The 139,146-nt window shown below is 41.4% G+C and overlaps 13 protein-coding genes and 2 long non-coding RNA genes across 26 annotated transcripts in view; 7 read left to right on the top strand and 8 right to left on the bottom strand.

Annotated features, from left to right (window-relative positions):
* Positions 1–4,291: 4,291 nt before the first annotated feature.
* Positions 4,292–12,194, bottom strand: LOC142958909 (von Willebrand factor A domain-containing protein 5A-like). Its single transcript, XM_076099928.1, has 20 exons — positions 12,084–12,194; positions 11,310–11,357; positions 10,899–11,101; positions 10,594–10,816; positions 9,975–10,141; positions 9,763–9,877; positions 9,478–9,626; positions 9,299–9,387; positions 9,040–9,184; positions 8,810–8,889; positions 8,603–8,717; positions 8,308–8,466; positions 8,105–8,208; positions 7,320–7,543; positions 6,903–6,959; positions 6,632–6,694; positions 6,051–6,107; positions 5,103–5,248; positions 4,810–4,933; positions 4,292–4,693 (listed from the first exon to the last, which is right to left on the bottom strand). Exons 2-20 carry the CDS (start codon positions 11,353–11,355, stop codon positions 4,614–4,616), a joined length of 2,346 nt encoding a protein of 781 aa, XP_075956043.1. The 5' UTR covers positions 11,356–11,357; positions 12,084–12,194; the 3' UTR covers positions 4,292–4,613.
* Positions 12,195–13,377: 1,183 nt separating this feature from the next.
* LOC142958910 (von Willebrand factor A domain-containing protein 5A-like) lies at positions 13,378–22,768 on the bottom strand. 2 transcript variants are annotated; one of them, XM_076099929.1, is made up of 21 exons: positions 22,659–22,768; positions 22,099–22,181; positions 21,558–21,760; positions 21,253–21,475; positions 20,635–20,801; positions 20,423–20,537; positions 20,138–20,286; positions 19,959–20,047; positions 19,700–19,844; positions 19,471–19,550; positions 19,259–19,373; positions 18,964–19,122; positions 18,761–18,864; positions 17,976–18,199; positions 17,557–17,613; positions 17,285–17,341; positions 15,964–16,155; positions 14,937–14,987; positions 14,261–14,406; positions 13,965–14,088; positions 13,378–13,849 (listed from the first exon to the last, which is right to left on the bottom strand). In XM_076099929.1, exons 2-21 carry the CDS (start codon positions 22,142–22,144, stop codon positions 13,770–13,772), a joined length of 2,526 nt encoding a protein of 841 aa, XP_075956044.1. In that variant the 5' UTR covers positions 22,145–22,181; positions 22,659–22,768; the 3' UTR covers positions 13,378–13,769. The 2 variants fall into 2 exon arrangements, with proteins under 2 accessions (XP_075956044.1, XP_075956045.1); XM_076099930.1 differs by lacking the exons at positions 13,378–13,849; positions 13,965–14,088; positions 14,261–14,406; positions 14,937–14,987; positions 22,659–22,768 and adding an exon at positions 16,703–16,719 and having other exon boundaries at positions 16,132–16,155; positions 22,099–22,159.
* Positions 22,769–27,991: 5,223 nt separating this feature from the next.
* Positions 27,992–36,800, top strand: vwa7 (von Willebrand factor A domain containing 7). The gene is made up of 16 exons (XM_076100945.1): positions 27,992–28,231; positions 28,389–28,622; positions 29,641–29,737; positions 30,785–30,919; positions 31,092–31,287; positions 31,411–31,580; positions 32,729–32,841; positions 32,938–33,054; positions 33,354–33,575; positions 34,100–34,232; positions 34,397–34,549; positions 34,668–34,760; positions 34,875–35,164; positions 35,622–35,758; positions 35,941–36,100; positions 36,255–36,800. Exons 1-16 carry the CDS (start codon positions 27,992–27,994, stop codon positions 36,798–36,800), a joined length of 3,036 nt encoding a protein of 1,011 aa, XP_075957060.1.
* Positions 36,801–38,122: 1,322 nt separating this feature from the next.
* Positions 38,123–45,338, top strand: LOC142959294 (sodium- and chloride-dependent GABA transporter 2-like). Its single transcript, XM_076100539.1, has 14 exons — positions 38,123–38,282; positions 38,360–38,494; positions 39,463–39,603; positions 40,047–40,134; positions 40,239–40,371; positions 40,456–40,590; positions 40,666–40,769; positions 40,895–41,019; positions 42,093–42,205; positions 42,296–42,433; positions 42,540–42,642; positions 44,517–44,617; positions 44,717–44,887; positions 45,240–45,338. Exons 1-14 carry the CDS (start codon positions 38,123–38,125, stop codon positions 45,336–45,338), a joined length of 1,746 nt encoding a protein of 581 aa, XP_075956654.1.
* A 452-nt stretch (positions 45,339–45,790) lies between these two features.
* Positions 45,791–51,052, bottom strand: LOC142959249 (CLOCK-interacting pacemaker). 4 transcript variants are annotated; one of them, XM_076100483.1, is made up of 4 exons: positions 50,863–51,052; positions 48,910–49,092; positions 48,383–48,573; positions 45,791–47,719 (listed from the first exon to the last, which is right to left on the bottom strand). In XM_076100483.1, the coding sequence occupies exons 2-4, from the start codon at positions 49,082–49,084 to the stop codon at positions 46,781–46,783; spliced, it is 1,305 nt and encodes a 434-aa protein (XP_075956598.1). In that variant the 5' UTR covers positions 49,085–49,092; positions 50,863–51,052; the 3' UTR covers positions 45,791–46,780. The 4 variants fall into 4 exon arrangements, with proteins under 4 accessions (XP_075956598.1, XP_075956596.1, XP_075956599.1 ...); XM_076100481.1 differs by lacking the exon at positions 50,863–51,052 and adding an exon at positions 50,479–50,788; XM_076100484.1 differs by lacking the exon at positions 50,863–51,052 and adding an exon at positions 50,101–50,472.
* A 629-nt stretch (positions 51,053–51,681) lies between these two features.
* Positions 51,682–55,482, bottom strand: ccnp (cyclin P). Of its 3 annotated transcripts, XM_076100554.1 has the most exons (9): positions 55,294–55,482; positions 54,496–54,621; positions 54,105–54,180; positions 53,731–53,906; positions 53,524–53,622; positions 52,958–53,113; positions 52,549–52,707; positions 52,288–52,466; positions 51,682–52,215 (listed from the first exon to the last, which is right to left on the bottom strand). In XM_076100554.1, the coding sequence occupies exons 1-9, from the start codon at positions 55,345–55,347 to the stop codon at positions 52,047–52,049; spliced, it is 1,194 nt and encodes a 397-aa protein (XP_075956669.1). In that variant the 5' UTR covers positions 55,348–55,482; the 3' UTR covers positions 51,682–52,046. The 3 variants fall into 3 exon arrangements, with proteins under 3 accessions (XP_075956669.1, XP_075956668.1, XP_075956667.1); XM_076100553.1 differs by having other exon boundaries at positions 51,682–52,466; positions 53,731–53,903; XM_076100552.1 differs by having other exon boundaries at positions 51,682–52,466.
* Positions 55,483–57,880: 2,398 nt separating this feature from the next.
* akt2 (v-akt murine thymoma viral oncogene homolog 2) lies at positions 57,881–67,985 on the bottom strand. 5 transcript variants are annotated; one of them, XM_076099911.1, is made up of 15 exons: positions 67,597–67,985; positions 66,483–66,616; positions 65,828–66,000; positions 65,396–65,527; positions 65,169–65,280; positions 63,831–63,984; positions 62,888–63,019; positions 62,706–62,771; positions 62,541–62,609; positions 62,052–62,174; positions 61,794–61,922; positions 61,147–61,361; positions 60,190–60,277; positions 60,014–60,116; positions 57,881–59,894 (listed from the first exon to the last, which is right to left on the bottom strand). In XM_076099911.1, exons 3-15 carry the CDS (start codon positions 65,871–65,873, stop codon positions 59,815–59,817), a joined length of 1,449 nt encoding a protein of 482 aa, XP_075956026.1. In that variant the 5' UTR covers positions 65,874–66,000; positions 66,483–66,616; positions 67,597–67,985; the 3' UTR covers positions 57,881–59,814. The 5 variants fall into 5 exon arrangements, with proteins under 5 accessions (XP_075956026.1, XP_075956024.1, XP_075956025.1 ...); XM_076099909.1 differs by lacking the exon at positions 66,483–66,616; XM_076099910.1 differs by lacking the exons at positions 66,483–66,616; positions 67,597–67,985 and adding an exon at positions 67,375–67,498.
* A 298-nt stretch (positions 67,986–68,283) lies between these two features.
* Positions 68,284–72,868, bottom strand: dhx40 (DEAH (Asp-Glu-Ala-His) box polypeptide 40). Its single transcript, XM_076099908.1, has 17 exons — positions 72,503–72,868; positions 72,270–72,415; positions 72,056–72,175; positions 71,671–71,907; positions 71,440–71,506; positions 71,237–71,368; positions 71,029–71,128; positions 70,851–70,937; positions 70,540–70,722; positions 70,375–70,455; positions 70,135–70,292; positions 69,851–69,965; positions 69,645–69,753; positions 69,255–69,349; positions 69,078–69,147; positions 68,727–68,955; positions 68,284–68,515 (listed from the first exon to the last, which is right to left on the bottom strand). The coding sequence occupies exons 1-17, from the start codon at positions 72,672–72,674 to the stop codon at positions 68,394–68,396; spliced, it is 2,223 nt and encodes a 740-aa protein (XP_075956023.1). The 5' UTR covers positions 72,675–72,868; the 3' UTR covers positions 68,284–68,393.
* A 3,029-nt stretch (positions 72,869–75,897) lies between these two features.
* Positions 75,898–79,332, bottom strand: LOC142958897 (uncharacterized). The gene is made up of 11 exons (XM_076099914.1): positions 79,228–79,332; positions 78,278–78,622; positions 77,984–78,085; positions 77,824–77,883; positions 77,425–77,481; positions 77,255–77,281; positions 76,914–77,096; positions 76,767–76,814; positions 76,626–76,688; positions 76,474–76,512; positions 75,898–76,392 (listed from the first exon to the last, which is right to left on the bottom strand). The coding sequence occupies exons 1-11, from the start codon at positions 79,295–79,297 to the stop codon at positions 76,334–76,336; spliced, it is 1,053 nt and encodes a 350-aa protein (XP_075956029.1). The 5' UTR covers positions 79,298–79,332; the 3' UTR covers positions 75,898–76,333.
* Positions 79,333–80,394: 1,062 nt separating this feature from the next.
* Positions 80,395–87,885, top strand: LOC142959641 (P2X purinoceptor 5-like). 2 transcript variants are annotated; one of them, XM_076101016.1, is made up of 12 exons: positions 80,395–80,541; positions 81,233–81,383; positions 81,939–82,010; positions 84,371–84,446; positions 84,611–84,707; positions 85,103–85,183; positions 85,301–85,442; positions 85,646–85,782; positions 85,952–86,045; positions 86,294–86,359; positions 86,442–86,550; positions 86,772–87,885. In XM_076101016.1, exons 1-11 carry the CDS (start codon positions 80,405–80,407, stop codon positions 86,526–86,528), a joined length of 1,140 nt encoding a protein of 379 aa, XP_075957131.1. In that variant the 5' UTR covers positions 80,395–80,404; the 3' UTR covers positions 86,529–86,550; positions 86,772–87,885. The 2 variants fall into 2 exon arrangements, with proteins under 2 accessions (XP_075957131.1, XP_075957130.1); XM_076101015.1 differs by having other exon boundaries at positions 86,442–86,524.
* A 2,703-nt stretch (positions 87,886–90,588) lies between these two features.
* Positions 90,589–91,341, top strand: LOC142959020 (uncharacterized). The gene is made up of 3 exons (XR_012956184.1): positions 90,589–90,636; positions 90,857–90,961; positions 91,069–91,341. It is a non-coding gene; the product is annotated as an uncharacterized LOC142959020 (long non-coding RNA).
* A 5,947-nt stretch (positions 91,342–97,288) lies between these two features.
* LOC142959664 (uncharacterized) lies at positions 97,289–99,654 on the top strand. Its single transcript, XR_012956232.1, has 3 exons — positions 97,289–97,363; positions 98,005–98,099; positions 99,561–99,654. It is a non-coding gene; the product is annotated as an uncharacterized LOC142959664 (long non-coding RNA).
* A 3,149-nt stretch (positions 99,655–102,803) lies between these two features.
* On the top strand, positions 102,804–108,967 carry samsn1a (SAM domain, SH3 domain and nuclear localisation signals 1a). The gene is made up of 8 exons (XM_076100343.1): positions 102,804–102,919; positions 104,076–104,156; positions 104,675–104,803; positions 105,393–105,510; positions 105,722–105,873; positions 105,958–106,170; positions 106,467–106,611; positions 107,846–108,967. Exons 1-8 carry the CDS (start codon positions 102,863–102,865, stop codon positions 108,001–108,003), a joined length of 1,053 nt encoding a protein of 350 aa, XP_075956458.1. The 5' UTR covers positions 102,804–102,862; the 3' UTR covers positions 108,004–108,967.
* A 461-nt stretch (positions 108,968–109,428) lies between these two features.
* hspa13 (heat shock protein 70 family, member 13) lies at positions 109,429–112,825 on the top strand. Its single transcript, XM_076100321.1, has 5 exons — positions 109,429–109,593; positions 109,709–110,049; positions 110,310–110,523; positions 110,633–110,800; positions 110,960–112,825. The coding sequence occupies exons 1-5, from the start codon at positions 109,569–109,571 to the stop codon at positions 111,532–111,534; spliced, it is 1,323 nt and encodes a 440-aa protein (XP_075956436.1). The 5' UTR covers positions 109,429–109,568; the 3' UTR covers positions 111,535–112,825.
* A 276-nt stretch (positions 112,826–113,101) lies between these two features.
* The window catches only part of gdpd5b (glycerophosphodiester phosphodiesterase domain containing 5b), a 35,776-nt gene continuing 9,731 nt past the window's right edge, over positions 113,102–139,146 (bottom strand). The window contains exons 2-16 of the mRNA XM_076100320.1: positions 136,079–136,236; positions 128,530–128,633; positions 127,015–127,108; positions 126,797–126,856; positions 126,362–126,460; positions 125,532–125,625; positions 124,155–124,300; positions 122,717–122,799; positions 120,742–120,892; positions 119,530–119,751; positions 118,780–118,937; positions 118,506–118,653; positions 117,280–117,362; positions 115,277–115,389; positions 113,102–114,553 (exon numbers count right to left, since the gene is read on the bottom strand). Coding sequence (XP_075956435.1) covers positions 114,468–114,553; positions 115,277–115,389; positions 117,280–117,362; positions 118,506–118,653; positions 118,780–118,937; positions 119,530–119,751; positions 120,742–120,892; positions 122,717–122,799; positions 124,155–124,300; positions 125,532–125,625; positions 126,362–126,460; positions 126,797–126,856; positions 127,015–127,108; positions 128,530–128,633; positions 136,079–136,195 — 1,758 coding nt within the window. The 5' untranslated portion in view covers positions 136,196–136,236 and the 3' untranslated portion in view covers positions 113,102–114,467. The remainder of the gene's footprint in view (positions 114,554–115,276; positions 115,390–117,279; positions 117,363–118,505; positions 118,654–118,779; positions 118,938–119,529; positions 119,752–120,741; positions 120,893–122,716; positions 122,800–124,154; positions 124,301–125,531; positions 125,626–126,361; positions 126,461–126,796; positions 126,857–127,014; positions 127,109–128,529; positions 128,634–136,078; positions 136,237–139,146) is intronic.

A 139,146-nucleotide genomic window follows, 5' to 3' on the forward strand; every position in this document is an offset into this window, starting at 1 on the left:
ATTTGAAGCGTTTCGTTTGTCAAGTGAAAGCAGATACAAACAAGCTGAATCGACAGTATTGGTTTGTGTATTGGATTTTAACTGCCAGCGATGGTGTTGTGGTTTTTTTCACCAAATGGGAGATGTTGTAGTTGCCAGAAATTCCTGAAATCTCCAACTTTGAATTACAACTTAGAGGCTGACTATTTAAATGACTTTTATGTAGGTGATTATGTTCTCAACCATATGACGTCAACGCGGCGTGTGATAAAGCTGGGAGCCTAAAGATTACCAAACCAGATTCTGGTCTTACTTTTGACCAAATATGGTAAATGGACTTGTAGTTGTATAGCGCTTTTCTAGTCTTCCGACCACTCAAAGTGCTTTCACACTACTTGTTATCATTCACACCATTCATACACCGTACGGCGTACGCACAGCTACAGGAGCAAGTTGGGGTTTAGTGTCTCTTGCCCAAAGACACGTCAACATGTGGAGCCGGGGATCGAACCGCCGATCCTCTGATTGAAGGACGACCCTGCTCTACCGCTGAGCCTCAGTCGCAATACATGTTTGTTTGAGCTTTGTACAACAGTATGACTGTTGCAATGAATAAACCCCTGCTCTCACCTCACAGGAGTGTGCTGAAAGGTTTTCCACTAAAGGTCACTGATTTTGATATTTGACACACATTTCAACTCCCAGAGAAACAGAAGCACACACACACACAGGCACACACAATAACCAACAAACACCATGGGATCAAGAGCGTCCATTTTTCAATGAAGTAAATCCCCATTGAAGTACAAAGGCTTTCAGATCAATCACACACACACACAGTACGTGATCGATGTGTGGCTCATAGGCCCCAGAGCTCCACCAATGTCCTATAAAAAATAAAAAAGGCACATCAGCCACTCTAAACTATTTGTTATTGATCTGGTTTGCTGTTGTTGGGAAGGAAAGATGGCAGGTTTAATTAAATCCCCCCCCCCCCCAACCACACGCATACACACCCACAAAAACACCCTCCTTTCATTTGTTGTGTTTGTTTTGAGGATGTGTCTTCTTTTCCTCTAATCTCCAGGCAGTTTATTGCTCGGGGATCCTTTGTCAATTCTAATTGGTCCTGCTGGTTGGGGTCGCCTTGGAAACCAGTTTAGAAAGTGTTGGTTGGAGGTCTGCCAAAGGTTCTCATATGGGCTACCGTACACACACACACACACACACACACACACACACACACACACACACGCTGTATCAAGTATAGACGCTGACACTATAAAAAGTGCTATTTTTAGTCTCCCACAGACGTCACAAACATGCCCTCTTCAGTAAACTTCTAATACAGCTCTAATGAACACGGTGCGTTGAGTCAAACATTACAGAGAAGGAAACCACACTTTGAGGATGACCAACATCCAAATAATTCACAAGTTGAATAATTAGGAGGAGGATTTATATGATCTAAATGGAGGATGGGTTGACAGCGAGCGTCACTGTTGCATGCTGTGTCTGCTACAGTCACAAGTCCCCCACAGGCTTAAATCTGTCTCTGTGAGCTTCAGTAACAAGTGACGAGTCTGAGCCTTTGTCAGGGTGCGAGGAGCTGATGACACATGCCGTATGCTCAAACAAGCCAGAGCTTATGGGTTCTATTATATTTGTAGGAATTCAATACAGCCTTCCTCTCCTTTTCAATAACACTGAATTTCATTACCTTTCCAAAAACAGCATCTCATTAAATGCTTGGGCCCACTTTATTCTTTCATGTTTGTCCATTATCTCTTATGGACTTGGACTTGTCAGAGACATATAAAAAAAAAAAAGGAATGATTAAAATCAAAACAGCAGAGGCCAAAATATCTTGACTGAAGTTTCCAAATACTCTGGATCCTACATTTCCCATAATGCAACTCATCTGGCATATTTTTTTAAGTGCCTGGTAACAGCCCACCTCTTTCAAACTGCTCATTTTCAGTTTTTAAAAGCTTTCGTTTACAAATTCGTAGTCTCAAAAGCCGAGATATGACATCACTATGACATCATCAGAGTTATTTTTTCAGACACTTGACTTGAGCTGTTTTAACTGTTTTCACATGCAACCACTCCTGACGAAAAAATGACTTTGATGTGCAATACTATCATTATTATTAGAAGTATTTTACACACACCTTGTATTGCACATTAGTCTGCAGGCTGTCGATTCAACATAAGTGCACAAACTTATCCATTAAATTATTATTATTTGAGTAAAAGTAAAAGTGAGAATGCTACTTGCTGCTCTAGATTCTGTGGTGTTGACCTTGTGTTGGCAGGAACAGACTCCGGCAGACTGAGCACTGCCTCTTCCAAGCTGGACAGGCTGTGATACTGCAGAGAGACTATAGCCCCTTTCCTCAAGCACCTGCTGAAGAAAAACCAAACACATCACCGGTTCTATCATTGTAAAAGAAATACTCCATCAGCAGTATTGTTTATTAGCTAAACTGTATGTTTGAACCACGGTATGAACAGGACTTAGTACAAGGAGTTTCTGAGAACATATATGTTATGATCTAGTCATTGGTCACAGTAGCATTGTATTATTGCTGTGTGTGTCTCTGTCACAAATTTGTCAAGATTCCACTGGTGGAAGGTAACGACTGTAAATAAATGTATTTAAGTATAGAAATTAAGTTCAATGTATTTCCATTTTGTGCTACTTAATACTTCTACTCCACCACATTTTAGAGGCAAATATTATGCTTTTTACTCCACTTCATTAAGTATGGCCTAATCATGAATAAATAATGATAAAACAGACTAAAATAAAATTTAATTTATCCTCTGGGGAAAATTCAGTATATAAACCAGCTTCAACATTTAAGTGATGGACACCAACTATAGTCCAATAATATAATATATATATTATCTTGTATTGATGCTAGTACTTTTGTATTTTAACTTAAGTCCATTTTTTGAATGTATTACTTTTACTTGTATTTCTACACTGTGGTACTTTTACTTAAGTACATTATTACATGAAGCAAAAACTCTTTCAGTGAATGTATGGGGACCTGTCTATTGTGTTGTTTTGTGTTTTTATTAACACATAATTGTGTCCTTTAATGCCTCGGTCATAATCCTATAGGTCTACTGTGTAAAAAGGGAAAGCTGATGTTAAAGGTATCTTGTCTCTGAAACAAGTATTCTGGTATTCAAATTAGGTAGCTTGAGCAGAAACATATGAGGGGTTGTGTGTTAGTGTAAAACTTAGTGGATCATGTCTGTGGATCAAATTGTCTAGTTTGCTGTTTCTGTCTATACCAAGAAAGGCCCGTCTGCAGGCTGCACCCAGTATGCACTCAAAGTTTTGGTCATGCCTTTTAAATCACATGACCAAAACTTTCCCCAAAACCAGAAACAGCTACAGATGATACATGGAATAGGAACATTACAAAAGGTAAGAAAAATAGTAATAGAAGAAAACAGAAATCAGGGTCAGGGATGCTGTGGGACACTGACCGTGTGGAAGAAAGGCACTTCTCTGATGACTGAAACAAAGCAGCAGATTCCTCTGGGACCTCAGCACTTCTTGCTGCAAATGTTGTTGATTACACACCACAAACAGACCTTTTTAAGTTGTGACACAGAAAAACTACAGGGAGAAGTCGGCCAAATGTCTTGTGTAATGCTGTGCTGGAAATCCTACATATATGAACCACTAGGTGGCAGTGAAAGACCTAGTTAAGGTCGTATTATACTGGTCTTATTGACGCAGAGAGAAGGTTGCAACAAGGGTTGGTCCATAAAGAAAAGTTACATTGTTGATATTCAGTTAATCTGCGTAAGAGGTACATATAGTACAAAGGAAGGGATTATAGGTATCCTTGTTTTTATTTATCAAGCAAACTTGGTTTGTGCACACCATCACAAGGCTCTCCAAATAATGGGCAAAGCTCTGTCACAGGTGCTGATGTTAAACTAGTTCAAGGTGAACACTGTAGGTGAAATATTCATAACGCAACCCCCCTGAGGATTGCCACGCCCGGTGGACTGTTGCAAAAGGGCAAAACTAGTTAGGGTTAGGTGTACTGTCACCTTTCATTGCACATAATTATGCAGGCATAATCAAAAAATAATTGCATATGGTATGACGGCCAACTGTTACCTGAGCCAACTCCCTTTAAATCTCCTTCTGTTTGTGAACGCACAGTGAAAAGTAGTGCTTTTGTTGTCCTCACACCATTTACACTCCTAGAGTTCACACTCTTAGAGATGTGTTGGCATGTTATTGGTGCCTATGCACACTTAACACATGAGGCTGAAGGGCTCTTATTTCTTTATTCACATATCCTTTTTTAGAACGACACGTTTTATTGTAAGTAAAACTGATCCACATACAACCTGACATTAAGCTTTGAGGCAACAGAACAGATCACAACTTTGTCAAACATCTGACCCTGGAAGGATATTACAAACTAAAAACGTATTATTTTTACCATGAAATAGTGTTTTCCCAGTATGTTCCAAGGGCCTAAACAAACAGCTGCATAGCTAAAAGTAAGATGTTTAAAAGTGCAGTGTTTATAAGGTGGCAGGACGGAGTAAATTTGTAGCAATCCTGAAGAAGAAGCCCCTGAATGAAAACCTCAGATCCCCAGGGCGTCTTTCTGCACGTTGCAACCCAACAGAGCATTTCCTGCTTCCACACACTCCTTCACACATGATGCTGAAAAGCAACACACAAAACAAGTCATCAGCAGACTGAATGTGGGCAAACAGATGATTTTAACCAGCAAACACTGTTAAAAACAACAGATTAACACTTATTATTATGGTTTTTACCTTTCTGAGCTCGGAGCCATGACACAGCCTTCATAGCCAGAAGCTCCCACTCTTCCTGAGCATCCATCTTGAAACCATGAAGCCAGATCAGAGCCAGAGTGGTGGCCCACACGTCCTGGTTCACCTGATTCACCAAATCAAAGAATACAAAACAAAATCAAAAAGAACAAAGAAGATATAGCACAAAGGAAAAATCTGACTTCCTTAACAACATAATAACAATAGAAATTTGAAGTTAAGTTAAATTAAATTTCACATGAAAAATAAGTCCTTTATATTTGACAATAACTCACCGATGCAGGTTTTGGCTTTTCCACCTCCTCGCTGGTCTTTCCCAGTGCAGCAGCCAGATCTGGATCCAGCACCCAGCAGCCAGACGCCTTCTGGAGGGAGACCAGCTGCAGCAAAGGGTCTCTGGGTGGCTGTTTGGGCAAGCTGACTTCAGAGGAGAAAATCAGAGAAGGAAATGAAGTAATCTTGGTGGATTAGCACACTGGTATGTATTTAGTGCCATTCCTTTCATTTTTTTAATTTTTACCTATTTCATACTGATGTGTAGATATATGCAGTTAAACATATTAGAGTGATTAATACACTTTCCATGTTAGCATGCAACTTTATATCTTTAAATCATAATATTGCTTCTTGTGTTGAATCTAAATGTCTTCACCTTTATTGAATAATAAACATTCTAGTCTGTTTTCTTGCATAAATTATGTTTATAGTGCTAATAAAAGAAGAAAAATGTTGGTGTGACTAGTACATTTAAAAAAACAAGTTTTGTTCTGTTTTGACTTTTAATAATTATGCAGAGAATTTATAGAGAGACAGAGAGGAGTCTTCAGTGATGCGGGCAGCTCTGTGAGGCTGTACTTAAAACAGCGGCGCATTGAGCTAAATGCTGACATCAGCACGCTCAGATGCTCACAATAACAATGTATACCATACTGATGTTAATGCATGTTTGATTTTTAGCATGTTCACCAACTTACTGTAGTGTCTTAGCATGCTAAACTTTGCTAATTAGCCTTAAAAGCAAAGTACAGCTGAGGCTGATGTCATTAGTTTTGTAAGTATTTGGTCAGAAATCTAAAGTTGGAAAATATGGAAAAATATAAAGTTTGACCAGTTGAAAGCACTGAATGAAAAAAAATTACCAAATGGATTACAATTTATCCTGAGAGAGACATGAATGTGTGGAAGCAAATTATTGGCATTCCATTCAAGTTGTTGATACTTACCATCCAAAGAGCTCCATGGAGAAGCACCGAACCCTCGATTGACACTCATGTCCATGCCTTCAACAGAAAAAGAGACAGAATATTACACAGCGACAACATTAAATGCAAAAAACTTAAATTGTAATATACCAAAATGTTTAAACCACTGCAACAGAAAGTGTAGATATGAGTTTATTACAGGAAATACATATTTATTGTGAATTACTAAACTTAGAAAATGACATGTTAACACTGACTCACATTTCCTTCTTCAATCAGAAGAAGGAAATGATGCTAATAATGATGCTTCTTTTGTAGAATCTCTCGTCACCTTTATCATTACCTGCTATTTGTGCTAATTAGTCATGTCCTCATTATAAATGTCATTAGTTTTGCAGGTATTTGGTCGTTAATCAAAGTATTGGACAAATGAAGAGTTCGACCTTCATACAGTATTTCACCTTAAAGCTGCAAAAAAGCAAGCAAAGAAATTGTGCCACAGAAATGTGTTTTCTTATGTTTTGTTTGCATCCATCAGTCTGTTTATAGAAAGACATACATAAGTGTTCCACTCCCATTCAGATTTGTAGATTTGTACTTACTGTCCATCTCAACAGAACAATAGGACTCATTAAGCTCCAGCATATCTTCACAGTCCATCATCACTTTGAGATGAAAAACATGAGGTCAAGACATGAACCATGAGAATTACAAGACCAAAAATATCAACAAAACTACTGGTTTGGAACATTGTTACAATGACTAACCACAAGAAGTGAAAATTGTTCAAAATATCTCAAAAGTGTAGAAATGTGTGTAAAAATACACAGATATGTGTTCCACTCCGATTCAGCTTTAGAGATTTTGACTTACTCATAGGAGCACCCAGGTAAATCGGAAGACACTGGGGCATACAACAGGCCATCATCACTTTGAGATTTAAAAAAAAGTATGAGGTCAAGACATGAGCCATGATAATAACTAAAGAAACAATATCAACAAAAATACTGGTTTCTGAGCTTATTACAATGAAAAATAGTTCAAAATATCTCAAAAGTTTAACTTTTTGCATACAAACAGATGTGCACACGCAAACACAGCGTGAGCACTAAACACATGCTCGCTCTCATCTCAAAAACAAATTAAAACAGTGATTTGTAGATGATCAGTGATTTTCTTAATGTTAAAGTCGTCCCTCAGCATGCTTCTCTACAGTATCATTCATGGTCAGCTAGTATCTAGTAAGTAGAGCATAACTGTAGTTTTTTATATTTCCTTGAAAACACTTACTGGGTGTTGGAACATTTCTGCGCACCAGAGGTCCTTGAATAGCTTCGCTGTTGCCTTTGTTGACAGCAATGAAGGCAGTGAAGGCACTGCTCACTCCTGATTGGACACTGAGCTCCATCACCTTCTTCTTCTTCACTTCTCCATCTTCCTCTTCTTCACACTCTCTCTCCTCCATCTCCAGGGAGCGAATCAGAGTCCGAGCAGCCAACCTGTGGACTGTTAATCTGCAGAGAAGAGACGTTAACACATCTACACACAGATGTACCATATTATAATAAACACATTCATTATGTATTTTAGGGTTTACGCATTGAATTGTAGAGAAATAGTGTAAATCACTTTAACGATATTGCTCTGCTGCAGGATTCTCAGGGTTTCTTTCATCGCCACGGTTTGCATGTTTGCATTTGCAAAGTTAATGTGTTTTATTTATTTTTATGCAGCATTCTTGATTTTATTTGAATACAACAGAAACCATCTTGAGAAATGTTGGAAACCTATTATGTTATGAACAGTTACCTGATGTTTCATGTAACTTCAGATGCTTTGCAAGGTTTTTCCAGGTATTAAGGGAAAAAAAAGAATTCAATGTCTTGTTTCTTGTAGCATATTTTTTGACTAAATAATTACATATAAAGCCATTCTGCACATTGTGTGTGTCAGCCACTGAGCAGATCTTTAATGCATCAGTGCAACATTCTTTTATTAAACTGTGTCTTGTTTCTCATCCATAGCTACAGTTTTACTTTATCTAAATAATTAAATACATAACAGTGTTGTTTTACCCAGTGTCCTCTGCAGGTCTGAGACTGAAGTGAAGCTGGTTCTGAGAGGGATGACCTGCCAGACTGTACTTCACCGTCACACAGCCCTCTGAGGCCTCTGAACTCTGAGAAAGCATCAGAGTTAGAAACCATTTGTATCATCATAATTGACCTGGGAAATCTAACCAGAAAGTGATTTCACTATAAGGTGTTACTGCTCCTACCTGTCCAGTGAGCTGGGCATAAACCAGTGACCTTTGACCCTGGAACAGTGCTGTGATTGGTGGAGAGAGAGCAGTGACAGAAACTCCCTTTGGCAAATCCCACGTGACTGAGATGTCCACCACAGCTGGTTGCAGAGCAAATCGCAGCGACTGCATCACCTGATGAGTAAAAACAATTTACAAAAAGTTGGGAGAGGCACTGAATTTAAATAAATGGGAATTTACATTTCTTATCGTGTCGTCTGTCCTAATTGCATTTTTCATTCGAATTGATACAGAGGCTGTGATGTCTTACTTTGGGTTGCATCCTGTCCGTCCCTGTGATGAACTGAGCGTGACCTCCTCCTTCCTTGGCCAACCCGTTGATGAGAGCAGAGCTGGCCCCTTCCCCAATCCCAAAAGAGAAACACCTACAATACAGTAGTTTTGTTTTTAACACACAACGTTTGAAAATGAGACATATTCTGGGAACTGTGTGGGTGTTTTTTTTTTTTGGTTTCACCTGTGGGAACCTGAGTTCTGCTTCACCAGATTGATGACTTCTTTGGTGTTCCCCACCTCTCCGTCAGTAAAGACAAATAGCTACGGAGGAGAGTTTACACATCACACCCATAAAGTCACACCCAAAAAACATGCAGCATGTGTTGAGTCATCCAAATATTTTTTTGATAGCTACAAGAGATATTTGTACAACCTGTTTAACACATGTGTGTGTGAGTGTGTGTGTGTTACTTGTCTAGGTTGATTGGGAATGCAGCGCTGACTGTAAATGTGTTTGAGGGGCTCAAGGATCTCAGTTCCTCCCAGATCAGCCCCCATCTTGTCAACTTTCTTCAGAGCCTCTTCCATGGTCTTCTGGTTGTACTCTACACTCTTACTGTCACCAGAAACACATGAATGAACTCATGGTGCAATGAACACATGAACAACAAGTGACAATACAGGCGATAATAAACTTTGTTAGACTGAGTGACCTGAGGGAGTGACTTACGGGAAGATGTGTTCATAGCTGGACCCAAAACTGTAGATGTTGAAATAGCAGCCTAGTGGTACGCTCTTCAACAGGAGCAGCAGAGTGTCCTTAAGGGAGGAGAGAGAAGATGGTGAAGGTCACTGGGTGAGAGAGACACTATGAATGATTATATGATATAAATAACACATAATTAATACCCTGGCACTCTTTATTTGTCCACCACTCATACTGCCAGATCGATCCAATAAGAAGACAAACTCTCCACATGAAGCGACTGAAGACGTCACAGCCTGGGGGAACTCAGGGTACAGGCTCAGCATCACTACTGGATCACCCATCAGAGTGCCTGAAACACAGAGCAGAAACAGAAAAATATACACAACTCTGCACTCAGCTATTTACAAATCGAATACTTACTCATTACATCAGTTTGAATGTAATGGCCTTGTTATTTGCAAACACCTTCTCTAACGGTCACTCACCAGGCTTGGAGGAGGCCTGTCCTGCCTCCACCACAGCAGTGGGCTGGTGGGCATCTTTGTAATAAATCAGCAGTTCAACATCTCTGTCAAACTTGTGTCCTGCAGCCAACTTGACCTGCAGTTCAAAAAACAATAATTACAAATCATTACCAATATAGTGATATTTATTTTTCTCAGTAATAACAAACAATCATCACTAGAACTCTACCTACCGCGGCCTGGGTTTGCTCTGTGTTGAGGTGCTGGAGAGGGTCCAGGGGACAGTTGGACTCTACTTTAGAGATGGGACGAGGAGAGGACACTCGGGCAGAGAAAGACAGACTGTAGGGCACCAGAGAGGCTGGAACAGAGGTCACCTGAACGTTGCCACCTTCACTACCTAACATGAGACAAGTTTGAAATGATGTAATCAAAGAGGTGTTACAAACTGAAGTCCTTTGGTCCAGTTGTAACTATGACACAGGGAGACTAGATAAGTGAAAGTGCAATCAAAATAATATTGAAGACTTTTTGTGATTCTAAATAAGGAACAAAAATACAGAATAAAGTGTCCATCCAAAAGATACATAAATAAAGCTTATTCTCAAGTAAATGTGCAAATAATGTCATGAGGTGCATTAGAATCCTCTGGGTTTTTTTGTACACTACTACTACTAAATTATTTATTTTCTCTGTTGTTATTTTTCAGTTCTGTATTCCTGCATTTCTGTTTTCACCAGTATACTGTTGTGCATGTGACTGATGCAATAAAACCGTCTGTATGGACAGGTGTGGTGTGCACTAAGTTGAAGCTTAAGGGCTCCTGATGAAGGTGTTGGCTGGTTTTCCTACCCTGAGGTTGGTAGCGAGGGTTGAGCACAGCAGGCAGACAAAACCTCAGCCCTTCATCAGCCTGCACAGCCAGCTCAATGACGTACTCCAGCCTGATGGAGGCGCTCTCGCCTGGAGGCAGGCTGCCCACACTCAGAGAGAATATATCTGGACTCTGCTCACTCTCCTCCAACAGGAAGGCCTGCTGACCGGAGCTCAAAGCATCGTCATACTCCTCACGAGCCTGAAACACAGATGACACATGTGAGCAACGTTTGCTGTGTTTTAAAGCTCCTCCGTGAGCAACTCTTTAGTGTCCAGCTCACCTCCTGTTTCTCCTTCACCTCAGCTACAATGTGTGTCTGTCCAATCTTAGCACTGAAATGACAGACAGCAGCATCTCCAGGCAGAGGGAAGACAAAAACAGCCTCTAGTGGTTTGTCCTCCTTGTTCTCATAGTTCAGAGTGGAGACCACTGTAGCCACATGGTCCCTCACCTCCAGCTCCACCTCCACGCTCTTCAGAGGAACTGACCGACAAACAGAAGGAAACGCAATGAACGCAACATGTTTTCCTACATTGTTGAGGTTTACTCTTCACTGAATTGTTGCATTTTAGCTACACTAGAGGTGGACCTGTCAACCAAGATGTTTAATAGTGTGACATATACATATAAAAATATCTTTGCATTTGAAGTTTACACAAGTACAAAAAAGTTATGGAGGTTTGTTTTCTACCTGGTTCCTTCTGGGAGGTTAGCAGACCACAGCAGTTCGCCATCATACCTGTACAACAATCAACAAGGACATCTGAGGACTTCATGCTGCAGAGATGGATGGTAATGTACTGTACAGTCTGGACATTCAGCAAGCAAAATACGTTTTTATGAAAACTAATAAACATTATTTGTCATCCATTATATATATATATATATATTTGTATATAAATGCCATCAAAACATATAGGAATTACGGTTAAACATGCTGACCACAGGACTGAACATAAGGAAAACACAATAAAAAAAAGTGTAAAAATCCCAACAATACATTTTATAAATTCACTGCACAGATCACCAAATTTAAAAAAGTTAATAATAATAATACATGTATTCTACTACCGCTGTACCTCTCTGCTCCGCCCTTTCCTGGTTCAGTCTGCGCATTAATTCTTTTAGCTGTTCCGTGTTTGTTATGAAACTGTTTGGCCTATTTAAATAGATCTGGACAGCTGTTTGCTTAATGTTACTGATGAGACTATAAATATAATCTCTGACGGGAAATTACAGATTACGATGATAACAGTCTGATGTTCATTTATTTTATTTATTAACGTAACTTCTTCTTTATTTCTTTTGTTATGGTATCACGATATTCCAGTGAAGTTATTATACAAATTCAAACCCACTGGGACATCAACATATCCAGCATTAATACGGGTTGCGCAGTGTTGTGGGCCGACTTAGTATCGATAAGCAGACTATTTAAATAGACACACAGCAGAATAATGCCTACCTCTGGGGACGGATGTCTCCTGGACAGTCTTACTGAACTTCCCTCTTGTAAATATGTGGAGACAATTTTCAGACGTATAAAGCAGAAAGATAAAAACGTGAAAGTGAAAGTCACGCCTATCGGGTACGCTCGATTTCTCAACAAGAGAGTACCGGGTGGGTGGAGCTTAAATATGCAACATGAAGTTCCAAAAGTTTTATGCTAGAAAACTAATGTCTGACTCCAGTTTTATTCCAAAAAGCCTCTGAAGTGCTGTAAGTCCTTACAATTGTATTTGGTGAAAGGTTGCAGATGTTACTTGAAATCACAAAAAACAACTTTCTCTGTTAAAATGGAGCAGACAGCACAAAGTTCCCATTCATAATCCCAATAATCCCAATAATCCCAATTTTTGGGTTGAATGGCAACCACTCCACCAGCAGACTAAACTGGGGTGAAATCTGAAACTGAAAAATATAAGAACTCAAAAATCAAAATATATATGAAAGTGAAAAATGAAAAAAAAAATGTATTCAAAAAAATTCCAGAACTCAATCAAAATTATATTCAACCCAAAAAACGTTTCATTCACTTATTTATATTTTGAATACATTGCTGTATTTTTCAATGTTCAAGACCACAACTTGAACTTTCAGGTTCACATTTTCTTTTCAAATGAACAAAACCTTTTACCTGCTTTAGCTCCATAATTGTCAAGCAAACTCTCAAAATCTAAACTTTGAGTGCTGAGTCCTAAACCAGTCATAATGCACTCTTCACTAAATGCAATGCCACTTTAACTACCGAGTAATAATAATTTACATTTACAAAAATCATGAACGCTCTTTAAAATGACTGAACAAAAAATAAATAGCGCTGACATTTTATTTTGTGTTTCTGCCCTGTCTTGTTATATTTAACTGTTAAAGTGATATTTCATGTTTTAAGTCTCAATTCATTAAAAAGATGAATTAAAAAGAAAAGCAATGGATAAAGTCCTTGAATAGCGTTTTAGTTACTCTGTGAAGAAAATAATCAGATTTTCTTTTCCGACTGGCGCTCTGTAAACTAACTGTTGTGATTCTCTCCTGCAACTTGATTGGATGCCGTCGGATTGGTTAAAACTAAAAGGATCTGGAGAACTAAGCGTCGACTTGCTGGAAGTGAATAGAGAGTTAACGTTAGTTGATTCAGGAAATTAATTTGATTAGTGGCACACTTTATAAAAACATACTTTTTAATCTTTGGGCTTTGGGTAAAGTATCAACTTCTCACACCAACACATTCACAGTCACACGCCTGCAATACGTTCACGTATAATTTAACCCTTTAATGTTGGATGTGGAAGTGTAAGGTTCATTTTGAAGCAAAAACATCCCCAAGACTCAGCAGTAATTTAGGATACATTACCCTGAAACAAGTTAGTAAAAAAAACATCACAGTTGAAGCAGGCAGTTCTTAAACCTTTTATAATGTGGCCGGAAATGTCTGCTGACAGCTCAAGGTTAGATTTGTAATTCTGATGTCACATAGTTTTTACTGCACAGTGAATGGAGGAGGTGTGAAGCTTAATTTTCAGTTGTTTTAGACACAAGTTGACATGAAAGGCATAATTGGATTTGAAGTAAATATTGTAGGATGGAGTGAATCTGCTTCTGTGTACCAGAAGTGACCAGTCTTGAAGCAGAAGCCCCTTCAGTGAAAACCTCAGATCCCCAAGGAGTCTTTCTGCACGTTGCAACCCAACAGAGCATTTCCTGCTTCCACACATTCCTTCACACATGACGCTGAAAAACACACACAACACAAGTCATCAGCGGACTGAATGTGGGCAAACAGATGATTTTAACCAGCAAACACTGTTAAAAACAACAGATTAACACTTATTATTTTGGTTTTTACCTTTCTGAGCTCGGAGCCATGACACAGCCTTCATAGCCAGAAGCTCCCACTCTTCCTGAGCATCCATCTTGAAACCATGAAGCCAGGTCAGAGCCAGAATGGTGGCCCACACGTCCTGGTTCACCTGATTCACCAAATCAAACAATACAAAACTAAATCAAAAAGAACAAAGAAGATATAGCACAAAGGAAAAATCTGACTTCCTAACAACAATTGAAAAAAAGAAACTTAAATACTGTCCATTGAAAAATAAATCCCATTATTAATTTGTGTTGTTATATTTGACAATAACTCACCGATGCAGGCTTTGGCTTTTCCACCTCCTCGCTGGTCTTTCCCAGTGCAGCAGCCAGATCTGGATCCAGCACCCAGCAGCCAGACGCCTTCTGGAGGGAGACCAGCTGCAGCAAAGGGTCTCTGGGTGGCTGTTTGGGCAGGCCGGCTTCAGAGGAGAAAATCACAGTGAGAAGATAAAAATAATCTCTGTGGTTTATTGGACTGGTATGTATTTAGAGCAATTGTTTTAATTTTGTCTTTTTTCTTATTGTTTTCCTATTTGATACTGACGTATTGATGCCAGTATATTACAGGAAATAAATATGAGTGAATTACTAAACTAAAAAGTGACATGCTGAACTTGAAAACACTGATTCACATTTCTCTTTTCTAATAATATTGTTGATCCTTATTTGGAATCGGTTTTCACCTTTCATCATTACCTGCTAGCTACTAATTAGCTATAAACACAAAGTAGAGCCGATGGGCTGATCTCATTAGTTTTGCAAGTATTTCGTCATTAATCAAAGTATTGGACAAATAAAAAGTTCGACCTGATGAAAGCACTGGATTTAAAGTCAGATAATCACCAAATGTATTACAAATCATCCTGAGGGAGACATGAATGTGTGTACAAAATGACATGGTAATAACACAACAGTTGTGAGCAGGTGTATCTTCAATAACCTTACTTACTCAAGCTACATGGATCGGGTTTAATTTTAAATCCGGTTCCAATGTACATCGCTTAAAGAGAAAAAGAGACGTAGAACATTACACAAAAGCAACAACAGTAAATACAAGGAAGGAACTTAAATTGTAAGATGCAGAAATTCTCAATGTATAAACCACTGCACCACAAACCAGTGAGTACAAAGAAAATAAACTATTTAAATCAATAACAGCCACGTCAGCGACACTGGTATTGTTTTCACTTAGTGAGCCTGTGTGTGAGTGTTTAAATTTCCGTCTGCGGACATATTTTGTCACTGCCATAACGTCGCAACCGTGCAAGATGCAGTCACAAAGCTTCACTGGTGTGTCGTTGAGGTCAAAATGAAGGCAGAGTTCTAAGATGGGTGTGGTTCGACCAAGGGTGCCGGCAGTAAGGGGGATGCAAAACGATCCCATTGCAAAAACGGTCTCTAGTTTAATTATATCTTTAAAAATATAATAATTACATATTAAATCATAAACAATGTGAGTAACTAATATTTTAACACAGCAAACTTACAGTTCACGACGGCGTTAATGAGGCTGTGACAACAACTAATCATTGAAATTAGCCCTCCCATATTTAAACTTCATGTGACTCCAGCTAGCTGCATTTGCAGAATAAAACTATTATTTAGATCATTTCTCATTTCAACGTCCTGCTGATTCCAGTGATGACTGAGTTTCCACAATATTCAATAGTCATAATAAACACTAGTCCATCCACTGCTCTGCTGGGGAAGTAAATCATTAACTGTCTTTGGCACAAATCTAATGTGGTGCTTTAGAAATATGATCAAATTTCCTGTGCAGATACCAGCTGTTGTATAGTTGGGTAAGCCAGGCATCTCTTTGGGGCATAACAGTCCATGGTGATGTAAAAAATGTTTTGGGGTATTTTTGTTTAGAGAACAAAAGGCCCTGAAAGTGAACTGTTACATTTATCACACAGTAAAATCTGAAATAGTGAAACCAGTATGATGTGGTAGAGGAAAATAGTAAGACTTACAATCATCAACATCACACTCCTCAGACTCATCACGCTCACTGGACAGAGACATAGGCTGTAGGCTTCCGTAGCAGTGAGAAACACCATGACTCTCCAGAGAATTATTCTGTGGTTTCACTAAGGCAACTAGCTTCTTCTTCATATTGGAGAATATATTTCGGCTGGCGCCTCCCTTCTCTCTGCTCATAGAAGCTGTTGAGAGAGCACACAGCCTGATTATTATCCATTATCCCTCTGTGACTCATCATTATTGTTGTTATTAATATAAATATTACCATTAGTATTGCTAAACCATTAGTAGTAGTATTAGTATTGTTATTAGCATGAGTATCAAAGGAACCAAGAGCCACATTGGGCATTTTGGTGAAGTATTCCTTCATATTATTTATTCCTCTCAGCAGAAGTTGTTTTCATAATAAATCCACTGGCCGCGGTCATCGCCATGAAGCAACGTGTTCCCCAATGGCATGTCTCTTTAATGTGGGACAATGACAACTCCAGAAGGATCTTAAAACAAGGGAACGAAGAAGGTTCTGCTGTTTGAAGGAGCTCTCAATAAATCTGAGCAGTGACGAGGATTCTGCTGAGAGTCCTGGGCAACTATATGTTGCATATGTCCAGGACTGCCAGAACTCCTACATACAGTAGTTCATGCTGTTTGCTCAGTCTCTATCCATGTACTGTATTTATAGTAATACACAATTGTGTGTTAAAAATCACAGTTACCTTGTAGACTTACATTTAGTACGACCATGGCTGGTAATAGATAAGAATACAAGGAGATTAGGGTTAACTTTGAGGTTAAAAAGATAAAGAGAAATAGGTCAGGACGTTACCTGATAATGATGAAAGATAAACATTAACTGCTAAACTAGTGGTTTCTGAGATTAGTTCAATGACCAGGCGGCAATCTCCCGTACTGAAAACTGAAGCCAATGCTGAAGTGCCTTAAACTTGCATTATTATTAATGACCAGCAGGGGGCGACGCCACTGATGAAAAAATAAGTTTGATTGTAAAGAAGTCAATGAGAAAACGACCCTATTTCTAACTTTATTAATTACCTCAGTAAACATGTCCACTTCTTATACACAGTATACTAGAGTTCATCCTGTCTTTGAGATTAAAAAGTATGAAGTCAATATATGAGCCATGAGAATTGCTAAACCAAAAATATCAACAAAACTACTGGTTTGGGACCTTATTACAATGACTAATAACAAGCAGTTAAAATTGTTCAAAATATCTCAAAAGTGCAGAAAAGTGTGGAAATAGACAAATATGTGTTCCACTCCGATTCAGCTTTGAAGATTTTTACTTACCATTCCTCAAAGGAACATCACAGGACAAATTCTGGAGCTTAATACAGCCCATCATCACTTTGAGATAAAAAAAAACAAAGTATGAAGTCAAGATATGAGCCATGAGAATTGCTAAACCAAAAAATATCAACAAAACTACTGTTTTCTGACCTTATTACAATGACGCACAACAAGCAGTTAAAATTGTTCAAAATATCTCAAAAGTGTAGAAAAGTGTAGAAATAGACAGATATGTGTTCCACTCCGATTCAGCTTTGAAGATTTTTACTTACCATTCCTCACAGGAACATGACAGGACAAATTCTGGAGCATACTACAGCCCATCATCACTTTGAGATAAAAAAAAAAAGTATGAGGTCAAGATATGAGCCAAGACAATAACTAAAGAAACAATATCAACAAAACTACTGTTTTCTGAGCTTATTACAATGACTAACAACAAGCAGTTAAATTAAAATGTCTCATAAGTTTCCATACAAACAGATGTGCACACGCAAACACACTGAGCACTCAACAAATGCTCGCTCTCATCTCAAAAACAAATTAAAACAGTGATTTGTAGATGATCAGTGATTTTCTTAATGTTAAAGTCGTCCCTCAGCATGCTTCTCTACAGTATCATTCATGGTCAGCTAGTATCTAGTAAGTAGAGCATAACTGTAGTTTTTTATATTTCCTTGAAAACACTTACTGGGTGTTGGAACATTTCTGCGCACCAGAGGTCCTTGAATAGCTTCGCTGTTGCCTTTGTTGACAGCAATGAAGGCAGTGAAGGCACTGCTCACTCCTGATTGGACACTGAGATCGACCACCTTCTTCTTCTTCACTTCTCCATCTTCCTCTTCTTCACACTCTCTCTCCTCCATCTCCAGGGAGCGAATCAGAGTCCGAGCAGCCAACCGGTGGACTGTTAATCTGCAGAGAAGAGACGTTAACACATCTACACATAGATGTACCATATTATAATAAACACATTCATTATGCATTTTAGGGTTTACGCATTGAATTGTAGAGAAATAGTGTAAAGCACTTTAACGATATTGCTCTGCTGCAGGATTCTCAGGGTTTCTTTCATCGCCACGGTTTGCATGTTTGCATTTGCAAAGTTAATGTGTTTTATTTATTTTTATGCAGCATTCTTGATTTTATTTGAATATAACAGAAACCATCTTGAGAAATGTTGGAAACCTATTATGTTATGAACAGTTACCTGATGTTTCATGTAACTTCAGATGCTTTGCAAGGTTTTTCCAGGTATTTAGGGAAAAAAAAGAATTCAATGTCTTGTTTCTTGTAGCATATTTTTTGACTAAATAATTACATATAAAGCCATTCTCCACATTGTGTGTGTCAGCCACTGAGCAGATCTTTAATGAATCAGTGCAACATTCTTTTATTAAACTGTGTCTTGTTTCTCATCCATAGCTACAGTTTTACTTTATCTAAATAATTAAATACATAACAGTGTTGTTTTACCCAGTGTCCTCTGCAGGTCTGAGACTGAAGTGAAGCTGGTTCTGAGAGGGATGACCTGCCAGACTGTACTTCACCGTCACACAGCCCTCTGAGGCCTCTGAACTCTGACAAAGCATCAGAGTTAGAAACCATTTGTATCATCATAATTGACCTGAGAAATCTAACCAGAAAGTGATTTCACTAGAAGGTGTTACTGCTCCTACCTGTCCAGTGAGCTGGGCATAAACCAGTGACCTTTGACCCTGGAACAGTGCTGTGATTGGTGGAGAGAGAGCAGTGACAGAAACTCCCTTTGGCAAATCCCACGTGACTGAGATGTCCACCACAGCTGGTTGCAGAGCAAATCGCAGCGACTGCATCACCTGATGAGTAAAAACAATTTACAAAAAGTTGGGAGAGGCACTGAGTTTAAATAAATGGGAATTTACATTTCTTATCGTGTCGTCTGTCCTAATTGCATTTTTCATTAGAATTGATACAGAGGCTGTGATGTCTTACTTTGGGTTGCATCCTGTCCGTCCCTGTGATGAACTGAGCGTGACCTCCTCCTTCCTTGGCCAACCCGTTGATGAGAGCAGAGCTGGCCCCTTCCCCAATCCCAAAAGAGAAACACCTACAATACAGTAGTTTTGTTTTTAACACACAACGTTTGAAAATGAGACATATTCTGGGAACTGTGTGGGTGTTTTGTTGTGTTTTTTTTATTTCACCTGTGGGAACCTGAGTTCTGCTTCACCAGATTGATGACTTCTTTGGTGTTCCCCACCTCTCCGTCAGTAAAGACAAATAGCTACGGAGGAGAGTTTACACATCACACCCATAAAGTCACACCCAAAAAACATGCAGCATGTGTTGAGTCATCCAAATATTTTTTGATAGCTACAAGAGATATTTGTACAACCTGTTTAACACATGTGTGTGTGAGTGTGTGTGTGTTACTTGTCTAGGTTGATTGGGAATGCAGCGCTGACTGTAAATGTGTTTGAGGGGCTCAAGGATCTCAGTTCCTCCCAGATCAGCCCCCATCTTGTCAACTTTCTTCAGAGCCTCTTCCATGGTCTTCTGGTTGTACTCTACACTCTTACTGTCACCAGAAACACATGAATGAACTCATGGTGCAATGAACACATGAACAACAAGTGACAATACAGGCGATAATAAACTTTGTTAGACTGAGTGACCTGAGGGAGTGACTTACGGGAAGATGTGTTCATAGCTGGACCCAAAACTGTAGATGTTGAAATAGCAGCCTAGTGGTACGCTCTTCAACAGGAGCAGCAGAGTGTCCTTAAGGGAGGAGAGAGAAGATGGTGAAGGTCACTGGGTGAGAGAGACACTATGAATGATTATATGATATAAATAACACATAATTAATACCCTGGCACTCTTTATTTGTCCACCACTCATACTGCCAGATCGATCCAATAAGAAGACAAACTCTCCACATGAAGCGACTGAAGACGTCACAGCCTGGGGGAACTCAGGGTACAGGCTCAGCATCACTACTGGATCACCCATCAGAGTGCCTGAAACACAGAGCAGAAACAGAAAAATATACACAACTCTGCACTCAGCTATTTACAAATCGAATACTTACTCATTACATCAGTTTGAATGTAATGGCCTTGTTATTTGCAAACACCTTCTCTAACGGTCACTCACCAGGCTTGGAGGAGGCCTGTCCTGCCTCCACCACAGCAGTGGGCTGGTGGGCATCTTTGTAATAAATCAGCAGTTCAACATCTCTGTCAAACTTGTGTCCTGCAGCCAACTTGACCTGCAGTTCAAAAAACAATAATTACAAATCATTACCAATATAGTGATATTTATTTTTCTCAGTAATAACAAACAATCATCACTAGAACTCTACCTACCGCGGCCTGGGTTTGCTCTGTGTTGAGGTGCTGGAGAGGGTCCAGGGGACAGTTGGACTCTACTTTAGAGATGGGACGAGGAGAGGACACTCGGGCAGAGAAAGACAGACTGTAGGGCACCAGAGAGGCTGGAACAGAGGTCACCTGAACGTTGCCACCTTCACTACCTAACATGAGACAAGTTTGAAATGATGTAATCAAAGAGGTGTTACAAACTGAAGTCCTTTGGTCCAGTTGTAACTATGACACAGGGAGACTAGATAAGTGAAAGTGCAATCAAAATAATATTGAAGACTTTTTGTGATTCTAAATAAGGAACAAAAATACAGAATAAAGTGTCCATCCAAAAGATACATAAATAAAGCTTATTCTCAAGTAAATGTGCAAATAATGTCATGAGGTGCATTAGAATCCTCTGTTTTTTTTGTACACTACTACTACTAAATTATTTATTTTCTCTGTTGTTATTTTTCAGTTCTGTATTCCTGCATTTCTGTTTTCACCAGTATACTGTTGTGCATGTGACTGATGCAATAAAACCGTCTGTATGGACAGGTGTGGTGTGCACTAAGTTGAAGCTTAAGGGCTCCTGATGAAGGTGTTGGCTGGTTTTCCTACCCTGAGGTTGGTAGCGAGGGTTGAGCACAGCAGGCAGACAAAACCTCAGCCCTTCATCAGCCTGCACAGCCAGCTCAATGACGTACTCCAGCCTGATGGAGGCGCTCTCTCCTGGAGGCAGGCTGCCCACACTCAGAGAGAATATATCTGGACTCTGCTCACTCTCCTCCAACAGGAAGGCCTGCTGACCGGAGCTCAAAGCATCGTCATACTCCTCACGAGCCTGAAACACAGATGACACATGTGAGCAACGTTTGCTGTGTTTTAAAGCTCCTCCGTGAGCAACTCTTTAGTGTCCAGCTCACCTCCTGTTTCTCCTTCACCTCAGCTACAATGTGTGTCTGTCCAATCTTAGCACTGAAATGACAGACAGCAGCATCTCCAGGCAGAGGGAAGACAAAAACAGCCTCTAGTGGTTTGTCCTCCTTGTTCTCATAGTTCAGAGTGGAGACCACTGTAGCCACATGGTCCCTCACCTCCAGCTCCACCTCCACGCTCTTCAGAGGAACTGACCGACAAACAGAAGGAAACGCAATGAACACAGACCGCGTGAAAACGTCTTTGTGTTTTGTGGGTGACAATATTTGCAAATGGTTGATGGTACCTAATTAAAGTCCCCGAATTTATAGATTTAATCATTCACCTCTAGAATAAATGTGTAGCTTTTCATATTCAGGTTTAGATATATGTTAGATATGTTAAATATGTTTGTAAAAGCCCCTTCCTGCCATGAGGCTCAAACACAAACCTTTACATGGACGAACATACACAAGCAAATGTATTCACACACACCACAATCATTCTCGCACATGATGTATGAATTATGTTTTCAAACAGCATCTGTACCTGGTTCCTTATTTATATTGAGCAGACCACAGCAGTTCACCATCATGCCTTTTCAACAGGTTACACTGTCAAGGAAGCTATAGCTGTAAAAAATAAAATAAAATAAAATAATGGGAAAGGAAATTAAACTCTGTTATGCCAACATTCACTGCATGCCATTGAACATGTTGTGACACCATGCATGTTCATTCCAATTTCCTAAAACTCTCTCTTCATATAATTAGCTACATGCAAGTACAATATGATTGTTCATATGATGAGTTACGCTTTCTAATTTAGCTGGTGTGTGTAACCTCCATAAACACCTGTAGCCTCTACATGTTTTATTTATTTATTTTTGAAACCTGTGGGTTTGTTTGTTCAATCTCTCTCCCCAGGAATTATGGATCATTACTGTAAATGCAGAGTCTGCATGAAACAAAGTAGAAAGATGACAGGAGGAGTGAAACAAAAATGTATATAAAAGCAGCATTTTGTTCACCTGATGTATATGTATAACACACTTGGTTTAACGTAATACAAGTGTATAATCCAATCATTGAAACAATACAGGTGCCTACCTCCGTGTCCTCTGCAGCAGTAAGCGTCTGGATATCAAATACGCAAGGCTTCCGCTTAAGGTTGTGCAGTCAAACCCAAGCCACGCCTACAGTTTAAGCACCTAGCAGGTGGGGTTTTCCCGTCACAGGCCATACAACCCTTTCATTACATACTCAGGAATGCTGCTCGGCATGAAGTCACTTCCTGTTTGGACTTCCTGTTTGCTTCAACAGCTCTTCCCGCCCCGCCCCCCTCTTGCTGCTCCTGTCCCTAAAATCCCTGCTCAACAGGATTATATATATAATATATATATATAATATACACACTATAAATATATATATAAATATATATATATATATATATATATATATATATATATATATATATATATATATATATATATATATATAATCCCTGCTCAGCAGGATTATAAATATATATACATATAAATACATGAAACTAATACCTATTCAGTATATATACTGGAAAGGTTTTAGTTTAGTGTTTTAATCAGTTTTTTTATCATATATTCAATAATGAATTCATAGATCTTTTTCATAATATTGTTTTTCTATATTAATAATCAGTTAATTAAATCAGTTACTAATAACTAATTTTCAATCAGTTATAGTTCTGGTAATTAAATTAATTCATCAACAACTTTATTTCATTTCATTCACACATACATATATATTTACATGTACATATATATATATATATATATATATATATGTACATATATATACATATATATACATATATATATATACATATATATTTACATGTACATATATATATATATATATACATATATATACATATATATATACATAAATATATATATATATATATACATATATATATACATATATATATATATACATATATATATATATTTACATGTACATAAATATATATATATATATATATATATATATGTATATATATATGTATATATATATATATATATATATATATATATATATATATATGTATATATATACATATATATATATATATATATATATATATATATATATATATATATATATATACATATATATATATATATTTATGTACATGTATATGTATATATATATGTATATATATATATATGTATACGTATATATATATATATATATATACATATATATATATATATATATATATATATATATATACATATATATATATATATATACATATATATATATATACATATATATACATATATATATATATATATACATATATATATATATACATATATATATATATATATACATATATATATATATATATACATATATATATATATATATATATATATATATATATATATATATATATATATATATATATATGTATATATATGTATATATATATATGTATATATATATATATATGTATATATATATATATATATATATATATACGTATATATATATATATATATATATATATATATATATATATATATATATATATATATATATGTATATATATGTATATATATATATGTATATATATATATATATATGTATATATATATATATATATATATATATATATACGTATATATATATATATATATATATATATATATATATATAGCAATCCTAAGGCAGAGGAAATCAATCAAGACAGTTAATATTAACAGCAGCAAAACAAATGTCAGCAAACGTGTTTATTAACTCTCAGTAACACATGTGCATATACTTTATATTTTTTAAATAAGTTGATGAAAAGAGAAACATTTATCAATAATGTTCACACAGGGATGCAAACTTAGAAGATTGACACATTTTACACAGCAGAATATATACATATTCACATATAAATCATTTACATGGATGTCTTGTGTAAATTTAAATAAATAAAATAAAAAGGTGACAGTCAGAACTGACATCTCTGTGACAGCAACATGAACACATGAGAAGGATCTACTGGTTGTCTTATTAGTGAAGGCTTTGTACAGGATGAGAGCTAATGTAACTGTAACCTTAAGTACAGGATGGTCAAATGGAGATATTACAAATGAACTAATGTCTTAATTCAAAGCTACGGCTGCTGAATGTTTGTCCATCGTTCTCCCCTCAGCTCCTGGCTCTCTGTAACAAAACATGAACAGAATCAGCAAAATACTCAAATTCAGTGTATTCGTGTAGTTAATCTCAACGTTTGAAACGTTACCGGACTTAAAGTGATATATCAGGTTCACAACCTGTCTACCTGAGCTCACGTTGGTCTGTTTATGTACATGACATAAAGTATAAATCATCTGTAAAATCATCACAAACTCAGTAAGATATTATTCAACCTCTGAGGTTTGAAAGTGAAGTTTTTAAAAGTTAATTTACAAGGCTTACTACAGTCGGATGCAGGCAGCCGAGCTGCCGGTAATAGCGCACCGGCACTCAATGCATCTTGGGATATGCTGGGCCGCGAAGCGTACATCAGATGTGTCCTCCAAATCTCCGACGAGAAGGCTGCATTCGTCGGCTGCATTGAAGGACTCTTCAACAAAAATGCGAAATGGGACAGCACTAGTCGCAGCGCTGTGACGCAACCGGTCTACGAATGCAGCCTCCGAAGGATGCAGACCCTGAATTGGGACACAGCTATTGTCTTGCTCAGGGACACTTTGGCACAAAAAAAATGGCTGAACAAGTCAATGACGGGCATGACGATCTATTGGGATAATAGTCTTAAAGATACTATTCTTCATTTCCTACCAAGAAAGTAAACTAGCTTTTCACTAACTCTTGGTACAGCTCAGAAGCTGTGCACTCTTATTATTAAATAAATACTGTCTGCAGCAAAACCAAGTAGGAGGAATTATCAACACTAAAACAAACTGGGTTTACAGCAGTTGAACAGGAAACATTCACTAACCTCACCTGCAGCTGGCATCCAGTAAATGATAGGTTTGATAGATTAGTTTCCCCACCGGATACTCCCTCCAGGACTAGTCACACTCATGGAGTTACATGCATTGCACCCTGTCTTCCTGTTTTTTTTACCCATTCTTCCCCGACTCTATAGTGCTGTGATGCTGTGCGGTCAAGCCTCCCACTGATCTACTTTCACTTTCTGAATGAAAACAAAAACCTTTTTGTAGTTTGCAAAGGTGTTGCAACGAAACGCACCATGAGCACAACACTTCCTGCGTCAAAACTTTCACATTCACTCCTTAACTAAAACAAGATGAAACATTTTTAAATAGTTTATTTTTTCATAAGGTAGTTGAGAAACCGACCAGAACTAAAGCCCTGACACAACAGAGTACCAAAACTGAAAAATACCCCAATCCTTCACCTCTCCTTCTTTTACAACATTCACTCCAACAAACTGAAGTTCAACACTGTCCCTAGCGTTGGCTAGCAACTGATGGCCTTCTTTGGATTGTCACTAGAAATGTGGGGAACTAGGGAGACTTGCAGTTGTAAAACACAGTTTTTTGATTTTGTGAGGAAAAGAGAGAGTGATGGATGGAGGGCAGAGGGGGGGTTGGGGAAAGCGCAAGTGGAACACCCTGGCCAGTAATGTATGCGGGCCTATTGTGGTGAATCAATGCACCGTGCTATAATGGGGGGTAAGGGGGGTACAAGGCTGTAGGGGAGCTATGACGACATGTCTTCTGCCTCATGGCATGCCCCCCAATGCTAGGAAACGCACCCGAAGCCACCTCAGTGTCAACTAGTCTCTTATCCGAGTTAAACAGTGCTTCTTCCGTTATTTTTCTTTCCCAGGAGCTGGCCAGAGACAAGAGCCCAAGGACAGACAAACGTGAAGACTGAATACTTTTGCTACACAGACAGGATTGCTGTGATACTGTGCACAGTTTCCTCTGCTGACAGGTTGCGGTGAAAGTCTATCACATGAACGGGCATGTGTGGTCTCTGCTAAATGCTGTGGTGTCTGAACAAAATCAAAAAAAAAAAAAGAAAGTCTACCATGATGAACTGAGGTGAGCACATCTGCTTTTTATTTTGTATGCAAACCATAATTAAAAAATGTACTCAGCATGCACTCATTTTGTACTTCAGTGTTAGTGATTAAAAAATTGTCTGAACATTCCTAGATGACATTATTGCACCGTGATGGAGGAAGTTGTACACCATAATATGCTGTTTTAGTCCGTTGATGGGCAAACTCAGCAAAAGATGAGCAGTTACGTTAAAACATGTTAAAATACATATTATATATATTATAAATAAATAATCAGATCAGATAATGCATCAGGGACGAGTCTTTTTGCTCTTCATTCAAGGAACCACGCCAATCAATTTCAACTGCTCTGCTGAATGCAGGCTGGCAGAGCGGAGGGAGCAGTTGTTTATAGGCCTCACGCTTTGTTTTGGTGTCAGCCTTGTGAAAGCACAGACTATGAGAACAACACCAGAGTATTGTAATCTAAATAAAGATGACAAGAACACAAAGACAAAGAACAATAGTGGCTTCTGTACAGACAAAGCTGAGAGAAATGTGGGGAGGGATTTTTTTGGTGGGGGGAGTTAAGGAGTGGGTGATGACATGAGGACACATGGATGACTGACGCAAAATGATCAAATAAGCACAAAACACTGCTGAACAATAGGGGTCAGGTCATTTCATCCATTTAGCAAGCGGGAAACGCTTTTCACATCTCGTTAAAGAACTCATTTGGTAACGATTGTTCAGCTCAGCTAAACGTCTTGTTTGAGCTACAACATTTTCAACATGCTTTTCTAAAAGACAATTACTGCTTAAAAAATGAAAAATAAAGCATTCACTAAAAACTTAAAATAAGTTTTATTAAAGCTGACTTTGTTAATATTTTTATATGAACGATGGATCAAGTGACTATGTGTAATGTGACTTCCACAGCTGTACCATTTCTGTTCATGTTTACCGCTCAGCAGCAGCTGATGGCGGTTTTTAGTAAAAACCACCAGGATGAAGTGACTTGTGGGACAGGCAAAGATAGCAACTAGCTGCTGAACATAATGGAGAATTTAGAGGCAAGAAGTTGGTGGAGAGTAAAATAGAGCTAAAAGGAGACTTAACGTTAGACTGTGTCAGGTGTCCAGAGACACACCACTCCATTGAATGCTAATATTTTTCTGCGTCTGCTCTGCTGTATGTGTAAATGGCAGTTGTTTGTCGCCATATCAAAACAATGTTTTTTTTCATGATATGAATGATATAAATTATTGGTTCATTCTGCATTCTAATTTAAAAGTTAGCCTTTGCCTTCTGCCATCACTGTTCAGTGGCATCAAATTGGATACAGTGTGTTTTGTATTGAAGGTGATGGCAAAAAAACATTTGATTTATTTTATTTCATGCAGGTAGATCTCTGCAGGACACGATGTCACAGGACAGAGGAAGATTCTGGGACGGGAGTGGAAAGCCGGTGTTTATTCTGGCTTATCTTCTCCTCCTGGCTTTGCCGTGCATGGGCTTCCTCCCCAACTTTTGGTCACGAGTGTTAACGCTGTCTTTGAACTCGCACACACACCAGCACATCACAGAGCAGGCCATTCTCAACGTCACCATGGAGACTCTGAGGGGCATCAAAAACCACCAGGGGAGCCATGCAGAAGAAGAGGTGAGCCGATATTTACTTCACATTCACATGAAAATACCTACTTTTTGCTATTACATGAGAGCTTTATTGTATTATCTTAATAACAGTTTTAATGACGTTTTTTTGAGCACATCTCATTAAAATGATAATAACAAAAATCAGCCTGTATCCCTCCCAGACCAGACTGGGCCGTGGCTTCTGGAGAGCCGTGGGAGAGGTGGTGAAGTCCAATGCGGCCATGGACTTCTTGAGCTCCACCAGGTCCGACCCGGTGTACCACTTTGATTCAGAGCGTGTGGACAGCTCCATGGGGATGTTGCGGCAGTTCTGGGCTCAGACTCTGCTCTCAGTACGAGCCAAAGAGTACCAGAGTGCTCGGCACAGCTTGGGACAGCTATTTCACTCCCTGCAGGTACACAGCACCGTAAAGAAGGGTCCGATGACGTATGGATGAGGAGAGCAGTTCGTACCATGCTTCCAGTTGTTGGCCTCTTGTGGGAGCATAAAGCCTAACAATTCGTCATAAAACAAACTCATTGCTCAACCTTGGAAGTACAGGAATCTTTAAAACATGTCAGAATATTACGGGCATTACCCAACAATGGGCACTCATAAATACAATAGCGTTTTTAAATGCAGAAGGAAAACAGATGTTTCACACTTGTCTTGATTAGGGTTGCAAAATTCCATGAGTATTCTTGGTGAACACTTTCCATGGGAATAAACAGGAATTCTGTGAGATTTTAAAGGAAATAATGGGAATAATTTGGAAATATCCTCAGGCTGTATTTACCATGTCATATGCAGATAGAAACATACCTTTTACCATATCATAAGCAAACATAATCCATTTTTTTGCCAAAGAAATCCAGTGTTAATTTGTCAAATACATACTACGGGAAATGTGCCATGTGGTGAGTTAGCTAGCTGGCAAGTTAACTAACGGGGAAAACTAGCAGAAACTTACTTAGCAAAAACTAGCAGAAGGTGAAGTTATAAACTGTGTACTTTGCTTTCTTCTATTCTGAGAGCATGTATTCTGTTTGTGAGCTGCACATGTGACGGGAGAATGCACTGTGCATTGTACTGAATTTCTAATTGAGATGCAGACAAATGATCTCTAAAAGTGATTGTGCTGCTAAATGCAGTAGAAGTTTCAATTCAATTAAATGGCCATACATTTAACCAAAACATGACATAAGACCTATTGCATTTTTATGTTTCTTTTCCTTTTATAATAAAAATGGTCCCGCATGAACTCAGGTTGTGGTTTTCCAGCCTTTTAAAACATCATTCTACATGTGTCACACTGCTAGCATGGATACCAACTTGTATGTTGCAATGGCTGAAATATTGCCATGATATTAAAGTCAATATGTGCTGAAATAAACTTATGTAATGCTTTGCCTTTCAAATTTCTGTTACGCCAGGACTTTTACAGCCACAGTAACTGGGTTGAGATGGGCCAGCGCTTCATTTACCTCCACCTGCTGCAGCCAGAGGAGCCTGCCATCCCTGTGGCTGCAGGTAGGTCTTCACATCTGTGATCACACAGGCACCGACCCAATTGTGTAATTGTGATTAATATCGTGACAATGATTTGATTTCAACCATCGCCCAGCCCTAACCTGCAGACACGGGGGCTTTTCCAAATGGGTTCCTTATACGCGAGACATTTATTGTCCTCTTCATCAAACAGCACCACATTTGGAGTCATAATACTGTATTCTCTGCTCCTTCACATGTACTTTTTACTGTCGTGTAATTTAGGATTTTTTTAATCTATTGCAGAATATTGTGATTATCTAAATCAACCTAGGTCTGAAAAGTTCGACACTTGTAGCCTAAACTGCAAAGTACCAATATTCTCTTGTGTAAATTAACAGTAATATGTTCTTAAAATAAATCAAGGTACAATAAAAAATTTAAAATAAATAAAAAAAATAAATAAATCAAGGTACATATCTTTCAGTTTAAGATAATTGTTATCACTTCACAGAAATGGGGGTGGAAAAGAATCAATAAAGTATTACGGTTAAGTTAATGACCTAAATATAACCCAACAATCTAAGTTTGAGCTGCAACGATTAGCTGATTAATCCATCGGTCAATCAACAGAAAATTAATCAGCATCTATTTTATTAATTAATTGCTTAAGCCATTTTTGAAGCACATTCTCTGAATCCTGCTCAAATGTGACGATTTGTAAATGGCTTGTTCACCGTTTCTTATATTAAATGATAAATTGAAAATAATTGGCAGATTCATTGATAACAAAAAAACAAACACTTGTCAGTTGCAGCCCTGATCTGAAGTATATCCAAAATTTATGATGGCTATCGTGACTGTATAGAGTTGTAGGTACATCTCGTTATATCATACCAAAACCTCACATAATGAACTTTATACAAAAGATGTGGCCTTCAATCCCAAAACTCAACCCAAACACCCAATTCCCAAACAAAGATAATATTATGATAGCAATATTTATACTATTACTACTGCAGTAATGATTGGTAGCTTTAATGGGCCTCATTAACAATACACTAACCCCCTCGTCCTGTCTGTCCACAGAAGACACTCCTACCTGTATGGAGTGCTTCAGTGCCACCTGTCGAGACAACCTCCTGGCAAGAATGACAAACGGACAGCAGGAGACCCAGCTGCTCACCACTGGCTACTTCAGCACTTTCCCCCCAAAACCTCACGGTATGTACGGGAAACTTCAGCCACCAATAGCTGCAGTCCTGCCAAATAAAGCAAAGGGATATATGTACACTCAAAGAGCTTTTTTTCCATATAGAACGTGGTTTTGTGAATGTTATTACTTTTTGAACACACTCCATAAAGCTTTAAAACATACGGACTGTTTCTTTTTCAGGCAAATGTAGCCATGGAGGCATTCTGGACCACAGCCGCTACCTGGGGGCCAAAGGGGGCATCAACAAGGACAGCACCTCACCTCTCTTCTCCCCTCACCATTACCTCCACATGGAAGCTGCCAATTTAGCTATGGAGGCCACCCTGAGTGTACTGAGAGACATCAGAGACACCGTGGGCCAGAAAACCTTCCTCAGGTAGGTTTTGACAACTGTTTTACAGGTAATTATTATTTCCACCTCAGGAATTGTTGAATTAAACAATATATTATCATATTGCTGTTGAGTGCATTTCTTTATTTGCTACACATCCTTTGGCAGGCTCTTCAGCATGAAGCAGGTCCCCGCATTGGTATTTGTCATAGACACCACAGGCAGCATGTTTGAAGAGATCACTGCCGCTCGCTACCGGGCCCACTCCATCATCCAGAGCCGAGCCAGCAGCCCAGGGCAGCCGGGCACCTTTCTACTTGTGCCCTTCCATGACCCAGGTGAGGGTAGAACAAATCATCTTAAGACCTGGTTAAAAGAAATGGTGCCTTTAAAGTCCCCCTGACCACTACAAAGAGATGCACTAAGGAAACTTAGATGTATGCTTCAATTTTTAAGTAAACAACACACACCTAAGGTCACAAGAAACTAATCTTCGCTTTAATGTCCACAAAACAACGAAACAATGAAAAGGAATCAAACTCACCTTACATAGTTTTAGGTAATCTGGCCTTCACTTTATTTCCTTTCTCTGTTCAATAGTTATGTTCCTCAGGTCTCACTGATTTCCTCGTTCAACCATAACAATGAGCTAAATGCTTTACCCTCACTCAACTAAAGGCAGCCTGGCTCCAACATTACCCTCCATGTACCTCCACAAACATTTCCTTTCTCGCCATCCCAAACAATTCTCTTCCCTTTGACCCCCAGGCCACGCCCCCTTACACCTGTGATCCTTGAAGGAAACAGATCACCTGACCAGAGAGTATGCATGGCAGACAAGTGAAAGCATGGGTGACATGTAGATAGATCAACAGAGGTTTAACTTTGAGGTTTTCAGCATTAAACCATCTAATTCTATATATATATATCCTTTCCCTAACATTTGTGGTGGTGAGACAAGGGTACGAATATTTGTTATGGTCTAAAGCTGAAAAGTACGTTGCATTGTGGGTAATGTAGGCACCAGGTTTTGACAGAGAAGGATAGTTTGTGGAAGACAAAAAACACAATTTTTCTGCTTCTGCTGCATTGATCAAACTTTTTCTATATATTTATAGAAGCGTAATGCTAAATGTGTGCAGTACTCTGTGCAGAAATCTTAATTAATTAATCTTTCCTGCTTCAACATGACAATGTTTGCACAAATCCAGGTTCATAAAGAAATGAGTTTGAAACTGCGTTCAGTCTTTGTGCTAAGCTAACTGGCTTCTGGCTGTAGCTACAGTATATATTTACTGCAAAAACATAACAGTGTGTTGAAATATTCCTTTAAAACTGGTGCAAGCCCTCTGAATTGTTGTTTAGCAATTACATTAAGATTCAACAATTTAAAAAGTTAAATGTGGTGGTTAGCATCCTAAAAGATCTCCTGTTATTCAGCAGATGTTGCTTGCCATGTAACATTTCTACCGCCTGTGCTCTGCAGAGATAGGACCGGTCTATGAGACCGATGACCCAAATCAGTTTATGCAGCACATGGAGAACCTGATGGCGCTGGGAGGAGGAGACGAACCAGAGATGTGTCTCTCTGCCATTCAGGTACATTTGGATGCCGTGTCTTTTGTGATCAGGTGTGTGCATGAGTGTGTGAACACGTAAAGTAGCTCATTTCCCATCTTGCTGTGTGTTTTTCAGCTGGCACTCACTCACAGTCCACCGCTGTCGGAGATCTTTGTATTCACCGATGCTTCCCCAAAAGACGCCCACTTGTTTGACGTGGTAAAGGCCCTCGCACTTGAGAAACAGAGCAAGGTAGGTTTTCATTTGAAAGAGAATTCGTCGCAAATAAACACATGCAGTTGTAAGTTATGGAGATATTTTCTGATTCTCAGCTGTAAATCCTACATCTAAATAAACACATTTAAATGTTTGAATTCAAACTAGTGAAGTAGCATTACATGTATTGCATTTTAGGATGGATGTTTTCCTGTAATGAACTTAATGAGTACAGCCTTCTTGTGTCTTGTAGCAAGGGGACTGCAATCAAGCAAGTCCTCGCATGTTTCTTTCTGCTCAACCATCGGTCACGTTATGGGCTGATTTTCCCACAGGTGACTTTTCTCCTAACTGAAGACCCCAAATACACATCGGAGAGTAGAGGGAGGAGGAAGAGGAGGAAGAGGAGGAGGAGGAGAAGGGAACTTTTGTCCCCTGATCGTTTCTCCCTCTACTCTTCCCTGTCCTCCCTGTCAGGAGGACTGACAATATTCACCACCAACTCTGACATCCGCAGTGTCTCTGCCATAGTGGAGGATAACACAGCCATCGACAAGGTTCGGAAGCAAGATCTCTAACCCTAATCCTTTGCTGAGCCAAGTCAAATGTATTCCTAACAAAGAAGGCAACTCAGTGATTCCCGTTTTTTCTCTTGCGAGTAGACGTTGCTTGCAACTTCTTGTCAATGCTTGCTCACGTATGTCTACTGATTGTGAGAAGAGCAATTTTTACAGTGAAGTTTTAGCATTTGTGCTGAAAACAGCTTCCTTGTGCAGCTTAAAATGAGGTGGATGAGAGCAAAGAGAGAGAGGATCTAAAACAATGAGCTGAAATACGTTAAAAGAAAGCTGAGGGGAGTGGCAAGGTTTGGCAATGATTATTTTGCAGTGATGAATAATGTTCTTTTGTATACAAATTGTGATGTGATCCATTTTGTTTTAGAAAAATTAATAGAAGATGTCATTGAAGTGGGAACGTGCATGTTTGGTTTTTTTGTTTGTTCATTGGGATGTCCCAGTAGTTGTTGCCTTCCTCCTACTGTTCACATTACAAGCACATTTTATTTCTCCCCCCTCCCCAGGTGACCCTCCTCCATGTGGAAAGTGACGAAGAGTTGATGTCCTCCCATTCCTTCAGAGTTGACAGCTCAGTGAAAAACGTCACACTACACGTCACTGGCATCCTCACAGAGTGTGTCCTCACCAGCCCATCAGGTAACTGCAGGGCAAAGTTGTAAGCATAAGCTGCAAGCCATATCGCAGCAGCTTTATTCGTTTCGTCTATCGTCTGTGAACGGCACTTTGTACTTGCTCCTAAAGTCCTGCAATACCACTACTCTTCTTTGCATTTGATGAGTTCATTTTGCTCTTCTTGTTAGACCAAAGCCAGTCTCTGTTGAGCCAGCAAGGCCCTCTGGCAGAGTTGGAGCGCTTCGTTGGTCTGTACCGTATCAGCCTGCTGTCTCCTATACAGCCAGGCAAGTGGAAACTCCAAGCCAAGAGTGACGGACACCTCACATTCAATGTGATAGGTAAAAGAAAAACATGTTAGACATTGAGGAAAATCAACAGTTATTTAACGGTGCGTTCACTCTTATTTAACTCTCCTTGTGCTGAGAAAAGATTTTGTGTTTTGATCTGCACCCCCAGGTGACAGCAGTGTAGATTTCCTGTATTACTTTGCCACAGTAACCAATGAGACACACCCAGGTCTGGCCAGAGTGGAGGGTAGTCCAGTAGCAGGTAAGAGATGTTTTTTCTAATATAATTAGGGATGTATCAGTGACATGAAGTCTCATGACCAGGAATGTGTCGGACATTTGGCTAAACGGCCTTGTGCCTAATGTGATTTCTTAGGTGTTCCTGCCTTTCTGGTGCTGGCTGTGACGGGCCTGGCTCCAGATGAGGAGGCGTCTTTCAGTCACGTGACCCTGCTGGGAGCTGACGGGGAAAGCATCCAGCAGGTCAAGCTGAACTCCTCCTCCTCATCATCTTCATCATCCTACTCTGTGGAGGAGCTGGTGGGATGGTTGGACTCTGTTCCCATAGTCCCATTCTGTGTTCGGCTGACGGGCCGAGACAGCAGAGGAGACAAGCTGGAGAGGGTTTCCGCAGAGAGGGTTCAGCCCACTCACGTTCAGATACAGGTAGTGATAAAGAAGACATGGGCTGTGTCTTTTAGCTCTTTGTTTTGGTTTTATGGCCCGCACCTTGTTTTGGTTCATCCATATCCAGATGCAACAAGCAGTTTACAGAAACTAACAGGCGGACATGATAATCCAGAATAGTACCAGTATTAGCTCCCCTAATACTGATTGTCAGAGTCTACAGCTTGTTCTGCTGCCTCCAAGTGGTTAAAACTCAATCATTGCTGCTTCATAGAAAAGGAAAACAGCACTAAAACTGCTGGTTGTTTTCCATTTTAAGTAGGAGTTAAAATATCTCACCTTACAAAATGTCAAATTATGACTTTTCCTGTTGCAGCTTTCCATAAAACTGTGTTGGTGGATTTTCTGGTTCATGGAGTTTCACATTGACGTACCTCAAATCAGCTGGCTCTTGTTGTGATGATGTTTCACAGTTTATGTGTCTCTGTCTCTTCAGGTGTTGTCTGTCCCTCGCCTGGTACCTGGTCACAGCTCAATGGTGTCCTTTGACATCCTGAACCATGGCCCAACCCGACTCTTCAGTCTGACTGCTGATGACGACTGTGGATATCTTCATAAGAGAGGACCTCACAGGTAGAAAAAGACTCTCGCCATTCCATTTCTTACTGTATATGTCCTCCCTTTGCAATCATGTAGGATCATAGGAATGTGATATTAGAAAACCACATTTCATGCCCTTTATGGACTCTTGTCTCTAAATGTAGAAGAACTACTTGAAAACATTTGTTCTCTAAGTTCGAGTTTCTGTCCCTCAGGTTCCATGTTGCAGAACAAGGGTCTTTCCGCGGTCAGGTGGACGTCCTCACTCCTGCCACAGCTCAGGCAGGAGCGACTGTCACCCTAACACTCACTGTGCACGCTCTTGACTCTCTGGACTCAAATTACGCAGTGGCCTACATGACTGTGATCCCTCCGGTGAACATGAGCTGAAAACTAATAGGATACACTCCGTTTGGGGACAACTTTAATTGTTTTATACAGAGGTTTACTGTTAGTTGTTTTGTCCGTAAAGATCATTAATTCATCTTGAATTTTCTGTGTCTGACATCACTTACTCTTTCTCTTGCAGGATCCTGACACGTCCCCACCATCCTGCTCTGCTGCACGAGTACAGTCCACGTGTCCTTCCACTTGCAACGAGTCTAGCTGGAGCGTATTTATGGTCGTGTCAGACAGGGGGCGCGCCGGCCTCGCTGCCCTTCAGCTACAGAGCGGTGAAGGCATTCTGACTTTATTCCACAGCCCCCCACCCACAGAGGACAGCCTGGGAGAGGACCGGCCCGGCCAGGACCAGCAACAGGCACACAGGGACAAGACAACCAGTGGAGGTCACCGCCACCACCACAAGGCCAGATTAGAGAAAGGAGACCCACCTCTGAATGTTTCTGAATGGTCCCCTGGCTCATCTCAGCCGCTGTGGGTGACGTACACGTCCAGCTGCTGCTCTGCTCAGGCTGAGCTGCTGGTGTGGGACACAGCTGGAAACATGAAGCGCTGCCATCTAACGTCTGGCCAGCTGAGAGACAGGAGCACAGAAACCAGTGGAGCTGGACGGATTACACCCACACCAGTGTTTTTCTTGTTGTTGGGTCTGCTGTGGTCTTTTCTGCTTTAGGTCGATGTGATTACAAATGTTTTGCAAGTCAAATCTATGTGTTGATCACTGGGTACCAGCAGCCCACACAAAAGAGACACAAAAGACAGATACAACTGAAAAAAGAAAAGAAAAGTAGTCTGATAAGGAAAGAAACATATCTTTCTTAATGACTGATTTGTGCTTGCTACTGTAATTTGTAAAGAATGTGCACTAAATAAAGAGTTAATAATTGTATTATTGAATTATTGAATTATTTGCTGTTCTGGACATCTGATATCACAAAGAATACATTACTGCCAAGAAGTGAATAATTTGGACATTTTCAGCAAGGAAATAATAATACTTCTGGTGGACTTTAAGGAAAAAAACATATAAAGCAAATAAATAACAGCCACGCATGTGTGTACAGTGTGACCGTTACCGTCTATTACATCCGCAGCATACTTTAGTCACCAAGACAAAGTAAACATCAAACAAGATTAACATCATATTTGTACCTTACAGTTTATAGGATAGAGAGGTCTGATAATGTGTAACTGATAAACAGTAGGCCCTTATCAGAACATGAATGACTTATTGCCTGAATAAGTGAAAGTAGTAACATATTCTTAGACACCTTCTGGGTTATCAGATCTCAGCCCTTCGGTCCGTTTATCAGGCTGGGTGTGTGATAAAATGCAGATAAGAACAGATGCAGTACAATAAATATAAACTTAAGGGGGATAATTTCACTACCTGATATGTGGCGGGAAAAAGATAACATCACAGTGAAAATATTGTTAGTAAATGCTATTTATTTTGGCTAGTAGGCCTACATAGATTTTGCTCCTGGTGGTCATATTTGAGGCCAGATAAAATGTGACAGAATGTGATTTTATTAGTAGTCCCCCGTCTTTGTCTTCTCAGCTCTCACAATGACTTTGAAGTGACATTTACATCCGTCTTACCTCGTGCAACTTGTTGAATTTCAATTGACACTGGACACACATACCATGAGAACATATTGAGAAACCAACCGCCTGCGCTTCATTTCAACACAAGAGGAAGACATTTATAAAGACAAGACAAGACAAGACATTTATAAAGAATGATTTGATCCTTTTGATAATAAAAAAATCCCGTGTTATACAACAAGGAAGTTGAACTTTTCTAATCAGTTGTCGTTTAGATATTGTAACTTGTGCTCAGCCTGGGCGATAATTGACATTTCCATTTAGAACTGATTAACTGGTCAGGCAGTTGCTCATTACAAGATGACACAGAAGCAATATATAAGAAGACATGGACACACAAAGCGCGTGAGTTAAGAGGACGATCGGGTTCAGACTGAGCTTTTGGGAATGTTGAATAAAATATGTGCCACAAAACACAAGCAAGTGGAGGTGGAGGAGAGAGGACACTGGGGCAGCAAGGTGGAGTTTCTCCTGGCCGTGGCGGGAAACGTTGTCGGTCTCGGCAACGTGTGGAGGTTTCCTTACCTCTGCTACAGAAACGGAGGGGGTAAGCAACTATGAGGTTCACTCGTTACCTAAAATCTCTAGTACATGTATGCATTGATGTACACTTTGTAAATTCAGGTGCATTCCTGGTGCCATATCTGGTGTTTGTGGTGACCTGTGGCGTACCCCTGTTCCTGCTGGAGACAACTGTAGGCCAGTACACCCAGGAAGGCGGCATCACCTGCTGGAGGAAGATGTGCCCTCTGGCAGAAGGTATGCTGTTGATGACTTTATTGAAGATTCACTGGAAACAATCTCTGAATGATTAATTAGCTTTATTGTCGGCTGATGCATCATATTAGTTTAATGTGTCATTTTGGTAGTTACACAAAGGAGGGGGGGGGGCTGTGGCTCAGTGGATAGAAGGTTGGGTGTTCGATCCCTGGCTCCTACTATCCGCATGTTGAGTGTCTAAAACGATGGGTTAAATGCATGCATGTACCTGTATGCATTGGATAACATCAAAGTATATATAAAAGCGTATTGTTGCTCCAAAGCGAGTTGTGCAAAATGTTAGTGGGCTGAGGACTAAAAGTTGGAGTAAGAAAGAATTGAGCTTACCAGAGTTTTGCAGCCCACTTTGTACTTATTATTTATAAAGAAGGAGAATGCATGAAACAAAAACATATCTGGTTCTGCTGCATCAATTTGGATCCTTTTAAAAAAAAATCTGTCCATCACGAGTCTGACAATAGAAGCACAATGATCAATGTGTGTTGTGCTTTTTTGACATTTCTAAATCAGCTGTTGCAGTGCCTGATATTATTTATATTCCAAAAACATTGACATTACAGATAGGTAGGTTTCGTTACAACAAAGATACCACAATAGTTTTTGAAGATTACATTTATGAAAAAAATAATAAAATTGAATAATTGTTCATGTTTATAGTAAAATCAAGTGACATTTCACTCTGGAGAAGTCACAGAGATAATTTCGAGAAAATAAAATGTTTCTTTGTTCAGTTTGCTTTACACATTTGTTATTTTGTATTTATAAATATATATATATGTATATATATATATATATTTATCATTATTGAAAAGTAGTCTCTCACAGTGAGTGAGCAGTTTTAGTGATACATTGGGTCAGTCGGGGTAAGTGACCCTGACTGCTAAGCGGATTAATGGATAAGTGGAGGGAGTCAGGATGTCTTAACGTTTGTCTATGTGGCCTCGCAGGTATCGGCTACGGGGGGCAGCTGATCATCTTGTACAGCTGTATGACCTACATCATTATTCTGGCCTGGGCTTTGTTCTACTTGGTGTTCTCCTTCAGCTCACAGCTCCCCTGGGCCAGCTGCAACAACTACTGGAACACAGGTAAAATGGACACTGCCACATGCATTGAGGTTGACTTGTACAACAGAGCACTAACATTTATGTTATGATGACAGATATCAACACTCCAGTGACTTTTCTGTCAATTAAAATACCTTCCATAAAGTTGGGGGACTTGTGAGAGACAGAATTTAGAAACAATGGTCAAAATGAAATCAACAGAAGCAGAGATATTCTGACTTTTACCCCCTAATATGGGTCAACCATTGAACCCTATACATTACCCATAATGCAACTGGATAGCGTATTTAACGTCACCCTCCCTGTCTGGTAAATGTCTACATCTTTTAAACTCCACATCAAAAGCTTGTAATGCAAATTTGAAGTCCCAAGCCCAAGAACCAACCTCCCCCTAGAACCACAGAGGATCATTTTACATCTGCTTTGTGACCATTAAAATGTGTTTTGTCTCACTATTCTTTCAGATAACTGCATAGACCTTTCCACACAAAATAAAACCTTGAACTGGACCAAACAGACTAACACAACCTTTGCTGCCACAGAGTTCTGGGAGTATGTATACGGATATACTAAAGCCTCTAGTTGATTTAAATGTGCCAAAATGAGTCCTGATAAGTCTCAATAAAACACATTTGTTGATCTTTTGTTCCTTCTAGACGGCGAGTGCTTGGTATCTCAAGTGGGATTGAGGAGATAGGCAGCATCAGATGGGATGTGATGTTGTGCCTGATTGCGATGTGGATCATCTGCTACTTCTGCATCTGGAAAGGGGTCAAGTCTACAGGAAAGGTATTTAAATAAGCCCTAAAACTGTGGTGAAAGTGTATAAAGTTGTATCTCTAAATGCCTTAAACGGTTGACTTTTTTCCCCAGGTGGTGTATTTTACTGCGACCTTCCCATATGTGATGTTGGTTATTCTGTTGATCCGTGGACTCACTCTTCCTGGGGCTCTAGAAGGAGTACTGTATTATCTTCTGCCTGAACCCTCGCGACTCGCAGACTCTCAGGTAGGAGATTCATTGTGTACTGTAACAGTGTGAAGTTCATGGACAACTTTCCTCACTGTTGCTTTGTTGAAACAGGTTTGGATGGAGGCTGGGGCTCAGATCCTCTTCTCATACAGCGTGGGTGTGGGCTCCTTAACCGTGCTAGGCAGCTACAACACCTACAACAACAACTGCTATAAGTGAGTATTACTCGATGTTTGACTGAGTGTGACAACAACTCCGACATCAGAGTTACGCAATAACATATTTAAAAAGTATCCACATGCTATGAATTTATAGAGTGCACACACGTTGTGTTTTGCAGAGACTGTCTTTGGCTGTGTTTGCTGAACAGTGTTACCAGTGTGGTAGCTGGGTTTGCAGTCTTCTCTGTGCTGGGATTCATGGCTCACGAGCAGGGCGTTCCCATTTCAGAAGTGGCCGAGTCAGGTAAAGCAAGTCATCAGAGGTATACAGAAAGATGCAAAGTATCCAATATTTCACAATAAAAAAAACGAAAATCAAAGAAATCCAAAAACAAAGACAGATTTGTTCATGAGAACTTCGTTTTTTCTTTCTTCTTCACACACGAATCGCTTCACAAACATTCAAATTTATCTTGTGACCACTAGTCAAGAATCGAATACGTCAAATATAATGTTTAAGTCATTTTACCACAGCGCAAGTACTTTCACTGAAGTAGGAATTTGATTGCAGGACTTTTACTTGTTATTGAGTATTTTTACACAGTTGTATTGGTACTTAGTACTTCTTTCACCGCTAGTCCACAATGGGTGAAATGCTGCTGCCATCTTGAGGACAACCATAGACACGACCAGCACATTAACAGTTACTCAGCTTCAAGCCACTGTGTGCGTGGACTCATACAGTAAACTTTAGCACACACGCTGGCATGTCTCTTCACTTCCCGACCCAAATATTTACAGTACAAACACAATCAGACTGACTTACAGTTTCTCAATCATCAGCCGACACTTTGGCCATTCCTTCATTCAGTGCACAGATTCACGCTGGTAAATCTCATAATAGGTCACATGTGCACATATTTATCTACACACACTTATACTCTAACAATATAATGGCCATTATTACAACTTCTAGATATCAAATGTAGTTATGTTACCTGGGTAATCGTCCTCACCAAAAACCATGAAGACAAACATGATCACCAGAATAAAGCTTTCACCTTGTTGTTTTCAGCAACAAAGAGTCTTGCGCTCACAATCTGCATCCAGTTTTCTACAAACTTACTTTTCTTGAGACGCACATGTAAAGAGATTTTCAGTACTGTGTTGTACTTCGGCGTTTTTTCTATCTTTGTGGTTTCCAGTAACTTGAGGCTGAGGAGGTTGTTGTTTATTAGTTACTTGATTGATGAGACTTCCTCTGCATTTCCACCTGGATGCATATCGCTTTTACTTTGCAAAGTTATCAATGCTAAATTGGTTAAACAACAAAGGCAGACAATAGACGGGGACAAATCTGGCTTTGTTGCTTTCCAGGTCCAGGCTTGGCGTTCATTGCATACCCTCAGGCTGTAGCCATGATGCCTCTGCCCCAACTGTGGTCCATCTGCTTCTTTGTCATGCTCATCCTCCTGGGTCTGGACACACAAGTAAGATGTACTTTTAATGAACTCTTCATGGAGGAAAAGAAATTCACATTTGTCAATGTGCTTATTGTGTGTTGTGCTGTCTCTGTACAGTTTGTTGCCATGGAGGTGGCGATGACATCCATCAGCGATATGTTTCCCACGGTGATGCGCAGAGCAGGCCGGCGGGAATCTTTCCTCCTCCTCTTCTGCCTCACATGCTTCTTCTCTCAGCTTGTCATGGTCACCGAGGTCAGTATTTAGTATTATATGTACATTTATTAGCAGTGTATTGCATGCTATTGCTAGTAAAATGAATAAAACCATGTCAAAACAATGTCTTTGCTGTTGTCTCCAGGGAGGAATGTACGTGTTCCAGATGTTTGACTACTTCGCTTGTAACGGAGCCTGCATCCTCTTTCTCTGCGTGTTTGAAGTCGTGGCACTGGCATGGATATTTGGTAGGTATACTGCTTTTTTTAAATGGGAAGTTTCATAAAGGACCAAAATAAAGTTGTGGGTAAGATCAAAATCAAAGCAGCAGAGGCTGAGATATGATGACTTTTAGTCCCTTGAGTTCTAAAAATGCATGGAGTTCCCATAATGCATCAAAACCCTGATGACAGCTGTTGGGGATTTACCCTCGGGCAAAAAGCCCACCGTATAATCTGACTCCAAAAGACTACACCTTCAGAAGGACCCCGCGCAGATCATTTGATTGGAATTACATTCGATGATCAGAAGACGGTAGACGATCTATAAGTATTAACAATTTAATAAGTCAAGCATCAAAGCATAAAAAACATAGATCTATGGTTTCACAAAACACAAGAATTGATTAAGTATCCCTAGCAACAGACACACAGTTTGGGCTCGGTCCACGCATCTCTCCTCTCGGTGTTTTGTGAGCCCCGCCTAATCATTTCCCTGTTTCTTTATTCATTCTCATGAGGAGTTGACCTTGTCCTGCACAGGGACGAGTTATCTTCACAAACACACACGCCAGGGTTGGGGCCACTGTGTGTGTGGGAGTCCAGTCGTTCTCAGGGATAGCGAAGAAGCTGTTCCTGCTTTCCTCATAGGGAGTCCAAGCCTAGGGATATGTTGATTTGCCAAATATTTTATCACGGACGCGGCGTCCTCTTTTTTAGTGGGGACTGCCTCCACCCACTTTGAGAAACAGTCGATTATTACTAACATGAACCTGTAACCCGCAACTCGTTGTTCTTGTCCCATGTCTTTATAATCAATCATTATTTCTTGCCATGGCGCTGTAGGAACTGGAGAGCTGCCCATGGTTGGTTTTACTGTTGGTTTAGCATTATGTTCATTACATATTATACAATATATTACATATTGCTCTACCATTGCTTTTAGGAGTTGATACTCAGTTAGGAAATCACCGGAATTCGACTTTCAGGGCGCAAACAATCAGTGTGTATGGAATACACCCGAGTCACTGATCTGAGCACCCCTGTTAGTCTACACGGTGAGATACACTAGTCAAGTATTTTCCACCTCAATTCTTAGTTTCTGTTAGATCCAGTCATTCACAAGTACAGTTTATTTCATACAGTTTTATCTGTCACGGATCCCAGATCCGACCTCCCAGAGGTTTTTAGACGCGGGACTCTAACCCCGTCACGGATCCCAGATCCGACCTCCCAGAGGTTTTTCAATGATGCTTACACTTTTTATCGGTTTACCAGGACGTTTCAGACATCGTAACGTAACATCACTAAATTTCGTGTTTCCAATCAGCAGTATTTGGTCATATGACAACAGGTTCTGCTACCTTTCAGTTGTAGATGGTGCACCAGATGTTACGAATGAAATCGCTAGTCCCAGAGCCGTGGGTCGAAAAGATCGTCACCTCAAAAACAGAAACTTGTTCATCGATAACCAATCACGTCAGGGTCACCAAGCTGTTGGGGATTTACCCTCGGGCAAAAAGCCCACCGTATAATCTGACTCCAAAAGACTACACCTTCAGAAGGAACCCGCGCAGATCGTTTGATTGGAATTACATTCGATGATCAGAAGACGGTAGACGATCTATGAGTATTAACAATTTAATAAGTCAAGCATCAAAGCATAAAAAACATAGATCTATGGTTTCACAAAACACAAGAATTGATTAAGTATCCCTAGCAACAGACACACAGTTTGGGCTCGGTCCACGCATCTCTCCTCTCAGACAATGTTTCTACACATCCTTGTGATTATGTTCTCAGACTATGTGAGAATATTAGAGAAGGTCCCCTTTAAATGGCATTCAAACATTAGTCTGATGTGGTCATTGAGTGCTGATCATCTAACCTCATCTCCTACAAAGGGGCAGATCGGTTGTTATCCATCATTAAGGACATGACAGGTGTTCACGCCAACCCGTTCTTTAAAATCTGCTGGCTTTACCTCACACCACTGGTCTTACTGGTGAGTGACTTTCAATGTTGGATTTTTATGCTCCAGATATTCTTACACTGAAATGTCAGGATAACTTCTGAATCCCTCTTTTTTAAATTGTTTTCTCAGGTCTCTTTTATTTGTTCTTTAGTTGGGTATCAGCCTCTGACTTTTAATCGCTGGTACGTGTACCCAGCCTGGGCATACGTGTTGGGCTGGGTGCTGACCCTTTCCTCCATCCTGCTTGTGCCGGGATGGGCGCTGTATAAACTGGGAACTGGGACTGGGAACCTGAGACAGGTGGGACAACTGTGTTATTGATTTTTAATAATTAATTCAATAAATCGCACGGTGCATAACATTTTTACATTGAGTATGTGTTAATAACAAGCAAAAGAGCAATGTATGTCAGAGGAGTTGTGATTTTTAGGATTATTAGGCTGTAACATGTTGGTCTTTAAAAGTATGAAATGTTTATGTGTATTGATCAAAGTATAGTGTTGATTTTCAGAGTAAAAGCTACATTCTCTTTAGTTTGCGCCAATATGAAGGATCCTAACTACCAACAGCCAACATGCAGCATCAGTGATATTGCTTATTGCGTGAATGAATGCTTCAAGTTATTGCTGAATACTTCTCTCAATTTTCTTAGCGTTTCCATCATCTGTGCCAACCGGCCCCCGACTGCTCACTGACCCAAAAGGGAGAAGAAGCTGAGCTGCATCACGTCAAAGGGGAAGATCTGCACTGACTCACTTCCAGTTGATACCAAACATGAAATGATCCTGAACTCTTTATCTACATTTATGTGTACGACAACTTTCCTTTTAAATCTCTTTGCTTATATCTTTAATCTTTATTTCTTATAGTATTTGTTTAGTCTATAATTCAAAGACAAGCACGACGTGTCTTATTTATCTGATCTCAATAATGCTGGCTTTTAACTCCAAGTGTTACAGTAATATTTTTGCAAAGATAATTGTACGAGTCACGTCGTAATCAGATTCTTATTTTAATCAAAATAAACTTGAATAACATTTATAGTTGTTAACTGTCTACAGTATGTCTGAGATTTATGCTGTTTTTAAGAGATTCTAGAAATATATATTGAAAATACATCACAGGAAATATTCTCTGTCATCAACATATTACCATAACGGGGCTCAATTTAAAAAGACTCACATAATACAATGACAGAGTATATTCCTCAGATATTGCTTTATTTAAATACCTTGAAATTATGAAAAATACAATGTGAAACACTTTTCAGAAATGCGTTGGAAGTGATGTCTGTCATATGCATATAAGCACAAAGAAATAAGATGACAAATAATTCACTTATCACACGATGATAACCACTTAAGCAACGTACTTTCATACTTAAACACTGTCGTACAATCAAATTCACAATGCAAACCATACTAACACATGACCACATGAGAGGAAACCATTTTACTGATTATCTTTGAGATGCTGAGTTGAATTCTTCTGTTCAAATATGATGTGTGCTGTATTTGTATGGTATGAGAACCCGGGACAATGATGTAACGGCAAAAATATAGAGTGAAAAAGAGCAATTAAGGCTTGGTTGACAAGTATTTGGACAGAAGTCCTTGCGGCAGTCCAGTGTGGTGCAGCTTGTGATGTAACAGAGAGATGTTCTCTGCAGCATTGAGCGCAGAGTTGTGCCTCAAGTGCTACATGTTTCCTGAAAGTGACATTTTGCTGGGAGCCTTTTAGCTTCGTGGTTTTGAAGGCACCAACCTTGTTCATCACCTTGTTTTGACTGCTATACTCATCCTTTGGTCTGTCGTGAGAACGAAACCAATTAAACCAAATAAAGCCAATTTCCTCTGCCTCCCGGGGAGACATATTATTCTCACATAATCCTTTAAGTAGCCCACAAGCAGAGACACATCTGAGTGGTTCTATAAAAGCTGAAGTGGTATCCTGAATTGCACTTAAGAGAATTAAATCTGGTGAAAAACGTTAGACATCCGCAAACCAAACAAGTACTCCCACATGTACAATAAGTACGAGTGATTGTTGGTTTCCCATTGACCCGCAGAGATATTTCGCTGTCCCTATCAAACTAAGTTTAAATAACCAGGGATGAACCGTTAAAGCCACACATAATAACCAAAAATAGCCCTGAGTACTCGCTCTCCCTTTAAGAAGGCACTGCAGATTGTGCTAGTCGGTAGAACTGTCAGGAGGCATGAAGGTGTCTTTCTCTGACGATTTACCTCCGGCCTGGAGCTCCCTGCCTGAGTTTAAGTCCCGTACGGTCGTGAGAAGGCGAGACGGTGGCGGCACCGCTGAGCTCTCAGCCCCTAGTGGCCCATTGCTGTGGCCTGTGGAAACTCTCGCTGGTTGACTGGCAGAGTCCGGATAACATGGGATTTGCAGGGTTTTAATGTTGGGGTAGCTGCCAGACTCGGCCATTGCTCGGTGTAGATGTTCCCAGGCACAGCTGGGGTTGCTTACGGCCTGGCACAGAAGCTCCGTGTGCTCGCGGAGCTGCGCAATGTCCCGCTCGGTGGCGTTGCTCTGCCGCAGCAGCTCCTTCGTTCGCAGCGTTATGTCCAACAGACCCGACTGTCTCAGGATCTCCACTGTGTTGAGGAAACGGTGTTGGCGAGTTCTGGTGGAGCCGTTTCTGTGAAGTCCTCTGGTTTTGAGGACGGAGCTTTGGCTCAAGGAGACAGCAGTGGGACTGGAGGAGGAGGAGGGAAGCTCTGCGGTTGAAGAGGAACACGGCAGCCTGGAGGTTAAGGCTGCTGATTTGGGTTGCTCATAAAGGTGCTGCTCAGGTGGACTCCTGGTCACAGGTGTGTCATCGACTTCTGTGCACACTCTCTTGCTGAGATTCTGTGATTCCTCGTACGGTGAAGATTTATCAGGCGGCTTCTTGCTGGGTAGTGGGGCAATGCGTGGGTAGGAGTTGAGAATGGGCAGGTAGGTGTCATTTGTTTTCTTCTTTGTGACGTTGGAACTCAGGGACAACGGCTCGTGGAGCTGTCGAGTGGCCGGCAGCATGCTAGACTGCTGGAAAAGGATCATGTGGGCAGCGCTGGGTTCCCTGCTTCCATTTCTCTGTGGCAGCTGATCTCTTTTCTGGATCATGTCCGGCTGGTGGGACAGGGAGGAAGAAGGAAGCAAGTACGAGACATAGATTAAACACTAGGGGACGATATGCTTATCTCCAGATTTAATACTATCATGTATCGCAATTTTTAAGTATTGGGTATTTTAAGTATTTTTAACTATTTATTGCGAGACCATGGGAAAAAGTTAAATCACACACTTCTGGAGACTTTTACTTTGGAAAATCTCTAAATTGATACATTAAAATTGTTTTATTTTTAGCCTGTATGTAGTCAGAGATGTCCTGAAGTCAAATCAAGTCATTGTAAATCAAAGATGATGGAGCAATGCTTCTATAGCATCTCAAGCAGTCAGAGCTATTTCAAGCTACAAATATGGGACTTTTACTTTTTACTTACTTAATATCTCTAAAGTCAGAGAATAAAAATGATTAGTTTTGTGTCTGCATGTAGTTTTCCAAATCAAGACATTTCCCTCACAATTGAGTGGTATTGTTTTGTTTTTAATCTATAAGGGACAAAGGTAACATGTTTTATCCTTTTTGTGAATATAATCCAATTCATCTGATTTCCATACCCTGTGTCAACACCTTATTTTGAAACCCAGACGTAGTCACACGTGTGGGCCAATCCCAATGCCCCCCCCCCTACATTTTTTGATCGGTAGATGCATTAAGAAGACTCTTACCTGCTTAATCACAATGTTATTGATTATGTAGATGGGTGGCAGCCCGCGGTCTGCTGGCATCAGGGGAGGTTTCCCAGGATTCCCGCGCCGAAGATCGATATTCAGTCCCGGCTGTGAAGGTTCTGCACGCTCGCCGCCTCTGCACTGGCTTCTGTTGCTCCACTGGTCCTCCACATCCGTCTGCTGCCCGTCTGTTGGAAGAAATACATGCCGACTGACAGAGTAAAGCCATGCTCGAATAGACTGCTTTTGTGACGTAGGCTGGTAGTGTTAGAATATTAAGAATAAAAATTACTTCACACTATCTGATGGGGATGTAACCAAATTAAACCTGACAGTCAGCACAATAACCTTGTTTTCATTACAAGTAAAGAATGTCCTATCTATCATGTACTGCACTGTTTGTCCCATTCAGCTTTTATTATACCACCTGGGCTGACTTGTGAAGATAAATGGGTGTGTGGGGAAAATACCAGTCGAGGACAAAACTTGGCAAATCGTCTTGCTCTGGTTACATATTTACTCACCAGAGTAGCCAGAGTCTTTTTCTGAGCTGCAGCAGGAGGCCGTCCCGCTGGAGTCATCCGCGTCTTTGGCACCACGCATTGCCAGCAGAGTCAGACGGTTGCTCTTATTTTTAGCATTCTTGCTGGATGTGGCACAAGAAGTGCGCTCGCCCGAGCAAGGCTGTTCCTTCGGCATGCTGGACCCTAATGAGAGAACACACGATGTTTGGTCTGTCACTTAATGACAGCATAAAAACAAAAATAAATGTTGCTCTCGTGAGTCAGAGGTCCGTGTTGGCGCTGTGACGGACCGGTGACCTGCCCAGGTTGCACCATAACTAACACCCACTGCATTCTGGGATACGATCCAGCCTCTAATTGCCGTCTATATAGAACATTTTCCTTTATTTTAGAATGAATTTAGATGCAAAACATCACGTTTTTTGATGTCATACTGGTGTCATTTGAAGCAATGAACATTAAGTGCACCGTCATTAAAGAGGCCCTAGATGACAACAATAAACACAGAAGTGAACACACAAATAAGCCCATTTGTATGAACACTTTCCCCACTGTTGTCGTGCATGTGTGTACATGTGCATGGCCACATGTACACACATGAAGACAAAGGAATGCATGGGTCATGAGTTGTTTTGAGTCAACAGAAAGCCTGTTACACCAAATAAAAAGCAGGTTTTAGTTATTACTTGCAGTTACAGAAACATGACAATTTGTGAAGCAGTCAGTGGATTTTAATTGGGGTTTTTTTCCTCGCTTTTTGGTGTGTACTTGGGTCCTCTCCAAGGAGCTGGATTACTGTATCTGAAGATCAAAGTGCAAATCCAAATACTGAAGAACAGATTGTACATCAGCTGTGGAAATGATCAGCTACACTACCTCTTTATAGTCCACCCCGAGTAGCACACGATACTGCTCTGTGTTCTCCATTAGGAGTATGAGTGATGTGTCTCTACAGTGTCAACAATGCAGCCATGCACTTCATATTCACACGTTTTCTCCACTGCAACAACATGGAAATCTCTTCAGTGGAAGAGTTGTACACTAAGATTTAAAGTGATATTTTGACATTTATGATCGGCTGTCCAGTGTTCTCCACCTTCGATAAACACCAGGTATCCCTTTCATAGAAAATGTCCGCTATCCTGGAAGTACTTCAAACTTTTTTTTGTTTCGGTCATTTGTGCCTCATACATCACAGAAGGCAGTGGGTCCCTGAAGGCAGCACATCTCAGCTGAAACAGCAGCACCCCTCCTTCCAACCCTGTTATGCAACACTCAACTTGGAAATACACTTCCTCTCTCACACTGGCCGCATCACTCACACTCTCTCTCTCTCACACACACACACACACACACACACACACACACACACACACACACACACTAATCAAAGTAGTTTGTCGACATTTTAAACATCACGCGTCGTTAACAGGCCGACAGACGCATGTGTGACGAGAAAGTTATAAAAGAGTGAGCGCTTGAATAGGAAGTATAGCGATTCAGCGATATTACGTATTTTCCGAAGCCAAAACATTCCCCATCTCCCTCTGTCTGCAGTGAAAAACTTACCTTCAAATGTAAAACAAGCCAATTATTTCCAATAATGGTTGTTTCCCCACTTGCGCGCGCTCTTGAAGCACTGAGAAACGCTACGGTTAACCCGCAGTGTCATGTTTAAATTGTTGTCCGTCGGTTACAGTGATATACAATAGTTTCATTTTCCTCTCTTTGTTAAATAACCTACGCCATGAGATAAGAGTACAGTGAGTCGCGCTGACATAAGGCGATGTCTGTCAAGCTGGTCAGGGCTGAGGAAATCTTATCCGGTTGGTTTCAAAATAAAACGCACACGTACAAGCACAAGGGGGATTTTATATAGAATACCACCTAGTCCGATAGTATTTAGTGTAATACACAATCCTCTTGGTTTTAATATCATTAACCAGTTCTTACCTGAACGTTTATCCAAAAGTGGCAGCTTCCTCGCTTTAGTTTTGAAATCCCGGTGGCTAAATCCTAGCTAGCTTGACACCGCTGTTTAACGTGACTGCGAAATGTTAAAAAAATATATATAAAATAAAAGAGCGACAAAACAAAATATCTAAATGACCCTACCTCATGGCTTAACAAGACAAACAAAACGTGGCTACCAATGACGCCATTAAACACGGAGGGGGGTGGGGTGGGGGGGGGGGGGGGGGGACAATTGTGTGCGTTACCTCAGTTGAACCCACAGACGGCTGCTGGTTGGACCTCCCACCAGACACAATAAAAATGATTTCCCTGCGCGAGCTAAACGCCGATTGAACCATGAGACAACTACGACAGCCAATCAGAAAGGAGCGCACGTGTAACAGTCATGGTGGCGGAAAAACAATTGTGCAATAAACAAGTGTGCAATAAACAAAGAGGCTCACTACAACACTTTATATTTTAATTTATAATAATGTGACGAGAAAGATTGGTTTCACGGAAAGTCACAGCAACTCGAGCTGCCTGCTTCAGTCATGCTGCATACGCATAACTGTTGAAAGCTAATCTAACTGAATAGGTGATGGACAAAACTAATCCTGCAAAGGGATACTCTTGATATATGCTGCACCAGCCGTCCAACATTCTGTAAAGTGCCAGTCAGCTGTGTCAGCGTGATTGCACGTGTGAGCAGGAACTGCCAACAATGCAGCCATGCAGCCAGAGGGGGGCGCTGTTGTCACGTGGAACTGTACAAACTGCAGTTTGTACAAAAATAAACAGCTGAAACTTTAAAACTTTGCAGCAGACACTTTATTTTACATTAAAACGTTCATAATAACTTTGATAGACAGCCCATAGGACAAGGACACATCAATACAATTCAAATATTTTCTAAATCGGCTGCAAGATAAGAACATAAAACAGGTGTGCCACTGGGTCAGCTAAATCACACACGCAGAGTGCATACAATCCTTTGTCAAGACAATATTTGGCATTAACATTATTCATACTTCTTCCTCACCCAATTCCATGGCAACTCTTCAGGATCCACAGCCTTGGTCAGAGGCCTGGACCACACGGGAGTCAAGTCTTCAAGTGATACTGGTCTAGCATCTCTACTTTGAAGCTTCGGCATATAATTTAGATTCTGCGAATCAGGAATGTCAAGTGCATACACCCAGCAGACCAGCGGCGTTCTTTAGACCAGCGTGCCTGCTGACCTGCATAGTCTCTGGGGAGGAGAATTTAATAAAACTAGCACAGGTCTCTCGGGTGTGGGCCTTGGCTGCAGCATTGGCCAGAATGTGCATGATCCTCAGCAGGGCGGTCTCACTGAAAAACCACACCGATTTTTTAAATGACAGGTACAGTGGATGAGAGTCCATCTTATAAATCAAGACACACCTGCCGACATGGACACTGGAGGCCAGGCACCATGCAGCCTCCCCTCCTGGTGTTGAGGGCTCCTGCAGAACTTGGCGGGACACGCAGAGGGCCGCTCCTGCCAGCTGCACGGGCAGAAACAACACACACTGGCCCTCCAGGAGAGACAGCTCCAGCAGATACCGAGCCATCCACACCGCCTGGTGGCACAGATGACACTTCAAAATCTCTACATACTGCGAAAAATAACCTTGCTGACAGAATGAGTTAGTAGAGATCTACCTTGGCACTGCAGCGAGCAACCGAGGCGAGGAGGAGGAGGAAGTGCAGAGGAGGGCAGTAGGACAAATCGAACTTGAGCCCTAGGAGGACCTTGCGCTCCATTCGCAGCAGCTGATGCTTCGTGTAGGTGTGGTCCATCAAGTAGCAGAGTCCAGACACCTGGAAGAAGAAGAAGCACAATAAAATAAAATGAGTCTTTTATTAGAGAAGAGAGGTTTGATCGTTACTCATTACTACATTCATTCAATTAATAAAGATTAAGAGCTGTAAATCTATAAGAATAAATCAAGTGAAACCTCGACACAAACCAATCATGGATTATTTAGAAATGTTAGCAGACGGCACACACAATCAGTCAGGTTTAACACAATGTGTAGCGTTATAGTTGGGGAGGGCTGAGCCAGCTTACCTCGGGCAGGAGACACTCTTCCATCTTTGCAGCGAGGAAGAGGCAAACCATGCCGAGGAGCTGCAGGTTGACCGTGGTGATCTTTACCTCACGCAGGGAGCGGTTGACGAGGTGTATGGCCAGATAGAGGGTCTCTTCCTGAAAATGCATCAACTCCTGGAAGGAAATAAACCAGGCGATCAAGATTGAAAGCCATAAATCTATAATTTACCTTTTTTGTACGGGTTTAAACTAATTAGATATATTAATTATTGCACTTTAGAGGTGCTGGTTTGTTATCTTTGGACAGAGTCAGGGTATTTCTTGTCTCTATGGTAAGCTAAGATAACCAGACGTCCTCAAATGCAGGAATATTCTCCATTAAAATTCTTTTAATTCCTTTTTAAAGCTCATATTTTTTCCTGACAGGCCATCTAACTTTGTGCATTACTTTTCACAACCAATACAAATGAGAGCAATCCTTTTGCTGCAGGTTTGCCACAATATGCAACAAGGACATGACCTTAAATGAACTGGCCATTGAGACCAGCTTGGAGGAAAGCCTCCATCTTCAGAAGAGCACTTACATGTACTTGAATGAGCCAGTCTACCAGGACAGAACGAGTGACATCAGTAAAATGCCGCGGCAGGTCCGCGGTGCGGAAAGAGTTTCGTGTTTGAGTTCTCTGCAGGGTGAAAACAGAAAAACAGGAGGCACACGCTAAATATTTAAAGAGATTCAGTGCGATCAGCGCTCGTGCCAATCTGCCCCTCAATCATATGATCTCACGCACCGCCATATCCAAGAACATATCCCAAGCGTACGCTCGGTCCCATATGAGGTCCAGTTTCTCCAGTGCCGTCTCCACCTCGTGGCGCAGCAAGCTGGGCACCAGTGCCTGCAGGCTGGGAAGACCCTGCAGCCCATGAGGGTAAAGAAGCACGGGCTCATCCTCCACACACCCATCTGCTACACGGGATGGAGAAGGAGGACGAGGAGGAGAAAGGCAACACGCAAGTAAATCATTTTTTACATGATAAAAGTAACCATCTGAGCACTGAATTCCTAATTTCGTCCAGCAAAATGACTGCTTGTATTTCTAGAACATAATTTTACACAACCAAACTACAGTATTATTTTGAAAATCTTTGGTATGGATTACACTACCAGCTGAGTGTGTAAAACTGTCTTCATGGAAGCCCATGAGGATGCCTTCACTTGTTTGCGCCGATAACCTCCTTTCCTGCAAAAAGACAACACCTTACACACACTTGGAATTGTGATGACCGAGTGAGTGAGAGAGAGAGAAAAAAAGGACTCAACACTCTTAGCTGAGGCTCTGAACCACATTACAGTGATCGCAACTTCTCATATTTAGAGAGGATTACAAATAGCTTCTATTGCAACAAAGGGCAGGGCAGTCACATCCTGACCGTTCACTAATCTCTCTTAGGGCATCACTTAAGACTAATATGCCGGGAAAATAAAAGTCATAACAAGAGCTAGAGACACTGCAGAATGTGTTGGGTGAAGATGACAAGCAGGAAGGAAGATGTACCCATCTGTGCTCTGGCTCCATTTTGACAGGGGCCATCCTGGACTCGTCTACTTCTACCGGCTGCCAGCGATCTATGGGCCCACAGGCATTGGACCAGGTTCTTAACGGGGCTCGCCTCTCATCCGCCTGCAGGGACAACAAAAAGTCTTATTGACACAGATGTGATCATGGCCTAGCCATCTTTATTACCTCTTCTTTATAGTCTTTGACGACGACGACTACAGGTTGCTGCAGTTTATTCTCTGTATGAGGATTAGTTATCAGTGGACAGTAATGCCACAAGATGAATGTGTTCAAACAGTGGCTCACTTCAGGTCATGAACACTCCTACGCTTCTACTCCAGCCATCTAATCACCGACACGGGGGTCACCTGGGCTCATGACAGGTGAATGCAATTACTTTCCTGACAACATAAACATGGAGCAGGCCTGTATGTAGAGCTTGAGAAACAGTAGGCAAAGTAAAGCAAAAAATAAAAAAAGTATGATCATAACTGGAACTGAAAAAAAAGCACGAGTTACCTTGAGAAAGGTTTCATTGATGAGAACAAAGTTTTAATGGATGAGTTAATCTCCCAACTGATTGCTCAATAAATACTATCCGTCATTAATTATTAAGAATATATATGAACTGAGTGAAATGGTTAAAAACAAAAAGGGGGTAAATATGAATACCCTGTTGCACTTCTCAGCTGAAGCACCTGTAGGGCAGCACTACATGTCTACACTTTTTTTTTATTTTAAATCTTCCTCGGACCTACTGATTGAGACGGGTCTGTCGAGCCCCCTGATGCTCACCTTCTTGTGTAAGTCCAGCAGGGGCTTGGAGTCGCAGAAACCAGTCTTGGCCATGAGCACAGCCGGAGACGGAGTTCCCGTGCCGGGCCGCTGCAGCTACTTATCCACGGGCGTCGGAGGAGGAGGCCAGGAGCAGAGAGAGAGCCGCCATGCTGCACAGAGAGCCGCTGATAAAGACGGACAGGTGGGCCACACTGATTGGGGGGGGGGGGGGGGGGGGGGGGGGGGGGGGGGTGCCGGTGTCAAGGTGAGCGGGTTAGGATCGGGACTTCCGGTCGACGTTTTGAGAAATTAAAACCACGTTTTGCTCCACGTGACTAACGAGGTTTATGTTACGTTGAAATGACCTAAAGTTCAGGCTTATGGTTCAGTGTGAACTAGACATTTTGTTTTATTCACCTTCTTTTACATGTTCGAGGGAAACAAGATGATGTAAATCTTTTTCTATATTATGCATTTGAATTAAACAATACTTACTACAGCCTGAAAATGCACCTTATAAATAACAGTGTCATAATCAGGGCTGCACCAGTTTATTTAGAAATACGGAGGTCAAGAGTGCAACGTCCCAAAGAGCATTCATACAAAAAGTCTGGTTTCCTCAGACATTTTCTACATTCATTTAACTGCTAATAAAGACTTTTTGAAAATATTACCTCCATAAACATTTATCTAAATTCAGCTTCAAAGCCTTCCCACGATGACCGATATTTGATTCTGGTGGAGGAATACCAGATCTTGTTGTTTTAATGTGATTCTGGACTGAAACTTTCCCAATTAAAGGATTTTGAATCCTAAAAAAAGCAATAACCTTTAATATATATATATATATATATATATATATATATATATATATATATATACATATATATATATATATATATATATACATATATAAAAAGGCTCACCATGTTAAACTTATGTTTGTGACAAAGTTGGTTAAAAGCCTCTAGTTTCCTGACCAAATCCAGGCTCTGTGCCCTCAAAGGTTTGGCTATAATATTTTTCAGGCTATTGAATGGAGGCTGGGACATGGTCTTGAGCTATGGGGGTATTGCACATAATAACCACAACTGGAGCTGCTATGTTGGGAGAGTTACTGCAGACAGAAGTAATGTGATGCTGGCCTCTTTTGTGACATCTTTTTAACTCTCCGTGGTCATTTTACATTGCAGAGCTGCTGCAGGTGTAGGCCTACACCGTAATAAAAACAATACACACACAGCTTATTCAGTAAAAATGTTTACTGGCACATTATAGTTGCAAATGTTATAAGCTACCATTTTGTAGCAGGTATCACCCGTTACATTGTAAAGTCTTGCAAAGGGGGGCTGAAACTGTCTACCAGGACAATGACCTCCCCTTAAAGATTGCTTTTTTTTTCATCGCCCTCTGAGCCTCAACTAACGGCAACAAGCAAAAAAAAAGAAGAAAAAAATCTTGTTACATCTGCATCAGGTGTGACATTCGTGACAGTTCATCACATTCAAATATACAGAGAAGCAAGGTTGTAAAGCTGCAAATCAAACACTACGAAGCTGCAGTCCTCCCCCTCTCTACGAACGCTGCATTCACCATCAAGCTGTTTCTTATTTATTTTTTTGGTATTTACACAATAGTGAGGAGGCACTTGTCGTGCCTGTGTTTGCCTACAGGAGAGGTCAGGGGTATTAACTTGCATGTTCAGCTGTGAAGCATTGCTTAAAGCGTGGCCAGCAGCGAGGTTCAGAGTATGGCTTCACAACCAATATTAAAAAAGTTCAGCAGCACCCCCTTATGGCCATGATAGCAATGAAGGCAAATCCACAGTGGAGTCCATCAGTGCAGTGGTTCTGATGTCCGATTCCTGCCGGTTTTTTTCCAAAGCAGGACACTAGGCTAGAGTATGAAGGCTGAGCCTGAGCCAGTGAGAAGAGGTGCTGGAGTTGTGAACTGTAAATCAAAGCCATTTGATCACATCATCATCCTCCTCATCTGCAGGAAGCGGGGCCACGAAGAGTCAAAAACCTGCTGCTTTTCTGTGTCCTCATCACCTCTTTCACTCAAAACGTCTCACTGTCACAGTCACTCACACAAACTTAACGAAAATAAATCAATGTGTGACATGAGGGGTATCCCAGAGAATGCTGATAGAGGTCTTTAAACCTTAGCTCAAGTGCTCTGCAGAGAACAGTAGAAAACTATCAATTTCATTATTCTCCATCATGCCATATATATATATATATATATATATATATATATCTCAATATCAGGATGGGTATTATCTACTCTGTTCAAGCATTGGCTGGAAAATAGTTTTGTTTTTTCAAAAGGAGCACAACATTAAAATGGGTTCTGCAAAATGTAGTCAGGTTCTAACTGCATAGGGACTATTTTCTCTCTAGGTTAAAAAAGAATGGATCAAATTATGTTAATTTCCCTTAATAATACTTTCCTTATATGTATTCAGTTCAGCCTCAGGGACGTGATAATACAAACCAAAACTGAGCTGCCCATTCAGAATCAAATGACTGAGTTTAGCATCTAAGCTAAATAAGCATTCATCCAATGGAAACCCCTTGAAATGAAGAACGTAATCAAAAAGAAAGTCGTTTAAACATTTTTAATATATAATTTTTTATATAATGTATACGTAGACAAGACAATGTGTCTTTCAAAATTTGAGAAATAGATGGACAAAAAAAGGATAAAAATCAAACAAAAACAAAACAATGACAAACAAAAAGATCTGGATGTTCCTTTAGTGAAGCTCAAAGAGCAACCAAACGTCTCTTCCAGCAACATGGAACCGAAAACACTTATCTGTGGTGGGATGTGCCGTCATGACTCACAGTGTGCAGATTTTCATTTCAACTCAATGCATCTGCTGATGTTTTGATTTGTTCCCCCTGTCTGCAGGGTGAAGGTTGGTCGACCAGCTCGTGCAGCATTTAATTGGATTGTAAACCTGCAGATTGTTGCTCCAGACATACAGCTACGCAGATTTAAGTGACTCGACAAACAACAGTATTACAGAAAACACAAAAACAAAAAAGAAGGTCCTAAACATCAGATGTGGAATCATTTGAAGTGTTAAACGTCCACCAAGTCAGTCAATTTTTGGCCTCATTATAAAGACTTAACAACGATTGAACTCTCATTCTTTAAATACGGGAACATAAAAAAAAAAATCTTTAAAACTTACACTGATATTACAAATCGAAAATGAACAAAAGATTGGTGCCTAACCCTTCAGCTAAAGAGTGAGAGTTACTGGATGGAGGACAGCGATTGGCTGCGTGCGTCTACATTGGTCTGTGGTGAAGCGTCTCTATTCTCCTTCTTTTCTTTCTCTCTTTAACACATAGGGACTGGCCTTCATGAAAACCTACTCTTACACCTCCAACCAGCAGCCAGTTGGTCGGTAAGTCAGTCTGGACTCTGTGAAGCTGACTGCTGCATCCCTTTAAATGAATGAACGCAGCTTTCAAAGCTAAAGTTAGCCATGCAAGAGATCACAGTTTCTATTCCTGACTGAGTCGATTTAGCGCCAACTGGTCACGGCAATCATAAATTACATGCTTGTTCCCTTTTTTTTTTTTTTTTTTTTTAAAGGCCATCGAGTGTGTAGTGTAGTGTCCTCTCGTTGATATTCCAGCAATAGTTCAGAGTTTAAAAACATGCATGAAAACTGACACAAATGGATGGTTGGGAATCAAAATGGTTGTTCATACATCCTCCTGCACACACGCATACATTCACACATCCACTCGCCGATTCGCACACACACACATACGTGCAGTGCAAACACAGAAATGGCAACCCTCCCCCTCCTCCCCATTGCCGCCTACTGTAGGAACAGTCCCACACTTGATTTGTAACAGCAAGTTCCAGAAAGAGCACTTGTTAAAAAAAAAAAAATCACAAGAAATGCAGAAATATGGCTTGACCTTTAAAACCGTAACAATCGATGTAACAATCTTGTCTTTTTCCACCAAATCTTTTCTTCCTAATTTTGATGATGATTTTTAAAATTCTATCAAGTACGTTTGCGTGTATATATATATATATATATATATATGCAGTCTATGCATGGGTTGGCCTGTGTGTGCGTGTAGCATGGGTGCAGCTGGTAAAGAGGTGGTACTTGCTGGCATAACCTGGTTTTCAAAGGGTCAAGGCTTTGATGTTGTACCCCAGTGTAGTGCAGCAGAGGTCCTGCAGGGAAGCCTGAAGCCAACCCTGAGAGGACGCACAGAGACAAAGCTGCCAGTCAATCCACACAAACCTGCTGAGGTCACTGACTCACGGCCCGTGTGTTCATTTCATACTCAATGATCTCCGTCTTGTCTGAATAGCCAGGATATGTGTGTCTGTGTGTGTGTGTGTGTGTGTACGTGTGTGTGTGTACGTGCGTTAAAGACTGAATGAAAATGTGTCTTGTGCCAGTTTTTGTTTGTGTCGTTCCCCAGCAGTGCAAGTGTGTGTATGTGGGATTGTGATCATGTGTTAGCCTGCCTGCTTGTTCAAGAGTCTCAGTGATCACTCCCGTATGCTGGCAGAGTAGGAGAACTGAGGGAAGTGCGTGCGCTGATCTGAATCTTCTGCATCTAAACTGTCATCTGGAGTAAAGGGAGGGAGAAGAAAAAACAACGCATCCACCAATTCAGACATGAATGTGTAAAAAACGCTTGTAAATCCAAACTTAAAGCACAATAATGTCAGTAGTCGATATACTTACACTTGTCAGGGGGAGTTATTGTTATGGTTTGTGCTGTGAACTCATCATCGAAGTAACGCGTGTCCGTCTCTGATGTTACCTGCGGCTTGAAGGGTGGAATAAGCTGAGGAGAAGAAAGATATTAGTCATTTTGCATTCTGAAAATATCATTTTCATTTCTTTTCCCAGTACCTCACCTTTTTTTCAAGAACATCCTGCCAGTTGATGGAGGTGAAGAACTTGTGGCTCATCACTTCTTTGGCATCGTCTGGTCCGCCTCCAAGCCTGGAAACAAAACAAAAACACCACCGTCATCGTCACCACCCACTCACCAGCTACCTTTTCTTTCGACGGATCATTGTGCAAACGCCATCATTAGAAATGTTCAGCAAGCGCTCATGTCGTGTTGTTCCCTTCTGACTCCTATTTACCAATTCACAGACAAATTTAGTCCTCATTTCCTTACTGCGGACAGGTGCGTGTTTTGGTAAGCCAGGCGGCCCTCGATGTACTAATATTAGCACCGCTCGACTGTTCCCAGAAACACTGGGGGTCGACCACAACAACAATCAATTATGTCCTTGTTTATGGCCAATACCCGGTACCAAAGCGAATCACTAAGGAACAAAGGCTTAATAATGGGGTTACTTATTTCATAGCTGAATGAGTGGTGCCTCCGAGCACAGTGGAAGATTCAGAAAATGAATCAAGCGCTGCAGACATGGTGCAAAGTCTGTACTGCTGCATCTTCAGCTGAACGGCCACGTTTTCACAGTGAAAGCGTTTATTTGATCTTAAATTAATTATGTTTAATATTAAAACATTGTACCACAATTTCAGAATTGTTTTTTTGAGTTTTTGGATCACTTCATATTTTATTCCTTTTTGTGTTAAATTGTCATATTTAGTATATTAATTCTTGAGCCCAAAATGTGTTTTGTGAGGTTACAGTAACCCTGACCTTTAACCTCTTAACTCTAATCAGTTGGTCCTTGAGTCGTGGATGTATGTGCCAAATTTGAGGAAATTCCCTGGAGGCGGTCCCAAGATATCACGTTCAGCAGAAGGACGAACAAGCCGAACACATAACGCCTCTGGTCGCGGCTGTCGCTGGAGAGGGAGCATAAAAAAGGAACGGCTACAAAAGCACGAACCTTTGTTTGGGATCCTTTTTGAGCAGGCCGGCCAGCAGGGCCTTGGCTTCAGGAGCCAGGTTCTTGGGGAAGCGGATCTCCTCCATGAGAATAAGCTCAAAAAGACGCTCGTGGTCCTGGTTGTAGAAGGGCAACCGGCCGCACATCATCTCATACATGACCACGCCCAGCCCCCACCAGTCCACCGCTCGCCCGTAGTCATTGTCTTCTAGCACCTGACCGGGTGGGAATGAAAAGAGTTGAGCGAGAGATAAAACAAGAGGAATATCAGTGCAGGAATATCAATGATTTCTGATATTACATGGAAGTCCTTGTTTTGCCCACACTGACTGTCACATAAAGGCAAAAAGCCCCACAAATGATAAGAAATAAACAAATCTCAAGGTGCTATTTACAGATCCAAAATGATTCAATTTAACTGTTTTTTTTACTGTCAGCAAACCCGTTTGGCAGCAGTTCAGAGCAGATGATGTCCTTATTATACGCGTACATTTCTGCTACAGGACATTTAGGTTATGAACTAAATTTGAGAGCGCATTCCCATCCCAGTTACCCGCTGATTGTCAATGTTCAATACGTCAACACTTATGCCATAATATGATATACCAAGATATTGATGTCAGAGTCCAAAGCCATCGTGGAGTTACCTCTGGTGCCAGGTACTCCGGAGTTCCACAGAAGGTTTTCATGGTGGCCCCGTCTGTGATCCCCTCTTTACAGAGCCCAAAGTCTGTTATCTTTATGTGGCCGTCCTTGTCCAACATGAGGTTCTCCAGCTGTGCAGGAAAAGACTCAAGTTAGTTAGATGGTACGACAATCTAGGGTCAAAGCATGTCAAGGAATATCCCTCCAGCTTATTTACAAAAAAAAGAATACTACGCTGTTCGAGCGAGCAGCCGCCTTACCTTTAAGTCCCTGTAAACTACATTGCGTGAGTGTAGGTACTCCAGTGCTGACACTATTTCTGCACCGTAGAATCGTGCTCTGTCTTCTGTGAACACTCTGTCCCGCGATAAGTGAAAGAAGAGCTGAGAGGGAGTAAAAAGAAGAGGAGACTCAGGAATAAGAGACGGTACACGATCATCAGATAGATTCAATAGTCATTTAGCTTTTGATATTATGAGAGCGGGGTCTTGGTCCAGTTGTTTGGTCCCCTCCAAGGTTTGATTGACAGCTTTCACACCTGCCCGAATGATTCACACTAACCAGACAAATGCACGAGGGTCTATTTTAACCGGAGCAAACATGTAACACCATCCTTAAACTGATGCATCACGAGTCGAGGTGTCGGGTTTCTTTTCTACACCCCTGCTGCTACAATTAGCCATCTTCCAAAAAGGTCATCCAGGTACAGCCACACAATTGTAGGCCACATGAGAAAGAGGAAAACTTACTTCTCCTCCATTTGCATACTCCATCACAAAGCATAGCCGGTCGTGCGTTTGAAATGCATATTTTAGTGTCTGTAGAGGAGGAAAACAGATATTAGCGTCTGCATTTTACTGATTCAATGGTCCCTTCATTTAGGAAAGCAACAAACTGAGGCAACGGTAACTCACCGTTAGAAAGGGATGTCGCGTATTTTGGAGAACTCTGCTTTCTGTAACCGTGTGTGCCACCTCATCCTACAGGAACACACACACACACACACACACGGTATATGCAATTAGAGCAAAACCACATCATAGATAATAATACTGTTCCAAAACAAAGATGTTACTGTGATGGGAGTAACACTAACTTTAGCAATGATGACTTCCTTGCGGAGGATCTTCATGGCGTAGTACATCCCTGTGGCCTTCTCCTTCACCAGGATCACTTTACCAAATGTCCCTTTGCCCAGCAGCTTCAGGTAGTCAAAATCACTCATGGTCTAAAGGAACAAGATAAGCCGTGACAAGGATGCATGAACGTCACATCTGTGGGTTTTGACGGGACTTAAAAATGTATTCTACGTAATATAAAAAGTCAGTGGTTTCCCATTTTACTGTCCCTTCTGCTGATGTTGGTGCACTACATAGGATGTATTCTAACACACAAACACACACATTTCTCTCAAGCATGCAAGACATGACATGCTGACATAGTGAAATATTTCTACATAAATTACAGAACTAATTCTTTAAATGAACACTTATGAAACATCGAGCAGATGGAGAGGTTAGGGTTAGAGGTTTCCCCACATATTCCTGTCTCTCTTTGCTATAACTATCAAATAAATGCATAAAATGCCCAAATAATCTTTAAAAAAGACACTTCCATGCCTATAGCCTATAGCGACTGGTGATCACAATTTGAATAATATTACGGACAATATCAAGCAGGAAATCATTTAAACAGGGATAGGTCCATAAAAGTACATTGATTTTTTACAATAATCAAGCTACTTTGAAGAACCACAAACCAGTAAACGATCAGTCAGCATAACCGTATGCAGAGATGCAGTATGTTTAACGGTTATACATACTGCATGACAAAGCCAGCAGACAAAAGAAAAAACTAAGTCCGTAAAAACAGAGAAATTGAAAATCTCATCAGCGATAGACATAATACATACACACAAACGTTGCCCTAGCTTTGAGAAAGAGGCTTAAAGTTTAAACAACTTGCTCAATAAAGATGAGCTTAGCTGGACAAACACAGCAAACACTCAGCTGCCAGGCACCGCTTGTGCAAATACTGACCACTTTTGTGCGGGACTTGGACACAGCGATCTCCATCTCCTCTGTGCCGCTGATGTCACTTGGTGAGCCAAATTTAATCTCCATGGGCTCCTCATCCTGGTGCTGACTCTTCAGGCTGTTTGCCACCGCCTGGATCGATCGCATCCACTCCTCCCTGAACCCGGAAGAAAGCACACGTTGCCTTTATCAAATCTAGCCAAAGAGATCTCTACATTACTCTGAATCTATTCTATAAACATTTCAACTGGCAGAGGTTTTTGCCTTAGGGTACAAGTTGTACTTAGCAGTGACATATTTTTGTGAACTCTTTGTATTCAGACAGATGGTTTAGATGTTGTTCCAAAAATATATCTTAAAAGGAAAACCTAGTGAACACAATTTAGAAGGTAGAGGATAATCTGGGATTTGGTGCTTGGCAGAGTTGACGTAAACAAAACTCAATGACTGCTTGGGTTGGGGGTTAATAATCAGGGCCAATCTGGCACTTAATTCTATTTCAAGCATGGTGTTTCCTTCTCTTGCAAACTAAAATGGATTTCCTTCAGTGAACAATGGTCCATTAAAGGCCCTCTATGTTGCTCCTGGTGTCTTTCTGTTTTATATGTTCTGTATACAATACATGTTGAGATTATCTCATTTTCAAACACATTTTTTCCCTCAAGACACTGTTAATACTTTAGTCATATCCTGTCTAATCTACAATAGAGACAGAAGGCTAGGACTCTAAACTATGTGCACACTAATCTGGCTGAATCTGAACACGAATTTATTGTATTTTCATCTATTTCTGCCTTCTAGTCACACTAAACCAGTGTTCTGCAAGCCCTCAAATCCTTTCCAAAGTGGACATATACGAGTTCAACCTTTAAATGTTATTTTTAACCCGTATTTATGTTTGTGCCGTGTTCAAAACACGAATTACGTGACACATGATTTGATTGACATTTCAATGCAAAGGTGGCGCAAAAAGAACGGTCTGCCATGGTAAAAAAAGGTTAGTAAGTAAGATCAACTTAATCAGAAGTTTTGCTATTCTGAAACACCGTTCTGTAAATGATAATGGAGAGGAGGAGGCACCAGAACAAAATGTACTAGTCTGGGACTCAGCAGAGTAACAAGTTTGTCTGTCCCTCTCCTGAACAGATTTGTTGTTAAGTTTGAGGAGGAAGAAGAGATTTTACTATAATCATACTGTTCTGGTGTTTCAGTGTCGACAGACTTTGCTTGATGATGTCTGTTCGTCAGATGCACTGGCCTAAAGCACACTACAGGCGGCACTTACATTTTTAACCAGAGGTAATATGTAATATAATAAAACCCTTGGAATGAATGTTTTACCTCTCCTCGTTGCTGTCTACATGGAAGGTGCGCTCAATAACAGAGGTCCACTGCAGGCAACGAATAACAAATGTGTTGGGCCTTGGGCGCTCTGTCTTCATGAGCTGGCATTCTATAGGGCAGACACACATTAGCCAACACTGACAAACTGAAGGCACCAACAACAAAACGTTAAAAAAAGGTTTAATCTGACATATACTACTGCCAGCCAGTTGGGGGAAACAGACCTGCGACAGAGAAGTTGTTGAGCGGTGGGAGGCTGTGGTCACTGGACACCTCGGGCTTCTCTTTGTAGCCGATGAAGGAGCCGTCGCTCTTTAAGATGAAGTAGCGAGGCCGCCATGTTTTAATGTATTCACCTGGAAAACAGACAGGTGAAGAACTGTGATCCAGCTGAGTTTTAATGTTGTTGTTCTTGCTTGTGTGTTTGGCTTTAATATGGATACTCTGTGTCACGCTACGTTAACAATGGGAATCCATTGTAAGTGACTGAACTACGCTGAGCACAGCTGTTCTCCATTAATAAGGAAACTACCTTGACAGACACCGTACAAGCCTAGACGCGGAGTATTTAATACTCGTAATTTAAGATGTTAACATGGACTATCATATTAATGTAGTCTCTGGTGATTGACGTTGAACACAGGAGGCCCCCTTACCTCTCTTATGGAGCCATCCCTCTCTCACAACACTGACTTCATTCATGCTGGGGCAGAGGACTGTCTGGGTCGGAATGGGGCTGCAGACAAGCTGGAGGAAATTGTGCAAACTGTTCCTATTGGTCAAGTGCCTGACAGTGGCTCAGACAAAACAAAACTGTATCCTGTAATACCTGAAGGAAAAGAACAGAAAGAAATACTGTTAATGCAGAATACACAATGAGTGTCAGACTGTCCATAAAATGCTAATTGTAGCGTTAACATGTACAGCTCACAAAGACCATCAACATTCATTCATATAAATAACCGGTTTTGAGAAAAGAAACATAATAAAAGTAACAGAATGTGAGTTGGATACTTAAGAGGAGGGCACTGTTAGTCTTTGTTAAATATTTAAAATCTCTGCTGACTTGTTAACAGTGTAAACAAAACAACTTTGTGGCTTCAGACAATTTAAAATAAATTTCCTCAAAATCATACTTTTATATCTTAAAAAAATAAAGTGAAATGTGGCCTAAAGGAACTACAGCCAGGAAGGTGGAGGTGAACCCATAAAGTGAAAACCGATTTCTCAAAACAAAGGAAACGTTCTGTGTATTGCTCTAGATGTCCATCTGTGTGTTGTCACCACACTGTGCTTGAATACGTTCCTCACCTTCTCTGGCACTCTGTTGCCTTGAAACACAACTCCACAACAAAGAAAACTGCACGTCAGCTCACCGCCTCCTATCTGATCACTTATGACAGTGACATCCAAAAAGGGGACCATCACACCTCCATCATCTCTCCCTTGACATACAACAGCATCATAATATATATTAATATGGTAGATCTTGTTACTCTAGTAATGCCACGTAGAGAAATCAAATATGCCAGTGATCCAACAATTAGCAGCTTTGTGCTGTTAAATTGTAATAGTCCCTCAAAGCTCTTGCTGGATGTTTGTAGAGGCCCTCTGGTGATCCAGGGTCAGCCCTGATTTCACAGTATTTCAGTGAAAGCGATGGGGTTGAATAGTACAGTGCATACAGTGGCCAGAACAGAAGAACTGTTTGAACTGCTTTGTTTACAAAGATAAAAACACAGATAAGGATTCCCACGACTTCAGACTTTGTTATGGTCAGCAGAGGTGCAGCCACTACCTTTACACCGTAGCTACTAATACGACTGGCAGGAGTAATACCGACTGCTCTTTTACCAGATAATAATAATGAAGCACAACAGCTTTTCCGCACTTTGCAATTTACACCGATTAAAAGTGTAATGCTCTTACAAAGAGTGCGTCTACAACATCTTGTCAAGCGTTAAGGTTGACTAGGTGTAGCACCACTTGAGGAAATAACAGACCATAAATACACACAACATACCTTTCCAGTTAACGTTAGATTAGTACAGTTAATCAATGTCTAAAATACACACCGTCACGTTACCCAGCACAGCCACAAGCTGTCCAGCGTAAACAACGTTTAACCGTTACATATCCTCTTCCTTTTTCGGTGTAACGTTACCAAGCTAACTGACGCAAAGTCAACAAACGTTCATGTTACCTTCCGAGTACACGTACAGGCCGTTAGCGTCTCCGTAAACGAGTTGCTACAACACTTCAACTACGACGGACAGCAGTGAGGACACTGACCACACGACCGCGTTACGACCAAACAAGGCAGCTAGCTAAAATAGCTTCCAAGCTAACAGCTAGCTAGCTAGCTAGCGTGTCAGTTAGCCATTTGCGCCCCGTTCTCCTCCTCGTTACCCCCGGCTTTTCTTACCTCGACTTCAGCGACAAAAAAAAACAAGATTCCCCAGCTGGTCCTTTTCTTGGGAAAATACTCGGAGGTACGCAGCACAATTCTCCCCTCCAGTTATATATATCTTGACGCTTGTGTGTATTGAACTCTGTCAATGATCACACAGCTTAGCGGTTGTTTTCTTCTCTCACAACAACAGCAGCGTGCTCGGGTCTGTTGCTGCTGCAGTGGTTCACTGAAGCGTACTGCGAGCCAGCGAACAGAATACACGTCCACTGAGCTCCGTTATTTCGGTATACAAGTGCGGATAATTTCCAAAAATCCTCGCCTCTTTTTATGAGTTTTACTGTGTTTAGTCGCCTGCTTTAGCATGGAAACCCCTCCGTCCCAGCCAGACAGTACAGCAGACGCACACGAGCGGAAGTGACGTAAGAGGCCAGAGAGGGTCCACTGCACCTGAACAGTCGGCGTTAAAGTACATCCTGTACTAAACTGTAACCTTAACCTCACCCCGACTGTATGGAGCCGGTTTACAGACAGGCAGTGCAACAAAAATAAAAATGAACTGTCCCTGTATTTATTGTATTTTAATCTACTCACTGTTAAAAAAACAAAGCACACATTTTCTTGTCAAAAGACCCGTGGATCTAACTACTACTACACCGTTGTGTGTAAAGTGTAGGGATTCAAAAGAGCAAGACAATGATATTATTTTCATTATAAATGTAACAAATATTTATTGTTCAGAAATTGTTTCCAAATGCTCCTTATGTGATACGTTTGCGTGAACCATGTCCCTCAAAAGCAAGCGCTTTCTGTCAAAGAGCTTTATTCTGTTGTCTTTGTTGCTTTCGTTGCATGTAGCGAGCACGAGCGTCGCCGACGGTCGTCTCGTTGTTACGCTTCTCCAGCTTCTTCACGACGTCCTCAGTAGAGACCTCTGAAAAAAATATCAAAGGAATCTATTAGTTTGTTATACATTACTTCATTCACTCTGTATAACAATTAAGATCTTCATGCCCAAATGGCCTTTTAATCCACACTGTCTATTATGTTTGATAATTTCATACATGTCATAGCAGGGACTATAAACATTAACCATTGAGCTATATAACATTACAATCAATATAAATCTAATAAACTCTGAAAACCTGGTTGTCTTTTGGCTGCTTCCCTGGTCTCCCATTTCACCATCTCCTCATCCGTCACTTCTTCTCTTGCCACGCTGCTCAGCTCATAGACGTCCACCTCATGTAGTTTAGGTAGTAAGTCCTTCACCCACTCGTATCGAATAGGACACGCGGTCCTGACGTACACCCGTGAGGTCACCAGCACATCGTGGAAGATGACCCAGTTCAGCTCAGCCTCCTGGTCAAACAGCTTGGGGCAACACGGGATTGTGATCAAAAGGAAGAAGAAGCAGCACGTTTTGGTTCCAAACTTAATGTGTGTTCTATGAAAACTGTGTTTTATTATTAAATACTTTTTGAGAGTGCATTTACCGATGAGGATGGATGAATGTGAACCATGGATCCATGGCCATCCATTGTGCAAAACACCTTTCCAATAGACCTATGTGAAAATAACTGAACAATCATTCACATGCATCACTAAGAGAAAGAATAAAGAAATCCCATAAGAGTTAAATATGAATCATTTTGAATGAACTTTGGTGATACCTTCTGGCAACATTGGTGAAGTATCCCGTGCACAGACATCGTCTGAAGAGTTCACTCTTATTGCCATCAAATGTGTCGACAGGGAAATCTCTCTTCTGAAAGGAAAGAGGGTCTCATTCAAATGAATGATCACACAAGTGTGTTAGCAAACAAAATCATAAATCAATAAATGACAGAGTTGAACATCTGACGACAGTAATCTGCAAAGAGGTCCTTTACAATTATTCAAGTATATTATTGTGGGGAGCAAGCATGATCTAATAATGAAGAGGCAGAATTATGCATCTGTACAGTTGTATTGTTTACAGCCATATGAGGTTGTCAACAGGGCATGGATACACAACACACTTTAGTCAGTGATGTGAAAATGAGTTGCATAAACTGCTGAACCTGTTGGAGGCGGAGGAGGATCTCTCGCAACTGAGTCTCCACACTAAAGGCCGACTTCAGCGCCCTCCAGTGGATCCAATGATCTTTACACCACGCTGAGGGTCTGTCGCTGCAGGAAGCAAGAGAAAGGCTCGCACTTATAACAGTTGTGATGATTAATTACCTAGAAATAATACGGATGCATCTAGCAGCATTAATCAACGTACCTGGATTTACACAACTGAAATACGCAGAGGAGAGTGGCGAAGTCGTTCATACTGCCGCTCTTGGCAGCCAGCGCTCTGTGCTGTTTATCCGCTTCTTTCTGCTTCTCAGGGTGGCCTGCAGGCAGGAAGAGATCAGTCTTCACACTACACTTCTCTGCATGTGTCATTTCCTGACACACTAAACAATCAAACCGACACGTCAGTAAATAATACAGAACTTTATTGGCTCTGTAAAAGCATTTTTTTGTAAGCTGAATTTCCTGCTTTTAAGCTAAACTGCTGACCTGGCCGGATGAAAATGTTCTCTACAGACAGCATGGCGGCTACAGGGAGCAGCAGGTCCTCACAGCCGAGCGAGGCGGCTTTGAGCACGGCCCGGGTGAGGCCCGGGTGGAGGGGGAACTCCACCATCAGCTCCCCCAGCTGGGTCACTCTTCCTCTCCTACAGACGACACACAGAGAAGTACTTAAACCCACGACTGCTGTGCTTTGAACACCACAGGTCAACATGCGTCATTTCTCACCTGTCGATGGCATCAAATTGGTAGAGCTGTTTTAAAGCCTCAAGAATAAACCTTTCCTCTGGACAGTCCAGATAAGGAAACCTTAAAAGAAACAAACTCTTTATTGACGAAGGTAAAAAAAGATAAATAAGATGAGCAATAAGAAAGCAACCAGTATCAGTGTACCTAATGACATCATGAACGCCCAGGCACTTGAGTGTGAGTATCACTGCAGTCAGACTCGTCCTCTGGATTTCTGGAACGGTATATTCCGGCATGCTCTTCTCCCAGAATTCCTTGGTGTAGATTCGGAAGCATTTCCCAGCTGAGGTTCTTCCAGCGCGGCCTGCTCTCTGCTCAGACTCGCTCCTAATCACAAAGAAATCCAAATCTCTATTCCCAAGCTTTCTTAAATGGCATGGCAGTTGGCAGGCAGACAAACTTTAACAAAAGTAGTCGCAGGTTTGAAATGACATGTTATTTCTTCAAAAACTCACTTTGAAATCGGCACCACCTCCAAGATATCCATGCCCACTCTTGAGTTGTGGTTGAGTTGCTTCACAAACCCGCTGTCTATGATGTACCTTTATGAGAAATAAAATGCTTTATGTTAACTATTTGAGTAACAAGTCATTGTAAATCTGATAAATGCCAATAACCACAGGCCTCACTCACTTTATGCCATTGATGGTGAGAGATGTTGCTGCAATGTTAGTGGCCACAACACACTTCCTTATTCCTGAAGGTGGGGGCTGAAAGATCTGCCTCTGTTGATCTACGACAAGACAGACAAGATGTTTTCATATTGACTTTATCTGGAAGAAACTACAATTTAAATCTACCTATCGATGAATAGGATGTGACAGCTGTTGTATGCATTTACCTGTTGGCATGGATCCATAAAGGGGCAGAATGAGGAGGCCCTCCACGGTTTGGTCCTCCACATCGTAGCGGTAGTCTACAGACTCCGCTTTTTCATACAACAAGTCACACGCCCGCTCAATCTCTGCCTGACCTGTCAAACATGGAGGATTAACGAGACAGATTTTGTGAGGGTCGACGCATAGTGTGAGCTCGATAACGTACCTGTCAAAAACACCAGAATGTCCCCAGCCATTTCACTGGTGTGCACATCAAGGGCCACTTTGACCACCTGTGAAGCAAAACATGTAAATAAAATGATTAAGAACAAAATGCATTAAGCTATAAAACACATATCTAACTTGAGTAAGGATTGTAAAATTGTGAAACCAAATGTTTCTTGTCATGCAAGAATAATAAAGAAAAACACCCGACTCATTGGCTGAATCTCAGTACCTCTTTTATATAACCAGTGCTCTCTATGTCTTTAGGTCCGACAGCAAAACCAAATGTGCTGGTGACAGGAAAAGTCCTCCCAGGAATAGTAAAGACGGGGCAGTCGCTGAGAAAGGCTGAAAGTTTGTCAGTTTCCAAGGTGGCGGACATCACCACCACCTTCAGAGGGAAAGATCTGCCTTTGGTGGGTTTCGCAGAGTCCGAGAACATATTCTTCAGTAGACCCAGGAGAATATCCTGCAAAACAAACAAACACTAAATCAATGTGTGCATTGAAAGGATGACGGAGAGAAGTACATTTTGCATGCTGACAAGCTGTATGCATGCAAGAGTAAAGTACAATGATGAATTTCAATGATATTGTGTCATTGTCATATTGACTCACTGTGTTGAGGCTGCGTTCGTGGACTTCATCGAGGATTACAACGCTGTACTGAGAGAGTACAGGATCTGCTAGGATCTCTCTGAGCAAACAGCCGTCGGTCATGTACTTCACCACCGTGCTCTGGCACAGACACAACTCCACGTTAACAGATATTCACAATAAAAATGTATTTCATTTTTTTGTTGCAAGGGATGAGTCGTCTTTTGCCTCTCACCTGTGATGTGCAGTCATCGAAGCGTACTTGGTAGCCAACCTCTCTACCCAGAGTGCACTGCATCTCCTGGGCCACCCTCTGGGCCACCGTGATGGCAGCCACCCGGCGGGGCTGAGTGATGCCAATTTTGCCATCTCTACAAAAACCTACACAAAAATAAGAGGAAGTGATCCGTGTAGTTTGTGTTTAGGTTTAACTATCACCGGTGATCACACAGCTAAACCACAGCTCACCTGCTCGATGAAGGTACTTTGGAAGTTGTGTGGTTTTCCCGCTGCCAGTCTCACCGGTGACAACCAGAAACGTGCTCTCTTTGACAGCCCGAGTCAGTGTGGCTTTGTGCTGATAGATGGGCAGCCGTTTGGACTCATCGTCTTTCGAGTCCAGCCTCGTTGATTTGGACATAACTGACTAGTAACGTTAGCTTAACCAGCAGATAAGTGTGAGGAGCTGAACAGACGAAAGAAATACTGACGTTAATCATGCGGAACACGATTTAGTTTTACCTACAAACTATACTAAAAGTTAAAAATAGCGACTTCTTTTACAATTATTTCGTTCGTTTCGAAGACGACACGCTCGCTCAATGACTTCCGCAAACTAACCCTTTCGGCGTTTCTATTGGTCGAGTTGTGGGCACATGACCGGAACACCTCCACCACAATAAAAGTCTGCCAGAACTTTTTTTTTAATTAAGCTTTATTTACACAGAAATGTGCCATCACCTAGTAATTCAACTGAAGATAGTATGATATGTATAGTATAATGACTTAATAGTCATTAAGTCGATTTGCTCATAACTCTGTAACTATAAAACAAAGAGAAATCGAAATAATGAGTAAAAAAAGCAAAGTTTAAGACCAGTCATTTTATATTTGTGGATGTGAAATGTTCCCGAAGTGATCTGAAAATGTATTTATGTCTTATAAAAAGGTCTTCATGTCGAGCCCATACGGTACATACAATCTTCCACAACCACCTAAAATTAGCAAGTGGCAGTACAGTGATGAAAAAAAGGATATTTACTAAAACATTTTTAATTAATGCAAGCCTTTCCCACTACATACATCTACTAACTTAAGGTCATTAACGTAAGGTATAGATTTATTTTCATTACAAATCACAAACAGATCTTGACTGAACCGTTCACAGTTGCACTTCCAAGCATGACTTGAAACAGCAGTCCTTTTTCTGATTATTTACAGTAGATACAGAAGAGGTCCACCAGAAACTACACTGTAAAGACTCTCCTGTCCTGGCCCCGGTGGGATTTGCCTTAATTTACGCCTCCCTGAAAGACATGGCAAAACTGAGACAATCGCTCACAGTGTTACAAGCATGCGTGAATCAATAACCCAAAATTAATTCATTAGACTTCATAAAGGGTCACTAGGCTGCAGCTCCACTTACCATTGCTGCAGGACTGTAGGCAATCTGGTCCTTTACAGATCTCTACATCACAGTGGAAATATACCTGTAGGAGAGCATCCCATTAAAAATAAAATCATAAGGTTAATTAATAGCAGTGAAATTCATATAACATTTTCTTTTTTTGTTCTACTTTGTCGTACCAGGTTGTCAAATGTTGGGGGCTTCACAAATGAGAACATCTTGACCACAAACCACTTATGAAGAGAGGGATATTTCAGTTCTGTGGGGACAACTGGCAACACAACAGTTCTGTGGCTATCGCCACTGAAAGGACATCTGGGTTGGAGACAAAGATGAGCTTTGGTTGATTGAAGTATGGGCACAGATGTTAAATGGCCTTTTGGATATAAATGGTCAAATATATGTCTGTTTATTTCACGCAAATTCACCCTTTGACAAGCAGGTTCCATCTCTGTGGGTCATGCGGGTTTTCAGTCGGTGTCGCCCAGCAGTCCTCCAATAGCAGCACCAAAGCTTTGTCCTCGTGTTTAGGAGCAAACACCTCCACATGCACAGGTTGGCCAAGCTCGGTGACTGTTTGAGGGGCTCGAGAGGAATAGAAAGACCTGTAATTGGAGTCTGTAGTTGAAAGATTAAAAAAATAATAATAAATGAGGGCTTCACTATGCTCCAAGTTTGAAACTGGTCCTTCAATGTTAAAACTATTAATTCATTTTCAAGCCATGTATTGACAATCGTTCAAGACATTTTGGTTAATAAAACGTACAGACACATTTATGACATAATGAATGAATAAGTTTAAAGGACAATACAAGTAAAAATCAAGCAAAAACTTGACTAACATGACCTTTGGCAAACCTCATTTCAGTCCTCAGTATTCCCTCACTCTTCAGTGTTGACGGGTACTCTGATTCTTCTCCCCGAACCTTGATGTCCAGCCGAGTAATTTGGGCCAGTGCAAAGCTACAATGCACAGTACGACTACAAAATAAAAGAGGACATTTAAATGAGTGTTCTTACATTCTCAAAGCAGGAGAAGTGGAACATTTTGATTTCTTACTGGAAAGGAGCGTCACGAAATATAAAGCCTTTCTGCAGCTGTTGCTTCACCTCAATGTTGACCCAGTATTTTATAATCCCGTCTGCTATCTGCAAGACAACCAAACCTGTTATAATACCACCTGACCTGCCTAAAGATGGACGGGAGGTAATGTATTTGCATTTACCACAGACTGAGTGCCACAATCAGTGAAGGGAAAGCTGAAAGTGACAGCATCCTTGGATCTTTTTGGGGGTTTACAGTTATGGTTTTGACTGGAAGGGATCCAGACTGCATCCAGGTTCAGAGGTGGGTCTGTGGCATTCTGAGGGATGGTAATGTTGAACCCATCCTTGTTGCAGAACTCATGTGTTGAAATTTGTGGATCATCATTTTTGTTCACCTCTGTAGAAAACACACTGCGTTTCAGAATTTAGTTTGTTTTTAATTCTCAATGTCATGAGATTTATTTGTACGAGTAGAAATAATACCCTTAATCTTCCTTTCACAGATGAGAGGTATTGACTTGACAATTTCAACTGCTCCCCAGTCTGCAAGTGCCATGACGACAACAGTCAGATTTGTCATATATTTCTATTGAACAAAATGATTATAATATGAAAATAAAGATTTGTATAAATCCGCATTAAAAAAAACAAACAGACAGACAAGCTCAAGAGACAGCTTACTTGTCTTCTCACAAAACATCCATGGGAAGCAACTGTTAACACAATAAAGGCGTCACTTTCTCCAAGGAAGTAGAGGCACCGCTTTGCTACAGCGATGACTTGGTAATATCCGCCGTGTTCATCTGTGTGTAAATTTGGACACATACAAGAGCAGAGTTAACGCTGCAAATCTATGTGTCATCGTTGGTAATTGGTGTCTGACTTACCTTGAACATAAATGGTGAGAGGAAGATCAGCAAATTGCCCCTTTGATATGTAAACAGACATGAACCCATCATGGCAGATTGACGTACCACTATTAGTGTCAGAAACTGTTGCTTGGAATGGGTTTGAAGCAGCATTGGCTTCACGTTTCAGAAGAAGCAGCGATAATGAAATGCACGTCACCAAAATGAAGTCTGTTCTGTGGGCCTTCATCTTTGGATACTGAGACTCTGTCACAGGTGGAGCAGCTGCTTCTCATTTGGATTAATTGGCACGACTCTCAACTGAAGAAGTGTCAGTAACTCTGTTGCTCCACATTTTGAGGGTCCTGTGTTTAAAATCAGCTGCTTTCTGGGTCTTTTCTGGAGCTTGTTCTGTATCCTCCCACAGTTAAAGCAATGCAAGTGAACCTGAGACTCTAAACTGTTTGCAGATGTGAGTGCAGTTTGGTTAAAAAACAAAGGGCTTATTATTCAAACTGAGAGTATGAAAGCATTTTATATGGTCAAAAAGTGCTTCTCACATGCATAAAATAACCAATGGCTTACACAGGTTTGTCTCATTCAACACATGCACAGACTGCTTCTTGTACAGGAATACAGTATAATTATACAGCAAACAAATACAACAAGACATGTATCAAGTTTAATATGTAAAATTAATAATCAATGGATATAATTGGAAAGTATGTTGGTACTGAGAAAAGTATCTCTACAGCTGTTTAAGCTCTCCTTTATTCTCTACAGGTGGTTGAGCTGGTCCAGGCTCCTGTTGTAAATCGGGTTTTTGAGTTGGATATCTGACAGGGAGAAGTAGGACAGCGGTTGAGCCACAGTTTTATTGCATCTCGAACATGCCCACAGAGGAAGTCAGCACTCACTTTCCGTGGCCTTCTTCTTCTTCTTCCCAAAACCTTCTGCTGCAAAAAAAATAAAAAATCAGTGAACAATGTAACAATAACCTATTTATTCTCACGCACAGATAAATCATTCTGACAGATGACACAAGATAAATCAAATAAAGTCTAAATACCTTTCTGATGATTCTCTGCCTGAGTTGACATGGCTTGTTGCCTGCTGAGTTCACCTTGGTTAACTGTGTAATAAAATAAATAAAAGTGAAAGTCCCGACAGCACTCAAATGATGCAACATAATAAAAGATGCATATTTTACCATAATAATGCCGACTCTGACTTGCTTGCCGTAATCTTCTGAAGAGTTCTGGAGAGGTGAGACTGAGTTACTCCAGTTTGTCGTGACAAGATGATAAAAGGGTCACCAATAATAGAAACTGCAGTGATTTTACTGAATATTAAGCACCTCTATGAAATCCCTGTTTTGTTCTCTGACTTTCCGTCCTCTCAAACTGGTTCAGGTTTGGATAAATCCCACTGGTGCTCTGAGCGGGTTGAGTCCTGTCTGGATCGGGCAGACCTCCTACTGGACTGCAATAATTTCTGGTGAGGTCCTCCTGCTTGCTGGATGGGTCTTGGTCATCATTTTCTGATATTTAAAATGAAAAGGTTTAGAAAACATTGACTGTTAGACAATCGTGATGTTTCAGTTGGGATAACAGAGGCATTCAATTTTTTAATAAGGTGGCTCAATAGATGACATGGAACGAAAGGATAAAAGAAAGAAGAAGAGCAATGTGAACGCACCATAAACAAGATTATCGTTGCCCCCTCCTGTAGGAAAAGGAAACACGTTGTGTACAGTGACACAGGTTTCTTGTCAAGAAAACATATCAGAAATATCACTTGTCCTCGTCGACTCGTGCATCACATATACTACTGTGTGTGTGTGTGTGTGTGTGTGTGTATGTTGTTACCTCTCTGCTGTTGATGTGCAGGCACTCTGCCTGTTTCCTCAGGTGGAGCACTGACGCCTGCAGTGGGACATTATATGAAACAACTTGAAGGAGCAGTTGGACATAATAGTTGAAAGTAAATTGACGGATTTCACAAAACTACATATTCTTTTGAAGGAAAGATGTGCATTGCTGTATATTTGTCTCTATTGTGTACATTTCCGTTGTCCGGTGCATGATACATCTTTTTAAATAACTTAGCAGATGCAACTCTTCATAACAAATTTCCTTTCATTCTGCCTTAACTGGCTGTAATCAAGCCTACTGTACTGTTATTCCTGTGCTTTAATGTAAATGTAACCCTGTACCGAGCAAAACTCTACAGATGGATCGAACGTAAATGTTAAAATTATAGCTTACCGTCAGTGCCTGCACCTTCGGGGTTGTTTGTATTGTCCTTTGTTCTGTTATAACAGCACACTGAAATAAAAAGAGCTTTTAAATAACCAACCAATCACAGACCACAAACCACTTCTTCTATCTGTGTGGACTGAGGGTGCCAGACTGGGCAGGTACTCACATATGCACTTCATGCAGCAGTAGCCACCGATGCTCAGCAGGGTGAAAGCAGCCACGCCAACACAGATGTAAATCAGTAGCATCATGTCTCCGCTCTGAGCGCCTGCACGGTAAGTTGTGGTTTTTACAAAGGTGCATTACACAGGAAACTAGCTCATTCACTTGTCCCCTCTCATGTGTTTGGCCTACGAGGTTTGTGACCATGGAAAGGAAGGAGGCTGCATGTTTCTGCAGAGGCTGCTGCTCAGTGTTGAGGAAGCGTTACCTGAACACTTTCAAACAGAAATTATCTCACCTCTTTCAGCAACCAACTCCACTTGAACACAGTCATGTCCCTGCTTACAGCGATAACACCCCAGGTCAGAGTTTTGAAGCTCATCGATGCGGATGGAGAAGTTCCCCTCTGAGGCCTGGTATGGAAAGGCTTTCACCCGACCATACCTGTGGTCCAGGAACTTAATATGACCCTCAGATGTGAGATGGACCAGGTCCAGCCCAGGAGTGTGGGCCCACAACACCCAGTTGAGGCTACTTGTTGTAAAGTTGCATGGCAGGAGCACAGAGGAGCCAAGCGGACGGCTGAGCGTGTGCGTCTCACAAGCATCTGAATATGACTCACAAGGGTTTTCAAAGTCCGGCTCTTCTTAACGGGAAGAGACAAAGACAAGAACAAGATTCAATTTTAGGTTGGTTATCTCAATCAACCATGAGTACCAACAGAACAAACTCATCGTCCTTATTACTGTAGATACTCAAAACTGTGATGTCTAGACATCTTCAAATGAATAAATGGATTTAATATAACTGGATAACAATTAAATGGCAGAAAAGCTAGAGAATGTAAAAATAATAACTTTATAAAAGACACTGAATAAAAACATGTAACACTGAAACCTATGATCTGCCCATATATTCTTATAAATTAGCCCTATATTCTTAGATTAATTTATTAACAACGCGTTTTAATGGGGGAAATATCTGCGTTATAGTCTATATATCGTTAACCATATTTAAATATAATACCAACATTATAGTCCACTAGAGTAAAAATTATTTGTCTTGTTGTCAACAGATTTACCAAGCTTTTAGAAAGGAAATTCTAGATTCTACGCACCAGATTTCAAAGATCAAATAATGTAAATGGAGTGAAAAAACAGTTGATATAGCAAACGAGGTGAAGTTTTATTCATGGAACGTCTAGATATTCATAATATTTTCATTCTCTAATATCACAAAAGGACTTACCATTTGAAGAAACGCAAATATAGCACAGGGCTAGAAGGACAATCCACCTGTAAGCATTCATTGTCAGCATCTCGTGTGGTGAACAGTAAAGTGGCAAAGCTATGTGCTAACACCTCCAAGCATCATGGGACAAAACCACAAGACCATCACCGTTCATGTAGTTATAAAAGGAAGTGCTCTGATGTCTTTCAGTTTCACATGAACAACAGTTGAAATTGTTAACAGGTTTATTGTTTTCAAACTGTAAGCTGGTTATGTCAAACATAAAATTGAAAAACAATAAATATTTATCTTTTATGAACACGTAGACGATCGTAAAAAAAAGGGCCTGAAATGACTTTCTCCTCCAGACCACTTCCTGTTGATGCTTCCGGAGAAGGGGGCCTTGTGCTGAAACATGTACAAGTGGATGGAAATGTTCATCACAGAGGCTAATTAAAGCACAATAAGCCCATTTTTTAAACATACATTTTATGTTTGCCTAACAAAATTTAAGCTTTGTCAGGCAAAGCGAGAAACTGCCCAGGTTCACATAAAAAATGTTCATATTTCCTCATCTAATTATAATTTTTGCTGCGTTAAAATTTGTTCAACCTAACTTAAATACAACTTTTAAGTTTAAGTTGTGGTTTTTACAAAGATGCATTACAAAGGAAACTAGCTCATTCACTTGTCCCCTCTCATGTGTTTGGCCTACGAGGTTTGTGACCATGGAAAGGAAGGAGGCCGCATGTTTCTGCAGAGGCTGCTGCTCAGTGTTGAGGAAGCGTGACCTGAACACTTTCAAACAGAAATCATCTCACTTCTTTCAGCAACCAACTCCACTTGAACACAGTCATGTCCCTGCTTACAGCAATAACACCCCAGGTCAGAGTTTTGAAGCTCATCAACGCAGATGGAGAGCTAAGACTCAGGGTGCAGGGTGAGGGTGCTGATGTTGTCTCCATTGAATACTGTGGTTCTTGTGCCTGAAAGAGAGGGAGACAGAGAGACAGAATCCGCTAACATGCTCTGATGCACGTGTTCATTTAAAGGGAGGCGCCTGCCCACAGTGAGGGGCTGGACCGAAACTTTGGCTGTGTGTGTGTGTGTGTGTGGGTGTGTGTGCGTGTGTGGTTCAGTATACCACTCGTCACAATTATGCACTGACATCAAACTGTCCGCAGACAGCTGCAGGATGGCCGGGAGCTTCTTCAAAGGACGCTTCCTCTCCTTATTCGACTACAAAACGGAAAAATACATTGTCGCCAAAAATAAGAAAGTTGGAGTTTTGTACAGACTTATTCAGTTATCCATCATCGGTTACATTATCGGGTAAGTCGGTGAACTACTGCCGCGGCTTTTGCAGTTTTATTAGCCTACCTTATGGTAGCCTAAAACCCTGGGCAAATTATCATAATATAGAAATGCATGCTGGTGAGGATTTTATGTTGACCTAATTTGAATAGCCTTAATGCAGCAATAAATAAATTGATTAATTGTTTTATACCGCAGTGTGCAGGCTGACCATGATGATGATTAGAAGTTAATGGGCTCTTAAGTCAGTGCTACAATCTGACAGGACAGTTTTTTTAATACACTAACAATTGTCACACAACGTTTTTCTCATTTTCAATACTCTTATGGCTTGTTCAGTGTCCTGTAGCCAAAAGCCATAAATAAAAAAAGCTGTAGTTAGCCTATAGGTAAATTTGACTTATGTTGTCACAAGTGCTTATTTATAATAACAAAAGCACCAGGCATCAACTACAGTCAATGTAACAACAATACAGCATATCTGTAATAATGTAATACAGTTTAGTCCTAGACTCAAAAGTATAATATCAAAAGGCTATTAACTCCAGGATACCATGATCGTAGTGACACCACAAAAACATAAAACATACTGTTAAGTACAAACTGAAATGTAGCCTGTTCTTCAACAGCAACAATAAGACAATCAAAATGACACACTAATGTTTTAAACACATCTTTCAGCCTTTACATGTTTCCCTCTCACCCACAGGTGGGTTTTCGTAAGCAAGAAGGGCTACCAGGAGACGGACGAGGCCATCCAGAGCTCCATCATAACGAAGCTGAAGGGAGTCTCAGTGACCAACACCACTGAGTCCGGTCTGCTGGTGTGGGGACCCGAGGACTACGTCATCCCACCACAGGTGAAAACATTTACACAGCACCAATATGTATACAAACTGGGTCAAAGATACACACACACACACACATGCTTGTGGCTAAATTAAGAAATGAACAAACATTTCTTTTTTAGCATTTGTTCTTCTTGTATGCTTGAATTTGTGCATCAGCGTAGGCTGACAAAGCCTGTGAAGAAGATATGTGTCACTGTTCGGGCAGGAGGACCCAAATACAGAGTTATTAAAGGAGTAGTTTGACATTTTGGCAATTGTTCGCTCTCTTGCCGAGAGTTGGATGAGAGGAGACAAGGGCCGGTTTAAATCAACATTTAACAGGTTAATGGGAGGAAGAGCTGGAAACACTTTGACAACTAACACAGTGTACAAAAACAGGTTTGGGGAAAGTTGCAGGTGCAGTTTATACACTGAGAGGGACAGATAGCCTCTGGCAGGAACACAACTAAGGACCTCCTCAAGATAGAGATTTAGGCCGAGGAGGGAGAAAGGGAGGCAGCACAGGGGGCATCATGTTATGATGTCAACATAACGACCAATTCACAGTGTTTTCTCTACATCTAGGGTGAAGCTGTTCTGTTTGTTGTAACCAATTTCTTAGAGACGCCAAACCAGAAGCTGGGATACTGTGCTGAGGTAAGAAGACAGAAGGCAGGTCCTTTCAGAAAGCTGTCAAAAAAAAGAAGCATATCTTAGATCACATTTTCGAATCATTATTTTCATATTAGATAACATAACGGCTGCAGTAAAGATCAGCTTATTATGCAATGTGGTTGGGAATTTTGCATAGTAACACTGTGTTATCAAGTCAAAGTTGTTCACATCATTTTTTATCCTCCCCATTGAGAGGACAAAATGTAAATCCATCTAAACAACATGGCGTCGTTGAGCCGGCGGCTTGCAGCTAACAGCGCTAACAGCGCTAACTACGGCTCATATAACAACACACACAGAGGGACAGTGATCCTCTGCTCAGGTAGACATTACTCCTCTATATCTTTACATTGACAATATCTGTTTGCTGCTATATTAATGCTACGAATGTTAAATACAGCTTCATTAAACAAAGAGAAACCTGAACTTTCCTGGCCAATTTCGATGATGTACAATATTTTCTTCATTTATGATATGAAGAACTGAATTTTTCATGCTGTTGTTATTTGGCCATCTTTTCACTCATTCTTTCTATTGCGTCTGTGATTATAGTCTCCAGGATACCTTGCATTGAACTTTGAGACAAACATGTTTGTGTCTAACTTTAGGATACCAACTGTTCTGAGTAATAGCTGGAGGACATGATGTGCGGTTTAGACATGGTGTTCAAGTAGCTGCTCTACTCGCAGTTTCTAGCTGTCTGAAGCCAACCAAGTTTATTTTAAGGCTACTTTATTTACTCTCCACCGTTTGACGTTTGACCATTCGGAAACTATTTCAGCTGGCAATGTTTCAAAGACACGGTAGTGACTGAGGTTAGGGCAGAAATGAAAAACACTCACAACTCATAGAAACTCTACACTTTAATCCCCTATACAATATTTTGTTATTTCAGTGAACTATAGAGCGTTTTACTGTATATCCCTATCTCTATAAATGGTTACTTGAGCCAATCAGCGCCCAGAACCACCACTAATCAGTGCAATTTTTCAACAAAATGCCAGGATGAAGACGACACTTCTGCATTGCTGTATCCCCCTTTAGAAAGTTGTGAATCATCAGTGCATCGTGCTCTCCTGATTATTGATGGAGCGAATGGTGGCATAGCCATTTACAGCCGGTCTGCATTTTCTTCACACCGCTTAGTCATAACAAAATACCTTTTCAACTTTTAACAAAGGCTGACATCTCCCCCTCCTTTCTATGAGTGCATGTGTGCCACTCATTTCTCTCTGCTGTATCTTTAGCCTTCCAGACGGATCCTGGTATGTAAACTCAGCCTCTCTTAGTCTCCTGCATCAGCCAAGAAGAATTGCAAGCCTGTTCAATCACAACACAGCCATAAAAACCCTGCTCTTGTATACATTTGGCCTTGCACTAGTTGCAGTGTCCCTGCGTCTGAAAGGCTGGCACACTTGAGTGTGAACTGGCATTTATCATGTTCCAGCTACGCACAGTCAAGTCTCACTAAAACAAGAGCTTTTAAAAATGATGGCCAATCTGTTATTTAAATGATACAGGCATGCGTCCATAAACTCCCTCAATTATATTTTACTTTTATCAGGAAGCATTCGTGGATAATCGCAGGAACTCTCTGATTCTGACCGTGTTAGATGACCGTGTTGTCTAAATACTGTATATGTTTTAGTCTCTTATGAGTTTACCCCAATTTATTCTCTAAAAAACAATATATGCGATATGTATGGGAGCCCATATCTGCTAGGAAAATTTAAATATTAATGTCAAATAAAAAAATGATAGAATACTATATCAAAATTACAAGCTAGTAAGTAAGAATTATGACACGCTAAATACATTTTATGAAATACTGAGTCAAAACTAGGAGCTTTAGTGAAAAAAATCGAAATACTAAATCAAAAGTATGAGCCAGTAAGTCATAAGTACGAGGTACTTTATCAATGTGAAAAGATGAATTACCAATTCAAAAATAAAAGCTAGCAAATAAAAAGTAGATATGAAGCTATAATTAGGAAGTGGTTAGTCAAAATAAGGTGACATTAAATCAAAATTATGAGATATTAAATTATGTAAAGATCACAAGATACTTAAAATGAAAACTATCTCATTATTTTTGCCTTTGTGTCTCATTATTTTGACTTAGTAAGACAGAATGTAACCTTACTGCAAGTATTCTATTTCTATTATCCCTAACCTTTCATGCATTTTCTTTTCTCTATAGTGTGCCTACTGCAACAGGTCTTAGGATTACAATGCATCATTTGCTTCCTTAATTAATTCACATGGTCCGACCTGTGACATTGTTTTTCTGTCTGGTTAAATATTTCTTGAACCTCTGCCCTTTTTTTATCTGTGATCCTAAGAGCCTTAAAGTGCTGGATGGTCACTGTCGAGAGGACGATGACTGTGAAGAGGGGAAGATGGTGGCAGCTGGTAACGGTAAGAAAGAAAGATGATGTGGGTCTTAGTTCAACATCTGTCATGGTGTTTTTCAAACAAATACAAATGAATGCAACTCATATGATAGAAAAAGTGGTTATTAAGATAGGGATAAGGAATGTTCTGAGTGGTAATGTGACTTATTCTGCTGTTTTTTTCTGAAGGAATTAGGAGTGGTAGATGCTTGAGAAAAGATGAAAACTCTACTGGTACCTGTGAAATCTACGGCTGGTGTCCCATTGAAAGAAAATTCAAACCACAGTAAGGAGCAATGCAGTCACACACGACCAGTATTCATTAAATGTTTTGACCTATTGGCCCTCTAGTGGGTATCAGGCTGTGCTGTTATAAATCTACTGAGCCCTTTGACAGGCATTTTTTGTGCGTTTTCCTACGAAAGTCCAGCAACACGTGTTAATTCCTGCTGGTCACATCCGTACAAACTTTTCAAAATATACTTCCGTCTTCATAGGAAACTACTTGGTTAGGTTTAGGAAAAGATTGTGAAATACTTAATTATGTTGAGGCAACAAAACGACTTAGTTACCAAAGAGCAGATACTCAGCGACTTGACCCGGCCTTATATCTACATTGCATCTGTTTAAGAGGTAACTATGTGTTGCACTTGCACATAATTACATTTTCTTTCTTTACAGAGGCCCTCTGCTGACAAACGCTGAAAACTTCACCATCTACATCAAGAATTTCATCAATTTTCCGAAATTCACATTTTCAAAGTATGTCCACTTCTTCACGTGTTCAACATGAATCTCTCCGTGTACTGCTTGGTAAACTAGAAACAGTGAGCAGTGCACACTCATATACACTCTGTATGTGCGTTTCTTCACTCTCAGGTCCAACGTTTTTGAAACAACTGACAACTCCTATTTGAGGAAATGCCGATTCGACGAGGAGCTCCACCCCTACTGCCCCATTTTTCGGCTGGGTGACATCACCAGGCGTGCTGGATACAACTTCCAGGACATGGCCACATTTGTAAGTATTGTTGTTTATCAGAATAACAAAAGAAACAACAGCCCAGAAACCCTCGTGTGTAATTAACTACTGATTATTGAGTGAGTATATATGTGTTGAAGGAGAGACCATTGGTGTCCATTGGCCCTGAATGCACCATTATTATGAGTGACATGGTTTCGAAGTCACATATGATCAAATTTGTATTGTTGTTGTTTTTGCAGGGTGCCTCCATTGGCATTATGATAGAGTGGTACTGTGACCTCGACAGAGGCTACTCTCACTGCCATCCACAGTACTACTTCACTCGTCTGGACATCAGCGTCTCCAAACAGACCATCGCAGCAGGGTTTAACTTCAGGTGAGATCGTCTCGTCTACGCTGCAACGTCACGCACACACACACGTATTTCTAGTTTTCTCCAACAATCTGATTTTATTTATTTAGATTTCAATGGAGAAAATTATCCCCACATTTAAATTGTGTCTTGTATATTTGTATTCTCATTCCTCCATCTTTCCTCCCATCAGACACACTCGGTATTTTAGAAATGCTGCTGGTGAGAGCTATCGATCCCTATTCAAAGTCTATGGTATCCGATTCAACATCATGGTGCACGGAGAGGTAAACACCATTTTAAAAGAGTGAATGCATATAAATAATGTCTTCTCTGCCTCAGCATTATGATGTGATATGATTTAAGCGACCGATGCAATACATCAGCACATTAGCCGATAGTACAAATCTAAATTAAATCACCTTCAATGACACTTTTATTAAAAGACAGGCATTACCTTTAACTGTAAGCTTTATCAATGATTTTGTGATTCGTTATAAACAAAAAATATATATATTTCTGCTGTTATTTATAGGCTGGGAAGTTCAGCATCATCCCAACACTCATAAACGTTGGTTCAGGGCTGGCTTTGATGGGCGCCGTAAGTACCATTAATAATAATGTGTTTAATAAATGCTTTTAAAAGAACTGCAGAGTTCACTGAACAGAACTTCATTTAACAGGGAGCTTTCTTCTGTGACATGGTCCTTCTCTACCTAATGAAGAAGGGCGACTCCTATCGAGAGAGGAAGTTTGAAGGATCCAAGTAAGAAAAGCAGCACACGAGAACAGGTGCAGAGTTTTCTTTGCTCACATGGCAGCAAACTGAAACATTATGTAGGTCCATTCAGCTCTATACCTCATTTAATTTCTGTTATGATGAACTGGATAATACATAGTTTACTATATGTAGAATTTTAACAGATCTCTCCACATGTTCTTGGCTAGAGTAATGCTGCTGTGACACATGGCTTATCTGCAGAAATAAATACTAATCTGTCTCTGTTCCGCAGAAGTAAGAAATCAACATCTGAAGACGACAGTGTGGAGGACAGAAAAGCAGCCACGGAGCAGGACAATCTGACATCTTAGTCTTTCCACCGCGTGAGGCCAGTTTGTAATATGCCAGTGTTGGTTATATTGTATCACCCACTATTATAAAAATGAAATACAGTTCTTGGTCAGTTTAAAGATGTTAACTTGCCTTTAGTAAGAGCTCTATTTTTTAGAAACTTTAACTCTAATTAAGAACAATTATGAAGACATGTTCCATTCACTTTTATACCAGATTTTGCCATAAAACGAATGTGTTTCAGCGACAAAGCCTTTAACCAAACAACTATTAATTTATAGTTTAGATGTTTTATGTGGATAAATATTGTTGAAAATCAGCAAGATGTCAAGAATCAAGACATTCAAGAGATGCTTTTAATTATCATCTTTAAAAACGACTGCTGATTGGATAAGAGGACAGTTTTGTAGGTCACATTTGGTGGCTCAACGAAAAGATGAAACAGGTATGGTGACTCTGATATACGAGTTATTACAGTGTTTATATAAACTGTATCAATGTAGTTTAAACATCATTGTTTAGATCACAGAGGCCTCACACAGTGGCTCCGTGTTTATGCAACATATCACTGATGTGGTTCCTCGCCTTCTTCTGAGAGGAAGAGTATTTATGTTTGTAGGACAACATGTGCTATATTTTAGTCACACTAGCAGAGTGACTCCAGGGACCAAGTTCATCTTCTAAATGATGCTGTTAAGGGTTGTGGGAGGCATCGACAGATGAAATAAAGCAGAGCACCCGGACAGAACCCACTCACACACGAGGAGAACATGCAAACTTCACCCGGACAGGTTAGCACTTCATATTTTACAAGACTCGCTCTCCATTTTAATAACTACATTTATTACTGACTGATTTGTTATGTTGTTAATTCCTTTGAGTATACCTCATAAGTGAATCACACCTTTAGTGCCAGTTTTCCTCATAAGATATTTGTCTCCTTCATCATTAATGTGATTTCTTTCAGTCAGTTTACCAACTAAACTTGTATTTATTAATTGATACAGAAAAATGCTCTGCGTTGCTTTGCTTGCAAATAAAGATTTCAATGCAACACCTGAATGTAGTCATTGTGACTTTATTGCTTAAGAAACACAAGAATATTTTTGGTATTGCAGTAGAAAACACTGGTCAGCAGCTTCCATGTGTTCATTTACAGCTGCACAATGAAGCCTCGGGCTGTCTACACAAGTGGAGTAAGGTAGTTACAATGACCCCAGTGCACACTGTTTATGAAACACACACACACACACACACACATCATCGTATCATCTCGTCAGATGATCTAATAGAGACATCATATTGGACAATATCAACAAATATACTATATCATCATTGCATATCTGTATGTGACTGAAATGCCCAAACAACAATTGTTTGTATAGTTAATTTAGCCTAAAAATGACATTCCCTTACAATAAAACTGCATCTGGATTTACATTTCAAGGCTAGCATATTTTTTCGTGGATTACGTTTGCTTTTGAAGGACCACAAATACGTTTAAAATGAGTCTGCGGAAGTCAGCGTAGGGAGGATGAGTCAAACAACACAGGGCTTTGACTCAGGAGGTGAACTACTTTTGTTGAGTTTTTATGTTGTTTTGTTTCAATTTCGTAGACATTTGAAGCCAAACCGTGATTTATATTTTTTATTAAACTTAACAAAGTAGTTTTGTAGCATATTTAGTTCAGTTTAATTTCAATTGGAGAAAATATGTTTCCTTCAAACATAATTGAGAGTGCAGTTTAGTTTAATGGGAACGTCATTTTGTAGGAGTCGGGCCCTGCTCTCTCCAGAGGCCTCCACCACTGGCCCCACTGCCTCCACTTTACGCCCCTGGTCTACACGTGATCGGTGAATGGTTGCGTGACAGCTTGTTTATTGGCTTTTCTTCAGCACGACTTTAACAGTCCTTGTTTATATATTGTATAAATGACACGATGACAAAGTGGTGTTGAACTCTTGACAAAGTGCAGTTCAGACCACTTAATTGTGCTTAAGGGACATCAGTGGGCTGAACGTTTTATTATACATAAGAGAAGAGCAAGCCAGAGCTTGACAACAAGACATTTTTTTTTTTCTTTGTGCAAAGACATAAAACCTGTTCTTTGTTAAATATTTCCTTTGGTGAAGAGGGTACCAAGTAAACACTCATCTATTATCTGATCTCAGCCTGAGGGCCACTCGTAGAAATGGTTTCTCTGTTCTGTAACAGCAACTTTATTGTTAATTTGCAGTCTACCATGAGAAGGTAACTTTTGGTGTGACATGGCAATGTCTATATGTGAGTCAGTAGGTTCGGTAGTTGCCCCCCCACAATAAAATGGAGGTTATTATAAGTAATAAACCTGTTTTCCAGGTTTTCAAGGATGAGTGGGAACCCTGACAGCATGTTTTGTAATGCAACATTTCCGTGATTTGTTGTAATGCAAACATTTTGTGTGGTCACGCTTCACTAAATGAAGATACCGACAAACAAAATCTTTACATGGATGTTTATGTCTTAGCGTGTGTTTGCCTCAGCCTGCTTGTTCCTTCTTTTGAGCTGAGGAAAAAGACATCCTCATGCACAAACTCTCGTGCACTTCTCCATTGTTGCCTACAGATGTCACTAAAGGGCAACTTCAAGTTGTCGTCACCCTCAGAAACAGAGGATGCACCACAGACTGTGGTTTGCACAGGCTGTTCAACAGCACATGTGAAGGTTAAGAGTTTCAGCAAAGCTTTACTCATAACTGCTCTACTGATTGCACAAAATGTTGAAGTTATCATTAAGCTTTGGTTGAATGAGTAGAAGAGGCGGAGCGATTTGGCCGAAATACAATCTCAGAACCCACCAGCTATCATCTGACGATGATTTAGCTTTTTATTGGTTGAAAATGAGCTTGTAAACTGGCTACTTAATTGTCTCGGGTCTCAAGTTGCTTAACGGACTGTTAACAAGGAGCAGCACACAGAAAAGGAAGTCTTGGCCCAGAAATATCCCCCCTCGCCCCCAGAGGCTTATCGTTGTCAGACTGGGATCAAAGATTCTTATTTTAGGGACCAACTCACTGTATCAATGTTTCCAGTTATCTAAATCTAAACATGCTGAACAAGGTCCAGTACCTCCAAAAGTTTCTAGAAATACAAACAATGTAATTTAGTAGCTGTATGAATGCAGGGCAGCAGGACGAGAAAACCAAGACTGAGTTATCATGACGTAACGTTGATGATGTTTGTGACATTGTTTATGTAGGTATTTAAAGCACAACCATGATGTTTTTCCCAAACCTAACGAAGTGGTTTTGTTGCCTAAACAATTCACAAATTCCCAACGCTAACGACGTGTTTACTGCGACCGTGTCCCGGGATGTCCAGAGGGTTATAAAGTGGTGCCAGGGGGTCTGACAAAGAGTTGGAATGAGACCTGCTGAAATCTATGATCTGATCCGATATAATCTGGTACAATCTGAAATGAATACATATAATCCTGTTCAGAGGTAAAGTTTATCTTTACAAACAGCATCATTAAGGAAGAGGGTTCAAAGAAAACTCAGCTTTTCTTCCTGGAACACGACACCTTGCAAAAGTATGAAGCAAATCAAACGACTCTTTGTTCGCTTTGGCGTCTTTTCTCTGGAATAATAGGAATGTACAATTACCGGATTATCACACACAAGGAAGTGCATAACCACATTTCCAGTTTGGCATGAGGTGTGTCAGTGGCAGTATAAAAGCGATCGTGCGGGTGTTAGTCCACATATCATCCGACAACATGAAGGTCCTGCTTCTTACGCTGATGCTGCTGCTGTGCAGCGCTCAAGGTGAGCCAATTTTGGTTTATAATCAAATTCTTGCCATAATTTTTACTCAAGCAAAAGGTCAAATTGAAGAAAAACATATGTAGAATATTTAGGTATAATGGGACCACTTGATTTGATCACTGATGCATTACACCTGTCGACGTCGAGAGGAAGGAAAACACCTCATGTCAGTGAAAATGTTTTCCCACTTCCTAAACGCTGGCTGCTGTCTTCTCATCAGTGCTCACACTCAGATGCTACACCTGTGGCGATGAGAATGACGACATCTGTAAGGAGGCGACAGATTGCCCGGAACCATCTTACTTCTGCAAGACCTTCGAGAGCGGTAAGTTGGTCTTGTTCCCTGTGTTGAACTTTTTGGGAGAAGCCATACATACAGTGACAGAGGGATGGTTCAGTGATCGCAAATTGTTCTTGTTGTTTTTTCAACAGATACCCAATTATCTCGAACTTGCGAGGAGTACTGTGTCGAAGATCACCTCACAACCTGCTGCTCCAGCGACTTGTGCCCTTGAGTCACCACTCTGCATTCCCTTTCGCTTTCTGATTAATGAAAATAGTTTGTGAAAAAGTTAATCTGAATCTGATGGAAGCTGATTTGTTGGTCAATATGATTTTAATGTAACTTTCCTGTCTTTGATTTGCTTTTACTTTCAATTAAATGTAAAAATGTTGAACTCTTTAGAGTCATTCATTAAACACTAAATCAACACACTAGTTACTGTCATGTCTTTTGTAAACAATTACTGCTGGAAGCAGGGCAACCACACACACACACACACACACGCACACACACACACTTAATCCGCTCCTGATGTCACTTAGTGGGTCACTTGCTGGAATGGCTTGCTGCTATGTGGGTCGCTGTCTGTCTTTGCTGGAATGTAAAGTTGGACTTCCTTTAGGGTGTCATCTGCACTGACACACCACATGCCAAAATCATTAAATGGAAAAAGAATACATCTTTTATTTCAATTTGTTCCAGCTGTTTTTCGTAACACGTTGCAGGTGTTAAAAGGCTCCCTTTGTTAGAAGAAATGGGCAACCGACATGTTTGTTATGCCTCAAGGCGATACACATTGCATCTGGGTGAGAAATGCTAAATGTTTGTGTACAAGAAACTCCACGTGGCACCTTTAAACTGGTCCAAGTTGTATTCATCAGGGGGTAAATTGAACTGGTTGATAAGTTACAGTACACACATTGTGACAGACCGACATTTAGACCAGTCAGGCGATGAATTTGCAGGTTAGGTCTAAACTAGTTTTGCGTCCATTTATGTTAGACAATGAGAAGAAAAGGACATGCATGGAAACAAAAAAAAACATTTGGGCAAGCCCTTAATTGACTTGATAATGAAGGGATGTTAGCTCTTTCATATATCATCCTCTTTTCACCACTGAGCCAGGGAAATAGTTTCTCTTTGATGCAGACAATAAAACAAATTAATTTCAACCATGAGTCATACATAATGGATTGTGGATTGTGCATGTTGCCGGGCATTCACTCATTCCATGGCCGTGCCACACCCTGTTAATGTCAGTCACACACGCACAGCACAGTCTGGGCCCATGTCCAGAATTAAACACTGCAGAGCTTGTTTCGGTCACACACCGATGGCTTGATAGTGCGTATAGTTAAATGATGACTACAGAGGTAAAGAGACTCTAACTTTGCAAAGTGGGCTGAAATCAGTGGGAATGATTGTTTAGTTCATTCTTAAGTGTCGAGGCCTTTAATATTTCTATGATCACTAACCTTCGCATATCATTGATGTTCCTTTTTAAAAGTGTTTTTTTTTCAGATCACAAACACAATTATAATACCACAGTGAACTGACTGAGCTGAATGAATGGTGTGGATTTAAGATACTTTCCAGCATCAGAGATCATTCCACTTATAGCAAATCATTCCCTCATTAAAATGTAGGTCATAAGTGTTAATCTCTCCGGCTGTTCCTTCTTTACATTAGAGCAGCTCAGATATCAAACGTGGATGATTGGCGGATTAATAGAACTGTGTTACTGTGTTATAGGTTAAAACACACATATTGCACTTCTCCAAGAGGCGTAGATGAAAAATGAAATCACTGCATGCAAAACTTTCTAGTTTTAGGGGACTCACCCCAAACCCAAAATGTAACAACTTTCCATCATTTAGAGAAATTATTTTGCCTTCTGAAGAAGCCAGTATGTTGCTGAAAACCACATTTAGAGCACGAGGGAACATACTCCTCTCACCTGCTGCCCACACAGGAAAGAGCCGTGGCTGGCTGAGAATGTGAGAATTAGCATGCCTATCATGTGTTTGTCTAAATGACGACTGCATGGGGGAGATATTATTTACATTATTAAAGCTCTTGCTGTCATTTTGGCACTCTACTAGACTGAGATCTACTAGACCTAGATTTACTAAAGAGTTACTAAATCATGCCAGGGGATATAAACGATACATCTTTAAAATAATCAATCAATTCTTCAATCAATGGTAGAATACAACTGTTTGAATAATGCATCTAATAAAAAAGCCTTTAAAAGGATCAAGCCTTTCATCGCCTCACAGCTGATAAGATGTTTTCATGAAGACGATGATGATGACGATTAGTGTGCATCACCAATGTTGTTTGACTGCATACGAGGCATCTCATGGGCATTGGTGGAAAGTACATTTACTCCATATTGTCGAGGTATTGTACTTCACTTGAATATTTCTATTTCATGGTCCCTTCCAATGTCTATTCGACTGCATCAGTTTTCCGTTTTACACGACCACATTATTTGACAGACGTAGTCACTGATTACTTCAGTTTAAGGTTTTACTGGACACAAAAAAAATTACATAACCAGTTGTTCCCTTTTTTGTAATACATGCAGTTGGCGCCTCTCAGTTTTCTTTCCCCTTTAATCATCTCATCTCTAACAACCAGTGTATGAAGTCGTAAAAACAGTATCGCAAACATTGTATGAAATAGTTACAACTACTTCCACCGGATAAAAGAGTAAAATACTGTTTGCACATTGATGCACCAGTATTAACAATCCAATTATGTCGTAATACACAAAGGACATTTTCTCACAGTATTCTTTTTAATTTTGCTGACAAGACCTCAGAAATATTTCCGAAGTGAGATATTGAATGCAGGACTTTTACTTGTTATTGGGTGTTTTTACATTATTCTTCTGGTACTTTTACTTAAGTAAAGAATACAATAAGCAAATGTGTGTATAATACTTATTTCACCACTGAGTTTAGGTCATAAAAAGAGCATTGACGCTGAAAACAGCTTCCCTGCAAAAAAAAAAAAAAATGTTCAAAACAAAGACTCCCTCTGTTGATCCACCACTGGTGGGCCTGTTGTCAAGAGTGCATTCTGCAGCTGGTAGAGTAATGGTGGTCCATCTATTGGATTAGTGGAGGGATTTCACAGTGGTATTAATCTGAGAAGACAGCAGGCGACCCGGGCTGGGCTCACGCTGAGCTGTTGTGTCGCTCAGTCGCTGGCTGTCACTCAGCACACTGTTGCACAGCCATCGGACGCACCAACACAAGCAGCCAACATGAACCTTTTCTGCTTTTCGCTGGTAAGAGACACACTTTTAACTTCTGCTTCTGCCAAACTGCATGTGTGTGTGTGTGTGTGTAGTTTAGGCGGACGAGAACTTTAGCCCTTTGATGCAAATGTCAGCTTGGCCACAAGTAATACATTAACAATCTGTAAATAACAGCATACTGCGTAAGCAATTCAGTGTCGGGAAAACATGTAAAAGGTTGTTTTAACAGTGTTTCAGCCTCTGAATGAGCTGCACGTGATACAGGCAACTGTTGATCTACTGAGGCTCTTACTGTTGTAGTCATATCATTAATCCACTGAACTTTAGAAATATCCTTCTGATATTGAGTTTCTCCTTTTGCACAATCCACATCTAAACTGCCACAAAATGTAAAAAATGCATTTCTAAATTCATGCAGCAGTACTATATTTGCATTCTGTTGTTTATATAGTAGTTGACGCGTTCATGACTCTGGAGGAGAAAACAGAAATAAAGTATTGATAAGTGAAGCGACCGGGGTAAAAACAAGTGTGCGGTAGCAGCACTGCCACATATGGTCCCTCAAGATGCTGCTGCAGCTGTCATGCTACACATGGGCACGAGTATACAAGTTAACGGACTTTTGGGAATGTTGAGCAATAAATCAGGAATATTACCAAAGTCTTGTTTCAATAAACGGAGGCTTGAACTGCGAGTGCACTGATTGTCCGCTGTGTTGCTGTTATTCCACCTCACGTGCATGATGACTATTTGTACTAACTCATTCATGAGCTTTTAGGACATTATAAATAAATGTAGTTTGGTGTAAATGACACTGTTTAAAGTACACAACATAAAACATACACCTACATTTTATAAACACGTATCTAGAAGGATAATGACATTACGTGATTATATTGAAGATTACACAATTCAACATCTTACAGAAACCGAATAAAAGGGAGGCAGTATTGCGATTATCTCCAATGAAGAAGATAAAATACAACGAGACCTACAGGGACACACTATGAGAGCTCGAACCTAAAAAGGCTGATCTTTTAAACCGATGATCATTGCGAACCAAAATGCCTTCCTTTGTTGCCACTACAAACGCTCCTCTGCAAAGAGATAAGATGTCATCCTACAGACAAGACGAGATGGACAAAGAGAGACATTGGTTACTTGTTCCTAGAAGGAATCCAGACAAGCGGAGCACATTTTTAATCCACACTGAAATCTGTGCAGAGGAATTCCAATCCTCCCCTACATCTGTGGTTGACAAGCAAATTTAAAAGATCTTTGGAGCAGGATTATCCTTTCAGTCATATCAAATCCCCATAACGCTACTTGTGATGCTCTGCCTCTGCTTACAATGCAAGAAGATGTATGTGAGCTTTCTCGTATATTTCTTTAGGTTTTCTCTCTGCAAACAGCCATTCATAAATCTAGTTCAACTGTCTAACAGCTGCGTGTCTGTCTGTCTGTCCACATGGCACCAGGAGGGGTCCATGGACAGCCTGTATGAGGCGGTGCAGAGCTCCAGTGACGGACCGCCACCGCCCATCCCCAGCCGCTCCTCCAGCCGCGCATGCAGCCGATCTGCAAGCCGCTCCTGCAGTCCAGCGGTCCTGCTGGACGACAGCACAAAGTGGCCCGGCTCTGGGAGATCTATTTCTATGGTGAGAGTGGAGCACACATGCACGTATGTACAGATTGTGAACGGTGGAGCCATGTGAACGATCATGACCAGATTTTATTGGGTCACTTCTCAGGGGAATTGGGACTTTTTGGCTTCCAACCACCAGATTGTAACTCTAAAATAAAGCTGATTATGAAATGATGGACAGAGCCAGTTGACAGCTGCTGTTGAAGCATTACAATTAATTTATAGTGAATGTGAATCATTTATTTAACTAACATCTGACTGAAAATGAAAATACGTTTTCTTTCAGGAGATGCCTCAGCTGCAGAGCACCAACTCTAGTAAAAAGAAAAGAAGGTGAGCGAGAACAGTGAGACACAAACATGCTATGGTGCTAGTGGCCCCAAATCACATTAGTTTTAGCTCACAGGAAAATCAATTTGTTGTAGGTCATTCTGTTGTAATGAGATTGTTTTAAAAACATTGTAATCTTTCTGTTTCCTTTATTGGATGTTCGTGCAAACTGAAGAGTAAATCTGCCAGGCAAGCAAAAGAGCTTTACCATAGAGTAATAATATGGCTTGAAAGGCTCCCAGTTTATTTTCACTGGGGGTTAATTCTGTAAATCCTTCCTGCAGCAGAGCAGACGAGCTCTTCAGCAGTGCTCCTCTCCTCATTCTTATCTTTAGTTCACGTGGTCTGGTCAATGCAATGCTCCATCTTAAAAAAAAAAGGTATTGGCAGCCAGTTAAACAGAATTGAAAAAGAAAAGCTTTATACACTGTGAATTGTTGAGTTTGATTGGTAGTGAATGTTTTTTGAGAAGCAGTGCCCTGAGGGCTGTTGGGAAAGCTGAAGGCAGATTATAGCTTTGGGCTAGTTGGACTAAGCAGATTAAAAACACACCTACTTAAGAGTCCCCGGTCGCCTCAACACCTTTACTCCCACGGCCTTACTTTGAAAGAAACCTCTGCACAATGTCAATATTTTCTTGTTGCGTTAAGTGACTGGAACATCATAAAGAACAATCATATCAGTGGGATTGTTGTGGCTTGCTGTCAAACTAAAGGGCAGGAACACATCTACTCAAACACCTATTAGAGGCAACTGTGCAATACAATATTTCTTTTGTGAATTTTACTTTCAGAACACACATATCCAAATCTGCATCAGACAACGAAACACTGGGTGAGTGCAAACTGTTTCCTTTGTGTTTTGATAATGCTGGATGAATTTGAAGATTGTGTACCTGAACATAACGGCCAAGAAATATATTCACCTGCATCCCAACCCTAAAGGAAGACTACAGTGAAATTATTTACCTTTTTTTTTAAGTTGCGAAGAAAATACTGTTTTGTGGATTAAAACCTGTCTGTCTCAGAAAACAATTTCATTCAGTGTCTCCGTGGCCTCCCCCCGACCTTTCATTTAAAATCCTCAATGCTTGTGATTTGCCTCCCTTCACATGCAGATAACCCCGGCTGTAATACTGCAGTTTGGCAGACCGCCAAGATCCGGGAAGATTTAGTCCACAACACCAACAATCACAATGAAGGTAAATAGGAAATAAATAGGTTAAGCTCATCTATGTAAACGTTCATTTGGACTCTCAGCATGACGCCTGAGGACACACGCTGGGTTTTCCAACCAATCAACATCAAAATTGTATCCCAAACTATTGAGTATATAACCATGTTACACAGGCCTGCAATGGCATGATGTTAAACACAATAGACATTTTCTTACTGCTGGGATTTGAATTACGGTGGAGACAAAATTCTCCTCTGATCATTTACAGAGGAGTTTTAAAGGATCAACACTGTGTGGGGAAACACAAAGAGGAGTTTTATTGAAGACTTGATTTGATCAACTCAGGCTGCCAAAGTCTTATATGGCTTCAGATAAATTGAGTCCCCCATCACCTCCATTGGAAGCGCTTTAGGAAAGGATCCTTTAGTATGAACAAGAGGAATGATTACAGAAAGCATAAATCTGTTTCAATGTTCATAATGTCACCTGACTGTTGCTTTATGAGAGACTTCATGAACATGTCCTTTAATCCTGAGGACGACAGAAATACAGAAATAAAACAGCTTCCTGTGTAACCTCTTCTTGGGGGGGATGTGGTTTTCCTCTTGGTTTTCCAGTGTATCACTAACCTGATGGTATACATTGTAATATGTTGTGTCCTTTTAGAGATGAGGAAGACAAAACACAGAACAGAAACCAAAGAAGTGAAAGGAGCTCATCATTCTGGCACAAAGAAAAAGGAGAAACCGCACTCAAGCCAGGTGAGGATGAAAAGCTTCACCGCAGTCTTCTCAACCACTTCACTTATCGATGCTAAACTAATGAAACACTAAATAAAATCACTGTCTGTCCATTGCATCTGTGCCAACCTGAAGTTTGAGCAGCAGTAAAATGAACCTGTTGTTAGTTGTGCAGACTCGTGGTCACATCACACAAGGCCATTTCGTGCCACCTGCTTGCGACATCCAGAGAGCCTCCGGTGGCCTAAATGGCACAATAATTTATCACAAACGCCGAATGGGGTTTAACACAGTGCAGATGGTCCAAAGAGGGTGCTGCGCTCTGTGTAATCTCTGGTCCACATGGCTAGAGAGAGATGTGAAAACAAGAGAAGAACTGAGAGGCCTCATGCCAGCTCACCCAGTGCCCATTCTGACTAATGACCATCATAGTGAGAAGCAAACAAGACAGAGCTTGCCAGTATAGTGGATCAGCAGCAGCAGCTCTCAGTGCCCCAAAATGTGCTGCTAAAAGAACCACTGATGGAAGATATTGTTTCTACCCTTTTCTATAAATAACAACCAAATAAAAAATAAATAAAAAAAGACTTTAATTAAAAAAGTCTACATCCTAGTGACTCTGCGGATATTTAAAAAAAAAAGACAAAAACATCTCATGGTGGCACTAGAGCAGGGGTCTTCAATGTTTTTCAGGCCAAGGACCCCCAAACCGATAGAGAGATGGAGCAGGGACCCCCAACTATATATATGGTATAAAATTGTGTTTTATATTAAATGGGCCTAGTACCGTGTATAAACATACCTCTTTATTGTGCATTCAATACTAAGCTATTCAAATAATACACAGGTTCATATGTTCATGTTTTTATTTTAAACATGTGCAAGGTACAGTGAGTAGGGTGGCCGTGCCACTGCCATTTATAAACCTTGTACACCTTGTCAGCTGATACCAATGCCAATATCAACATTGTCTGTCAATTGCATGATAATCATGCATACAAGCTATTCAAATAGATGCCTATTAGTGCCACTGCCATGCATAAACATACCTGTTATCTTTCATACAATACTGAACTATTCAAATAATGGACAGATTCATGTTTAGAGAAAACAAAAATTACACTTTTTTTTTTTTTTTTTAATTGTCTAATCAACCAAAAATTTCGCGGACCAAGTGCAGTACCTCCGCGGACCCCCTAGGGGCCGCGGACCCCCTGTTGAAGACCTCTGCACTAGAGGAAGAGTCAGAGGTTCACCAAAGTCAGCAGGATTCATCCTCTGGGGACCATGAATGTATGCACCAAGATTTGATGGCAAGTTGATTTCAGTCAAACAGTGGTGATACCGGAGGGACCAGAGACACAGAGATGCCACTAGCATGGCTAAAACAATGAGCCGTGCGACACGAGAGTTGGGAGAGAAGGAGAGATGTCGCAAATTAGAAATGAAAGTATTTATGTGTTGTTGGTTACATCTTTTCAGAGTGTCCAAGCCAATAGCGCGGTGACAGAGTCTAAACCTGCTGTCAAAAGAAACCAGAAGACTGGAAAGAAGCCAGGTGGAAAGAGCGGCAAAGAAGGGTCAAAGAAAAGTCACAACTCAACAAGTGAGACAACGTTTTTACAACAGCGAGATGAGGGTCTCACTTCCTCCCGGGTTAAACTGTCCTTTCTGACCTAGCATCTGTATGACTCAAAACCAAAGCTGTGACTAAACTTGACTCATGCTTACAGTAGAGGAACAGACTCATGCAGGATTTTATTAAAATGTGGCAACTCTAGTACATAACTTTTCTCCTCTGATGAATTCTGCTTCTTCTTTTTAAGCGTTGCAACACCTTCAGCGTGGTTTCTGTGGTATTTCTAAAGTACAAGTACACAGAGGGCTGCTTTATAGCAAGCAAGCATCCGTTCAAACTACACATAGGGGTTACAAAGGCAAAGGCCATCTCTGTATTCTTTCCTTCTCTCTTTCCGGTGCTGCTTCGATGTGTAAAGTGGTCTCCTTCATCTATAAGCTGTTTCCAGTGCAAAACGTATCTTTTCTCTGCCTTTATTACTGGTCTGTTGTAAAGTAAATGTAGAACAAGCAGTATTTCCGTCCGTGACTCCATCAGTCTGCCATGTAGTTTTGTGGTGGCCTTGCGACAGTGGGCACGTGCAGAACTATGAATCACTCTGCGTTGCTGTAATGACCAGCTTTGCTGCAGCAACTCCTCAACATGACGCAGATGTCTGATATCAACATCCCTGATATTCCAGTGGTCAGAAAGTTATCAAATGTCAGTTTTTTCCATTTATATTCTCTTCTTCCTCCTCTCTCAGTGCATCCCCCACCAGGCGCTACGAGCCCACCCATGGAACTCCACTATCTGGACATGCCATGCAAGTCAGATAGGAGGCCCTACCTGGGCAAGTTCTCCACCCTCCCCGCTCAAGAGAACACAACCCCGGGCCGACACACGGACATTGCCACCCTCCCTGGTGGAGCGACGCCCATCCACACCCACCACCAGCGCTGGAGCAACCCAGGTGACAGCAGTCTAGCCTGGGGGACCATCCAGCACACCTGCCGCAGGCCGCTGACAGAGTATCGCGTTTACTCCCACGACTTCCCCTCGCCCCCTGGGAAGGAGTTGGAAGGAAGACAGCAGCAGGCAACGGCCCAGAATGACAGCTTGAAACAGGACTGTAAACCTCCGATTCCCCCAAAGGTGTCGCGATCCGTCACAGATGTGGATCTGTCAGAACCAAACGTAAGTGTCGACTGGTTGTTATGTGGTATTGAAACCATTAGTTAGTCCTTGAAAGAGATCTGAGCGTGCCCTGAGTCTGCGCTGTAACGACTCTGATGCTCAAAGGGATAGTTTGTGTCGTTTGAAGTGTGGTTGTGTGAGGTACTTAACCATACACAGTGTAGTACCTTTAGATGACAGTTTGGAGAAGCAGACACAGGTCCTTGTTGTGAGGACATCTGAAGGACACATTTGTGTGATTCAGTTTGTAATTCCTTTCTAAATTAATCTTACTCTCCGTTTGGGATCCAATCAGTCAGCTGCTTTTCAATACAGCAAGTTCAATGGTCACGCTGTGCTAATACCACACAATGGAGCAGGTTGACCTCAAAGCCCAGTGACTTTACGTGCACTTAACCTCTCTCAAAGACCTCTGCTGATTCCCAGTGAGCACGTGCAGAGGGCACGCTGTCTGACACAAAGCAATTCAAGCTTAACATGACTTGTGAGGAAATAGTCTATGGTGAAAAGGATGATCCAGTGAAGAGATTACAGAATGCCTATGGATCTATAGTATTGTTGATTATTGGGGGTAAAATGTCACACTCTTAAGAGTGTATAATTCATGGTGTAGGCTTTGTACTCCATCTTTAAAGCTCTCCTACAAGTCCTGCAAGTCCATTCTCTCTGCTCACTTTTAAATCTTCCTTTTGGCCTGTAACGTATGGTCAATCAAAAAGACATTTTTCAATCCTAGAGATTCTAAACACGCCATACTTTTACAATTTATACTATAAACATATACCAAAAATATGATAACTTATTTTTTTATTCTATTCTCTACTCCACTTCTGTTTGAAAACTATTTTAAACAAATCAAACTGATAAATTAGAGGACCGTTCCTAACAAGGCTTTGAAATATTTCAACAAAGATCGGGTGACTTATTCAAATTGTGGATATCTCATTTTGAACTCCTCAGCTGAACAACAGCTTCTCCAGAGAGTCAAGAGCCCCTGAGGTAATAGATTACAAGCCTTAATCTGGATTGACGGGAGTTTAGGGTTGATTGCAAGCAGTGGGATTATGCAATGGTTTTGTCTTTAGAATTTCCTTTTCTACAACTGATTGAAATCCCCCACAATATAAACACAACAGTAAAACCCCCACATGGCCACATCAGAGGACAGTAATGTAGGATGCTGCTGCCTCTCACATTCAGACGACGCCATGTTTTTATGGTTACAGGTGGTTATTTTGTGATCAAAAACTAAAAAATCTTCTGTAGAAGCATCTCATCTTCATGTTTTAGTGTTCCTAAGACAAATTAATGAAATATATGCACATTCATATTAGGAGTAGAGGTAAACCGGAAAGTGTTTCGACACAACTGAGTTGCCACTTTCAGCTGTTCCTCTGTCATACATCAGCACTTCCTCAAAAGTATTGACCCTGCATTAAGAAATGACTGCAGAAGAAGACTTACTTCAGCATCATTTACCATAACCAAGTTCCCCATTGCTATTAAAAGAAAGAAAATGAGGAATATCGACTTTTACATTTTTTAAACATGTTTTTCTTTCTATTTTTTCTATGAAATAAATACAAATAATAGAATAATTATATTGTTAGTTTGTTCATGTGGATGTCACTCTAACCATGTTACATTAGGACTCACTAACTCTGAGCAGTAATGCAACACAGTAGCAGATATGACACAAGCTCATCCTCACCAGGATACCTCACATCTTATGCAAAACAAAGACCTCAAACATAAAACCTATATACAGCCATTCCTGGAAGTGGCGTTTTCGTCGAGCAGGCCACAAAGTGCAAACTCAAGCACTTGTATTTTTCCCTTTCGAAGTGATACTGCTTCGAGAAGCTCAGTGTCAATTGCCTCACATCCTGTGTGTTGTAAGGAAGTGGGCCAGCCAGGCCATCAGACAGGCAGCCTCAGAGTTAGTTAACCCTTCACTGTCAGGAGAGTGGGGTAAAGACAAGAGAAGAGCAAAGACTGAGATCTGACAAGAACCTGAAAAGAGGGGAAAATGTTACATAGGGCGGCCTCCAACGTGTCAGACAAAACAAAGAGCAGCAAGCCGAAGGTAGGTGAAAACCAAAACAATATATATATATATATATATATATATATATATATATATATATATACCAACATTTATGTCACTTTGGACAATCACTTCGCAAGTGAGTAGTAGTTAAATTTAATCATACAAAAAAATATTAATGAAAATGTCAGTTTTAGTTTTGAAGGATGTAAAGAATTGTTTTTATAAAATACTGAACCCTAAAATACTAGTTGACATCAGTTGATGTTTTTCAACACATATTTACAGTAAACTGTATTTTCCAAGTGAAGTTTCATCGTTCAAAACAGACTAACAACAACGGTAATATATACAAACGATGTAATAACACAAAAACTATATTAAGGGGAGAAGAATATAACTTTGAAAAGAGACCCTTTAATTCTGCTGCTGTACTTGTAGACGGTGGAGTAAAGTGTCGGCCTGTCAGACGACGCTGCATTAAATCAATCCACAGAGGGCTGTCTAGGAGTGTGGAGCTCATATTTAACCAGGATTTTCCAGGGATTACTCATTTATATAATTATTTTGGAGATAATGGGGAGCCGGGAGAGATTATAATGACTTTCAGTTTTGTGAAAAATTGGAGAGAAAAATAGGGAAGAATTAAAACCGAGCCAGAGGAAAGCAACTAGAACATCGCTGGTGAGGACCCAGCAGTTTAATTTACCTATTGATCTACTCATTTTCAATATTGACATGTTTGCCAGAGCAGCTGTAGAGAGACGCATTTTCTCTGTGCTGCCACATGATTTGATACATGACCACAAATGTATCACATATTTTACAAGCTCTCATTTCGAAACAATGTCGAAACCGACTAAATATCTTCTGCATATACCTACTACATGTATATATATATTGAATACTGGAGGTGCCTTTCATTTGCTTTTATGATCAAAAAAAACGAGGAACACTGTGGCTTTCCTAAATAGACAGTATTTAAGTAGATATAGAAGCTGAACCCACTGGAAAGCTTCATATTTCATCAGTAAAATCCACTCGGGCCATAGCAGATTTTTGAGCTTTGAGAATACTCGGACTATAGGACTCACAAGTGCAATAACTTGATGTTATGCAACGCTGTTAAACCTCGCTACACAAACCGTGCCAGTTCTCTCTATGACATCCTTTTGTCTTTTAATCCTCCCCACAGCGCTCCACCAGCTTTGGCAGGTTTGAGGGTCTCAGACATCACGCGACACAAGCCAAACCAGAGGAAAATGGAACAGCCGCGGTTCGTCGATTTGTTCTCATTTCAATTTTATGTGCAAAAGAAAAACGTCATATAGAAGAAAGAATGGTAGCAGTTAATTGTCAATAGCAAGTCATTGGATAGAAACATTCGCATTAAGGATTTCCCCCCCTTTTGCACACATCTGTGCAGCCACGGTGCTGTGAGGTCTTTTGGAAAACAAGGTTCATGCTGAGAAAAAGTGATGCTTTTCACCAGAAGCCCCACGTTGCGATATTATCACGATACTTGTGTGATGATACGATCTTATTGCGATTATATATATATAAACAATCTGCAACATGCTGGGTATTGCTTTAACATATACTGTGATTTGTTACCTAATAAACTGCAAATTATGCAGTTGTCAACATATCCAGAAGCTATGGTGTTATATCACCAATACTTTATACTCTGTGTTTATGGAGCAGAGATACAAATTGTAGATGGGAGAAATATGAGGTTCTTTAATATCACGGTACTACTACTGTATGTGTACTAAACCAACTCTCTTTAAACAGCTCACAGAAGAATGTGAAACTTTGGACCCGAACAAATCAACCGGACTTGGGAAGAAGATGAAGGCGATTTCACTGACCATGCGCAGAAAAATGGGCAAAAAACACAGCAAGGCTTTTTCTGAGGAGACAGTGAGTCACTGGAAAATACACACATACGCACAGCCTCCACGTTTTATTTAATTACTATCAGGTAGAAGGGGTAAAGCGCTTTGATCATCCATACTCATAAATTAGTAATCAAAGGTTAGATTACTATTTTATGTATACCATTCAACAATTTGTGAGCACAAATGTAGAAAAACAAACAAACTTGACACCTGTCACATCAAGTAAAAGTCCAGACAACAATCTGCCTCATTTACAGCAAACCTGTGTTGTTTTTCTCGCGAGTCTTATCGCTCTCATTTCTCATAAACCCACATCCTCAAATATGAAACTGCTGCTGCTGAGAATATTTAAATGACGCACCTCACTCTGACCGACACTGAAAAGCACCGTCTTGCAGTTTTGTGTTATAATCTAACAGTGATAAGATGAGCATTTGAGTAACTTTCACAACCTACATCCCTACCTGAAGCACTCTGTTCTAGCTTCCTTGTAGTCTTTCACTTTCATATAGATTTACTTGATAAGTTAACCGGACTTTGCACACTTTTGTACATCATAAGATATATAATGTCTCCCAATTAAAACTGCACATCTTTTCTTTTCCACGCAGGTTGATGACACAGACAAAGACCCAGAGGCAGAGGCAGAGAGTGGCCCTGCAGCTGAGAAAAACGCAGCGAAGACAAGCAACTCCTTAGAGAGTCTTTACAGTGGCCAGAGCTCCTCAAGTAAGTATCTGCACATACTGCATGAACTGCAAGGCTGGAGCAAAGAGTGCTGGGTTGTTTGAGCCCACATAGTGAAAGATATGTGGGGTTATACAACAAATTCCACCCAATGGAAGTCAGCTGCTGGATGAATTAACCAGTAAAATGAAGTGTTATGAGACAATCACAGCTGTGTAACCATTCTGTGTCACGTTGCGTTGTGTTGGTTCAGGCGGTGTGACCAGTGAGTCCAACGGTTCTGGTCAGAGAGACAGCCTGAGGCTGGAGGAGGACGGCTCCTATCAGGGACAGTTCTGTGGCAGAGCTCGCGTCCACACAGACTTCGTTCCCAGTCCGTACGACACGGACTCCCTCAAACTCAAGGTGAGACTCAACAATGTTTATGTACAGCGTACATAAAGGCCCTGATGCAAGACTTCATATTCATTCACTGTAATTGTTTCCTAGGTCGGCGACATCATCAACATCATCAGTAAGCCTCCGATGGGCATCTGGACGGGCATGCTCGGCAACAAAGTGGGCAACTTCAAGTTCATCTATGTTGACGTTTTGCCGGAAAAAGAGGAGGAAGAGGAAGTTCCCAAGATCAGACAACAGAAGCTGTGCAAAAGACCTCGGCCAAAAACACTGCTGGAGCTACTGGAGCGACTGAATCTGGAGGTGAGGACAGGATCTCACCCGGGATCACTCGCCTGTTTTAGTCTGGTCACAAGTGAGAGATTACAATGCAGCTAAAAGAGTTACCTCATTCTGTTTGCATCTTCCTTGATGTAAGCCGAATCTAACAAAATAAATCGTTAAGTTAAAGCTCAATAGATTTAAATTGAAATGTTCAGAACTCAACCTCAAAGATGATATGTGAATACCTGACATGATTAAGGTGAATGTGTACACCACTGTTTGTTTGTTTTTTAACTCAAGTACACCATGTGGTAGTAATCAAGCTTTTGTTGCAGGAGTACGCCTCAGCCTTGCTGCTTAATGGATACCAGACAGTGGAGGACCTGTTGCACCTGCAGGAGAAACACCTGATAGAGCTGAACGTCAAAGACCCAGAACACCGACGCCAACTTCTCGCTGCTGCTGAATATCGCTACACAGGTTAGCAACATACCTAGCGATGACTAACACTAAGTATTATGAACCACAATTAACTACTCTTCAGACCACTAATTACTGCTTAATTAAACAGCGACATTGTCAACTGAAATGGGTGGATCAGCAATTAGAATAATGAAAGCATGGATGTATGCGAGGGACGTCATCCACCCCACCCTCTCAAAGTAATTACACTCCCAAAGAAAAAACCCAAGTCTATTACCAAAAGGCCACATGACATTCTTTCAATTTAAACCCTTTCACAAGTGTCCCCATTACATGTTTCACCACCGTCCTGATAAGCTTTTTGTGATTTTAATGATATTCAGGCAGCAAGAGGTAAAGATATTAATAAAAACATCAAGTACTTTATTCTATATGTTTGATTAATTATTAGCTTTTTTCATTTCTGCTGGAGAATAAAAAAGGGTTTTGTGTGAAAGCGGAGGCTTTTGTGCCACACAGAAGAGAAATACATCCTGCGCGCTCTGAGAGGCTTATCTGCGATTTCCTGTTACTCAGATAGAAAGTGGTTAATGGGGCAGAAGGTGTTCCTGTAATCTGATGTCTTGAAGCAGAAGGCTGATTATCACTTGGTGAATGAAAACAAAACTAGTTTCCAGTATGAAGAAGGAACACAATCCACTGGCTAGTTGTGTTCAGTCTGTGCGTGTTGTATTGCAGTTGAAGTGCAAGTGAAAGGTCATTGTTTTAATCTTTTCTGTTTGCGCGCCAGTGTGACCAAACAGATGGCGGCTGCAGCAGCGTGACCTTGCCAAGCTTGTTGACTCACATGAGACTCCAGTAATTTAATCAAGCTAAAGTCCATTAGGTTAGTGGTTTAGCAACCTGGACGGGAGGATTAGTAGCTTCCATCAGCGAAGTAGGAATATTAAAGAACGGAGGAATATTTTTACTCTGTGAAAGTGGAAAACAAAAGTCAAAGAGGACGTTAAATTATGAGGTGTCATATCTAAAAGAAGAAGAAGTGTTTTGTAATGCTGTTTGCTGGGCCACACCTGCAGATGTTGTTTCAGTATTTGGGTCATTTGGCCGCTCAGCCAACAACACATCGCCCTGGTTTCACTGTTGTAGTTAATCAGGATTTAATTATGACTTATTTTCCACTGACTGAAGCACTCGGCACGTGTTTCTTTTCTTCTATAATGCGGTTGGAAACAGAAGCTTGTAATATTATGACATTTGATCTAATTCCATTTGCTTTGTGGCCGCGTAGGTGACGATGTGACGAGGGATGCGGAGGAGCTCAGATCCTCCCACAGTCTACAGGAAGAAGACAGCGACTGTCCCAGAGACTCGGGCTGCTTCATTCCATCTGAATGTTCAGACAGCAAAGAGGAAGCAGAGCAGCACAAAGATGCTGTGGACTCTTAATGTGACGGATACTTCGGCAGCTAGAATTCAGTGTCGGGTGTTTTCTCATGACGGGTGGTTTTAACAACTTGGTCAAGCTTGGTCATCAACTTCCTTAAAACATCATGTAAACAAGCTAGTCACTCTTAGTCAGCTTTCTAAATGTGTGATAAGAAGAACAAACAATTCGAATTGAAAGCTCCACCTTGAACAGTCTTGAACAGAATGTTGTTACTTCTTCTGTAACTGCTAATACCAACATTCCCAGTTCGAGAAAGGATGAAAAGTAACGCGAGCCACGGTTTGCCGGGGGCCCCCAAATCACTAAACCCGCCCCTGAAAAACACCAAGTCACAGTTATGTTAGTATCAAGTCATACACCGATAAAATACTGCTTGTGTCGACTGTAGGGAAGTGAAGAAGAGCCTGGTGGTAATGTTAATATCCAGTATCCGTGTAGCGTTACTTAGCCAGGATCCGTGTTGCGTTAGCTATCCGCTAACCACACACAGACAGACAGCTTGCTTCATACAGTAGTTAGATCATTATAAAGTTGTACGTTTTCTTTATTTTTTGTTGTTGAAAAAGTGACATTTTCTTGATTAATTGTCACTTGTATTTATTGCATTGTAATTAATTTAATGTTTTTTCTCTCAATATGAAGCCTTTATTTATCACATCTGCATCTTCAGCATTCTCATTATCCAATCTCAATTATTCAACATGCAGTGCAATCTTTTTTCTTTCTTTCCTTTGAATGAAGTGATGTTGGTGAATTGATGATTTTGAAATGTAGCGTCTGGGTTTGAACAATGCATATTCAGATCTTGCCTATATATGATGCATACTGTACAGGAAAACACATGTTATTTTCTAAACGTGCGTGTTTGAATGAGTGTATGAGAGAGCCTGTGTATGAACTCACGTCAGAATTAGCATTCAACTGTTTTCACAACTTTTTGTAAATAAAATCAAAGGAATACAATTATGATTTGTCAGGATTATTTATTTAATCTACCAGTGCTTGATGCATAAACAGCCACGAATTAAATACAATAAATGAATAAAGAGTATAATATAAAAATACATTTTTACCTTGATAATTAAAATGATAATTAAAATGTGTTTGTAATTAATTAATTTTTAATGTTAATTTATTAAATATAAAGTTTTCTATATTTAAATTTAATCAAATAATAATTAATTTTAATATTTTATTCTAAAGTCAACCTTTTAAAGTTTTTACTTTAATCTCAACTGTCCTGTCTCTTCCTGGTTGGTTGAGAAAACGGACACGTCACGAAACTTTCGTGCTTCATTGAATGTCGCTAGCGTTGATGGGAAGTGTAGTATAACGCTAACATTGGCTGCCATATCTGTGCCGTCTATGGTGTATGCCATAAACTACATTACCCAGCATCCGCAAATGAGTCATGCAACGTTGACGTGTATTTTGTTGGTAGACTGGAAAACTGCTACTTCGCAGCATCCAGTTGAGAAAGCCGACAGCTGGCTAACATTTAACCGCAACTTGAACAATTTAAGGGAATTCCTTAAGCGGCGGTTGTCTTCTAAAGTGTGTGACGATGTCCGGAGAAATTTCTCTGATTGGTAAGTTAACGTGACACTTGTTTTTTTTTATCGGTAGTTGGTTAACTGGTGACTGGATGCTAACCCAGCTAGCTTGTTTGGTCCACCTCACCTTGTGTTGTACCCGGTGCCACAGGTTCGGTCATCCTGGCTCTGTTCCTGGCCGGCTACCTGGGCCAGCAGTACCTGCCGCCCCCCACACCGAAGGTGATCGGCCTGGATCTGGGCACCACCTTCTGCTCCGTCGGCGTCTTCCATCCGGGCAGCGGGGAGGTGGAGGTGATCGCGGACGAAGAGGGCAGGAAGAGCATCCCCAGCGCCGTCTCGTTCACCACCACCGCGGTGCTGGCCGGACACGAAGCCGTGGACCTGGCCGACAGCAACCCTCAGAACACCGTCTACGATGCCAAGAGGTTCATCGGGAAGATATTTGAGCCGGAGGTCCTGGAGCAGGAGAGTGCTCGGTACCCGTTTAAGGTGGGTCATGGTGGGGGTTAGTTCAGCTGACTGAATTGGGGATTTCTGTGGTGGATCACGTGTGTTTCCTGGCGTCCCTTTAACACACACTGGTGTACATCATTTACACTCCTCAGCCTTTAAGGCTCAGATATACACACAGTAGTTGTTTTTAGGGTAGTAACTATCGATTGATCTAATCTCTAGTTTCTAGTGATTTGCTCCCAGTCTTTTCTTTTTAAATCTCTCCATCCTCACTAGTTTCTTTGCGCCTCTTCCAGGTGATAAACAACAATGGAAGCGCAGAGTTTCTGCTCTTCACCAACCACACCTTCACTGTGAGCCCGGAGTTCATCGGCTCCCGGCTGCTGCTGAAGTTGAGGAAGATGGCCGAGCGGCAGCTGGACGTGGACATCCGGAAAGCTGTCATCTCGGTGCCCGCGGAGTTCGACGAGAGACAGAGGAACTTCACCGTCAGGGCCGCCAACCTCGCTGGTCAGTCCTTATTTATTTGTAAAGCATTACATATACAAGCTAGTAGCTACACACACTGCACTAGTAATACAACTGGCATATGGTGGACATCCTTTGCTCTGTCTTGCAGGCCTGGAGGTCCTGCGTGTGATCAATGAGCCCACGGCTGCAGCCATGGCCTACGGCCTGCACAAGGTGGACGTGTTCAACGTGTTGGTGGTCGACCTCGGGGGAGGAACCCTGGACGTCTCTCTGCTCAACAAACAGGGAGGCATGTTCCTCACCAGAGCCATGGCAGGTAATGTGTTTCACTGATGAGAGATGGGAGGTGATATGAGCCGACAATAATCAGGTTTAGCATCTTTAATCTTAGATTTTACAAAGCAGCATTTGTCTAAATTGTGTTGTTGTTGGAGGGAACGGTGGCCTAACCTTAAATGGACTGTTTTTCCGGCAGGGAATAACAAGCTGGGAGGTCAAGACTTCAGCCAGAGGTTGCTCCAGTACACCATAGAGCGAGCCCAGCAGGAGTTTGGCGTCCCACCCACTCTCAAAGAGGACATCCACCGTCTCCGACAGGCTGTGGAGGCCGCCAAGCTCAACCTCACCCTCCAGCCCAGCGCCACCGTCAGCTTGACCCTGCACCTTCATACCCACGACGGCCCAGAGTCGGCCGGAGGCTCCGAGCCGGTTCTCTTCCGGGCGGTGATCACTCGCGAGCTGTTTGAGGAGCTCAACGAGGACCTCTTCCAGAAGATCCTGGCTCCCGTTGAGACCGTGTTGGCCGAGGGCCGCCTGGAGAAAGCGGACGTGGATGAGATCGTCCTGGTCGGAGGGTCCACCAGGATACCGCGGATCAGGAGGCTGATCAGCGAGTACTTCGGGAAGGACCCGAACACATCGGTAGACCCTGACCTGGCTGTGGTTACAGGTGTCGCCATACAGGCCGGCATCATGGGCGGCTCCTGGCCTTTACAAGTGAGCGCTATAGAAATCCCCAACAGACACCTGCGCAAGACGAACTTCAGCTAATCTTTATTATTTATTAAGACAAAAGGGATGCCGCAGAGACATGCCACTGATTCCTGTTTCATATTTCTCTTATGTGCAAAAAAAAATTACCAAGAAAAGACACTGTGACCTGAATGAAGACATGCAAGACTCAGGTTTTAAAAGTCATTCTGCGTTCTTGTTCGTGAGAGGCGGCGGTGGCAGAAAAATGTGATAATTAAGTTTATGAAACACAACATTCCTCTTTGACGGATGGCTGCCGGTAACAGCTGCAGAAGGGAACCGCCCTGTTTTCGTTTTTAACGCCCAGCTGCTTTTGTTGTGCAAGAAGCTTCGGCAGAAAATGACACGTCGATATCCTGATGAAATGTGAACGAGAAGCCTCCCGCGTATCTACCGATCCATTCAGCTTCATTGATGACGCTCATTCATGGTAGATAATTCAATAGTGTTCAATTCAGGGGACAACCTTTTTTAACGGACTTTCAGAGTAGCCAATACATCTTCAGATATTTATTTATTTATTTATTCCCATTCACTGTGTGAGAGTGTGTGTGTCGCAGGCATGTAATGTATCTTTCCATCAAAGGTTGAGTGTCGTACCTGTTCAGAAAGCTGCTGTATATTGTTTGAATGGAAGTGTAGCAGTGAACCACTACAAGCTAGTGGTTCCGTCCGAGCCCCCCTGTCCACGGAGACCTCGGTGTAAAGATGCAGTTCTGCACAAAAACAATGTTAAACATTCACTGCATTGACTATTCCATTTAAAAAAAGTGTTCTGCAGAATCCCCCAATAACTGATGAAGGTGCAGGTTAGTGAAAGCCTTAATGTTCACGCAGTACTGTACAATCTGAAGTCATTAGTATTGAATGAAATACCGACTGCATTAGTTGTACCCCGAGACTGAAAGAGAAGTCATGCTCAGTGCTGACTTCCACTTGTTTGCTAACATTGTGCAATAGTGTGCTTTATGTAAATGGAAGTGACTGACGCACTTCTATCTGTGCTTCTGCTGCTGTAGGTAGAGACGGTCGTCTCTGGACCAAATCATCGCTTACTGGTGCCTTGTGTTAGATATCAAGAAATGTGTCACTGTCACATTTAGGATGTTTGATGGATGCATGGTTTGTAGATAGCAGGGCGCCTTGAATTTAATTATTTTGTATTTATAATGTCACCTGCTCTTATTCTGGAAGACTGGTTGTTGTACATCCAGTGTGAAAGGTGGTTTCCATTTATGTCTTTAGGAAACATAAAACCCAGAACTCTGAAGATTCGATGGTCCAATAAAAACATTTTTCAAACCAAGAACTCAAGTCACCTACCTTTTTAATTTCTCCACTTCCTGTTTATTGTGAGTCTCATATTCCTGAGCAACATACACAAAGTTCTTCACACATTCATCACATGCTGTAAAGATCCTTCAGGTTGTTTATTAATGCTGCTGCTTCACCAATTTCTAACCCGATTATTTTTCCTTTGACTGAATGAATGAGGCTGAACTTCACTAACAAAGTCCAGAGATAAGTGGCGAGTCCACATCACCTCCTCTCAGTACCTCTAAATAAAGAAGGGGCGGCTCAGGTGGTAGTGTTGATTGTAGGACTGGTGGTTTAATTCTTACAGCAAACAAAACCACTTAAAAACTTGTGTATTAGATTTTTTTTAATGTTTACTTCTGAGGCATAATACCCAAATAAACAAAATAAACAAAGCAATCCATTTGTTGACCCTGTGCTCCTGTAGCGTCCCTTCCATTAGCTTACAGCTTCATTTTCACATTTAGCACCCACTTCATTTACCTTACAGCAGTCCGTTTAACACCAGCAACCAACATCTGGATGCATGTCGTCTGTCAACACTTAAATACCACAGACTTTACTGCATTTCAGAGGATTGTGTAGGAAGTGGAACGACTCAATCGTGACCAGGATATCGTAATTATTATTCAATCACCGTCACATTGTTCAAATGTAATGCTTAGTTGGCTGGAGCATTTCACACACTGGTTCACCTTTTTATGTACAATAATACACTCAACGTAGCACTGCACACAGGGTAACAAAATAAATACCCAGCTAGAATACACACAATACAGCGTTCACATCTTAGAAAACAAATCCAAACACATCCATGTTCACCACAAACAGACAGCACACATCTTCACCCTCATTTCCACCAGTTGTACTGGGAGCACAGCTCACATACATCAGTTGATCGTTAGTTACATGCACTGGTCAAAGGTAGTGGGGGGGGGGGGGCTTTTAGCCTCTATCAAAATGATTATCTTACATACACCACGTGAATATTTCACTTGGAGGAGAAGGCAGGACTTCTGTAAACAGCTTGATCGTGTTTTTTTTTTTTCTTTTCTCTCTTTATATATAAATATTAATGTTCGTACTTTTATGAAACGCAGCACAGTGGAGTGCTGAAAGAAGTCAAGAGCATAATGAGCCGTTAGCTTTTAGTCTCATGCTGCGATTAAGCCGTGTAAAACGCCTCGTTGAAAAGAAATCCATCTGCTAAGAGAAGAACATCATGTACAGTGGTTTAAAAACAAACTGCTTTGGAAAATTAGCTTAAAACAACAAAGAATCTGGAAACGCATCTTTAAAAAGAAGCTGGCGGTGGTAACTCAAGAGGGGCCTCTCGGACATTTAGATGCGAGAGAGAAGGCCACAGATTTGGCGAATCCCATTAATAAAAAGTGCGTGTAGTCCCGTGTGAGATACAGTATGTCTGACAAGCAAGACACAAAACTATTTACAGAATGTACACAAAGCAACGGGGTGTTTTCTCTCCATCAGATACAGCAGTCTGTCAGTTCATCAGTAGGACAGGACGAGGAGTTCAGGCTTCACACCGACATGAACAGGAACGACGTAAACACAGAGCGCCGCCGCCGTCGTCTCCGTCTCACCGCAGCAGATTCACACAGGCCGAGTCCCAATCACTGGCTGATGCCCTGATTGGTGTAGTAGTCGTAGCCATTGTCCGAGTACAGCTCATCAGCACTGCCGGCTCCATTCCCCACCTCTGGAGGGCGCCAAAGGATAAAGCAAAGAGAAGTCAGGGTGCTGTGTGATGACGTGCACTACCGACACATCAGTTTGCAAGAAAACACAACTTGTCCAAAGAGATAGAAAATAAAACACAAAAGAGTTGAATGAATTGGAATGAATGGGAGAATGATGACGAGAGCCGGCACTGATGTGACTCACCTCTGACCCCCCAGCACTAGAGGCTGTCAAGACAGACTGGGTCTATAAGCTCCCCTACACATGACGTGGTCTCCAGCGGGAGGGTGGTGGGGGAGGTTTGGTGCATGAAGGGTTGGGTGGGTGGATGAAGGGGAGAAGGGCATAGTGGGCAGAGAAGTTGGTGGGTAACGAGGGATGCAATGGATGCATGGAATAAAAAGGAAGAAGTCACTGCTGGAGGAGGAGGTGGTAGCATGGACAGGAGGTGGTGCACATCACACAGGCCGCTACTGGGCCTGACCTTCAACGGGGAAAGAGAGGAAGAGGAGGAGCGAGAACATTCACACTCAAGACAGATGCATGCTGGGATGCAGAGACATGCTAGCTGGGGCACCTGAAACCCAAAATGGCTCATTCCTCATCTTTAACTTCAGAGTTTTTTGTAAATTATCAAATGTGAAGTGAAAAGAGGAGGTATCTGTTTCGGGGTTCAGGAGCCTGAACAACAAACAACAAAACATTGAGGAGTGACACACGTGTCTCGTCCCTCTCGTCTTACCAGAGAAGATCAGTTTCTCCTTCATGACGTTGAGGTCTCTGCTGGACCTCCTGACCGCGGCGCTCAGCATGATCTGTTCAGGGTTGTAGCTGCGCATGCCGCTCATCCGATACCTGCGGGGGTCACATTGGTCAGGTCAGAGATCCTCTAGAGACAATCATGACATCACCACATACTGCTGCCTCTGCTCACAATACGCAGTCCAGGGTCAAAGAGGGATAACATCTACAGTTTTAAACTTTGTGTACTGGCCTGACTCTGTTTAAAAGGGAATTAAAAGTGTTTAAATAGTTCTTCTTTGAGCAAATCTCTGAATAAATGCATAATTTGTTAATAAACAACATTTTCCAGAAGGTAAGTGGTCAAACGGAATAATCAAAGAGATTTGTCACAACCTGGCAACCCGAAAGTTGTTTTAATTAATGACCTAATCTGTTCAGCATTACTAAATGACACATTAGTCATTAATAACACAAATAGCAGCCACTCTATAGAGGGGGCCTTGTTAAAATGTAGTACCCAATATGTCACATTATTACAGCGTGTGCTGCAATTACACATTTGCAGAAATACAGTCTCAGAATAGAGACATTTTATTTTCTGCTGTTGGAAATATCTTCTGAATTAATGCAACATGATTAAATACGGAACATTTTCCTCTATTCTGTGTTCATTTAATCAACATGTGTTAGTTCCACTGCGTCCTTGCTTTAATGAAAAGTCTTCATTTCATTACTTAACTGAAGAGCATTAGTCACAATGAACTGTGACTAATGCTCAGAGGAAATTAGGAACAGAAATGCAAACAAGCGAGCTCTTAGTTCATCAGCGTCCACAGAAGCCAATCCTGAGGCACTTCCCCTGATGGATTCATATCCATACTTCATTCTGGACGTTAAGTCGTTTAGCTTAATGAGATGGATAGTAAATTTAGAAACTCATTGGCGTCTTAGTGCTGTGGATATTTTGTGCTGTCTGGGTGGAAAGCATTAACTCTATTTAGCCCACAGGGAGGAAGACGTGAGCTCCTCCCTCTAGAGGAGAGTGGCAGCAGCACAACGATTCAGGTGAGACACAGAGAAGAGAAAGAAAAAATAAGAAAATCATCAGAAAAAATATGATGGAGTTTGATTTCATAATAAAAACGGCAAAAAAAAATAAAATAATGGAAAAACGAGAGAGAAGGCGAAAGAATGCATCGAACAAAAGAATGGTGGCTGAAGATGGTGACAGACAGAAAGACGGTGAAAGGAGAGAAGACTTTGGGTCGGAGGAGGTGACCCAGTTACCTGATCATGTGATAGCTGAGAGAAGATGCCAGAGTGCAGCAGAGGAGGAGAAGAGCATGCACATCAGGCAGAGGAGAGAGGACGAGGCAGAAGGACAACGAAAGGACAAGAGAGGTCAGTTCAGAAGCCAGCAGAAGCTACTGTAGAGCTCATCCCCCCAAAAAAACAAAAAAAGACAACAGGAGGACAGGCCATCTGTCTCTGGAGTGTCACAGAAACAAACAAAACCACTCTCTCTCTCCTGCAGAAAGAGGAGATACTGGAGGAGTGTGAAGGGTTTACACATTTTAGTTAAGAGAAGACGTCTTATCTGGTGCAAGAACAGCAACAAAATACACCATAGCAGCTTGTAAAACCACATAACACACACATTTCATGTTGTGTTCTTTCCAGCTAGGTCTTTATTGGCAAAACCATTAAAAAAAATGTATCAGAACAAAAAGGGAACAGTGTAAATATGTATGAGCTGTTATTCTAATGATGCGTTGCACACAGAGAGTAAAGATGGGCGTAAAGGGTGCTTGTTAAGGAGTAGTGATTAGTGGTATGTACGCCGCATGTGTGAAACAGGAAAACAGAAGAGGCACACACACAAAAAAAAAAAGAGCGGCCTTCTTTTCTCTCTCCAAACATCAGAAGAAAAATGGAGAAACGTTTAGCGTTAAAACTCACAATAATGACTTGACAGTTATATCATCAAGTGGCTGTACTTACTTCTGGAAAATGAATATTCCTACGACTACAGCAAAGGAGATGAGGTCCACAGACACCCACATCAGGCAGTATTCATTTGGTCTCTGGAAACACACGCACGCACACACACACACACACACACACACACACACACACACACACACACACACACACACACACACACACACACACACACACACACACACACACACACACACACACACACACACACACACACACACACACACACACACACACACACACACACACACACACACACACACACACTTATAGCAGAATCCACCACAGGGTGGCACTATACACCAACAATACAATCACTTGTGTGAGCGGCAACATCCAAACTGTCTTGTGTAATTCTTCTGCAAACACTTTTTTAAATATAACTATTGAAAAATATAAAAGGGTCTTTTAGATGTGCATTCTTATGAAGATGCATTCAAAAGGCAATGCACTTAAACAAAATCCTTTAGATCATGTGAGGTAACATACGATGAGAACCTGCGAACGATGTCCAGAGGATACATATTTGATTTCACTGGCCTTAACAACGTCTAATGGCAGACTTCACAGTGTCAACATACAGCACTGCAGATGCCCCAACAGCTTAAACTCTCCCTGCACCACAGCGGGGGGGCCGGGGTCCCGTGCACATGTTGTCACACAGAGTCCCCCCGTATGGTGCTACAGACGGGGACACCAGGCCGGTGAAATCATACCAGATAGGCTCAGCGTGAGTGCCAGCCATGTTGGAGAGGTTTCAGGAGATGACTGAACTAGAAAAGCACGAGTCATGCACTACAGGATACAGTACAGTGATGATGATGCTCGTCTTTCCACTGTGCTGGGACCTCGGAGGAGTGTTGGAAAATCAGAGGATGGCATGCTCAGTGCAGGAAATAAACAGACTTGAGTTCAGTTGAAAGAGGGGCTCCCTTGTTGGCATCACCTGCTAAAATGTAGTCATGCAGGAGACAGGTGGTCATCAAATACCATCTACACTGAGTCAACCTACGGCCAGTTTGATGAGAGCTTTTACATTTGCTTTTGAAAAACATCTGTTACCAAGCAGATCTTTTGTGGGCTAATAGAGAGACTATGGCTGAACAGAAGAGGGAAAAGAGACTCGAACTTTATCCACAAAGAGACAAATAAACATTCTCAGGTACAAAGTGGTACCTGAGCAAGTTCCATACAAAAGTAGAAGAAATAGTGTCTGTGGTCCTTACCATGAGCCAGATGGGGTAAGGCACCTTTTTGAGTATATGCGAGGCCTCTGAGGAGACTGACGACACCCCGCTGCACCAGAGCACCGAGTACAGCCAGGGCTCGTTGATGGTGTAGAGAGTGAGCTTGATGCTGCTCTCAGAGAAGTTTCTGAAAGCAATCACACACATTCAGGCATGTCTTTAAATATACGTCTGTCTGTTAAGGTGCCAACCTGATAACAGCATCAGGTGTGTGTGTGTGTGTGTGTGTGTGTGTGTGTGTGTGTGTTCTTACCCAATTTCCTGTGTGCTGGCCTGGTTGTATCTGAGCAGCAGCCTGCTGATGCCGTACTGTTGGAGATTTTGAGGACTCAGTTTCTCCATCGAGGTCTGGATCAGACCGGGTGCCAGCTGTCTCACCTGATCTCTGTGATCATCTGGAGTCCACATCACCTACACACAGTCATCAGCATTAATGTAGTGACGCGGTCTAAACGCACATGAATAGGTAACGTCTCCTCATACAACGGTTCTTATGAAAACGTTACTTCTCTTTCTCTTTACAAAAGCCAGCAATGTGCCAATTTCTGCTCGTCACATCATACAGTCTTTTCAAAATAAACTTTTGTCTTCACAGGAAACAACTCAAGTTAGGTTCGGGCAACAAAACTACTTCGTTATGTTTATGAAAAGATCTTCATTTGGGTTCAAATAACTATGGAAGTGCCGTTACTGAAGTATGCAAGTTATGTGACAAATGAATCAACGTTGACGTTCTGGTTTCACTGAGGGAACGTACAGCGGCCTGCTGGATGAAAGGTCAGTGTTTCTTGGACTCGTCCACCGCTCCAGCCGCCCTGTGTGGACTATTGCAGTCTTTATACTTCCTCGTTACTGATTACAGGACAACACGTGAAATGATTTTGATTTCCATCACGTTTGCATAAAAAGATGTTCAGAACACATAGCCAGACATCATGCTGTGGAGAGGACTGAACACAATGTGGACCGGGTGTATCGTAGTATTCAGTTCAGACGTACTGACCAGGCTCTGAGGAACCGCCGATTGCTGCACAGCCTGCAGCGTATCATTGATCCAGCTGTGGTAGCAGGGGTGCTTTTGAGGAGGTCTCCTCAGCCGGAAAACCACTGTGCTGTTGTGATAGGAGGCCAGCTTTAGAAGCTGCTCCAGGCTGCACACACTCTGGTTGGCAATCAGAATCTTCTCACGCGGGGACAGGGTGTGCACGGTCCAGAAAGGGTCCTCCTGAAACACAGGGAGAGAGCGGCACGAGGACTCATCACAGACAGCAAATACAAACAGTGGAATATTTTCCCTCATTTCCTCCACATCACGTCTCGCTTCACCGCTCCTCGTCAAAGCACACAGGAGAAGAAGGTCAGATGCTTCTTATTCAAGTCTACATTGACGTGCTTCACTTCAACTCACCGACTAGAAGAACACTGAAGCTCGGACATTTTAAATCCCAATCAGGACGGATTAGGACATGCTTGGGAATATAGAAATCAGACTCTGACAGTGAATTGTCATAATTACGCACAGAAGTAGTGATGCAATGTGCTCACGTGCAATGCAGATAGACTGAGACGTAGAGTGCAGAAAACAATGCAGAGGCCTCACAGCAAGCTGATCTCATAAAACATTTTTATTAGAAACAAAACTACACAGTGAGTGTGTACATCTACCGATAAGAAGAAACTCTCGCCATATCAGCTTTTGAGTCAGTAGACCGATATAGAAATCTACTTGACTGGAGGGTAGCGTAGAAGGGTTAAAGTGGTGCACAGCAAAGTAGCACAGTGCACAAAAAGCAATGTATCTACATCACTGCATCTCGCCCCACATGTATACAGATGCTCTTCTTTAGTAACAGAATGCAAAGGTAAATGCATTGACGTGCAGCTCAAACGAGAATACAACAATGGAGCTGGTCATCACATGTAGGAGAGCATCATTTGGTAGCATTTCTAAACAACTCTCATGGCCAGAGTGCTTTTATCCTGTTTGGCCCACTAGTACTTCAAGCTAGTTGAAACAAACAATTATTTTGAAGTATTTTTGTCCTTGATCCACTCTGCATTCAGGAGAGCTTCTCTGAAGCATTAATGGAGCTCAGTATGTAGATGAAACCAGGGGACCAGGACACTCGTGACTCGAGGGGCTAACGACCTTCATCACACATCGCTGTACCACAAAACAAAGCTGAAAATGGCTTCATCAGTAACCGAGCCCTACCTTGAGGAACCACTGTCCCGCGTTGAGTTGCTGCAGATCCGTCCAGTTGAAGAATGAGGCGTCCACCATTTGTCTGTCGGGGAAAACCTTCTCTATGTCTGTGGTCCTGCGCAGGGTGTGGTCGTGCATCAGGAAAGGCACTCCATCCTCACTCGTGGTGAGAGGGGGGAGGGGGGGGGGGCAGAGGTATAAGTGCAAGTCAGGCTGTTTATAACATTCAGCATGATACAGTGGTTACGGATTGGTCAGAGGGTGCTGGAACAGAGTACTGCGTGTTCATGGTTGGGCAGCAGTGTTCATCTGTAGAATCTTCTATAACCTCATTGACATCAAATACATCGGATCGCTGGGCTACAGTCGCTCACATTTCTATAATAACAATAATAACAATAATTCAAACAGACCGTTTACACTCAGAGGACTCAAAAGATAACGTTCTCTGTAGATCATGTTTAGTTGAGGAATAAAATCTCTCAAATTGATATTATAGTTTTTAGATGAGAGCGGAACAGACAGGAGTTGGTTGGAGGGTAAACTCTTGAAATCACGTCAAACAAGAGCAAATGAGAAAGGGTGAGTAGAGGAGACAAGACAAGAGTTTGGCCCAATTGTGGGGTTGTTTTTTGCTCGATATTTGAAAACCAAGACTAAAGAAAAAAAAACACATTTCTCAATATTTGCCATTCAAATTCTTTGCTGAAAAAATAATGCCTTTCCTGTGTTTGGTTGTGTGTGTGTGTGTGTGTGTGTGTGTGTGTGTGTGTGTGTGTGTGTGTGTGTGTGTGTGTGTGTGTGTGTGTGTGTGAAAACTGACAACCCAAATACAATTATCTGGAGTAAAAAAAACCTCTTTACATAAAGTTATTCAGATAAAATACTGAAATGATGAATGATAAACTGATTAAAACTGAAATAAGCGGTGCATACATAATATGTTGGTTTATTGTATGTGCATGTGCATGAGAGTGTGTGTTGGCGTGTTTTTTTGGGACAAAAGGCACGTCCACATAACGTAAATCCCTACGCTTTGGGGTGAAGACTTGGTGTAAGGTTAGTGTAGATTTAGGATTAGGATTAGGCTGGTAGCAGTTATGATGAGGGTCAGGGTAAGTCTCCGGGAAAATTAATGTAAGTCAATGTAATGTCCCCAAAAGTCATGAAACCATGACTGTGTGTCTGTGTGTGTATGTGCCAGTGTCTGTGTGTGTGTCTGATCTGCTGCAGGAGTGGAGTGTCACTGTCATCAAGTCTAATTACCCGGCACAGTAAGGAGCTCGCCTGTCAGCGGGCTGCACCGATCACACACACACACACACATTCACGTCTCTTAGGACTGTACCCGTAAACACACTACACTAAATTAAGAGCGACCTACAAACACACAGCCTGCAACAAAGCAACATTCCCCCACCTCCACATAATCCCTCATCCAGACGCGTACACCCACTATCCATCATATACAGTCCCCAACCCCCCACTTCCTCCTCCAAGTGTGTCTCTGTGCAGCTTGTCACTTCCCATTATGCTGGTGGTGCCATGCCTCCATCTACTGCTCCTCTGCAGCCTGATCATCGCTACAGCTGTAGAGTCACAAGTATGTGTTTGTATTGTTACTTGTTTATATTCAAAGAATATTATTTCTCTGCCTGTTTCCTCTACGTCAACAATAATTAGTTAAGAAAGTAAGACTACATATGTAAACGTTACTTTATGATGTCTAATATTTAGAGCAGAAAGTTTACAAAGGCACCACATTTAGTCTTGGTTGGTAATCTGTAGTCCAGTGTGAGCTCTTTAAGAGGTGATAAGAGGTGCTGGGTAAACCAATGTTTCATAATATATGAAAGGAAACCAAACAGAGAGGCAGAACTAAACAGCCCGTCATTTGTTTGGCTTCGTCATTCTGCTGAATTGATTGCGCGCGCGTGTGTGCGTGTGCGTGTGCGTGTGCGTGCGCGTGCGTGTGCGTGTGTACCTGATAGTCACATCAGCCTCCAACCCTGTGACGTTCATCTGCAGAGCTCTCTGGAAGGACCACAGTGTGTTCTCTGGAGCAAGCTGGATACACACACACACACACACACACACACACACACACACACACACACACACACACACGAGAAAGGACAAACATAATCACTACATGGAGTCCTGTAACAATGACGTAATAGGTGACTTTACAGGAGCCTCTGCCACTGTTAAGGAAAAAAATGATGCTAAAATATGAATCCATAATAATTTATGTTTATCTGTCAAGTAGGTTCTGCTACAGAGTCAAACATGAACATAAATGAGGTGTATCGCAGATGTATGTGAGAATAGACTCCTTCCTCCGAACACAAAGGAAAGCTGTGAAATAAATAGAGCATCGTTGTGAATTGCTTTTCAAATCTTCAAGTCGAGGTTATGAGCACGTCGATAGGTTCAGCATCACTTACTAGAAGAGCCCCTTCCTCAGAAACCCTGGGAGTAAAGCTTATGACTGGGAAACACAGGATAGGAATGATGCTGGAATCAATACAGAGTCCTTCTGGGAAACAAAGTCCAGTCATGTGACCGAGTTTCTCACAGCCTCGCAGGGCCACTCCTAATTTTAGATTCCACTGCGAGGATCGATCGCTTTACAACAAACACCACAAAAAGCAGGGTGTGTTTTTGAACGTGCGAGTGTCTGTTACGAATAACCAGAAATCTGCCTTCATTTTCCTTCCAAGTGTTGCGTAATACTGAGTCAGACATTGTGCCAAGTACATAAATCCTTCTTCAGGCAACGTCTAGAATCAATAACCATCAAATGTAAAGAACAAAAATGTGCTTATGTGTGCATAGATGGGATCTTAACGCAGCCTTCGTATGCATACTCATCCAGCAGGCTCCGACAGGCTTTTAAACAAAGTAGTGGAGTAAAAAAATCAGATCAGTGTGAGCGAGATGCTGTAACAGAAAAGAGACGGCAGTACATCTGATCATAAGCAATCTATATTTGCTTTTGATGCCAAGTCTTTGTCAGGCAGAACCACACAAAATATATCCCTGCTATACATCAGGCAGTCAGAGCTCCAGGCTCCCACCGGGTTATGTTTGTGGACTATTTTCAGTTGCACGAACACAAGGTCAGTAATAGACCAGAATAGCCTGGGTAGTGCAGGAGAAGAAGAAGTTATGCAAAACAAAAGGAACAAACATCTAGAAGGGCAGCTCAGTTTCTCCTCTGCCTTCACCAAATCACAATCAAGCCTGAGTGGTTCAGTGTCATCAACATTGCTGATGTAAGGGGTTTTGCCATCTGTGAAGCCAGTATCAGGTAGCTAAAAGGGTCCAGGAGTCAAAGCATATGTAATATAATGTGTTTAAAGTGGGCCTGTTTCATATTCCCACATTCACATTGGATGATAAGAGGTCAGCTGACTCACCATGGGGGCTCCTTGGTGGCCAATGACATCAGGGCGTTGTTTGAGGGTGGTGGGGTCCATGATGCAGGGGGAGGTGATGTACAAGGGCACCAAGTAGAGGCCCAGCAACACACTGAGGTACAGCAGCACGACCACCACCTGGAACACTGGGAGAGGACGGAGTTTAAGAAATCCGCGTATTCTCTTTCTTGACAGCGCTGCCCAAAATCAGCCTACCAGCACCTCAACAGCGGACTAATTAACCTCTCTCGTTTGTTTGGTCTGTACAAAAATAAACATGTAAAAATGACAACAGAAAATTGCACTAATAACATAGTTAGCAGCTTGTGACTAATGCAGTTCGTATGCCAAGCTAGTTTCCATAATTCTCTTTTAATAAACATCCAAAGCGCGGACAGAAAATAACCAATTAAAACCACAACCAGAGAAAATGGATTTCAATATTTGATGTTTTGATTTGAACCTCGAGAAAATGTTTGGGCAATCCAGACTTCTTAGTTTCCAAAGAGATGTGTGATGCGAGTAGTTGCTGTGAATGACGGTGATGTTCAGCACCGTTCATAGCGCTGCACAGTATCCAACATCATTCATATCAGGGGCCAAGGAGATACACTTTCCCCTGCATCATCCCTCTGCTAGAGTGAGCGTCGAAGGCCGAGTGTCGACACACACACACACACACACACACACACACACACACACACACGCACACACACACGCACACATGCATCCTCTTTGGTATTCAGACTCTCTCACTCTGCATTACAGCAGAGATGCTTACGCAGAAGAAGTATTGCCTAGACCTTTCCACCTCATCAAGTCTCTCCAAAAGCAGAACCTTAAATGTAGCGAAGGCCTTTTAATGGGTTTAAATGTCTCCCACAGTACAAAGTACAAGCTGCCTTGTCCAACTTAAGGACGGCCATAAAAAAGACGTGAAGTAAAATCCTCATAAAGCTTAAAGTATCTTTAGATTAATTCAGTCTTACTTCTGAAGACATTTCACGCTATCTGGCTACAATTTCTGAAGCAGACAATGAAACTGCCGCATAAATGATGCTGACTTTCAATTCTATTCTACCGACAGCGAGAGCTAGAATACACACCAAGAGCTGCTTATCCCTAGAAAGACTTGGAAAACAATCCAAGGTGTCCGGGCTTTGAAAACATCACATGAGCCCGTAGGAATGTCCGTTATCTCCGACACCCTGGGTGCAGGTCCTGGCCTCTGTCTACACAGTGTTAATCATTCACCACTCTTCCTTTACGTGTGTGTGTGGGTGTGTGTGTGTGTGTGTGTGTGTGTGTGTGTGTGTGAGAGAGACGGGCACGGCAGGTAAGAGTTCCTTGTATTCTGTGTTGCAGAGGTAAGCGTACTTGTTTTTTCCGAGCGGGCGACCTGTCCAGCCACGATCCAAGACAGAGCTGTGACTGCAGCGAGAGCCCCTACATGCAGGAAGGGACCTGTGGCCTGGACAGAGGTGTGAGGAAGAGGGGAGAGGTTGAAGGTGAGAAGAGAGAAAGAGGAGATAGAGAAATGGAGACACATGGTTGGGGGGGGGGGGGGGGTATGGGTAAGAGGATCAGGGTTTAAGAGAGATGACGGCGAGCAAAAGAGAAGAGAAACAAAGATACAGACAGAGAGGCATTGAATTACACACATTATCTGGGGTTAAGACAACAGCAGCACTATTCAGAGATAATAGCTATAATTTGTAGAAGCATGCACTTGGAACGGCATCAGTTTCAGTGGACTCGCGCGTCCACTTCAATCACACGTTCATGGTGGTGCAATGATCTCACAGGGACACACTAATTATAAGCTTCTCACAACTCCTTGGATATCGTTGTGCTGTTAATCGTAAGTGGGATAAATGCGGATTGAGTGTCTCGTCACCACAGTATATGCAGTTTAAATCACAACACTTTTTTTTCATATACAGCAATGTTAAATATGGAAATATGATCACGGACATACAGTAATTCATGACATGAGATGTGTTTTCAAACAGTCGGTCCTGGACGTCTTTATCCAGGTCAAAACTGTTTTATCCAGTGCCCACAAACCAATGGTCAAAGTCTAGTTTGTTATGTAGGTGTATAGACCACACGGTGTTTCACAACACTCTCAGTTTAGTACTACAACTTCAGCATCATGTAGCTGTGAAACGTGGCTTCGGGGCTAAACTGTGTTTCGGTCTGCTGACCTGCAGGGAGATGGGGATGACGTCCCACTCTTGCCCCCATGTTTGATTGACAGATATCACCCCGACAGTGGTGGTGAGCAGAGCAGCAGTCACTCCCATCTGCGTAGACAGAGAAGGAAAATCAGAGAGGCTGTCACTTTGGATACATGCATGAAACACCCCCACCCCCAAAATTAACCTCGCATAGCTCCCAGCCCTTTCTCACCCCAAAACAGTGTTTGTGTTTGTTCTGCTGATATAATTTTAGACCAGGTCATTGACTGGGCTTTCACAACCCTCCTGGGACAACACCAAGTTCAGCTGATCGCCAATGAACACACGCAGTCAATAGGGCCGACACAACATAGAGAAAGACACATACGTAAACCTCACCCACCCCCCTCTTCCACCTCCCACACTCACACAGTTGCCCAGTCTCACATTTGTCAATATTACCTTATGGAGCCAGTGCAAATTCAACTGTTGCCCAAGCGCAACGTGACAAAGTGCTAAAACCTGAAAAGAGAAACACACACGTAAGAGAACAGCTTTCAAAAACAAGTCTGCTGCTTCACAGATCTCAACATCAACATTCAAAAGCTGCTAAATCTCTGCCGAGGCATTAACGGTGATGTTTAAAAACCTCCACGGTGAATACTTGATGTGGGACTGACCATTAAAAATGCAATGTAGGTGAAGCCAGCAGCGGTGGTGGCCAGGATGGGAACAGTGCCATCGCTCCACTGCCCAGAGCGGCTGTAGAGGAAGCTGCAGAGAAAAAAGAGAGAGAGTGAGTAACACTCCTCATACCAAGGGCTCACCTGCAGTTCATCATTACTAACATGTGTGAAGGCTTGGCACAATGTGTGCGCCTTTCTGCACTAGTTTTTAAAAGCATTTGTACTTCCTTCAAATGAAACCATGCCTTTAGATCGACTTAAATAAGGACACTATGGAATATTGACAATAACACCCTGAAAATGTTATTTGTAATGCTCAAAAGAGTGACACCGGATGCATCGATAGATTCACATCTGCGGAGCAAAGACAAGTGTGTGAAATGCGTGTTTTGACATGACAGCTTAAGGCCTGTGGCACTAATTACTTTCAAAGCCTTATCAGAGATTCTAGTGGCACAGAGCCACGGCGGGGTCCCTCAGCGCTGAGGCTCCGAGCCCTTTGTGAATACATTGATACTTCAAATGGACCGGGACACTCCCTGCAGCTAAATCACTAGAACACATAAGGGCAGGGATGTCACCGCGGTCTGTGGAAACCTCTCAAAAGGATTGGCAAACGTCTGCCCACCATTACTGACATCCAGAGATACATAATCACCGGGATTGATGATGAAAGTCAACTGGGGTGAGATATATACACACAGAGAGAGAGAGAGTAAGAGCGGTTAAGAAAGGGACAATTACAAGGTAAATGAAAACAACAACAAGAGGGATAGAGGAGAGAGAGAGAGAGAGAGAGAGAGAGAGAGAGAGAGAGAGAGAGAGAGAGAGAGAGAGAGAGAGAGAGAGAGAGAGAGAGAGGAATATAACCCACTACGTAAGGAGAGGAATGTGAGAAGAGGCAATGGAAGGTAACAGACGATAAGAAGAAGAGGAAAAGGTGACATTGTCGAGGTTACTGAGAGCAGGAGGAGAGGGGGATGGGAAAAGTAGTTGGAGAGAAAGACCAGCGTATGTGACAGTATGGGACAAAGGCATTTTCAACACACTGAACTCGGATTAAGTACGATTTAAACCAACACGCATCACATTTTACCATTAGATTGTAATGATTGTAATGCTGGAACTGTGTCCATCACAATCTTAATGTTCAGATGTAATCTTGCACAGGAACATGCAATTTAAAACAGATGCATTCTGCCAACAGGTCTGGAATAAGGATAACTTTTGGTAGCTTATAATGTTTTCATTCACAAACTTGTGGTCACATGACAGCAGCACGAGTCCTTTACAGTATAGGAAAGGTCGGGCAAGCCATCTCTGTTATGTAACGGTGTTAATCTGCGGTGGGCTGGGTGGTCTCCGCTCAGATTAAGGCAGAGGACGGATTAAACTGATGATTTAGGAAATCCACGAGCACGGATAGAAGTCATTTCCAGACGAAACAATATGGTGTCGGGCGTCTGGCTCCGGTTTGACCCGACGACAGACGGGAGGCTGTGCACTCACCGGTTGAACTCATTGTAGTCGTTATGTGCCTCCGACCAGAAGTAGAACCAGACCAGCAGCAGACAGAAGGTGAAGAGGAGGATGAGGGACCACAGCAGCTCCCACTGCACACACACACAAATAAATACAAGTCAGCATTTTTGTGGACCCACTATGTTTTATTAGAATTGACAAAAGAAACACAGAACAGCTCTGAATGCTGCAGAAACTAAGCAAATATCTGTAATTATTGAATTCTGCTGTTGTGGACACAAAGCTATTCTGCTGAATGTCTGTGGGATGAATTTGTATAACTTGTGTTGCCAAGCACCACAGCAGAGTTAACGTTCTACATGGAGCACATGGTGTGAAGCTGGCTGCTGACCTTTGGAGAGAGTATTCCCTGATACACTTTGCTCATCATCGAGGAATTACTTTTAATAACTTCAGAAGCAAGCCGACTAATTACCGTCCTCATCCGCGATGCACTTTCGTACTACGGCAGATATTAAATTGGCTTCGTCTTCAGATACTGACCGACAGAAACTCACCTCCAGGCCGTACTCAGGAGAGGTGCAAGCAGGCGCGCCCATTTCTATCTCTACTTTAAACACAGCTATATTCAGGACTTCAAGTTTGTCTAATCTGGACAAACGGCATCTGTTACAGGAAAATCTGTTCTCCTTCTAAAGAGGAAGAAAAGTCAAATCACTTGAAGACGTCAACTGTGATTGTAGACATTGTAGATTTCTCATGTCTAGCATGTGCAGAGAGGAAGAATAAGAGTATGCACACGTGTGGCTAACAGTAAACATTACATCAATACATTGTTTAGAGCCAGAACCATTAGTCTGTTATTTGATTTTATGATGCATTTAGATTGTTGTTGTGGTTGATAAATCATAGGATAAATGCCAAACATTCACTGATTCCAGCTCTAGAGTTAGAGGATTTGCAGATTCTTCTGGTCTACATCACTGTAAAATGATTATCTTTGGGGTTTGGACAAAACAAACTATTTAAAGATGTAAGTTTGAGCTCCAAGAACCCTGTGATGGGCAAATTTTAAAATAAAACCATGACCCGAGAAACAAAACAAATAGGCCGATCCATATTTGTTAGTTGGCGGTTAAATGTCTTTGAAAAATCCCATGCGTGTGTAAATTGTGTGCACTGTGGTGATCAAGATAAAGACCACACACACACACGCACACGCACACGCGCACACACACACACACACACACACACACACACACACACACACACACACACACACACACACACACACACACACACAGAATAAATGTCAGACATGCAAGAAAAAAACGTTATGCAAGAAGGTCCGCTTACATCAGATAATATGGGCACCAGATAACACAGGCAGGAAATGACCCGCAAAAGTAAAAGCTAGAAAATTATTATCTTAAGCAAATGCTGTTAGACTCTTTGGGTAGTTGTATCTTTTTTTTAATTGTATTTATGAAACTAACAAAACAATGTTTAACCCTAAACACATTTACGTACATTCAGATAAGTCTCAATCCATTCCAGCAACACAGAGGTTACCACGGTGTGACAAACAACGCTGCTCACTGATGAGAAAGCGGTGACCCGTGGTTCCCATGGTCCTAAAAGACTACCTGGAAACACCTCGGAGTTACGACCTTGCTCACCGCCAGCCTTTCATTAACCCCCCCCCGTGAATTATGTTGGAATGCGGCCTGAGAGGCCCCTGAGAGAGCTGTGATGGTGTGATTTGGTGAATAAGTTGCCCTGATGTCTCTTTAATTAATTAGATCACCTCACAAACTGAATCCTAAAGTCATCTCTGGGGTCTATAAAGTGGCATTTTGTCCTCTACGGACACTCGCACTGCTGTATTGTCTTGAACATTATAGATTTCTTCCTCTAAAACTAAGACAAACAGTCCTGTTCTAAAGAATAACTGATTTTTCAGATTTTAACTCCTTGTTCGGTCTGATGTTCTCTTCCCGTCAGCAGCAGAACTCGTCCAGCCTGACATGACTTGGCCTGCCCTCGTGACATCGCATCACCATTCTGCATGGCTGGCATTTTTATCCGGGCACAGCACCCCCCCATGGCACGGACTGACAGTGCGGCAACAGACATTTGATCAGAACGCCACATTCTCTGAGAGTGTTTAAAGAGCATTGTATGCCAACAGTCATCCGTGCTCCGGTCTAATAATTACTCTGACTGGTGTTATAATGTTCGCCCCTTGGAGAAATCATAGAGGACGAGTTCTCCTTTGGAAGATTCAGAGCTATTGAGTTAGCTTTAATTCAAATCAAATTAAGAGGTGCGCTGTAATTAAAATGTTATTCAAAAACTTTGCAATGACTTTTCAAAACCATCAAGGACCTTTCTGTAGCAGTAATGTTGTCCAACTGCAGAGGCTAAGATTACATTTCTGAAATAGTAAACAAATTTGCTTCCAACCCCAGAAATATTATAAAAAGGATGGAAGTTGTAGAATAAGCCTTCAGAGAACAAACTCTACGGCTAGAAATACAAGGATCGTGTGGATCAAGGAGAAATTAATTGCTGCAAGTATCCACTCGTATTAAAACCTAAAAAGCATATATTCCTGAAAACCCTCCACTTAAAGTCTCTGTCCTCGTCAGATATATTCCTTAGCGTTGTTCGTTTAAAGCATTTATGAAACATGCAGACAGCCCTTTTTAGGCGCTTACCAGTCAAATAGTGTTTTGCTTAGAAATATATTCAGTGACTGCGAAAAACTCTAAAAATAGCGTGAAAGTGATCATTGCTGACTCATCCCTGTGCAGAGGAAATTGCGTCAGTGATTTAACATCTGGGAATAGCAGAGAGAAAGAGAAAGAGAGAGAGAAAGAGAGAGAAAGAGAGAGAGAAAGAGAAAGAGAAAGATAACTTTGACCTTTGTTCAGAAAGACTTTAAGACTTAAGTGACAGCGGCAAAGAATGTTGTAGCAAATTAAAAAGCAAATAAAGGTCTTTTTACAGGCGCCGTCTGTTCTGAGCCAGCGCAGTGCAATAAGAGCGAACACAGTTCTACCTTTCTGTGTCCCTCAGTGGCTCTCCGGCTGAAGTTTGTACTTATCTCCACTTTATGGCTCACAGTCAGTCCAGTCCAGTGGATTATGATCCAAGCAGCCAATAACGTATTTATTAAATAGGCTTATTGGATTTTTACACATCCTTCTGGGATGGGATCTTTTTTTAAATTTATTACATTACCAATAGTCCTGTTGAGCTGACACCATCAAGCTATTTAACCAATGTTTCATCACATTGCGAGACCACAGCTCCAAAATACTGTGTTGTGCTCCTTTACGTTCCACATGCTCAGTCTTCCATGCCCAGCATCCGATCCATCAGAATTGAATGTATTGAATTTAGTTCATGCAAATAAACTTCCTTGGCGAAGATCATTTAAGTTATTAGTTTTAGTAAATATACCGCATATCTGAAACCATGCGGTTTACTGTAGTTATAGTATTGATGTACAGAGATATGCAATAAGCTGACTTCTAAACACTTAACATTTTTGTATAGACTTTCTGGCGCTTTAAATGTGGTCCTTTGGGACAAACCAGCAAAATGAGGCATTGATTTTGTAATGGTAGCAGCCGGGATTTCTCTCATATTCATTTAGCCTACAAGAGCAAAAGCTAATGATAACGCCAACATGACTGAACTGTGCGCTCTCTCCTACCACTCCAAGAATGCTTCAATATATCAAACAGGATCTAGGCTGCAGTGTAGTGCCATAAACAGGATGGATATGATTCATGTTCAGCATGATTATTTAAACAAAGCAAGAGGCCACACAACATACGTTGATTTACATCTGGTTTGCAAGTCAACCTTGTCCCAAATATAGAGGATGAAAAGTTCTTGTGATAAGAAAATAAATACATACATTCACACACAAAAACTAGTCATCCTGCGAATTCATCACCAGTCAAGTTGTGTACTGCCGTGTACTGCTGTGTACTGCCGTGTACTGCATGTGTAAATTCATACTAATTGTCAAACCTGCAAATGCAGCAACGGTAGCTTTCTGTTGCTTGACCCTGACCATGAGACGGAGAAAGAACACAGCCAGAGCTACCAGAGCATTCGTTGAGCTACAGTATGAGCTGACTGGAGATTCAATTTAGGCATGTTTAGGTCTGTGCTGGTTACTTCCTGTGCGAGGAGTTCATGGAGAAACCGTCCTTGCATCATGTACAGTGTGTCACCATTTACAGTGACACGCTGTCTGTTCTCTACACCGATATCACAACACAACTTTCTCAACACTTTTGGTGCTTCTAGCTGTGATATAAACTCCATGTGGGTTACAGTTCATATCGACTATATGACGCGAGTAGTCATCGGAGGGAAGAGAAGTGGTTACTACTGTATTGCTGTATAATACCCAAGCTCAGAAACATGTAAATCAGACCAAGTTATTACTATTTACTAGTTTATTATCCATTAACTCAATGTAATGTGCTTCCATAGTATGTTTTGATAGCCAACATGTGGATTTCCTATCTACTAGACTACACACAATCAAATGATGCATTCGATTAGACAGCTTGACTCTAGTAAGCTGCCATCTGACAACACTGCGGAGAGAAAATATGCTGCGGGACGGTCCTGAATAAATTCGCTGACAAACACAAAGGCCGACAGATACAAACAAACACCAACATGTTGGCGTGTGTGAATAAACTCATGTGGATGTAGGAGAGATTACTTTCAGCTCACATTGGCCGTTATTCTTTCGCTGACGGTGCTTCTTTTCCCTGTGAGGGCCTCCATCTTCACCGGATTTGACACCGCGGTCCCTCGTCACATTCCTGAGCATATCCAGATAAGTCTCTGGCATTTGATAAAGGGTGTGCACTGCTTTATAGTGCAGCCATACCACACCTTTATAATACTGAACCTCCAGTATCTCCACTCCTTTTAGCAGAGTGGAATTACAAATACAGGAATACTATAATAGACTACTTCCTATTTAGTAAAATGCACGTAATATACATGCAATCCATATGAAAACGCATTTCCTACATTAAAACGCATCTGAAACCACCCATCACACCCTCATCATGTAGTCAGCTCATGGGATTCATTGAGGCTTATGACCTTTCAGCCAGACAGCTGGAGGGACGAGTGGACGAGTGCGTGATCAAGTACACAAAATGAAGAAGATGTCCTGTAGAAATGAATACCGGTCCGAAAACTGAAATCATGCAAAAAAAAAAAAAAAAAAAACCTTAAAAGGGAACAATGTAATCATCAACCTACAACAATTATTTCTATTTTAAGCCGGCTCATTTGCTCCCTGGCCAGGGATAATGAAGACCACGAGATAATTGTACGAAAGGAGGCAGAGCTGCTTTGCTTCTGTCTCAGAAGCCTTTGTGTGACTGAATGGTAAAGACGGGCTAAATGGAAATACTTTCAATAATTACTGAGAGGCCAGATCGGCTTGCACTGCGTGACGTGGGCCGTCTCCCTACAAAGCACCGTGAACACAGACGGAAGCTGCCGCACTAAGACAGACGGTCAACCTGAATGGCTCGTTATGTGAACAAAGATGAAAAAAAAAAAAGGGGAGAAATGGCCCGATCCACTCGTAGATTATGAATGAGTCGACAGTTATTTCAACAGGAGATCCTCAGGTCTCACGCATCTGTGATTCAGGTCCAGTAGCCGATACCCGTCACAGTTTGTTTACTGGAATCGTTAAAGATGCAGTCCTCTATGACATCACCTTGATCCGTGCTAGGAAGCATCCTCAAAGGAAACGACAGCTCTCAAATAAACAGACAAATAAATAGCGGATCACACAGCTCTATTCCACTATTCTTCACAAGTAGACACACTTAGTAGTTGTAGAACACCTCATTGTGGCTCAATCACTCACTATGTACACAAGTTGAAAGCCTGTTGAGGGGAAAATATCCACTTTCTGAATCAACTGAACAGAAATGGACTGCGTGCTTCTTACACTGGGGTCAAGACGAGCGCTGTGCAACCGCCACGCGGTCAGAACAAAAGGATGAGCACCGGGAACAAAGAATGCTGACTCCGCACTGTCCCATCAGTCGGACTGAAAGACAACCAACAGGAAACAGAGCTACACGGTGTCCAGTTTCCTGGAAACAGGAGGGGAGGGGAAATAAAAATCTATATCTCTCTTTATTTGGTTCCGCAATGTTTTTTTATATGATCCAAGAGCTTTCAAAAATACAACCACCCATCCCTGCCGGGGTTATTTGGCTCCGTCTGTTTACACACCGAATGTAGCTTTAATGCACATCACGTGTTTTCTGTGTGCGGAGTGACACGAGTCTATTGTCTGTGTCCTCGGGTTGTGCTCGTCTACAGTGTGGTATGTGGGCATAAATAAATGATCCAACCCATGTGTGTGTGTGTGTGTGTGTGTGTGTGTGTGTGTGTGTGTGTGTGAGAGAGAGTAACGTGCTGTGTGTTTGTTGCAGCAACAAAACCTGTGTGTCCTTCCTAAATACAGAATAGAGATAAAGGGAAAGGTCAGGACAGATTCCTCTTCTTGTGTCAGCTGTAATACTTATCCTGACATGTGCTTTATTTTAGGACGAGAAAAAAAGCACTGCACTGTAACATGGTGCACACTTTGGCTTGATCAAGAAAGTTTAACTACAAATTGAAAATTAGAAATCATGAAACATTGATTAATAATTAAGAACAGGCATACATTTAAATGCATAAAAACAATTTAAAGCACAACCGCCAGGCTCAAGGTTCTATACGAGACACAGGTACAGAGAATAAAAAATATATTCAAAAATATTCATAACAGAACGCAGGAGATGCCAGACTACTGGAAACAGTGGAGTAGTGCAATATCAAATGAGCCTCTATGTTGAAAGCTCAAGGTGAGTGGGAGATAAGCCAGCAAGGACATATTTGGTCAAAGATAATTGTACATTCTTAATCAATGTTGAGAGACCGTCGGGAACACAGACGGCTCTCTGGGTTTAATATGTTTACTCCTAAGTAGAACATACAGTAGAACTTTCCACCTCCTACACAGACATCTTGTTATTCATAGCTGTGAAAAGTCTCACGTTAATGCAACAACATGTAGGTGGTATGATGTAGAAAACAGATGAGAAAAACTTAAATTAAAATACATTTCTAAGAAGGAATGTTATTTAAAAAGAGGCGGAAAGTGATCTCGTTCTACATCGATCTCCCAGCACAGCACAGTTATCATTGAAATGACCGGAGCAGGATGAATTACACAGAGATTGACATAATCAGGTCTCATTCACTGCCAACCTGAACACGTGAGTGCGTGTGCAGCGTTATCTTGTGAGATGATCAATAACAGCAAAGGAGGCCTCAACTCAAAGCTACAGGGAATAACCATCGTAGTTTTGAATATTCCATGTAACCGAGCTTCATACCATTCAATGTTGTTTTTTAAAAAGGGCAAAATAAATCTGTGAGGTGTGAAAGATTCACAGCATTTCTCTGACTGATGCGGTTCACCCACTAAAGGGGTTTCCTCCCCTCCTCTCACCTTGGTGGTGTCATCGTGGGAACGTTGATAGCGCTTCCAGCGGCAGCCGTAGATCCCGGTGATACAGGACAAACACAGCTGGCGCTCATAGACCTGGAGGGGTTGGTGCTTCACCATGCTCCTTCAGTCAGTGCTGCTCCCAGAGCGAGAACATCCCACTGACGACCAAGAACCCGGAAAAAGAAGAAGAGAAATGTTAGAGATTACAACATGTTGAGACCAAAGAAGACTTCACGGAAAACAAAGTATTACTACAGTAGAGTGGCAAGTCTGGCACCTTGATAGAAAACACATGCTGACCTGAAAAGCAGCATGCTTTGACACAAAGCCCAGCCTAAAATTAAGACCGTGTTTCCCAGCGCCTGTTTCCACTGACAACTGAGACTGCTAGGAGCCCAGAAATCTATTGAACATCACATTAAATTACAGTGACCATGAATATATCACACAGTCCCTACATATCTGGGTCAAAAGACAGCATGCGGGCCTCATCCCTCCCTTTCATGTCAGGGCCAGAGAGAGAGAAAAAAGAAGCCAGGCATAGAAAAGGCCAACAGGTGTAACAAAGGATGTTATACAACCGTGACATTTGAGCAAAACCCTTCAACTTACAGTATAAAAGAAGACAATGTAGGCTGCTGTGTACAGCTGTGATGGTTAGTGTAGCAGAGCAACACTGAACCCTAACAGCTCCACTACCCCCCCCCCCCCCCTCTCACTGTAGAGAAGCAGAAGAGCACCGTGGTACTTTAGAGAATACCCAGCATCCCCTTCTGATGCCTGTCTAATGCCGCGTTAGTGGCCATGGTAGAAAGTATCGCAGGCTGCGTTGGCTGTGAATAATCAGGGTTATAACTCTGTCCTCCCGTTGAGCGCCTGCTGATTCAGCACTGAGACTAACAATAATGATTTAATAGGAGCGCTGGCTGTTATCACGAGTTTACCTCACTCTCCGGGGACACGATGGAGCCCACTGCCTCAGATCAATCTGGGGCTGAAAGTGCATCATTTTGATATGAAGAGCATAAATTAACTGAGCATAATTAATGAGATCAGAGTCAAACAAACATGATTAAAGCGTACACACAAACACGTTTTCCTGGGATAATTTTAACTGGTGATATTCCTCTAGCATATGGTATTTGTGCGTGTTAACTACACTGTTCCTGCTGTAATCAGGCTGTCTGAGGCTCTGGGCAGCTGCTCATTAGCAGCTGCTGCAGTGGCCATGCTTCCTGTTATTAGTAAAAACTGCTCTGAAGAGGGCGGGCCTAACCCGAGGGCATCAGGAACATCGCCCACCCCAGCAGGACCACAAAGGTCTCGACGCCTTAAATTAAAAAAGTCCTCATACCGCGGCTGTTATTACAAATATCCTGCAATATAACAAACAACATTGGTACCACGCTGAGTGGTGGCAATGATGCAGAGAATCACTTTCTTTCCGACCACTGGTCAAACACAATATATGACTGTGTGTTATTAATAATCACCTTATCTTACTCGGAGTCTGTACTACTGTATCCTGTCGTCATAAAACTGTCATGAAGCCAAGCAGGGATTTAGACCTTGATCAGATCAGGAACTATATAACTACCCTAGCACAGCAAGTACGCTTGTCTGATGCTTCGCATGAATAATTCATGTCTGTCGAGTGGATGGAGATCACATCTTTGTGAGCACCGATTTTTCACTCTTGAATCCTGCATTTCGGTCAATGTGTTCCGCACACTGACCGTTTACCTGCAATCGACCAAAGACTGCTCAAACGTGATTGGCCAATACTACTCAAAACAAGAAAAGGAAGCCAGAATGCTTCCGATGCCAAAATGTATTCATTTTTTGGGCTATTATCCAACATTAATATTGGCAGGTTTGACCCACCTGTTGTGTATGATCAGCAGCTCCTAACATCATGAACAAAACAAACATGGCTGCGTCTGGGCCTGCAGACCAAGCCTTTAAGAAAGAAAAGCTGACTCAGTAATTCTCCATTGGCGTGTTCATCCAGGCAACGTAACAACCACTGTCTTCCCGTCATGTTGTCACTTGTTGACAAATTATAAGGTTCAAACCCTGTATCCATAGCAATGCCTCCATGTTGTTACGGCTGAACGGCTCACAGGGTTTATGTGGCAACATGTTCACCTCTTAAAGCTTCTGTTCACGCAGCCACTTGTGCCGTCAAAGTCAAAAACACAATGACTGACGTACTTCAAAAGAGCGGAATATCAAACAGCCCTTTAATTAGTACTATTTGATGTGGATATTATCATAATGAGGCCTCAGATTTGTCACCTTGAGATTGAAGGCTCATCCGTCTTTCACTCCGTAGTTAATATGCCCCGAACCTCATCCGAGCTGTACAGAGAGGGGATGAAAAGTGCTGCAATTAATCCCTTTATCAGCATGATGTCTTACCAGAAACTCATCGGCTAAATGACCCAGCCAGCAGGGACAATTACATCTTGAATAAACGGCAACTAATTGGTAAAAGCCAAGTTAAATACAGCACGAGCAGTAATGTTCTGCAGTTGAATCTCGGAAAGATATTCATCCAGGAGTCTGCACTTGCACTCGTATCATTGCGGTTGTATTTTGCCAACATGGACGTGACACCGCAGGTGTGACCACCATATGGCTGAACTGTCACAGTGAGTCACACTCAAAAACAGAGCCACAACAGCTGAGACGATCGAGTACAAAACAAGAAAAGACCCCGTTCTTCGTGCTTAGTTTCAAGCCCTTAAACACTGTTTGGTGCCGTCAGCCACGTTGCCCCATCGGGACTGAACTAGATTGAACAGGTGAAGTCAACAAGTGAAGCAGCTTTTTTAACATTTATGCGTTCTGTCACAAAGTTGTCTGAACGAGAAGAGAACATGTGGGGGTTGTGTGAAACAACCCCCAAACGGCGGTTGTCATCCCCTTTTCTGCTGCCTCATTTCCTCCAATCAAAAGGCCCAGTAAGAGGAAAACAGTCTGCGAGGGAGGAAATGTTTCAGCAGTTTCCCAGCAGAGAACAGAGTCTTCTCCTGACCAGGGAACTAAGGTAGAGGTCACTCAGC

Source organism: Anarhichas minor, unplaced genomic scaffold (genome assembly GCF_050575085.1).
Source record: "Anarhichas minor isolate MPS153535 unplaced genomic scaffold, ASM5057508v1 ptg000026l, whole genome shotgun sequence".
Taxonomy (NCBI): Eukaryota; Metazoa; Chordata; class Actinopteri; order Perciformes; family Anarhichadidae; genus Anarhichas; species Anarhichas minor.

What these genes read in the sequence shown, in the direction of transcription:
- LOC142959249 (XM_076100483.1), bottom strand. Translation starts at nt 49,084, where the DNA reads ATGCCGAAGGAACAGCCTTGCTCGGGCGAGCGCACTTCTTGTGCCACA. An exon ending in AAAAGACTCTGGCTACTCTG is followed by an intron (nt 48,574 to 48,909) that starts GTGAGTAAATAT and finishes TTCTTCCAACAG; the next exon opens with ACGGGCAGCAGACGGATGTG. An exon ending in ATAACATTGTGATTAAGCAG is followed by an intron (nt 47,720 to 48,382) that starts GTAAGAGTCTTC and finishes CTGTCCCACCAG; the next exon opens with CCGGACATGATCCAGAAAAG.
- LOC142959641 (XM_076101015.1), top strand. Translation starts at nt 80,405, where the DNA reads ATGGCCGGGAGCTTCTTCAAAGGACGCTTCCTCTCCTTATTCGACTAC. An exon ending in ACATCATGGTGCACGGAGAG is followed by an intron (nt 86,046 to 86,293) that starts GTAAACACCATT and finishes TGTTATTTATAG; the next exon opens with GCTGGGAAGTTCAGCATCAT. An exon ending in GGCTGGCTTTGATGGGCGCC is followed by an intron (nt 86,360 to 86,441) that starts GTAAGTACCATT and finishes TTCATTTAACAG; the next exon opens with GGAGCTTTCTTCTGTGACAT.
- samsn1a (XM_076100343.1), top strand. Translation starts at nt 102,863, where the DNA reads ATGTTACATAGGGCGGCCTCCAACGTGTCAGACAAAACAAAGAGCAGC. An exon ending in CAAAGAGCAGCAAGCCGAAG is followed by an intron (nt 102,920 to 104,075) that starts GTAGGTGAAAAC and finishes TCCTCCCCACAG; the next exon opens with CGCTCCACCAGCTTTGGCAG. An exon ending in AGGCTTTTTCTGAGGAGACA is followed by an intron (nt 104,804 to 105,392) that starts GTGAGTCACTGG and finishes TTTTCCACGCAG; the next exon opens with GTTGATGACACAGACAAAGA.
- ccnp (XM_076100552.1), bottom strand. Translation starts at nt 55,347, where the DNA reads ATGGCCAAGACTGGTTTCTGCGACTCCAAGCCCCTGCTGGACTTACAC. An exon ending in TGCTGGACTTACACAAGAAG is followed by an intron (nt 54,622 to 55,293) that starts GTGAGCATCAGG and finishes TTGTCCCTGCAG; the next exon opens with GCGGATGAGAGGCGAGCCCC. An exon ending in ATATGTTCTTGGATATGGCG is followed by an intron (nt 53,623 to 53,730) that starts GTGCGTGAGATC and finishes TTCACCCTGCAG; the next exon opens with AGAACTCAAACACGAAACTC.
- LOC142958909 (XM_076099928.1), bottom strand. Translation starts at nt 11,355, where the DNA reads ATGATGGCGAACTGCTGTGGTCTGCTAACCTCCCAGAAGGAACCAG. An exon ending in GACAAATAAAGAGTGCCAGG is followed by an intron (nt 9,388 to 9,477) that starts GTATTAATTATG and finishes TCCTCCCTTAAG; the next exon opens with GACACTCTGCTGCTCCTGTT. An exon ending in AGCTATGAACACATCTTCCC is followed by an intron (nt 9,185 to 9,298) that starts GTAAGTCACTCC and finishes TTCTGGTGACAG; the next exon opens with TAAGAGTGTAGAGTACAACC.
- LOC142958910 (XM_076099929.1), bottom strand. Translation starts at nt 22,144, where the DNA reads ATGATGGTGAACTGCTGTGGTCTGCTCAATATAAATAAGGAACCAG. An exon ending in ACAGGCCTCCTCCAAGCCTG is followed by an intron (nt 20,287 to 20,422) that starts GTGAGTGACCGT and finishes TCTGTGTTTCAG; the next exon opens with GCACTCTGATGGGTGATCCA. An exon ending in AGCTATGAACACATCTTCCC is followed by an intron (nt 19,845 to 19,958) that starts GTAAGTCACTCC and finishes TTCTGGTGACAG; the next exon opens with TAAGAGTGTAGAGTACAACC.
- vwa7 (XM_076100945.1), top strand. Translation starts at nt 27,992, where the DNA reads ATGTCACAGGACAGAGGAAGATTCTGGGACGGGAGTGGAAAGCCGGTG. An exon ending in TGCCATCCCTGTGGCTGCAG is followed by an intron (nt 29,738 to 30,784) that starts GTAGGTCTTCAC and finishes GTCTGTCCACAG; the next exon opens with AAGACACTCCTACCTGTATG. An exon ending in ATAACACAGCCATCGACAAG is followed by an intron (nt 33,576 to 34,099) that starts GTTCGGAAGCAA and finishes CCCCCTCCCCAG; the next exon opens with GTGACCCTCCTCCATGTGGA.
- dhx40 (XM_076099908.1), bottom strand. Translation starts at nt 72,674, where the DNA reads ATGTCCAAATCAACGAGGCTGGACTCGAAAGACGATGAGTCCAAACGG. An exon ending in ACGAACGCAGCCTCAACACA is followed by an intron (nt 71,908 to 72,055) that starts GTGAGTCAATAT and finishes TTTGTTTTGCAG; the next exon opens with GATATTCTCCTGGGTCTACT. An exon ending in GGCGTTCATGATGTCATTAG is followed by an intron (nt 70,456 to 70,539) that starts GTACACTGATAC and finishes GTTTCTTTTAAG; the next exon opens with GTTTCCTTATCTGGACTGTC.
- hspa13 (XM_076100321.1), top strand. Translation starts at nt 109,569, where the DNA reads ATGTCCGGAGAAATTTCTCTGATTG. An exon ending in CGGAGAAATTTCTCTGATTG is followed by an intron (nt 109,594 to 109,708) that starts GTAAGTTAACGT and finishes CCGGTGCCACAG; the next exon opens with GTTCGGTCATCCTGGCTCTG. An exon ending in CAGGGCCGCCAACCTCGCTG is followed by an intron (nt 110,524 to 110,632) that starts GTCAGTCCTTAT and finishes TCTGTCTTGCAG; the next exon opens with GCCTGGAGGTCCTGCGTGTG.
- LOC142959294 (XM_076100539.1), top strand. Translation starts at nt 38,123, where the DNA reads ATGTTGAATAAAATATGTGCCACAAAACACAAGCAAGTGGAGGTGGAG. An exon ending in GCTGCCACAGAGTTCTGGGA is followed by an intron (nt 40,135 to 40,238) that starts GTATGTATACGG and finishes TGTTCCTTCTAG; the next exon opens with ACGGCGAGTGCTTGGTATCT. An exon ending in GGCACTGGCATGGATATTTG is followed by an intron (nt 42,643 to 44,516) that starts GTAGGTATACTG and finishes TCTCCTACAAAG; the next exon opens with GGGCAGATCGGTTGTTATCC.
- LOC142958897 (XM_076099914.1), bottom strand. Translation starts at nt 79,297, where the DNA reads ATGCTGACAATGAATGCTTACAGGTGGATTGTCCTTCTAGCCCTGTGC. An exon ending in TATTTGCGTTTCTTCAAATG is followed by an intron (nt 78,623 to 79,227) that starts GTAAGTCCTTTT and finishes CCCGTTAAGAAG; the next exon opens with AGCCGGACTTTGAAAACCCT. An exon ending in CGAAGGTGCAGGCACTGACG is followed by an intron (nt 77,482 to 77,823) that starts GTAAGCTATAAT and finishes GTCCCACTGCAG; the next exon opens with GCGTCAGTGCTCCACCTGAG.
- akt2 (XM_076099909.1), bottom strand. Translation starts at nt 65,873, where the DNA reads ATGAATGAAGTCAGTGTTGTGAGAGAGGGATGGCTCCATAAGAGAG. An exon ending in AGGATGTTCTTGAAAAAAAG is followed by an intron (nt 60,117 to 60,189) that starts GTGAGGTACTGG and finishes TCTTCTCCTCAG; the next exon opens with CTTATTCCACCCTTCAAGCC. An exon ending in AATAACTCCCCCTGACAAGT is followed by an intron (nt 59,895 to 60,013) that starts GTAAGTATATCG and finishes CCTTTACTCCAG; the next exon opens with ATGACAGTTTAGATGCAGAA.